General features: G+C 42.6%; 1 protein-coding gene across 5 annotated transcripts; it reads right to left on the bottom strand.

Annotated features, from left to right (window-relative positions):
* Positions 1 to 4,514: 4,514 nt before the first annotated feature.
* Positions 4,515 to 116,257, bottom strand: runx1t1 (RUNX1 partner transcriptional co-repressor 1). Of its 5 annotated transcripts, XM_080862509.1 has the most exons (12): positions 115,697 to 116,257; positions 92,659 to 92,737; positions 81,644 to 81,781; positions 79,862 to 80,103; positions 77,030 to 77,119; positions 18,030 to 18,211; positions 14,559 to 14,821; positions 13,888 to 13,985; positions 13,413 to 13,608; positions 12,579 to 12,647; positions 9,616 to 9,848; positions 4,515 to 8,796 (listed from the first exon to the last, which is right to left on the bottom strand). In XM_080862509.1, exons 3-12 carry the CDS (start codon positions 81,756 to 81,758, stop codon positions 8,473 to 8,475), a joined length of 1,812 nt encoding a protein of 603 aa, XP_080718635.1. In that variant the 5' UTR covers positions 81,759 to 81,781; positions 92,659 to 92,737; positions 115,697 to 116,257; the 3' UTR covers positions 4,515 to 8,472. The 5 variants fall into 5 exon arrangements, with proteins under 5 accessions (XP_080718635.1, XP_080718634.1, XP_080718632.1 ...); XM_080862508.1 differs by lacking the exon at positions 92,659 to 92,737 and having other exon boundaries at positions 9,616 to 9,806; positions 13,897 to 13,985; XM_080862506.1 differs by lacking the exon at positions 92,659 to 92,737 and having other exon boundaries at positions 13,897 to 13,985.
* Between the last annotated feature and the right edge of the window lie 27,922 nt (positions 116,258 to 144,179).

Genomic DNA, 144,179 nt, shown 5'->3' on the forward strand with positions numbered 1-144,179 from the left:
TTAACATTTAAACCTATTTTCTACACATTCCAGCACATAAAATAAAATATTTTTTGTGTTTACACTCACTCTTTCAAATAGATGCAAGTAAAACACAGCAGAAAATAAATAAAGACTCAGCGGTCCTGTTGCTCTATTTTCACCTGTAAAGCAGGACTGTGGTAGGCGGAGGTTTACTCTGGTGCAGGTGTGCCGCGGTCAGTTGAAGAATCCGCGAGATTCTCTGTGAGTTTCCCATTACGTGGTAGCGCACTCGGTGCTTGCTTGGAAGTTTAGGGGTTTTTTTTCGTTGTAAAAAGTTTTCCTCCCACGCACAACGGACACTAATGTTTTTGTCAATTTTATGGAGTCAAACTCAAAATAAGGTCAGTACTTTCACGCTTTAAACACTGCACGCTCATACTCTCTCCCACAATTGATATATGATCCACTGTTGATCTGCACACAGCTGTTGCCACTAACAGCGCACTCGCTTACGTCACTGTCATGAGACATTCTCGCAAAAAAATCACGGTTTTAGTAACGCAGTAACGCAGCGTTCCTACGGGAAAGTAACGGTAATCTAATTACCGATTTTGCAATAGTAATCCCTTACTTTACTCGTTACTTGAAAAAAGTAATCAGATTACAGTAACGCGTTACTGCCCATCTCTGCTTCCTAGTTAAATTTACACTTTTTAATTTCCATCCATCCATCCATCTTCATCCGCTTGGTCCGGGGCCGGGTCGCAGGGGCAGCAGCCTAAGCAAAGAGGCCCAGACCTCCCTCTCCCCAGCCACCTCCTCCAGCTTATCCGGGGGAATACCAAGGCGTTCCCAGGCCAGCTGAGAGATATAATCTCTCCAGCGTGTCCTGGGTCTGCCCCGGGGCCTCCTCCCGGTGGGACATGCCTGGAACACCTCACCCAGGAGGCGCCCAGGGGGCATCCTTGTCAGATGCCCGAACCACCTCAGCTGGCTCCTTTCGATGTGGAGCAGCAGCTGCTCTACTCTGAGCCCCTCCCGGATGGCCGAACTTCTTACCCTATCTCTAAGGGAGAGGCCAGCCACCCTTCGGAGGAAGCTCATTTCTGCCGCTTGTATCCGCGATCTCGTTCTTTCGGTCACTACCCACAGCTCGTGGCCATAGGTGAGGGTAGGGACGTAGATCGACCGGTAAATTGAGAGCTTCGCTTTTATACTCAGCTCCCTCTTCACCATGACGGACCGGTGCAGCGTCCGCATTACTGCAGCTGCAGCCCCAATCCGTCTGTCGATCTCCGGCTCCCTTCTCCCATCACTCGCGAACAAGACCCCGAGATACTTGAACTCCTCCACTTGGGGCAGGAACTCATCCCCGACCCGGAGTGGGCACTCCACCCTTTTCCGGCTGAGAACCATGGCCTCGGATTTGGAGGTGCTGATCCTCATTCCCGCTGCTTCACACTCGGCTGCGAACCGTTCCAGTGCGAGCTGGAGGCCCTCACCCGATGAAGCCAACAGAACCACATCATCTGCAAAAATCAGAGATGAGATTCTGAGGCCACCAAAGTGAAAGCCCTCCGCCACTTGGCTGCGCCTAGAAATCCTGTCCATAAAAATTATGAACAGAACCGGAGACAAAGGGCAGCCCTGGCGGAGCCCATCACCCACCAGGAACGAGTCCGACTTATTGCCGGCAATGCGAACCAAGCTCTTGCAACAGTTGTATAGGGATCGAATGGCCCGTAGCAATGGGCCAGACACCCCATATTCCCACAACACCTCCCACAGGACACCCCGAGGGACACGGTCGAATGCCTTCTCCAAGTCCACAAAACACATGTAGACTGGTTGGGCAAACTCCCATGCACCCTCAAGTATCCTGGAGAGGATAAAGAGCTGGTCCAGTGTTCCGCGACCAGGACGAAAACCGCATTGTTCCTCCTGTATCCGAGGTTCGACTAACGGACGAACTCTCCTTTCCAGCACCCTGGCATAGACTTTCCCAGGGAGGCTGAGGAGTGTGATCCCCCTGTAGTTGGAACACACCCTCCGGTCCCCTTTCTTAAAGATGGGGACCACCACCCCGGTCTGCCAGTCCACAGGTACTGCCCCTGATCTCCACGCAACATTGCAGAGGCGTGTCAACCAGGACAGCCCTACAACGTCCAGAGCCTTCAGGAACTCGGGGCGGACCTCATCAACACCAGGGGCTCTGCCACCAAGGAGTTGTTTAACTGCCTCAGTGACCTCGCCCCCGGAAATTGGCGGGTCATTCCCCTCATCCCCAGACTCTGCTTCCTCCTCGGAAGACGTGTCAGTGGGATTAAGGAGGTCCTCGAAGTATTCCTTCCACCGCCTGACAATTTTCTCAGTCGACGTCAGCAGCGCTCTGCCAGCACTATACACAGTGCAGGTAGAGCACCGCTTTCCCCTCCTGAGACGTCTGACGGTTTGCCAGAATCTCTTCGAGGCAGTCCGAAAGTCTTTTTCCATGGCCTCTCCGAACTCCTCCCACACCCGAGTTTTTGCTTCAGCCACTGCCCGAGCCGCATTCCGCTTGGCCTGTCGATACCTGTCGGCTGCCTCCGGAGTCCCACAGGCTAACCAAGCCCGATAGGACTCCTTCTTCAGCCTGGTGGCTCCCTTCACCTCTGGTGTCCACCATTTGGTTCGGGGATTACCACCACGGCAGGCACCAACCACCTTGCGGCCGCAGCTCAATGCAGCAGCTTCGGCAATGGAGACGCTGAACATGGTCCATTCGGACTCAATGTCCCCAGTCTCCCTCGGAATGCTGTTGAAGCTCTGCCGGAGGTGTGCATTGAAGATCTCGCGGACTGGGGCCTCTGCTAGACGTTCCCAGCACACCCTCACTACGCGTTTAGGTGCACCAGGTCTGTCCAGCGTCTTCCCCCGCCACCTGATCCAACTCACCACCAGGTGGTGATCAGTTGACAGCTCAGCCCCTCTCTTTACCCGAGTGTCCAGAACATATGGTCGCAGATCTGCTGATACGATTACAAAATCGATCATCAACCTACGGCCTAGAGCGTCCTGGTGCCACGTGCACTTATGGACACTCTTATGTTCGAACAGGGTGTTCGTTATGGCCAAACTGTGATTAGCACAGAAGTCCAATAACAGAGCACCGCTCGGGTTCAGATCAGGGAGGCCGTTCCTCCCAATCACGCCCCTCCAGGTCTCGCTGTCGTTACCCACGTGAGCATTGAAGTCTCCCAGCAGGACAACAGAGTCTCCAGGTGGAGCACCCTCCAGCACCCCCCCCCCAGGGACTCTAAGAAGGCTGGGTACTCTGAACTGCCACTCGGCGCATAAGCGCAGATGACAGTCAGGACCCGTTCCCCGACCCTAAGGCGCAGGGAACAAACCCTCTCGTCCACCGGGAAAAACCCCAACGTACCGGCAGCAAGCCGAGGGGATATTAGGATACCCACCCCAGCCCGCCGCCTCTCACCAGGGGCAACTCCAGACTGAGACAGAGTCCAGCCCCTCTCCAGGAGACTGGTTCCAGAGCCCAAGCCATGTGTAGAGGTGAGCCCGACTATATCTAGCCGGTACCTCTCAACCTCACGCACTAACTCAGGCTCCTTCCCCACCAGAGAGGTGACATTCCATGTCCCTATTGCCAGTCTTGGCAGCCGGGGGTCAGTCCTCCAGGGCCTCCGCTCCTGGCCGCCACTCGGCACACAATGCACCCGACCCCTATGGCGCCTCCTGCGGGTGGTGGGCCTGCGGGAGGATGGGCCCATGTCTCCTCTTCGGGCTGTGCCCGGCCGGGCCCCATGGACTAAGGCCCGGCCACCAGACGCTCGCCCTCGGGCACCCTCCCCGGGCCTGGCTCCAGGGCGGGGCCCCGGTAACCCTATCCCGGGCAGGGTAAACTGTTCCCTCGGTGTCCTTTTCATAAGGGTCTTATGAATCGCTCTTTGTCTGGTCCCTCACCCAGGGCCAATTTGCCATGGGAGACCCTACCAGGGGGCAAAAGCCCCCAGACAACATAGCCCCTGGGATCCCTGTGACACACAAACCCCTCCACCACGATAAGGTAGCGATTCAAGGATTCAACTTTTTAATTTTTCATATTTATTTCCTATCTTATTCATAGCCCTTTCCTTTTTTTTTCTTTAGGTCACGAGCAGTTGTCTAAGCATTTCACTACATATCGTACTGTGTATGACTGTGTACGTGACAAATAAAAATTTGAATTTGAATTTGAAACGATTTTCTCTTTGTGATGCTGACAATCAGTCACTAATGGATACTCCAGGCTCTGATCGTCTAGGTAACCCTCTGATGGAGTTATCACCGTGCAATGTGTCAAGCAGTGGCATCCTTCACGCTCACTGGCAGCTGCTTCAGAGAAAAGTTTAACTTCACACCGGCAGCTGTGATTTCACCCGTTAAAGTCGCCTAATGTCGTTGACTTTTTGTCTGTGGCCGCCACGCCACTGAAAATATTGCTTCCTGCGTGGACGCCCCTTTAGGCTTGCTGCTGTAATGAAATAACACAACTCTGAATTCTCTGGGCAGGAATTAACATATTTATTACACCGTAAAGAACAACAATACCAGAATTATACTGCAAAGTTTCACAGACTGACAGACCATAGTTTACAGCCCAAAAAAAGAAAAGAATTAAAATTAAGAAACAAAAAAAAGAAATAAAATCAACAAGAAACCACAGTTCTGACATAGTAGACTGGAAAGCTCTCTAGAGGACACTGACAGTAAGCGATGGAAAGACCGCTTAGCGTCAGCCTACCACTAACCTGTGGTTTTCATGTCTTAATTAAGTATTGCACAACAACTTCAAATTATTTGAGCTCTGTTTTTTTTCACAATAAATTTTCTCAAGAGAATGGAAAAACCCTCCCACCCCTGAAGTTCAACTCCTTCCCCCCCAAATTAATGCTACGGCCTTGCTGTTTGCTGTCGGCCCCTCCATTTCCCTATTGTTTCATGTTAAGTAGGAAATTTAAATAACGTTTCCCCCCATTGTGAAAAACAGGCATGCCTAAACTCATAGCCTCAATTTTTTTTTCTTTTCCAAGATTGACCTTTTGTATATCCCCCAGCTGACAAATCGACAAGCACTTCTGCATGTCTTAACAACAGAGAAAAAAACAATATAAAAAGAGGAGAAAAGGCGGTGGGGAAACAGGGAAGAAAAAAGAGCAAGAGAAACATTTCTTATCTGTGACCTTAGCTTGTGCCGTCGAGATGGGAATCGACAACACTTTTCTTTAAAATAGCACAATTTTCTCAAATCTGTTCAAACAATTCAAACTCTTGATGTACTCTAGAAATGCCACAGGCATAAAGGAACATAACAAAAGTTTTTTTTTCTGTTTTTTTTTTCTCATTTCTATTTAGGTTTCATTTATTTATGAGGTCTGCATTGTTACCAAGTAGTGATATGGTTTTGCAGCTGTATGAGCTTCGACTTTGGGTTTTATATTTTCCTGTTCTCTTGTGCCCATTTGGTTTCGACTAGACCAGTATCAGCGCCGTGACTGATGCTCTTATCGTGCTGTAAGAGGTAGAGTGAGACTTGTTTGCCACCGAGGAATTTGTAGCAAAACACACATAGAGGAGGGAAAAAAAATAAAATAAAATACAATAACGCTTCTCAAAGCATCATTGAATGATCGTGTTTCCTAACTTTTTTTTCTCTTTTTTTTCTTTTTAAACCCAGATTTTGCCCTGAAAATTATGAACACATACATTATTTGTTGTATACCTTTAAATACACTAGTGTTAAAACAGCTTGGCTGTTTCTTCACAGCTTCTGAGAATTCGCTAGTAGGGTGTCAGACACCTTTTTGGATTGTTTAACCCTTTAAAGTCAAGAATGCAAGTGTATGTTGTAGTTAGACAAGGAGGGAGAGATGAGGAAGTACAGAGGGAGCAAACTGCCCCGAAACCTTTGTGGGCCTCCACTTGTTCCTTGAGGTCAGAATTTGTAACGCGCTTCTGTGTAGCACCAAGGTGTTTGGGGTGAGTGTCGGGGTAAGTGCTCTCTTACTGCGATTGAGAGGTTTGTCTGATTTACGCTAAAGGTTTTCGACAAAATTGCGATGGATTAACCCAAATGATATAAATAAATAAATACAGTACAATGGCGTTGGTGTGAAAGCCCAGTCTCACATTTACCTCTGCGAATCAAAAACTTAACTGCTTAAAGCTGAAATGGGCACTGAATCTGACAGTTGTGTAATGAAAAAATGTGTAAAAAAAAAAAAAGGAAAGAAATCTCGAGAATCGCTTCAAAAATGGTTTCAGAAGTTGCGTTTGTGTCACATTAGCTATTATTGCTGCAGTTAAAGTGTATCTCCGCTCTGCACGCTCATCGGGGTCAATTCACACCTTCTTATTCCACAATGTGAGACGAGTGCTCGTGGTTTCCAGAATACGGTAAAGATAAATGAATCCTTTTTCTTTTTGTTCATGGAAATATGAACAAAAGCTGGAGAAACGAATGCCTGAATGTCTGAGTGGACAAACCTCTTTTCAAAAATCGTTTAAATCAGGATTTTGGTCCTTGGTGTCAGTCTTTGGCTGTTTTTGGTGTTTTTATGTTTAACTCTTGTGTTAATACTGCGTGTTACCTGGTGCTTTGCAGTGTTAAAGCTGTCAATCGGAGTCTACACCTCTGCATTTGGAAAGTTAGTTTGTTAGAATATTTTTTTTGTATTGTTTTTTAAAAATTATTATTATAATTTTTTTGGTTGTTTTTTCAGTTTTTTCTAAAAAATAACAAATATTTAACAAACGTTCAGTAATGTGCATGCACTGTTGTAACTATTTAAACAACAACAACGGAAAAAAAAGACGTAATGGCTGCTCTTCTTAGCACGCAGAGTAAAAAAAAACAAAACTGAAAAAAAGAGAAAAAGAAAAACGGAATGGGTTTGGTGGTTTACGTTTTTCCATCTCCTCCCATCCAGAGAAAGTGAGAATAGAAGATGCTAATACTACATACAAAATGACTTGATGAGTTATGGCTCTATACCGACAACACAAGTATGCTGAAAAGAAGCATGCCGAGATAACCTCTGTGACAGTGCAAATACATTTATGTATGTCCCTTTTACAAAACATTTAGGTTAGCATTCCGCGCAACATGCTAGTTCTCAGAAAAGATCTGGGTCGGACTCAAGTAGCAGCTCTGAGATATAGCTTGTGTCTTTTCTTGAGGACGTAGGGAAGGAAAACTTATAGAACTACAAGGAATCTACCACTTATACACAGAATAGAAAAGAAGCAGCTTGGGGAAGAAAAAAAAGAAAAGATAACACTTCTTTTTTTTTTTTTTATCTCTTTTTGCACCAGCTAGAGAGAAAGAGTTATGAAGGACTTAGAGTTGTGACTGGTTGAAGTACTATGCATTGTCACAATTGTCCAACACATATACAATAAATAACCATTGGTGACACCACAGGACAGAAGTCTTAAACACCATGACATCTACAGAAAACGAGTAAGAATGTGAAGAAAGATGAAAAATGTTGTCAGAGTCGAGATAGGAGGGGAGGTTGTCTGGGGCGAGTCTATGTTTCCCGAGCCTGCTGTCGAGGTCATTTGACAGTCTTGCCAGTGGGTTGATGACTTCACTTCCTGTTTGAGAGCGTCTGTGACCCACCGAGCGATCGAGTTGTATTTGGTCCGTCCTCCAAGTGCAAGGTTTTTGTATCTTATCCAAGAATTCTTCCTTTTACATCAGAGAAATGGATTTGTATTTCCCAGACCACTGACCTGGATATTATTACAAGTGAGAGGGAAATAACATCAGTTGAACAGCTGGCAATCTGCTGCACATCTGCCCGTTTCGTGGCGGTCTGTGGGCCGGAGATTCAGTCCATCCCCTCTCCCCTCTCCAGGCAGCGAACATGCTTATTCATCCTTTTGTGTGTCTTTCAGGATTTTTAAATCTAATATCTCTCTTATCCCAAAGTTTTCTCTGAGACAGTTACATTCCCCGTGATATGCTGTTTGATAAATGTCTGAGGTTGACTAGTCTCGTGTACAGGAAGGAAATAACCACTGACTCCAGGATGAAAAATAAAAACGTTTGAAAAGGGCAGGTCAGATATACTTGTCTTGAGTTCACGGCTATCTCTGATCAGTCTCTTCATATTTACAGGGGAAAATAAGATAAGCTACAATGACGACAACTTTAACAACAACAGGTACAAGGACAAACAGTCAACAAGAATAGCAAGTATAACAGTAAAAGAATGTCAACTTTTAAATTCATTCATTCAAAACAAAGAATATCTTTGTGTTTCTTTAAAGTCATGGCAAGTCAATATGACCTGATTATGGACTTCCTCCTTCTATGACTACGCTGCAAGATAGAAGTATTGCCGTCTCATTCTAGTATCTAAGCATCTTTTCAGGGCAATGTAGACAGCCATGGTAGTTGTCGGGTTGTGGGCTGGCTGTTACACCTGGGAAGCCTTTGCCTCCTACCTCTGTGTGAGTTTCTTAGCGTGGTGTGCCATCAAGGGCAGAGGAGGACGGGGTGCTAGGGGTGGATGAGCGAGGGGTGGCAGCAGGGGGGGTAGCAGCCGGACTCCCGGTCCCGCTGCTTGGGGTGCAAGCGGAGGAGCTGATGGGAGCGGGGGTCTCTGAACCCGGAACCCCTCCCTGCTGCTGGCTGGCCTGCTGCTGCTGCTGAGCCTGCAGGGTCTGACCGCACACATGGTGATGCTTCTCCCAGTCTTTATGCTGGCAGAAGGAGCCGCAGTAGCGTGCCGTGTTGCAGCCGCTGCATGTCTCACTGGCCTTGCGTCCGCAGTTCCAGCAGCTCTGACGGACAGAAAGAGACAAAGTCAAATAACTCCAAAAAGTAGCAGTCAGACAAAAACCAATTTGTAATGGTTTAATGCTCTTTTCACATGAAAATCTAATCACACATTGTAACCAAAAGTAAAGAAAATTCCACATTAAACTGGGAACTGGCAAATACAACGTGAAGATTAGCAGCAGAAAGTGGTACACCACACAGGATACCATGAAAGAAGCCTCTACTTCTATGCTTGGCGCTTAAGCCTGACCCAAACCACAGACAGATAAAAAAAAAATCTCTTGTTACACTTAGAGCCACTTATATATCTTGGAAACCGCAAGGAGAGCATGTCAGGGCGCCTGCATAGCCAGAGGAAAGAGGAGAACAAAGTTATAAACAACCTCTGAAAGTTCTCCTCTGGGGCGCTTCTCTGTTACAAACATCGCTCCTGCAATTAATGTCAGATGAACGGCAGAGTTCCCTCTCAGTTAAATGATTAAACTTTCAGGTCTCTAATGGAGATTACCAAATGCTTTTACTTATTTCCTCTCAGCTCAAATGGTAGCACCCTTCCAAGCACTGTAAAGTAGCTACTCGGGGGTAATAGGTGCTTGATTATCCTTGCCTTACTTCATTTTGCTCTTCCATATGCACTAACACATAAGGGGTGGATAATCAGGTTTTACAAAAATGTGCACTATGTAATATTTTTTCTAAAATAGTAATAAAAAACCCACAGCATCTGTATAATCCACCACAGCTTGCATCAAAAGCCAGACACAAAAAGACGATAATGACACTGATGATGAAAGACTGAGAATGTGTACATTCGCTTCTACCTCGCTGGAATCCTCCTGCTGGTTGATTATGGAGAGCGCCTCTTCGGCTGCCTGGCGCTTGGCTTCGGCCACTGTTCGCTCCATCTTGGCCCGCTCGCTGCTGATCATTTCGTGAGCCTTGCGCTCGGCCTCTGACACGGCTTTCTGCAGCTCTGACATGGCCTGCCGCTTCACCTCATTCACAGCCTCTTCTGGAAAGAGTGTGGAGACAGAGGAAGTCAAGCCTCCCGTACCTGCAATGTAGCGCGTGCATTTTTCACTGGACTGTATTTTCAGTACGAGTACACCATCGTTTTTTAAACAGGAATAACATACTCGCTGCTGCTGATTCCAAATTGCTATATGCCATTCTAAACAACCCTTTAGCATATTCACAGTCTCATTGTGCTTGTTTGTGTCTCTGTCAGGTTTTCGTTCTGCTCTCCAGTCGTTCATCCCATCTACTTCAGGAGAGAGCAGTGCTGAGTCTGAAGTTGCGTGGATGAGCAGTTTTCATATTCTGGTTAGAAGCTTTTTTTTTTTCCTGTTATGCTTTCAGTCAGATGCTCAGCTTCTGAGGCAGCAAGACAGGCAACTGCAAGAGACCCATAAGGGCTGACTCCACAGCAATATCTCAAAATGTGGCAACAGCAGAGACTGCAACTCACTCCCACTTTAACAACCAATGGGAGTCTGCAAAACATCTCAGTAGAAAAGCTCTCTTGCGCTCTCTCCTAGCTAAAGCGCGTTCAATGAGCTGCAGGCTGAGCTCGTCTTGATGTGTGTTTAAGTCCGCAGCGCGTGCTAAACTCAACTGCACACAAATGTTTTCGCTACTCAGCTCTCCTGCTGTCTGTATTTATTTATGGGAGAATCAAACAAAGCAACAAATTACAACAAAAAAAATATATTTCTCCAACTACAGATGAATTCAATTACTCCATCAGTCCAAACATGCATGTTTTAAATGCACACTATGTCTAAACTTGCATCACTGTTTTAACACATCTAGAAGATGCAAACTAGAAAACAAAATCTGCAATGGATTATTTCACACGGCAAAGAAAACTACTTTAACTATTCATGTTTATTTTATATTTCAAGGCCAACTTTCAGCTTAGAATATTTAATATTAGTATTTTATCATTTATTTAATATCTGACAAGGTTTAAGAGCACATCAAGTCTAAATGTTGTAGGCTGACAGGATAACGGGGACACTCGTCAGCTGATTTAATTAAACTATTACGATTTCGTTCAAACACTGATTAATTTCTTTTTAAGAACCTTTTAAATGTCTAAATAGGCATATTTACATCAGTGTGTGACATATTAATGTAAAGTTCAATGTTCCTGGAAGATCTTGATCTTATATATTATAATTTGGAAAAGAATATCCCGAGGATATTCTCACGAGAACACGAGCTGATTAATCGCAGGTAATCACTCACAAAACGTGCTTTTCAGCCGGAGCAATATGTTATTTTATCCTTGTTTTGAGGAATGAATAACCTTCCGCGTGGGTGTTAAGCGGTGGAATTCCTACAGAACGTCAAAGCAAAAGGAGGGCTTTTTTGTTTGCTCCCATCAAGCCTGTAACTTGACTAATTGTGTATGCAAATCAGGCAATTTATATTTAAATTATGCATTTCCATTGTGATCCCAGAGGCCCATGTGGTGAGGGGAAGTGGGAAACCGGTAGGACACCGTGCAAGGTGCTTGAATATTTATCACCAACTGTAAACATTTTGCCCATTTCAAACAGACGTATTCGCCGCTGCACTCCATTGTGTTAAAAATCCTATTTTGCAATCCTCCCCGGGTCACATTTAAATCAGTCTCTCCTAAGCCAGAATATGAATGAAATGGATAACGGAAAATACTGAGGATAAGGCAAATAGAGTGAAAAGTAAGAGGCACCTTTTATCTGACAGACAAAAGATAAAATACAGCTTTATGCCTGACAAATATGCTTCACTTTCTTAGTACATATTACACCGGCGTTAAAAATGTAAAATCTGTTTTCGATATCAGACCGACTGCATGCTTTTATAAAGACAGAAACATTTTCTCTCCACTGTGATTGAGGCGAGTTTTTAAACCAGGGTGCTTTTGTCTTTAACCTACTATGCTGCTTGAAGTCATGGAAATTGCCCCGGTGCCTTGTGATATATGCCTTGTGCATGGAATTGTGATTACACACCAAATGCCTTGGAAGATCGATCAAAGCTGGTGAGGGGAAAGAGAGTACTGGAGAGGAGGCAGAGTCCCGATGGTGATACTCAATTCAATTTAAATGCATATTACTTGTTCTGAGTATCTCACACATCATGCTTGGTCAAGCAAGGGGACAATTTCTTTTCTCCAGGGGGTTTAAAAGGCAGATATACTGTATCACTGGTGGAGAATACAAAATCTCAAAGAGTGAACCCTCAGGTTTTCAGAGTGATAACAGTGACACAATGCTGTTTGTATAAGCTATAAAAAATGAATGCAAGTGCTGATTTTACTCGGGTTATTAAAACATTAAGGAGTTTCTAAACTGTTAAGTAGGATAGCTGCAGTGTCTCTCATTAAGGGGATAAAAAAAGTGCCAAAAGCAAATTGAAACCAAATCTTGCCACTTTTGACAGGAGACCACTGGGCCAGCTGTAAAAGCTCCTTATGTCCCTTATTTGACTGCAATAAAATCCTTGTAAGGCCTGACATCATATTCTGAGTGTGCAGTGCGTAGTGATGAAACTTCCTACAGAATCAGATATAGATAACCTGACTTTAATGCAAATCTAGCAAGGTTTTGTGTTGCAGACAATAGACTACACTGGGATGAAAAGGGGAGAGAGCAGGTTTAAAGGAGCCTTTCTCGTTCATCTACCTAAACATGGCCTCGAGTTCCATAAAGCATAAAGCCTTCAGACAGATTAGGGGAAAAATAGAGGAACTGTGTTTACGTGCACTGATCAGAGGCATGGGAGTGCTGCTCACCAGCTTTTTTCCAGATCTCTTCAGGGACGTAGCCAGAGACAGGCCGGTGCAGGAGCTCCCGGTGAATTTCTGGAAAGACACAAACATACAGACGTGGTAACCAGAGATCCATCAATGGCATAGTACACAAAACTGTGTGTGTGTGTGTTAACATTTTGGCTTTTTTTCTATGTTCCAAAGGACTTTTTGAGACCAGTGCAATGAAACTGACTTATTATCAGCCAGTGTACACATATTTAATGTAAAAATAGGGGGCCTAGATTTGAACTCTGGGGGACTCCACACGCAATATTATTAATTCATAAAATACAACAAAGATCTTACAGCTAATAATAATTAATTTTGGACTCATTTTAGATTTGAGCTTCTTTAATAGTGGTTTAAAAACTTCCGAGCCTTAAGCCTCGGATATATTCCATTGCAGACAGGGACAGCTGGAGACCCAACAGTCATTTCTGTTTTACTTCTTTGAAGTCTCCTGGCTGGGCACATGCCTAGTTGGCACATTGTCATATAAATTCTCCACAGATAAGTCTGTGTGGTCACAAAAACAGGCAGGCACATGGAGGTCTGCACAAACCCTCTCAGAAGGTTGCAGAGTATAATCCTTCCTTTAAGAGACCTAACAGACTGCAAGGTAATGCACATCAGCTGACACCTTTAGAGTCTGTATTTAATATAGATACCTTTAAAGAACAATTAAAGTTGCACAGATTACACCAAAAAACTGAAAATCAGTAGTCTTAAAAGATGAACAACAAGCTTAAAACCGGCAGACATGCATATTAATTATAATTTAACAATAATACTTCGGGCATGTAAGTGAATCCATACCTGAAGTTGTGTTTTCTTGTGCTGCAGGGCTCTGCTGCCTTGACTGCCCGCTAACAGCGCCTTTCTTCTGCTCCTCGGCATCGCTGTATCGTCGGATCCAGTAGTTGAGCTCCTCACGGTCAGCCTCCTGGCACCGCCGCAGTACCGTCAGTGAGCGCCTTGTTTTTTCCACCATGTCCATGATGCAGTTGAGCAGCTGGAGGTGACAGGGAGCAGACACAGCGCTGAGTTTACACATAGACAGGATGAATGGGCTGGTTTGAATTCAAAGAAGGTGTCTTTGTCAAGGGTAGGGTTCGTCACATGCATGTAATTTCAAACATCGTTTTGACTGAGCTCATAAAGAAACTTAAAAGCATCCAAACTTTAATAAAGACTCGCCACAAGATCTGCTAGATAACAATTTCATACGAACTGATACTCAGAGAACTTACAAAGACAAAACTGTAGAGTATAGTAATAAAATTGTTATTACTTTTCTTACATGGTCAAGGTGCTTCCACTCCTCAGCCCATTCTCTGTCTGTCAGCCTGTGGTCAATCACTTCCTCCTGCCTGGTACCTGCATGCATACCTGCAAGAATGAAAGATAGAACAGATAAGCAAACAGCAACTCAGCATGACACAATCAATTACTCCATCAAGCCTTTGCTCCCCTTTTCATTTGAATTCAGTTTGGCACTCTTTCTCTATTCATTTCTTTTCCCTGCTCCCACACTCCCCCTTTTCTCTGCTATCTCCATATCGCTCTCCCACCCCGAGGGCAGGACTCAGATGACTGAGCTTCTCCTCCAGTAAACATCCATCACAAGGTGAGACATGCTAAATGTGTCTCCTATTTTTAAAATAGAGCCCAAGTCATTATCACAGCTTCATCAAGGCCAGCTTTATGCAAAAAGAAAAAAGGATCTAATATGATGATCTCACATCTAAATGTGCGTCTGCGGAGTGTTAATGTATCTCACTTTTTATGACGTCTGTGGCTTCTGAGTCTCACTGATTATAATGATAATCTGATTGATTATTGTAATAGTTATTCATCTCAGTGGACTATAAAGATATGAGAAACCGGTGAAATGTATGTAAAGTGATCTTGTGCTCTGAGATATACAGTCGTGTACACAAATGTAATCCTCAGTATCCTCACCAATGGGCCTTGCTCTCTCCCGGATCTCTCGGTGATTAGACGCCGGGTGTCTGTAGGTGTCGCGGTAGTGATGGGCAATGGCCATGTCGTCTAGCCTGTAGTGCTGTGGAGGGAGTGGGCCTGGGTGAGGCAGACCATTGGGTTGGTAGGAGAGTCCATTGGATGGGCTGAAACGCTGGGCAGGACTTATAGTGCAGGGCCGTTTGCTGGGGTGAACGTCCGGATGCAGAGTGCTGTCTCGTTCAAAGCCGTTCTCTTTGGTTCTGAGTGGAGATGCAGACAAATGAGTAATGTGGCTGTCGTTGTTGCTTAGACTCTTTCAAACAGTGACGTGGGATAATTTCCTTATTTAATAAGGTCGTAATTTTTTTCTTAGTTTCTTTTTTTTTTTAAGTACCGGCAGCATTTTTCACTTGTTTTAATATTTTAGACAGAATACAGGGCCAAAGCTGGCATAAATCTTTGCTGTTATTACCAAGCTCGAACAATTTCTAGTGACAGCTCTGCAGATAACAAAAGGCTTCCTGAGGTGCATTGGATTGGGAAAAAAGGAAATAAAAGAGAGGAGAGCGGACGACACAGGAACAAATCAGTGTGATATTTACATCACACCTATTTTGTAAAAATAAGTGATACAAAATGTGTTTGTTACAGTTATTTCATACAAGAGCCAGACCTGAAGCATATCAGTACAACAACTGGTCCGCCCCCTTGTGCTGTTGGAAATATTTGAGTCCAACCTACCAGACAAAGCACTTGCAATGAAAGGCTACTTTTCCTGGATTCCTTTTGGAATTTTTTTATTGAAAACATGTCTATTCACAGACACACACAAATAAGCCTGAATGTGTGTGCTCGCATGCTTGCATACATACTCACACAAGTAGTTTTCAGGGGATCAGGTGGATTTTTGTTAGCCTGCTTCCAAAGATTAATGTGGCCAGGTGTGTTATTGTGTGAGCACGCTCTCACACGTGTGCTCTGTATGCCTTTTTGTGTGTGTTCTCACTTTTGTCACTTCACAGTTACAACTTGCCAACCTCCCCCGCTATCTGCAGTCCACCAGTTTCCTCTCTCTCTCTCTGTCTGCCTCTCTCCTCTCCGTTCCCATCTCCCTCTCTCTCTCTCTCTCTCTCCGATGAACAGATTGAACTTCTTAATGAGCTGTTTTTATGGGCTCCTAATGCTCATCCACAGCTCTCCATATGCTCTTTCCCTTGCATCCGTCCATCTCTCCGTCTCCCTCGACTCATCCATCCACCCCCACCCCCCCACTCTTTTCTGCCCAGCCTTGCTACTGCAACAATATTTATATCTACAGGCACTAAAGTATACGCCTGTGAACACATTTACAGTCACCTGTGCAATACCCCGGTGTGCACACCCTGTTAAACGATACACACGTGGTAATTTGCGCGCTTATTTTTGAATACAGTTAAAATTTTCTTTACAGTGATGCGATTAAAAGGCACCAATTTATATTTTTAATATGTTTATTTAACTTTAAATTTGAAACAATGCAGGAATATTATTTACTGACTAGATTTCTTTTGGAAGGAAGAAATAGCCTGTTGTGTATGATTATGCTGTATGCCACAGATGGAATTAATATTCTGGAAATGCACTAAAATGTAATGTGCACAGAGGCATTGCTATTAGAGTACGATCATCAGTAATACTGTACTCTCAGACGATATTTAAATACTGGCTTTTTGAGCATACACAGTATCTAAGGCTATACTCTAATTGTCCTGGTCTGTTTTCTGCAGGCGATGGTATTAATCAGAATGCATTGATAGTGCATTGTTGTCTGTAATTAAGAATTCTCATTCAAATTCCAATATTCTGACACAGGCTCCAATAAGTGCAGAGCAGGGTAAGCAGAAACCAGAGGTGCTTAGCCAGCCATATTGGTGCTGGAGCCTCATCTGTATGTGTTATCAGCCCATCTCCCTAGGCACACACACGCTCACGCAGAGACACACACACACACACACACATACACCACACGCACGTACACACAAAGCACGCTCACACGTTCACACTGGATCCAGAATCGTGCACAAACACAGACACACGCATTCACACAAAGACTGCGTTTTCACACTGAATACAGATGCCTACTCCCCCCCCACCTTCCGCATATTCCCTCTCACATTTATACGCGCACCTTTTCTACTAAGCTCACTCCCCTATGCACCAGACGCCCTGCAAATGTGCAGGTATTACAGAAAAAGTCTGCATAGCCGAGTGTTTGGGGAAAAGAGAGGTGAGAATTATTAATATCACATTCAGCATTTTTGTCCCTCAGCAAATATAAAATGTACATTTCCGTCTCCCCTGCCTGTATTAAAAATTCTGACCCCCGGGGATTTTATTTCACAAAACAATACATACATTGTAGTCTGCAGCTCCCACATCAGATATATGTTCACAAACTCCAGTGCAAAAAAAACCCAGTTCTGTATGGGTCTGTGCATGTCTAATAGACTTTGCTGCAGGCTTGTTAGCCTCTGTTATTCTGATTAGAGAAGAGTGTAAAGCCAAACTCTAGATTTATAGTCTGATCTTATGGTTTGTTCATATCGCAGCTCTATCACCTCAAATTTGTTTTACTGGGGCAGCAAATGAGCTACAGTCTTGAACATGCACTTACACACACCATTGGTCTGGATAGATTTTTTCTGTGCCAGACAGAGAGGAAGATAGCTTTTTCCCCCCTTTTTTTACGGCGCTGTGTGTTTCTGGATGGAACGTCTCAGTGCTTGTCCATTAGAGCAAGGAACATTGAGTCATTACCAAAGTCCGTGACAGCAAACGGATGTAATGATTTGGCTGGGGTGGGGGGAGTTGAAGTGATGTGGAGACTCGTACAAACACAGGCACACACTTTGTACTTACACACCCGAGCAAGCGTGGAAATAACTTTATAAGTTTGGAATCAAAAACACACAAATCGGAGGGCTTCATACACATTCAGTGACACATCTATTCATGCTTTTCATTACGGCACAGCTGTCTTCCGTCTTTTTTCCCTGGGTATGTGTGCCTGGGTGTAGCCAGGTCTACTTTTCCCATCTCATGTTCTCCTCAGTTCTGGCCCATTAAGAGCAGAAGCCAGGAGCTGAGCTGTCCAACGGAGCACATCATGAGACCCGGTGGCGCACTGGCAGACGCTTCCCGTACATACATTTGCACATGACACTATTGCCTTGCGTTAGCTCAGCTTGTGTCTGTGGAGTAATGCAGGGGCGCATGGGGATGCAGGCATCCTCAAAGGGATTTATGCATGAGCTCAAACAATAGAGGGTAAAAAAAAGTTTCATCCCAGGAGCTGGTAAATGTATAAGCTCTACCCACAAATTCCAGCTATCCTCTAAGAATTCCAACCCAAATCAAGATTTATTAAACACTTAAAATGATGAAATAGTAATATTTGAGAGTGATGTTCTGGTTTTATGAGTCACCCACCTGTCTGGTGTCCTCCTTTTGCCGTTCTCATTCACATCCAGCAAGAGCTCTGAGGAGTCTACTGGGGAGGTGGTGCTGGTGTCCAGGAGTAGCTGCTCATGCTGGGCCAGGTACTGAGCCGGGTTCTGCTTGGCCAGCCTGGCACAGTGCAGCAGCTCCCTCTGAAGGAGCGGCAGGTTGGCCTGCGGGAGGAAACAACACTTGATTATTACGGGAAATTCACAAGAATGCTGATGACTGTTTCCTGAGAGCTCAAAGGAGGTACAAGAATGTGAGGAATGCGTGCCTTTCAGCCTCACAACATTTATAAAGACATTTTCAGGTAAGTCTCCTTTGGTGAACAATCATTCAGACTGTGAGCTGGTTACTGTTTACTAAAACTTCTTATCTCTGAAACACAATATTGAAACTTTGGAGGTGCAAAAAGTGATAAAAATGTACTAAAAGTAATAAAAGTGGCACTTATGACTTACAGAAACACTATGCTCTGCTCTGAGTGCTTTACGTTGTAACAAAGGTAAATGTAATCATATTAATGCTCAGGAAATGTAGACAACACACAGTCCTACCACCCGACATGTTACCATCCCACACAAAGAACTGAATCACACATAAAAGCCAATGTCTTATAAGATTTTTATTCCAAATACCACTTTATTGTAAGAAGAGATCCATGTCTCCCATACCATCTCACCCCTCTTTGCTCATTATTCCTGAACCACCGCAGCTTTCTGAGACCCAGAGTGCATTAGCGGCCGTAAAGTCTCTCTGTGGCATAAAATTTTAAAAAACACAGCAGCTATTTTCAAACTCTTTGGCATACTGTAACAAGGGGGTCTACTTTCTTGTGTGGAGTTACGGGGCCATGCAGGTATGCGAACATCGACTTCAAAGACATCTGATGGCGTGCATTATGAGGCAAGAAGATGAAAGTGTTGCGTCAAGCAGGCTTAGAATGAGAGTGAGGGCTATTTTGGCGAGGCACATCACAAGAGCCTTTGGAGAGGCCATCTTTGCAAGTTTTAGGTCCGTTAATCTTTGCTTTGTCCTCACTATCATAATCTCTCTCGCAAGTCTCCTGCTTCTTTTGTGGTTCCTTTCCTTTTTGTTTTTTTTTGTTGTAATCTTCCTCACAGTCTTCACTCCTTTGTTCTTCTGTTTCCTGCAGCTGCACACAGAAGTAACACTAACTGAACTGGGCCATGTTTTGTTTAGTAGTATTAATGTTGTAATCACATGAAAATCTCTCTCTAGTAATTGGCTGCAGTAAGAGAAATGCCAGCCGCTGGCCTTCGCTTTACCTGCCCGAGTTAATGGTCCGTTAATAGTTTATGATCATAATTACCCTCTGGAAAAAGGAAAAAAAAGAGAGAGAGAGCATAAAATAAATTGCTTTGACCCTGGTGAACTCATCTTATATTAATTAGAGGTCATCCTAATTGCCAGAGGAGATGTGGGATACATTAACAAAAAGACTGAGTCAAGAAATGCAGACCACTGAAGAGACTGGATCATTTTTCATATGATAAAGTGCGGCGATTTGCTTCCGCATACTTATGTTAACCAACATCTGCACTTGTACCAAAAAAAAGGGGGGGAAAAGGCACATTTCAAGTAATGTTCAGCAGCCACAGCTAAATTCTACTTGGGGTGATTTATTGTTCAAATACTGCTTTTGTCATTTTGTCAAACGGTGCCAAAAAACAATTCAGAATATGCCACATTTAGGATGTGCTGCACTTCATCAACTTTCTGTTCTCTCTGTATAATTTGCAGTTGGAAGAGAAAGGTGACTTCGTTTTTTGCATGTCTATTTTGCCCTATTTCAATTATTTTCTATCGCAACAGACTCTCTCCTTCTCCTTCACTCTCATACACACACACACACACACACACACACACACACACACACACACACACACACACACACACACACACACACACACACACACACACACACACAGAGCTGTATGTGTTTATTCCCCCGTCTCGCAGCACTACTCACACTTGAATCTGACGCAAGAAAAAGAGCGAACTTTAAAAAATGGCACAACTTTAAGTGGAAGGCTGAGACGCATTCATATCTTTTAAGAATCGTGTGGCCCGCATCTCGCCAGCACATCACGTCACAGCCATTGTGTGGTTTATGATTGCCTCCTTCCAGTAAAGAATCCCAACCAATTTGCGGTTTAGCATTAAGAGAAAAGGAAAAAAGAGTTGAGTGAATTCGAGAGGGGGTGGGTAGTTGGTGGGATTGACTCGGTATAACATTAGCGTAATGAAAAACCTTGAGCCCTGACATGCATTGTTGCAGCTGTGCTTCGACGCACCTATAAAAGCTCCCCCACACCTCCAGTTGCTCTCTGCTACCATATGGTAGCTGGCATTAAAGGCCCCGCAGTGGGAAGACACTAAAATTAGACTGGGGAGAAAGAGAGGGGCTGAGAAGGAGCGATGGAGGAAAAAAAAAAGAGAGTTGCATCTTTGATTCCGCAGCCATCCCAGTGATACAATAACCATCTGGCGAGGAGAGGAAAAGGGAAGGAGGGACTGGAGGATGGATGGATGGAGAACAGTAGATAAACAGAGAAACGAAAGGGATAAGGACAGAAGGAGGCAGAGGGAGAAAAAAAATCTTTCACAAGAAGCGAAAGAAAATGAAGAAAACTTAAGGGCAAGGGAGTGATGTAGGAAAGAGAGGGGGTGGATACAAAGCTCCTGTTTGTATCGTTAACAAAGAGTAATGGCAGTTCTAGTGGGACCAATTTCTGCTGTCCATAACCACGCTGACCCTTGGTGGATAACATAAACTTGTGAATGTCAGTTGACACATGCACACATCTGCAAATGCAGATGTGAGTGCACCATGTAAAGTGAGAGGCTATTGTGTTGGGAAAAGATGCCGCCTGTGTTTTCAAAAGTAACATTTACCCATCTGTCACTCAGAATCTCTATTAATTCAAGTTTTTTTTTCTTTTTTTAGATATATCTAACCTTTATAAGGCAGAATCTGTAGAGAAATTACCAGATTTTTGGTACCGCAACCTATGGTCTGATGATGATTTAGTTTTTTATTTGCTTTTTAAAAAAAAACTGAATAGAAAAAGCTGATTTGCATTCATAAACAATGCCCAGACGGGAAGTTTTGATCCGGATATCCGCTGGCTACATTGGAAGCACTGAAATATTCACCATTGTCCCCAGAGATTAGTCATGAGACAATAGCGGATGGGTTCCCAGATTGCTCAGTTACAAATAGCAGAGAGTCCATAAGAAAGACTGATGCAAATCAAGAAGAAGACTGGAGAAGAAAACAGGAAAAAAATGGAGCTTTTTACCTTTACAGAGGTGTGCAAAAGAACAAAAAATGAGTGATGCGTTAAATATTACACCCGTCGCTGCTCTCCATCTTTCAGTAGCTCACTGATATTGATCTCCACTTCACCTGGACCCATTACATGGTCTAACCTTCTGCTGCTCAGTATAAACCTCAGTCTCATTTGTCATCCGTGACTATCATAACAAATCACGCTACTGCCCCCAGTCTCAGCCCCTAGTTTAGCCTTCAGAATATGCACCAAAAAGCACTACATGCACCTATCTCACACAAACCACACATTAAATAAACATTATTCCCTTTGTGGATACAAATAGAAATTAAAGCTGCAAGCAGCGTTATGAGGGCCCTCGCACCCTGGCGTGTCGAGCCACGCCCAACACCTAAAACCAGCACGTCCGATGTGATGTCACATTGATGGATTTCATGCTTTTAATCACCAGCTAACATTTCATCTTATTCAACCAGGATTATAGTCATGCCACTAGGTGGCGCTCTAACCATCATGTACAAATGGCATAACAAACATTTCCGAGCTCGAGTCTCATCACGCCTATGAGATTTGGGAGAGATTGGACATTGTGTCTTTGAGTGACAGCAGATTACTGCTTTTTGGCGAGTGATTGAGACTCTACGTGCCGCCATGACCACCCCGTTTCCCTGAATGTAAAAAGCTTCGCAATTTAACATCACAAAGGTCTTTAGATTCCACACACAGGAGATCGCATCAATCTGATGAAATCCCTTGGAGGAGTTCGTCAAAGAATGGTGCCTGAAAAGAGGGGAAAATGTTGCCAAAATTGCACATTAATTTTAAAATGGCTGACTTCCTGTTGGATTTGGGATATTGCTCCAAGAGACTTTTTTGTACATCTTGATATCTCCTATAAGCTTACCAGGTTTCAGAATCATACATAAAACACAGAGCAGGGGCTGATATTTTGAAATATTGTAGGGGGCGCTGTGGAGCCATTTCGCGCTATTCAATGAAAATGATCACATGCCAACAAAGCCTTCATCCATTTGGAGGTGTGTGCCAAATTTCAAGCCTCTATAAACTTGCCAAGACCCTCAAAAGCCACTTCATCTTTCATGTGGAACAGCGTTGCCACCAGGGTGCGCCGTTCAGTTTAAACTCACAATTTTTGCACTGAAGCATCACGAGGGACTGATGGTGATATTCACCGCTTTTGAGGTGGCCACGATCAACCTGTGAAAATCAGTACAACAAAGTTAAAGCCATGACATTTCCTGTTGCCACTAGGTGGCGCTGTCCGTATTTCCGACAATGGGCACATCAATCTGTTCAGGGCGGGTCTGACATCATGCCTGTAAAGTCTGGTACTGATCAGACTGGATTTCATTGAGTTATACTAATTTGTTTCTTCATGGCGTGACATCAAAGTTCGCCATGCTGCTGGGGTCACACCCTTTCACGAAAACTCACAGTTTTCACTGTAACCCAAGACCAACTCCTTAAGGCTTTCCTGGAGAAATTTGAGGCTGTAGATGTCACCCATCACTATACTGTACCCCAAAGTGTAAAACATGACATTTCCTGTTCCCACTAGGTGGCGCTGGCCCTTATGTCAAATATGGCACTTGAAATATGTTCAGGGGTGGAGCCTTATCATATGTGTGCTCTTTGGTCAAGGTCAGAAAATGTATGACAAAATGAGAGGCAATAAGATTTTCATGGCGAGTCATCGAAATTCGCCATGGCGCCACGGCCTCATGGTATTGTGAAAACTCAAAAGCTCCGCAATTTAACATGGCACAAGGGTGTAGTTGACACTGTCCAAATTTGAAGGTTATGAAATCAAACCCCAAGGAGGAGTTCGCAAAAGTTCGAGGCATGGAAATGGCAAAATTAGAGCCAAAATGTCACCTTCTCTTCCAAATGGCGGACTTCCTGTTGGGTTTGCGTCAATGGGCCCACAGACTTTTTTGTTCGTCTTGGCATGATACACATGTGTGCCAAATTTCATACATGTAGCTCAAACCATGTGGTCGTAGGGCTGCATTTAACAAGGCATAGGTGGCGCTGTAGAGCCATTTCCCAGTGCTCATATGTAAAACCATTAAAATACAAAATTTTTCACCAGACCTGGCATGTGTGCAAAATTTCATGAGTTTTTGAGCATGTTTAGGCCCTCAAAAAGGCCCTTGTTTGGGGTGAATAATAATAATAATTAAAGCTGCAAGCAGCGTTATGAGGGCCCTCGCACCCCCGGCACGTCGAGCCACTGCCAACACCTCAAACCGGCACGTCCGATGTGATGTCACATTGATGGATTTCATGCTTTTAATCACCAGCTAACATTTCATCTTATTCAACCAGGATTATAGTCATGCCACTAGGTGGCGCTCTAACCATTATTGACAAATAGCATAACAAACATTTCCAAGCTCGAGTCTCATCACACCTGCGACCTTTGGGAGAGATTGGACATTGTGTTTTTTAGTGACAGCAGATTACTGCTTTTTGCGAGTGATTGAAACTCTACGTGCCGCCATGACCACCCCGTTTCCCTGAACGGAAAAAGCTTCGCAATTTAACATCACAAAGGTCTTTAGATTCTACACACTGAAGAATGCTTCAATATGATGAAATCCCTTGGAGGAGTTCGTCAAAGTATGAGGCCTGAAAAGGGGGGAAAATGTCATCAAAATTACACATTAATTTTAAAATGGCTGACTTCCTGTTGGATTTGGGATATTGCTCCAAGAGACTTTTTTGTACATCTTGATATCTTACACAAGCTTACCAAGTGTCAGACTCATAGATGAAACACAGAGCAGGGGCTGATGTTTTGAAATATTGTAGGGGGCGCTGTGGAGCCATTTTGCGCTATTCAAGGAAAATGGTTACATAACAACAATGCCTTCATCCATTTGGAGGTGTGTGCCAAATTTCAAGCCTCTATAAACTTTCCAAGCCCCTCAAAAGCCACTTCATCTTTCATGATGAACCGCGTTGCCACCAGGGTGCGCCGTTCAGTTTAAAGTCACAATTTTTGCACTGAAGCATCACGAGGGACTGATGGTGATATTCACCGCTTTTGAGGTGGCCACGATCAACCTGTGAAAATCAGTACAACAAAGTTAAAGCCATGACATTTCCTGTTGCCACTAGGTGGCGCTGTCCGTATTTCCGACAATGGGCACATCAATCTGTTCAGGGCGGGTCTGACATCATGCCTGTAAAGTCTGGTACTGAACAGACTGGATTTTATTGAGTTATACTAATTTGTTTCTTCATGGCGTGACATCAAAGTTCGCCATGCTGCTGGGGTCACACCCTTTTGCGAAAAGTCACAGTTTTCACTGTAACCCAAGACCAACTCCTTAAGGCTTTCCTGGAGAAATTTGAGGCTGCAGGTGTCACCCATCACTATACTGTACCCCAAAGTGTAAAACATGACATTTCCTGTTCCCACTAGGTGGCGCTGTCCCTGGTGTCAAATATGGCAGTTGAAATATGTTCAGGGGTGGAGCCTTATCATATGTGTTCACTTTGGTCAAGGTCAGAAAATGTATGACAAAATGAGAGGCAATAAGATTTTCATGGCGAGTCATCGAAATTCGCCATGGCGCCACGGCCTCATAGTATTGTGAAAACTCAAAAGCTCCGCAATTTGACATGGCCCAGGTGTGTAGTTGACACTGACCAAAGATGAAGCTTATACAACCAAATCCCAAGGAGGAGTTCGCAAAAGTTCGAGGCATGGAAATGGCAAAATTAGAGCCAAAATGTCACCTTCTCTTCCAAATGGCGGACTTCCTGTTGGGTTTGCGTCAATGGGCCCACAGACTTTTTTGTTCGTCTTGGCATGATACACATGTGTGCCAAATTTCATACATGTAGCTCAAACGATGTGGTCGTAGGGCTGCATTTAACAAGGCATAGGTGGCGCTGTAGAGCCATTTCCCAGTGCTCATATGTAAAACCATTAAAATACAAAATTTTTCACCAGACCTGGCATGTGTGCAAAATTTCATGAGTTTTTGAGCATGTTTAGGCCCTCAAAAAGGCCCTTGTTTTGCCTGAATAATAATAATAATAATAATAATAATAATAATAATAATAAGAAACGGAGCAGATACAATAGGGCCTTCGCACTCTCAGTGCTCGGGCCCTAATTAAAGCTGCAAGCAGCGTTATGAGGGCCCTCGCACCCCCGGCGCGTCGAGCCAAGCCCAACACCTAAAACCAGCACGTCCGATCTGATGTCACATTGATGTAATTCATGCATTTAACCACCAGCTAACAATTCATCTCATTCAATCATGATTATAGTTGTCCCACTAGGTGGCGCTCTAACCATTACTGACAAATGGCATAACAAACATTTGCGAGCTCGAGTCTCATCACACCTATGAGCTTTGGGAGAGATTGGACATTGTGTTTTTGAGTGACAGCAGATTACTGCTTTTTGGCGAGTGATTGAAACTCTACGTGCCGCCATGACCACCCCGTTTCCCTGAATGTAAAAAGCTTCGCAATTTAACATCACAAAGGTCTTTAGATTCCACACACAGGAGATTGCATCAATCTAATGAAATCCCTTGGAGAAGTACGTCAAAGAACGGTGCCTGAAAAGAGGGGAAAATGTTGCCAAAATTGCACATTAATTTTAAAATGGCTGACTTCCTGTTGGATTTGGGATATTGCTCCAAGAGACTTTTTTGTACATCTTGATATCTCCTATAAGCTTACCAGGTTTCAGATTCATACATAAAACACAGAGCTGGGGCTGTGGTTTTGAAATTTTGTAGGGGGCGCTGTGGAGCCATTTCGCGCTATTCAATGAAAATGATCACATGACAACAAAGCGTTCATCCATTTGGAGGTGTGTGCCAAATTTCAAGCCTCTATAAACTTGCCAAGACCCTCAAAAGCCACTTCATCTTTCATGTTGAACAGCGTTGCCACCAGGGTGCGCCGTTCAGTTTAAACTCACAATTTTTGCACTGAAGCATCACGAGGGACTGATGGTGATATTCACCGCTTTTGAGGTGGCCACGATGAACCTGTGAAAATCAGTACAACAAAATTAAAGCCATGACATTTCCTGTTGCCACTAGGTGGCGCTGTCCGTATTTCCGACAATGGGCACATCAATCTGTTCAGGGCGGGTCTGACATCATGCCTGTAAAGTCTGGTACTGATCAGACTGGATTTCATTGAGTTATACTAATTTGTTTCTTCATGGCGTGACATCAAAGTTCGCCATGCTGCTGGGGTCACACCCTTTTGCGAAAAGTCACAGTTTTCACTGTAACCCAAGACCAACTCCTTAAGGCTTTTCTGGAGAAATTTGAGGCTGCAGATGTCACCCATCACTATACTGTACCCCAAAGTGTAAAACATAACATTTCCTGTTCCCACTAGGTGGCGCTGTCCTTGAGGTCAAATATGGCAGTTGAAATATGTTCAGGGGTGGAGCCTTATCATATGTGTTCACTTTGGTCAAGGTCAGAAAATGTATGACAAAATGAGAGGCAATAAGATTTTCATGGCGAGTCATCGAAATTCGCCATGGCGCCACGGCCTCATAGTATTGTGAAAACTCAAAAGCTCCGCAATTTAACATGGCACAAGGGTGTAGTTGACACTGTCCAAATTTGAAGTTTATAGGACCAAATCCCAAGGAGGAGTTCGTTAAAGTTCGAGGCATGGAAATGGTAAAATCAGAGCCAAAATGTCACCTTCAATCCAAAATGGCGGACTTCCTGTTGGGTTTAGGACATTGCCATAATAGACTTTTTTGTTCGACTCTGAACATTTTATAGGTGTACCGACTTTCAAACATGTAGGTCATACCCATACCGGGGGCTCGCGTTTTTCATTTTTCTAGGTGGCGCTACTGAGCTAATTTTCCCTGGCCATGTCTGAGAACATTAAAATACGTAAATTTTCACCAGACCTGACGCGTGTGCAAAATTTCATGAGTTTTCGAGCATGTTTAGGCCCTCAAACGGCCAATTCATTTGCCGAAATAATAATAATAATAATAATAATAATAATAATTAAAGCTGCAAGCAGCGTTATGAGGGCCCTCGCACCCTGGCGTGTCGAGCCACGCCCAACACCTGAAACCAGCACGTCCGATGTGATGTCACATTGATGGAATTCATGCATTTAACCACCAGCTAACATTTCATTTGGTTCAACCATGAGTATAGTCGTCCCACTAGGTGGCGCTCTAACCATTATAGACAAAGGGCATAACAAACATTTCCGAGCTCGAGTCTCATCACGCCTGCGACCTTTGGGAGAGATTGGACTTTGTGTCTTTGAGTGACAGCATATTACTGCTTTTTGGCCAGTGATTGAAACTCCACGTGCCGCCATGACCACCCCGTTTCCTTGAACGTAAAAAGCTTCGCAATTTAACATCACAAAGGTCTTTAGATTCCACACACTGGAGAATGGTTCAATATGATGAAATCCCTTGGAGGAGTTCGTCAAAGTATGAAGCCTGAAAAGAGGGGAAAATGTCGCCAAAATTGCACATTAATTTTAAAATGGCTGACTTCCTGTTGGATTTGGGATATTGCTCCAAGAGACTTTTTTGTACATCTTGATATTTTCCATAAGCTTACCAGGTTTCAGACTCATAGATGAAACACAGAGCAGGGGCTGTTGTTTTGAAATTTTGTAGGGGGCGCTGTGGAGCAATTTCGCGCTATTCAATGAAAATGATCACATGACAACAAAGCCTTCATCCATTTGGAGGTGTGGGCCAAATTTCAAGCCTCTATAAACTTGCAAGCCCCTCAAAAGCCACTTCATCTTTCATGTTGAACAGCGTTGCCACCAGGGTGCGCCGTTCAGTTTAAAGTCACAATTTTTGCACTGAAGCATCACGAGGGACTGATGTTGATATTCACCGCTTTTGAGGTGGCCACGATGAACCTGTGAAAATCAGTACAACAAAATTAAAGCCATGACATTTCCTGTTGCCACTAGGTGGCGCTGTCCGTATTTCCGACAATGGGCACATCAATCTGTTCAGGGCGGGTCTGACATCATGCCTGTAAAGTCTGGTACTGATCAGACTGGATTTCATTGAGTTATACTAATTTGTTTCTTCATGGCGTGACATCAAAGTTCGCCATGCTGCTGGGGTCACACCCTTTCGCGAAAACTCACAGTTTTCACTGTAACCCAAGACCAACTCCTTAAGGCTTTCCTGGAGAAATTTGAGGCTGCAGATGTCACCCATCACTATACTGTACCCCAAAGTGTAAAACATGACATTTCCTGTTCCCACTAGGTGGCGCTGTCCCTGGTGTCAAATATGGCAGTTGAAATATGTTCAGGGGTGGAGCCTTATCATATGTGTTCACTTTGGTCAAGGTCAGAAAATGTATGACAAAATGAGAGGCAATAAGATTTTCATGGCGAGTCATCGAAATTCGCCATGGCGCCACGGCCTCATAGTATTGTGAAAACTCAAAAGCTCCGCAATTTAACATGGCACAAGGGTGTAGTTGACACTGTCCAAATTTGAAGGTTATGAAATGAAACCCCAAGGAGGAGTTCGCAAAAGTTCGAGGCATGGAAATGGCAAAATTAGAGCCAAAATGTCACCTTCTCTTCCAAATGGCGGACTTCCTGTTGGGTTTGCGTCAATGGGCCCACAGACTTTTTTGTTCGTCTTGGCATGATACACATGTGTGCCAAATTTCATACATGTAGCTCAAACGATGTGGTCGTAGGGCTGCATTTAACAAGGCATAGGTGGCGCTGTAGAGCCATTTCCCAGTGCTCATATGTAAAACCATTAAAATACAAAATTTTTCACCAGACCTGGCATGTGTGCAAAATTTCATGAGTTTTTGAGCATGTTTAGGCCCTCAAAAAGGCCCTTGTTTCGCCTGAATAATAATAATAATAATAATAATAATAATAATAATAATAATAATAATAATAATAAGAAACGGAGCAGATACAATAGGGCCTTCGCACTCTCAGTGCTCGGGCCCTAATAATAATAATAATAATAAACAGAGCAATTACAATAGGGCCTTCGCACTATCAGTGCTCGGGCCCTAATTAAAGCTGCAAGCAGCGTTATGAGGGCCCTCGCACCCCATCGCGTCGAGCTACGCCCAACACCTACAACCAGCACGTCCGATCTGATGTCACATTGATGGAATTCATGCATTTAACCACCAGCTAACATTTCAACTCATTCATTCATGATTAGTTAGTCGTTCCACTAGGTGGCGCTCTAACCATTATGTACAAATGACATAATAAACATTTCTGAGCTCGAGTCTCATCACTCCTATGAGCTTTGGGAGAGATTGGACATTGTGTCTTTGAGTGACAGCAGATTACTGCTTTTTGGCGAGTGATTGAAACTCCACGTGCCGCCATGACAACCCCGTTTCCCTGAACGTAAAAACCTTCGCAATTTAACATCACAAAGGTCTTTAGATTCCTCACACTGGAGATTGGTTCAATCTGATGAAATCCCTTGGAGGAGTTCGTCAAAGAAGGGTGCCTGGAAAGAGGGCAAAATGTTGCCAAAATTGCACATTCATTTTAAAATGGCTGACTTCCTGTTGGATTTGGGATATTGCTCCAAGAGACTTTTTTGTACATCTTGATATCTCCTATAAGCTTACCAGGTTTCAGACTCATACATAAAACACAGAGCAGGGGCTGTGGTTTTGAAAGTTTGTAGGGGGCGCTGTGGAGCCATTTTGCGCTATTCAAGGAAAATGATCACATGACAACAAAGCCTTCATCCATTTGGAGGTGTGTGCTAAATTTAAAGCCTCTATATTCTTTCCAAGCCCCTCAAAAGCCACTTCATCTTTCATGTTGAACAGCGTTGCCACCAGGGTGCGCCGTTCAGTTTAAAGTCACAATTTTTGCACTGAAGCATCACGAGGGACTGATGGGGATATTCACCGCTTTTGAGGTGGCCACGATGAACCTGTGAAAATCAGTACAACAAAATTAAAGCCATGACATTTCCTGTTGCCACTAGGTGGCGCTGTCCGTATTTCCGACAATGGGCACATCAATCTGTTCAGGGTGGGTCTGACATCATGCCTGTAAAGTCTGGTACTGATCAGACTGGATTTCATTGAGTTATACTAATTTGTTTCTTCATGGCGTGACATCAAAGTTCGCCATGCTGCTGGGGTCACACCCTTTCGCGAAAACTCACAGTTTTCACTGTAACCCAAGACCAACTCCTTAAGGCTTTCCTGGAGAAATTTGAGGCTGCAGATGTCACCCATCACTATACTGTACCCCAAAGTGTAAAACATGACATTTCCTGTTCCCACTAGGTGGCGCTGTCCTTGATGTCAAATATGGCAGTTGAAATATGTTCAGGGGTGGAGCCTTATCATATGTGTTCACTTTGGTCAAGGTCAGAAAATGTATGACAAAATGAGAGGCAATAAGATTTTCATGGCGAGTCATCGAAATTCGCCATGGCGCCACGGCCTCATAGTATTGTGAAAACTCAAAAGCTCCGCAATTTAACATGGCACAAGGGTGTAGTTGACACTGACCAAATATGAAGGTTATGAAATCAAACCCCAAGGAGGAGTTCGCAAAAGTTCGAGGCATGGAAATGGCAAAATTAGAGCCAAAATGTCACCTTCTCTTCCAAATGGCGGACTTCCTGTTGGGTTTGCGTCAATGGGCCCACAGACTTTTTTGTTCGTCTTGGCATGATACACATGTGTGCCAAATTTCATACATGTAGCTCAAACGATGTGGTCGTAGGGCTGCATTTAACAAGGCATAGGTGGCGCTGTAGAGCCATTTCCCAGTGCTCATATGTAAAACCATTAAAATACAAAATTTTTCACCAAACCTGGCATGTGTGCAAAATTTCATGAGTTTTTGAGCATGTTTAGGCCCTCAAAAAGGCCCTTGTTTGGGGTGAATAATAATAATAAAAAGAAACGGAGCAGATACAATAGGGCCTTCGCACTCTCGGTGCTCGGGCCCTAATAATAAACAGAGCAATTACAATAGGGCCTTCGCACTGTCAGTGCTCGGGCCCTAATAATTAAAGCTGCAAGCAGCGTTATGAGGGCCCTCGCACCCCCGGCGTGTCGAGCCATGCCCAACACCTGAAACCAGCACGTCCGATCTGATGTCACATTGATGGAATTCATGCATTTAACCACCAGTTAACATTTCATTTGGTTCAACCATGAGTATAGTCGTCCCACTAGGTGGCGCTCTAACCATTATAGACAAAGGGCATAACAAACATTTCCGAGCTCGAGTCTCATCACGCCTGCGACCTTTGGGAGAGATTGGACTTTGTGTCTTTGAGTGACAGCATATTACTGCTTTTTGGACAGTGATTGAAACTCCACGTGCCGCCATGACCACCCCGTTTCCTTGAACGTAAAAAGCTTCGCAATTTAACATCACAAAGGTCTTTAGATTCCACACACTGGAGAATGGTTCAATATGATGAAATCCCTTGGAGGAGTTCGTCAAAGTATGAAGCCTGAAAAGAGGGGAAAATGTCGCCAAAATTACACATTAATTTTAAAATGGCTGACTTCCTGTTGGATTTGGGATATTGCTCCAAGAGACTTTTTTGTACATCTTGATATTTTCCATAAGCTTACCAGGTTTCAGACTCATAGATGAAACACAGAGCTGGGGCTGATGTTTTGAAATTTTGTAGGGGGCGCTGTGGAGCAATTTCGCGCTATTCAATGAAAATGATCACATGACAACAAAGCCTACATCCATTTGGAGGTGTGTGCCAAATTTCAAGCCTCTATAAACTTTCCAAGCCCCTCAAAAGCCACTTCATCTTTCATGGTGAACCGCGTTGCCACCAGGGTGCGCCGTTCAGTTTAAAGTCACAATTTTTGCACTGAAGCATCACGAGGGACTGATGTTGATATTCACCGCTTTTGAGGTGGCCACGATGAACCTGTGAAAATCAGTACAACAAAATTAAAGCCATGACATTTCCTGTTGCCATTAGGTGGCGCTGTCCGTATTTCCGACAATGGGCACATCAATCTGTTCAGGGCGGGTCTGCCATCATGCCTGTAAAGTCTGGTACTGATCAGACTGGATTTCATTGAGTTAGACTAATTTGTTTATTCATGGCGTGACATCAAAGTTCGCCATGCTGCTGGGGTCACACCCTTTTGCGAAAAGTCACAGTTTTCACTGTAACCCAAGACCAACTCCTTAAGGCTTTTCTGGAGAAATTTGAGGCTGCAGATGTCACCCATCACTATACTGTACCCCAAAGTGTAAAACATGACATTTCCTGTTCCCACTAGGTGGCGCTGTCCTTGAGGTCAAATATGGCAGTTGAAATATGTTCAGGGGTGGAGCCTTATCATATGTGTTCACTTTGGTCAAGGTCAGAAAATGTATGACAAAATGAGAGGCAATAAGATTTTCATGGCGAGTCATCGAAATTCGCCATGGCGCCACGGCCTCATAGTATTGTGAAAACTCAAAAGCTCCGCAATTTAACATGGCACAAGGGTGTAGTTGACACTGTCCAAATTTGAAGTTCATAGGACCAAATCCCAAGGAGGAGTTCGTTAAAGTACAAGGCATGGAAACGGTAAAATCAGAGCCAAAATGTCACCTTCAATCCAAAATGGCGGACTTCCTGTTGGGTTTAGGACATTGCCATAATAGACTTTTTTGTTCGACTCTGAACGTTATATAGGTGTACCGACTTTCAAACTTGTAGGCCATACCCATACCGGGGGCTCGCGTTTTTCATTTTTGTAGGTGGCGCTACTGAGCTAATTTTCCCTGGCCATGTCTGAGAACATTAAAATACGTAAATTTTCACCAGACCTGACGCGTGTGCAAAATTTCATGAGTTTTCGAGCATGTTTAGGCCCTCAAACGGCCAATTCATTTGCCGAAATAATAATAATAATAATAATTAAAGCTGCAAGCAGCGTTACGAGGGCCCTCGCACCCCCAGCGCGTCGAGCCAAGCCCAACACCTAAAACCAGCACCTCTGATCTGATGTCACATTGATGGAATTCATGCATTTAACCACCAGCTAACATTTCAAGTCATTCATTCATGATTAGTTAGTCGTTCCACTAGGTGGCGCTCTAACCATTATGTACAAATGGCATAACAATCACTTCCGAGCTCGAGTCTCATCACACCTGAGACGTTTGGGAGAGATTGGACATTGTGTTTTTGAGTGACAGCAGATTACTGCTTTTTGGCGAGTGATTCAAACTCTAAGTGCCACCATAACCACCCCGTTTCACTTAACGTAAAAAGCTTCGCAATTTAACATCACAAAGGTCTTTAGATTCCACACACTGGAGATTGGTTCAATATGATGAAATCCCTTGGAGGAGTTCGTCAAAGAACGGTGCCTGGAAAGAGGGGAAAATGTTGCCAAAATTGCACATTAATTTTAAAATGGCTGACTTCCTGTTGGATTTGGGATATTGCACCAAGAGACTTTTTTGTACATCTTGATATCTCCTATAAGCTTACCAGGTTTCAGAATCATACATAGAACACAGAGCAGGGGCTGTGGTTTTGAAATTTTGTAGGGGGCGCTGTGGAGCCACTTCGCGCTATTCAATGAAAATGATCACATGCCAACAAAGCGTTCATCCATTTGGAGGTGTGTGCCAAATTTCAAGCCTCTATAAACTTGCAAAGACCCTCAAAAGCCACTTCATCTTTCATGTTGAACAGCGTTGCCACCAGGGTGCGCCGTTCAGTTTAAAGTCACAATTTTTGCACTGAAGCATCACGAGGGACTGATGGTGATATTCACCGCTTTTGAGGTGGCCAAGATGAACCTGTGAAAATCAGTACAACAAAATTAAAGCCATGACATTTCCTGTTGCCACTAGGTGGCGCTGTCCGTATTTCCGACAATGGGCACATCAATCTGTTCAGGGCGGGTCTGACATCATGCCTGTAAAGTCTGGTACTGATCAGACTGGATTTCATTGAGTTATACTAATTTGTTTCTTCATGGCGTGACATCAAAGTTCGCCATGCTGCTGGGGTCACACCCTTTTGCGAAAAGTCACAGTTTTCACTGTAACCCAAGACCAACTCCTTAAGGCTTTCCTGGAGAAATTTGAGGCTGCAGATGTCACCCATCACAATACTGTACCCCAAAGTGTAAAACATGACATTTCCTGTTCCCACTAGGTGGCGCTGTCCTTGATGTCAAATATGGCAGTTGAAATAGGTTCAGGGGTGGAGCCTTATCATATGTGTGCTCTTTGGTCCAGATCGGAACATGTATGACAGAATGAGAGGCAATAAGATTTTCATGGCGAGTCATCGAAATTCGCCATGGCGCCACGGCCTCATAGTATTGTGAAAACTCAAAAGCTCCGCAATTTAACATGGCACAAGGGTGTAGTTGACACTGTCCATATTTGAAGCTTATACGCCCAAATCCCAAGGAGGAGTTCGTTAAAGTACAAGGCATGGAAACGGTAAAATCAGACCCAAAATGTCACCTTCAATCCAAAATGGCGGACTTCCTGTTGGGTTTAGGACATTGCCATAATAGACTTTTTTGTTCGACTCTGAACGTTATATAGGTGTACCGACTTTCAAACTTGTAGGCAATACCCATACCGGGGGCTCGCGTTTTTCATTTTTCTAGGTGGCGCTACTGAGCTAATTTTCCCTGGCCATGTCTGAGAACATTAAAATACGTAAATTTTCACCAGACCTGACGCGTGTGCAAAATTTCATGAGTTTTCGAGCATGTTTAGGCCCTCAAACGGCCAATTCATTTGCCGAAATAATAATAATAATAATAATAATAAACAGAGCAATTACAATAGGGCCTTCGCACTATCAGTGCTCGGGCCCTAATTAAAGCTGCAAGCAGCGTTATGAGGGCCCTCGCACCCCATCGCGTCGAGCTACGCCCAACACCTACAACCAGCACCTCCGATCTGATGTCACATTGATGAAATTCATGCATTCAACCACCAGCTAACATTTCATCTCATTCAATCATGATTATAGTCGTCCCACTAGGTGGCGCTCTAACCATTACTGACAAATGGCATAACAAACATTTCCGAGCTCGAGTCTCATCACGCCTGCGACCTTTGGGACATATTGGACATTTTGATTTTGAGTGACAGCAGATTACTGCTTTTTGGCGAGTGACTGAAACTCCACATGCCGCCATGACCACCCCGTTTCCCTGAACGCAAAAACCTTCGCAATTTAACATCACAAAGGTCTTTAGATTCCACACACTGGAGATTGGTTCAATATAATGAAATCCCTTGGAGGAGTTCGTCAAAGAACGGTGCCTGGAAAGAGGGGAAAATGTCACAAAAATTACACATTAATTTTAAAATGGCTGACTTCCTGTTAGATTTGGGATATTGCTCCAAGAGACTTTTTTGTACATCTTGATATCTCCTATAAGCCTACCAGGTTTCAGATTCATACATAAAACACAGAGCAGGGGCTGATGTTTTGAAATTTTGTAGGGGGCGCTGTGGAGCCATTTTGCGCTATTCAATGAAAATGATCACATAACAACAAAGCCGTAAGCACAATGGAGGTGTGCGCCAAATTTCAAGCCTCTATATTCTTTCCAAGCCCCTCAAAAGCCACTTCATTTTTCATGGTGAACAGCGTTGCCACCAGGGTGCGCCGTTCAGTTTAAAGTCACAATTTTTGCACTAAAGCATCATCAAGGACTGATGGTGATATTCACCGCTTTTGAGGTGGCCACTATGAACCTGTGAAAATCAGTACAACAAAGTGTAAGACATGACATTTCCTGTTCCCACTAGGTGGCGCTCTTCATATTCCTGACAATGGGCACATCAATCTGTTCAGGGCGGGTGTGACATCATGCCTGTAAAGTCTGGTACTAATCAGACTGGATTTCATGGAGTTATACTAATTTGTTTCTTCATGGCGAGACATGAAAGTTCGCCATGCTGCTGGGGTCACACCCTTTCGCGAAAAGTCACAGTTTTCACTGTAACCCAAGACCAACTCCTTAAGGCTTTCCTGGAGAAATTTGAGGCTGCAGATGTCACCCATCACTATACTGTACCCCAAAGTGTAAAACATGACATTTCCTGTTCCCACTAGGTGGCGCTGTCCCTTATGTCAAATATGGCAGTTGAAATATGTTCAGGGGTGGAGCCTTATCATATGTGTGCTCTTTGGTCAAGGTCAGAAAATGTATGACAAAATGAGAGGCAATAAGATTTTCATGGCGAGTCATCGAAATTCGCCATGGCGCCACGGCCTCATAGTATTGTGAAAACTCAAAAGCTCCGCAATTTAACATGGCACAAGGGTGTAGTTGACACTGTCCAAATTTGAAGTTTATAGGACCAAATCCCAAGGAGGAGTTCGTTAAAGTACAAGTCATGGAAACGGTAAAATCAGAGCCAAAATGTCACCTTCAATCCAAAATGGCGGACTTCCTGTTGGGTTTAGGACATTGCCATAATAGACTTTTTTGTTCGACTCTGAACGTTATATAGGTGTACCGACTTTCAAACTTGTAGGCCATACCCATACCGGGGGCTCGCGTTTTTCATTTTTGTAGGTGGCGCTACTGAGCTAATTTTCCCCGGCCATGTCTGAGAACATTAAAATACGTAAATTTTCACCAGACCTGACGCGTGTGCAAAATTTCATGAGTTTTCGAACATGTTTAGGCCCTCAAACGGCCAATTCATTTGCCGAAATAATAATAATAATAATAATTAAAGCTGCAAGCAGCGTTATGAGGGCCCTCGCACCCCCGGCGCGTCGAGCCACGCCCAACACCTAAAACCAGCACGTCCGATCTGATGTCACATTGATGGAATTCATGCATTTAACCACCAGCTAACATTTCAACTCATTCATTCGTGATTAGTTAGTCGTTCCACTAGGTGGCGCTCTAACCATTATGTACAAATGGCATAACAAACATTTCCGAGCTCGAGTCTCATCACGCTTATGAGCTTTGGGAGAGATTGGACATTGTGTTTTTGAGTGACAGCAGATTACTGCTTTTTGGCGAGTGATTGAAACTCTACGTGCCGCCATGACCACCCCGTTTCCTTGAACGTAAAAAGCTTCGCAATTTAACATCACAAAGGTCTTTAGATTCCACACACTGGAGAATGGTTCAATATGATGAAATCCCTTGGAGGAGTTCGTCAAAGAATGAAGCCTGAAAAGAGGGGAAAATGTTGCCAAAATTACACATTAATTTTAAAATGGCTGACTTCCTGTTGGATTTGGGATATTGCTCCAAGAGACTTTTTTGTACATCTTGATATTTTCCATAAGCTTACCAGGTTTCAGACTCATAGATGAAACACAGAGCAGGGGCTGTTGTTTTGAAATTTTGTAGGGGGCGCTGTGGAGCAATTTCGCGCTATTCAATGAAAATGATCACATGACAACAAAGCCTACATCCATTTGGAGGTGTGTGCCAAATTTCAAGCCTCTATAAACTTTCCAAGCCCCTCAAAATTAACTTCATCTTTCATGGTGAAATGCGCTGCCACCAGGGTGCGCCATTCAGTTTAAAGTCACAATTTTTGCACTGAAGCATCACGAGGGACTGATGTTGATATTCACCGCTTTTGAGGTGGCCAAGATGAACCTGTGAAAATCAGTACAACAAAATTAAAGCCATGACATTTCCTGTTGCCACTAGGTGGCGCTGTCCGTATTTCCGACAATGGGCACATCAATCTGTTCAGGGCGCGTCTGACATCATGCCTGTAAAGTCTGGTACTGATCAGACTGGATTTCATTGAGTTATACTAATTTGTTTCTTCATGGCGTGACATCAAAGTTCGCCATGCTGCTGGGGTCACACCCTTTCGCGAAAACTCACAGTTTTCACTGTAACCCAAGACCAACTCCTTAAGGCTTTCCTGGAGAAATTTGAGGCTGCAGATGTCACCCATCACTATACTGTACCCCAAAGTGTAAAACATGACATTTCCTGTTCTCACTAGGTGGCGCTGTCCTTGATGTCAAATATGGCAGTTGAAATATGTTCAGGGCTGGATCCTTATCATATGTGTTCACTTTGGTCAAGGTCAGAAAATGTATGACAAAATGAGAGGCAATAAGATTTTCATGGCGAGTCATCGAAATTCGCCATGGCGCCACGGCCTCATAGTATTGTGAAAACTCAAAAGCTCCGCAATTTAACATGGCACAAGGGTGTAGTTGGCACTGACCAAATATGAAACTTATACGACCAAATCCCAAGGAGGAGTTCGTTAAAGTTCGAGGCATGGAAATGGCAAAATTAGAGCCAAAATGTCACCTTCACTTCCAAATGGCGGACTTCCTGTTGGGTTTGCGTCAATGGGCCCACAGACTTTTTTGTTCGTCTTGGCATGATACACATGTGTGCCAAATTTCATACATGTAGCTCAAACGATGTGGTCGTAGGGCTGCATTTAACAAGGCATAGGTGGCGCTGTAGAGCCATTTCCCAGTGCTCATATGTAAAACCATTAAAATACAAAATTTTTCACCAGACCTGGCATGTGTGCAAAATTTCATGAGTTTTTGAGCATGTTTAGGCCCTCAAAAAGGCCCTTGTTTGGGGTGAATAATAATAATAATAATAATTAAAGCTGCAAGCAGCGTTATGAGGGCCCTCGCACACCCGGCGTGTCGAGCCATGCCCAACACCTGAAACCAGCACGTCCGATCTGATGTCACATTGATGGAATTCATGCATTTAACCACCAGTTAACATTTCATTTGCTTCAACCATGAGTATAGTCGTCCCACTAGGTGGCGCTCTAACCATTATGTACAAATGGCATAACAAACATTTCCGAGCTCGAGTCTCATCACGCCTATGAGCTTTGGGAGAGATTGGACATTGTGTTTTTGAGTGACAGCAGATTACTGCTTTTTGGCGAGTGATTCAAACTCTAAGTGCCACCATAACCACCCCGTTTCACTGAACGTAAAAAGCTTCGCAATTTAACATCACAAAGGTCTTTAGATTCCACACACTGGAGATTGGTTCAATATGATGAAATCCCTTGGAGGAGTTCGTCAAAGAACGGTGCCTGGAAAGAGGGGAAAATGTTGCCAAAATTACACATTAATTTTAAAATGGCTGACTTCCTGTTGGATTTGGGATATTGCTCCAAGAGACTTTTTTGTACATCTTGATATCTCCTATAAGCTTACCAGGTTTCAGAATCATACATAGAACACAGAGCAGGGGCTGTGGTTTTGAAATTTTGTAGGGGGCGCTGTGGAGCAATTTCGCGCTATTTAATGAAAATGATCACATGCCAACAAAGCCTTCATCCATTTGGAGGTGTGTGCCAAATTTCAAGCCTCTATAAACTTGCCAAGACCCTCAAAAGCCACTTCATCTTTCATGTTGAACAGCGTTGCCACCAGGGTGCGCCGTTCAGTTTAAACTCACAATTTTTGCACTGAAGCATCACGAGGGACTGATGGTGATATTCACCGCTTTTGAGGTGGCCAAGATGAACCTGTGAAAATCAGTACAACAAAATTAAAGCCATGACATTTCCTGTTGCCACTAGGTGGCGCTGTCCGTATTTCCGACAATGGGCACATCAATCTGTTCAGGGCGGGTCTGACATCATGCCTGTAAAGTCTGGTACTGATCAGACTGGATTTCATTGAGTTATACTAATTTGTTTCTTCATGGCGTGACATCAAAGTTCGCCATGCTGCTGGGGTCACACCCTTTCGCGAAAACTCACAGTTTTCACTGTAACCCAAGACCAACTCCTTAAGGCTTTCCTGGAGAAATTTGAGGCTGCAGATGTCACCCATCACTATACTGTACCCCAAAGTGTAAAACATGACATTTCCTGTTCCCACTAGGTGGCGCTGTCCTTGATGTCAAATATGGCAGTTGAAATATGTTCAGGGGTGGAGCCTTATCATATGTGTGCTCTTTGGTCCAGATCGGAACATGTATGACAGAATGAGAGGCAATAAGATTTTCATGGCGAGTCATCGAAATTCGCCATGGCGCCACGGCCTCATAGTATTGTGAAAACTCAAAAGCTCCGCAATTTAACATGGCACAAGGGTGTAGTTGACACTGTCCAAATTTGAAGCTTATAGGACCAAATCCCAAGGAGGAGTTCGTTAAAGTTCGAGGCATGGAAATGGCAAAATTAGAGCCAAAATGTCACCTTCAATGCAAAATGGCGGACTTCCTGTTGGGTTTAGGACATTGCCATAATAGACTTTTTTGTTCGACTCTGAACGTTATATAGGTGTACCGAGTTTCAAACTTGTAGGCCATACCCATACCGGGGGCTCGCGTTTTTCATTTTTCTAGGTGGCGCTACTGAGCTAATTTTCCCTGGCCATGTCTGAGAACATTAAAATACGTAAATTTTCACCAGACCTGACGCGTGTGCAAAATTTCATGAGTTTTCGAGCATGTTTAGGCCCTCAAACGGCCAATTCATTTGCCGAAATAATAATAATAATAATAATAATAATAATAATAATAAACAGAGCAATTACAATAGGGCCTTCGCACTATCAGTGCTCGGGCCCTAATAATAATAATAAGAAACGGAGCAGATACAATAGGGCCTTCGCACTCTCGGTGCTCGGGCCCTAATTAAAGCTGCAAGCAGCGTTACGAGGGCCCTCGCACCCCCGGCACGTCGAGCCAAGCCCAACACCTAAAACCAGCACCTCCGATCTGATGTCACATTGATGGAATTCATGCATTTAACCACCAGCTAACATTTCAACTCATTCATTCATGATTAGTTAGTCGTTCCACTAGGTGGCGCTCTAACCATTATGTACAAATGGCATAACAAACATTTCCGAGCTCGAGTCTCATCACGCCTATGAGCTTTGGGAGAGATTGGACATTGTGTTTTTGAGTGACAGCAGATTACTGCTTTTTGGCGAGTGATTCAAACTCTAAGTGCCACCATAACCACCCCGTTTCACTGAACGTAAAAAGCTTCGCAATTTAACATCACAAAGGTCTTTAGATTCCACACACTGGAGATTGGTTCAATATGATGAAATCCCTTGGAGGAGTTCGTCAAAGAACGGTGCCTGGAAAGAGGGGAAAATGTTGCCAAAATTACACATTAATTTTAAAATGGCTGACTTCCTGTTGGATTTGGGATATTGCACCAAGAGACTTTTTTGTACATCTTGATATCTCCTATAAGCTTACCAGGTTTCAGAATCATACATAGAACACAGAGCAGGGGCTGTGGTTTTGAAATTTTGTAGGGGGCGCTGTGGAGCAATTTCGCGCTATTCAATGAAAATGATCACATGCCAACAAAGCCTTCATCCATTTGGAGGTGTGTGCCAAATTTCAAGCCTCTATAAACTTGCCAAGACCCTCAAAAGCCACTTCATCTTTCATGTTGAACAGCGTTGCCACCAGGGTGCGCCGTTCAGTTTAAACTCACAATTTTTGCACTGAAGCATCACGAGGGACTGATGGTGATATTCACCGCTTTTGAGGTGGCCACGATGAACCTGTGAAAATCAGTACAACAAAATTAAAGCCATGACATTTCCTGTTGCCACTAGGTGGCGCTGTCCGTATTTCCGACAATGGGCACATCAATCTGTTCAGGGCGGGTCTGACATCATGCCTGTAAAGTCTGGTACTGATCAGACTGGATTTCATTGAGTTATACTAATTTGTTTCTTCATGGCGTGACATCAAAGTTCGCCACGCCGCTGGGGTCACACCCTTTCGCGAAAAGTCACAGTTTTCACTGTAACCCAAGACCAACTCCTTAAGGCTTTCCTGGAGAAATTTGAGGCTGCAGATGTCACCCATCACTATACTGTACCCCAAAGTGTAAAACATGACATTTCCTGTTCCCACTAGGTGGCGCTGTCCTTGATGTCAAATATGGCAGTTGAAATATGTTCAGGGGTGGAGCCTTATCATATGTGTGCTCTTTGGTCCAGATCAGAACATGTATGACAGAATGAGAGGCAATAAGATTTTCATGGCGAGTCATCAAAATTCGCCATGGCGCCACGGCCTCATACTATTGTGAAAACTCAAAAGCTCCGCAATTTAACATGGCACAAGGGTGTAGTTGACACTGTCCAAATTTGAAGTTTATAGGACCAAATCCCAAGGAGGAGTTCGTTAAAGTACAAGGCATGGAAACGGTAAAATCAGAGCCAAAATGTCACCTTCAATCCAAAATGGCGGACTTCCTGTTGGGTTTAGGACATTGCCATAATAGACTTTTTTGTTCGACTCTGAACGTTATATAGGTGTACCGACTTTCAAACATGTAGGTCATACCCATACCGGGGGCTCGCGTTTTTCATTTTTCTAGGTGGCGCTACTGAGCTAATTTTCCCTGGCCATGTCTGAGAACATTAAAATACGTAAATTTTCACCAGACCTGACGCGTGTGCAAAATTTCATGAGTTTTCGAGCATGTTTAGGCCCTCAAACGGCCAATTCATTTGCCGAAATAATAATAATAATAATAATAATAATAATAATAATAAACAGAGCAATTACAATAGGGCCTTCGCACTGTCAGTGCTCGGGCCCTAATAATAATAATAAACAGAGCAATTACAATAGGGCCTTCGCACTATCAGTGCTCGGGCCCTAATAATAATAATAATAAGAAACGGAGCAGATACAATAGGGCCTTCGCACTCTCGGTGCTCGGGCCCTAATAATAATAATAATAATAATAATAATAATAATAATAATAATAATAAACAGAGCAATTACAATAGGGCCTTCGCACTATCAGTGCTCGGGCCCTAATAATAATAATAATAATAATAATAATAATAATAATAATAATAATAATAATAATAATAAACAGAGCAATTACAATAGGGCCTTCGCACTGTCAGTGCTCGGGCCCTAATTAAAGCTGCAAGCAGCGTTATGAGGGCCCTCGCACCCCCGGCGCGTCGAGCCACGCCCAACACCTAAAACCAGCTCATCTGATCTGATGTCACATTGATGGAATTCATGCATTTAACCACCAGCTAACATTTCAACTCATTCATTCATGATTAGTTAGTCGTTCCACTAGGTGGCGCTCTAACCATTATGTACAAATGACATAACAAACATTTCCAAGCTCGAGTCTCATCACTCCTATGAGCTTTGGGAGAGATTGGACATTGTGTCTTTGAGTGACAGCAGATTACTGCTTTTTGGCGAGTGATTGAAACTCCACGTGCCGCCATGACAACCCCGTTTCCCTGAACGTAAAAACCTTCGCAATTTAACATCACAAAGGTCTTTAGATTCCTCACACTGGAGATTGGTTCAATCTGATGAAATCCCTTGGAGGAGTTCGTCAAAGAACGGTGCCTGGAAAGAGGGCAAAATGTTGCCAAAATTGCACATTAATTTTAAAATGGCTGACTTCCTGTTGGATTTGGGATATTGCTCCAAGAGACTTTTTTGTACATCTTGATATCTCCTATAAGCTTACCAGGTTTCAGACTCATACATAAAACACAGAGCAGGGGCTGTGGTTTTGAAAGTTTGTAGGGGGCGCTGTGGAGCCATTTCGCGCTATTCAATGAAAATGATCACATGACAACAAAGCCTTCATCCGTTTGGAGGTGTGTGCTAAATTTAAGGCCTCTATATACTTTCCAAGCCCCTCAAAAGCCACTTCATCTTTCATGGTGGACCGCGTTGCCACCAGGGTGCGCCGTTCAGTTTAAAGTCACAATTTTTGCACTGAAACATCACGAGGGACTGATGGTGATATTCACCGCTTTTGAGGTGGCCACGATGAACCTGTGAAAATCAGTACAACAAAGTGTAAGACATGACATTTCCTGTTCCCACTAGGTGGCGCTCTTCATATTCCTGACAATGGGCACATCAATCTGTTCAGGGCAGGTCTGACATCATGCCTGTAAAGTCTGGTACTGATCAGACTGGATTTCATTGAGTTATACTAATTTGTTTCTTCATGGCGAGACATCAAAGTTCGCCATGCTGCTGGGGTCACACCCTTTCGCGAAAACTCACAGTTTTCACTGTACCCCAAGACCAACTCCTTAAGGCTTTCCTGGAGAAATATGAGGCTGCAGATGTCACCCATCACAATACTGTACCCCAAAGTGTAAAACATGACATTTCCTGTTCCCACTAGGTGGCGCTGGCCCTTATGTCAAATATGGCAGTTGAAATATGTTCAGGGGTGGAGCCTTATCATATGTGTGCTCTTTGGTCAAGGTCAGAAAATGTATGACAAAATGAGAGGCAATAAGATTTTCTTGGCGAGTCATCGAAATTCGCCATGGCGCCACGGCCTCATGGTATTGTGAAAACTCAAAAGCTCCGCAATTTAACATGGCACAAGGGTGTAGTTGACACTGTCCAAATTTGAAGTTTATAGGACCAAATCCCAAGGAGGAGTTCGTTAAAGTTCGAGGCATGGAAATGGCAAAATTAGAGCCAAAATGTCACCTTCTCTTCCAAATGGCGGACTTCCTGTTGGGTTTGCGTCAATGGGCCCACAGACTTTTTTGTTCGTCTTGGAATGATACACATGTGTGCCAAATTTCATACATGTAGCTCAAACCATGTAGTCGTAGGGCTGCATTTAACAAGGCATAGGTGGCGCTCTAGAGCCATTTCCCAGTGCTCATAAGTAAAACCATTAAAATACAAAATTTTTCACCAGACCTGGCATGTGTGCAAAATTTCATGAGTTTTTGAGCATGTTTAGGCCCTCAAAAAGGCCCTTGTTTGGGGTGAATAATAATAATAATAATAATTAAAGCTGCAAGCAGCGTTATGAGGGCCCTCGCACCCCCGGCGCGTCGAGCCACGCCCAACACCTAAAACCAGCACGTCCGATCTGATGTCACATTGATGGAATTCATGCATTTAACCACCAGCTAACATTTCAACTCATTCATTCATGATTAGTTAGTCGTTCCACTAGGTGGCGCTCTAACCATTATGTACAAATGGCATAACAAACACTTCCAAGTTCGAGTCTCATCACACCTGAGACGTTTGGGAGAGATTGGACATGGTGTTTTTGAGTGACAGCAGATTACTGCGTTTTGGCGAGTGATTCAAACTCTAAGTGCCGCCATAACCACCCCGTTTCCCTGGACGTAAAAAGCTTCGCAATTTAACATCACAAAGGTCTTTAGATTCCACAAACTTCAGATCGGTCCAATCTGATGAAATCTCTTGGAGGAGTTCGTCAAAGTATGAAGCCTGAAAAGAGGGGAAAATGTCGCCAAAATTACACATTAATTTTAAAATGGCTGACTTCCTGTTGGATTTGGGATATTGCTCCAAGAGACTTTTTTGTACATCTTAATATCTTCCATGAGCTTACCAAGTTTCAGACTCATAGATAAAACACAGAGCAGGGGCTGATATTTTGGAATTTTGTAGGGGGCGCTGTGGAGCCATTTTGCGCTATTCAAGGAAAATGGTCACATAACTAGAAAGCCTTCATCACATTGGGAGGTGTGGGCCAAATTTAAAGCCTCTATAAACTTTCCAAGCCCCTCAAAAGCCACTTCATCTTTCATGGTGAACAGCGTTGCCACCAGGGTGCGCCGTTCAGTTTAAAGTCACAATTTTTGCACTGAAGCATCACGAGGTACTGATGGTGATATTCACCACTTTTGAGGTGGCCACGATGAACCTGTGAAAATCAGTACAACAAAATTAAAGCCATGACATTTCCTGTTGCCACTAGGTGGCGCTGTCCGTATTCCCGACAATGGGCACATCAGTCTGTTCAGGGCGGGTCTGACATCATGCCTGTAAAGTCTGGTACTGTTCAGACTGGATTTCATTGAGTTATACTAATTTGTTTCTTCATGGCGAGACATCAAAGTTCGCCATGCTGCTGGGGTCACACCCTTTGGCGAAAAGTCACAGTTTTCACTGTAACCCAAGACCAACTCCTTAAGGCTTTCCTGGAGAAATTTGAGGCTGCAGATGTCACCCATCACAATACTGTACCCCAAAGTGTAAAACATGACATTTCCTGTTCCCACTAGGTGGCGCTGTCGCTGATGTCAAATATGGCAGTTGAAATATGTTCAGGGGTGGAGCCTTATCATATGTGTTCACTTTGGTCAAGGTCAGAAAATGTATGACAAAATGAGAGGCAATAAGATTTTCATGGCGAGTCATCGAAATTCGCCATGGCGCCACGGCCTCACCGTATTGTGAAAACTCAAAAGCTCCGCAATTTAACATGGCATAAGGGTGTAGTTGGCACTGACCAAATATGAAGGTTATGAAATCAAACCCCAAGGAGGAGTTCGTCAAAGTTCGAGGCATGGAAATGGTAAAATCAGAGCCAAAATGTCACCTTCAATCCAAAATGGCGGACTTCCTGTTGGGTTTAGGACATTGCCATAATAGACTTTTTTGTTCGACTCTCAACATTATATAGGTGTACCGACTTTCAAACATGTAGGTCATACCCATACCGGGGGCTCGCGTTTTTCATTTTTCTAGGTGGCGCTACTGAGCTAATTTTCCCTGGCCATGTCTGAGAACATTAAAATACGTAAATTTTCACCAGACCTGACGCGTGTGCAAAATTTCATGAGTTTTCGAGCATGTTTAGGCTCTCAAACGGCCAATTCATTTGCCGAAATAATAATAATAATAATAATAATAATAATAATAATAATAATAATAAACAGAGCAATTACAATAGGGCCTTCGCACTGTCAGTGCTCGGGCCCTAATAATAATAATAATAATAATAATAATAAGAAACGGAGCAGATACAATAGGGCCTTCGCACTCTCAGTGCTCGGGCCCTAATTAAAGCTGCAAGCAGCGTTATGAGGGCCCTCGCACCCCCGGCGCGTCGAGCCACGCCCAACACCTACAACCAGCACGTCCGATCTGATGTCACATTGATGGAATTCATGCATTTAACCACCAGCTAACATTTCAACTCATTCATTCATGATTAGTTAGTCGTTCCACTAGGTGGCGCTCTAACCATTATGTACAAATGGCATAACAAACACTTCCGAGCTCGCGTCTCATCACACCTTAGACGTTTGGGAGAGATTGGACATTGTGTTTTTGAGTGACAGCAGATTACTGCTTTTTGGCGAGTGATTCAAACTCTAAGTGCCACCATAACCACCCCGTTTCACTGAACGTAAAAAGCTTCGCAATTTAACATCACAAAGGTCTTTAGATTCCACACCCTGGAGATTGGTTCAATATGATGAAATCCCTTGGAGGAGTTCGTCAAAGAACGGTGCCTGGAAAGAGGGGAAAATGTTGCCAAAATTACACATTAATTTTAAAATGGCTGACTTCCTGTTGGATTTGGGATATTGCACCAAGAGACTTTTTTGTACATCTTGATATCTCCTATAAGCTTACCAGGTTTCAGAATCATACATAGAACACAGAGCAGGGGCTGTGGTTTTGAAATTTTGTAGGGGGCGCTGTGGAGCCACTTCGCGCTATTCAATGAAAATGATCACATGCCAACAAAGCGTTCATCCATTTGGAGGTGTGTGCCAAATTTCAAGCCTCTATAAACTTGCCAAGACCCTCAAAAGCCACTTCATCTTTCATGTTGAACAGCGTTGCCACCAGGGTGCGCCGTTCAGTTTAAAGTCACAATTTTTGCACTGAAGCATCACGAGGGACTGATGGTGATATTCACCGCTTTTGAGGTGGCCAAGATGAACCTGTGAAAATCAGTACAACAAAATTAAAGCCATGACATTTCCTGTTGCCACTAGGTGGCGCTGTCCGTATTTCCGACAATGGGCACATCAATCTGTTCAGGGCGGGTCTGACATCATGCCTGTAAAGTCTGGTACTGATCAGACTGGATTTCATTGAGTTATACTAATTTGTTTCTTCATGGCGTGACATCAAAGTTCGCCATGCTGCTGGGGTCACACCCTTTCACGAAAAGTCACAGTTTTCACTGTAACCCAAGACCAACTCCTTAAGGCTTTCCTGGAGAAATTTGAGGCTGCAGATGTCACCCATCACTATACTGTACCCCAAAGTGTAAAACATGACATTTCCTGTTCCCACTAGGTGGCGCTGTCCTTGATGTCAAATATGGCAGTTGAAATATGTTCAGGGGTGGAGCCTTATCATATGTGTGCTCTTTGGTCCAGATCGGAACATGTATGACAGAATGAGAGGCAATAAGATTTTCATGGCGAGTCATCGAAATTCGCCATGGCGCCACGGCCTCATAGTATTGTGAAAACTCAAAAGCTCCGCAATTTAACATGGCACAAGGGTGTAGTTGACACTGTCCAAATTTGAAGTTTATAGGACCAAATCCCAAGGAGGAGTTCGTTAAAGTACAAGGCATGGAAACGGTAAAATCAGACCCAAAATGTCACCTTCAATCCAAAATGGCGGACTTCCTGTTGGGTTTAGGACATTGCCATAATAGACTTTTTTGTTCGACTCTGAACGTTATATAGGTGTACCGACTTTCAAACGTGTAGGTCATACCCATACCGGGGGCTCGCGTTTTTCATTTTTCTAGGTGGCGCTACTGAGCTAATTTTCCCTGGCCATGTCTGGGAACATTAAAATACGTAAATTTTCACCAGACCTGACGCGTGTGCAAAATTTCATGAGTTTTCGAGCATGTTTAGGCCCTCAAACGGCCAATTCATTTGCCGAAATAATAATAATAATAATAATAATAATAATAATAATAATAATAATAATAATAAACAGAGCAATTACAATAGGGCCTTCGCACTGTCAGTGCTCGGGCCCTAATTAAAGCTGCAAGCAGCGTTATGAGGGCCCTCGCACCCCCGGCGCGTCGAGCCACGCCCAACACCTAAAACCAGCACGTCCGATCTCATGTCACATTGATGGAATTCATGCATTTAACCACCAGCTAACATTTCAACTCATTCATTCATGATTTGTTAGTCGTTCCACTAGGTGGCGCTCTAACCCTTATGCACAAATGGCATAACAAACATTTCCGAGCTCGAGTCTCATCACGCCTATGAGCTTTGGGAGAGATTGGACATTGTGTTTTTGAGTGACAGCAGATTACTGCTTTTTGGCGAGTGATTGAAACTCCACGTGCCGCCATGACCACCCCGTTTCCCTGAATGTAAAAAGCTTCGCAATTTAACATCACAAAGGTCTTTAGATTCCACACACAGGAGATCGCATCAATCTGATGAAATCCCTTGCAGGAGTACGTCAAAGAACGATGCCTGGAAAGAGGGGAAAATGTTGCCAAAATTAAACATTAATTTTAAAATGGCTGACTTCCTGTTGGATTTTGGATATTGCTCCAAGAGACTTTTCTGTACATCTTGATATCTCCTATAAGCTTACCAGGTTTCAGACTCATACATAAAACACAGAGCTGGGGCTGTGGTTTTGAAATTTTGTAGGGGGCGCTGTGGAGCCATTTCGCGCTATTCAATAAAAATGATCACATGACAACAAAGCCTTCATCCATTTGGAGGGGTGTGCTAAATTTAAAGCCTCTATATACTTTCCAAGCCCCTCAAAAGCCACTTCATCTTTCCTGGTGGACCGCGTTGCCACCAGGGTGCGCCGTTCAGTTTAAAGTCACAATTTTTGCACTGAAGCATCACGAGGGACTGATGTTGATATTCACCGCTTTTGAGGTGGCCACGATGAACCTGTGAAAATCAGTACAACAAAATTAAAGCCATGACATTTCCTGTTGCCACTAGGTGGCGCTGTACGTATTCCCGACAATGGGCACATCAATCTGTTCAGGGCGGGTCTGACATCATGCCTGTAAAGTCTGGTACTGAACAGACTGGATTTCATTGAGTTATACTAATTTGTTTCTTCATGGCGTGACATCAAAGTTCGCCATGCTGCTGGGGTCACACCCTTTTGCGAAAACTCACAGTTTTCACTGTAACCCAAGACCAACTCCTTAAGGCTTTCCTGGAGAAATTTGAGGCTGCAGATGTCACCCATCACTATACTGTACCCCAAAGTGTAAAACATGACATTTCCTGTTCCCACTAGGTGGCGCTGTCCTTGATGTCAAATATGGCAGTTGAAATATGTTCAGGGGTGGAGCCTTATCATATGTGTTCACTTTGGTCAAGGTCAGAAAATGTATGACAAAATGAGAGGCAATAAGATTTTCATGGCGAGTCATCGAAATTCGCCATGGCGCCACGGCCTCATGGTATTGTGAAAACTCAAAAGCTCCGCAATTTAACATGGCACAAGGGTGTAGTTGACACTGTCCAAATTTGAAGTTTATAGGACCAAATCCCAAGGAGGAGTTCGTTAAAGTTCGAGGCATGGAAATGGCAAAATTAGAGCCAAAATGTCACCTTCTCTTCCAAATGGCGGACTTCCTGTTGGGTTTAGGATATTGCCATAATAGACTTTTTTGTTCGACTCTGAACCTTATATAGGTGTACCGACTTTCAAACATGTAGGTCATACCCATATCGGGGGCTCGCGTTTTTAATTTTTCTAGGTGGCGCTACTGAGCTAATTTTCCCTGGCCATGTCTGAGAACATTAAAATACGTAAATTTTCACCAGACCTGACGCGTGTGCAAAATTTCATGAGTTTTCGTGCATGTTAAGGCCCTCAAACGGCCAATTCATTTGCCGAAATAATAATAATAATAATAATTAAAGCTGCAAGCAGCGTTATGAGGGCCCTCGCACCCCCGGCGTGTCGAGCCATGCCCAACACCTGAAACCAGCATGTCCGATCTGATGTCACATTGATGGAATTCATGCATTTAACCACCAGTTAACATTTCATTTGGTTCAACCATGAGTATAGTCGTCCCACTAGGTGGCTCTCTAACCATTATAGACAAAGGGCATAACAAACATTTCCGAGCTCGAGTCTCATCACGCCTGTGACCTTTGGGAGAGATTGGACTTTGTGTCTTTGAGTGACAGCATATTACTGCTTTTTGGCGAGTGATTGAAACTCCACGTGCCGCCATGACCACCCCGTTTCCTTGAACGTAAAAAGCTTCGCAATTTAACATCACAAAGGTCTTTAGATTCCACACACTGGAGAATGGTTCAATATGATGAAATCCCTTGGAGGAGTTCGTCAAAGTATGAAGCCTGAAAAGAGGGGAAAATGTTGCCAAAATTACACATTAATTTTAAAATGGCTGACTTCCTGTTGGATTTGGGATATTGCTCCAAGAGACTTTTTTGTACATCTTGATATCTCCTATAAGCCTACCAGGTTTCAGATTCATACATAAAACACAGAGCAGGGGCTGTGGTTTTGAAATTTTGTAGGGGGCGCTGTGGAGCAATTTCGCGCTATTCAATGAAAATGATCACATGCCAACAAAGCCTTCATCCATTTGGAGGTGTGTGCCAAATTTCAAGCCTCTATAAACTTGCCAAGACCCTCAAAAGCCACTTCATCTTTCATGTTGAACAGCGTTGCCACCAGGGTGCGCCGTTCAGTTTAAACTCACAATTTTTGCACTGAAGCATCACGAGGGACTGATGGTGATATTCACCGCTTTTGAGGTGGCCAAGATGAACCTGTGAAAATCAGTACAACAAAATTAAAGCCATGACATTTCCTGTTGCCACTAGGTGGCGCTGTCCGTATTTCCGACAATGGGCACATCAATCTGTTCAGGGCGGGTCTGACATCATGCCTGTAAAGTCTGGTACTGATCAGACTGGATTTCATTGAGTTATACTAATTTGTTTCTTCATGGCGTGACATCAAAGTTCGCCATGCTGCTGGGGTCACACCCTTTCGCGAAAACTCACAGTTTTCACTGTTACCCAAGACCAACTCCTTAAGGCTTTCCTGGAGAAATTTGAGGCTGCAGATGTCACCCTTCACTATACTGTACCCCAAAGTGTAAAACATGACATTTCCTGTTCCCACTAGGTGGCGCTGTCCTTGAGGTCAAATATGGCAGTTGAAATATGTTCAGGGGTGGAGCCTTATCATATGTGTGCTCTTTGGTCCAGATTGGAACATGTATGACAGAATGAGAGGCAATAAGATTTTCATGGCGAGTCATCGAAATTCGCCATGGCGCCACGGCCTCATAGTATTGTGAAAACTCAAAAGCTCCGCAATTTAACATGGCACAAGGGTGTAGTTGACACTGTCCAAATTTGAAGCTTATACGACCAAATCCCAAGGAGGAGTTCGTTAAAGTACAAGGCATGGAAACGGTAAAATCAGAGCCAAAATGTCACCTTCAATCCAAAATGGCGGACTTCCTGTTGGGTTTGCGTCAATGGGCCCACAGACTTTTTTGTTCGTCTTGGCATGATACACATGTGTGCCAAATTTCATACATGTAGCTGAAACGATGTGGTCGTAGGGCTGCATTTAACAAGGCATAGGTGGCGCTCTAGAGCCATTTCCCAGTGCTCATATGTAAAACCATTAAAATACGTAAATTTTCACCAGACCTGACGCGTGCGCAAAATTTCCAGAGTTTTCGAGCATGTTTAGGCCCTCAAAAGGCCGATTCATTTGCCGAAATAATAATAATAATAATAATAAACAGAGCAATTACAATAGGGCCTTCGCACTGTCAGTGCTCGGGCCCTAATAATAATTAAAGCTGCAAGCAGCGTTATGAGGGCCCTCGCACCCCCGGCGCGTCGAGCCACGCCCAACACCTAAAACCAGCACCTCCGATCTGATGTCACATTGATGGAATTCATTCATTTAACCACCAGCTAAGATTTCAACTCATTCATTCATGATTAGTTAGTCGTCCCACTAGGTGGCGCTCTAATTATTACCGACAAATGGCATAACAAACATTTCCGAGCTCGAGTCTCATCACGCCTATGAGCTTTGGGAGAGATTGGACATTGTGTTTTTGAGTGACAGCAGATTACTGCTTTTTGGCGAGTGATTGAAACTCCACGTGCCGCCATGACCACCCCGTTTCCCTGAATGTAAAAAGCTTCGCAATTTAACATCACAAAGGTCTTTAGATTCCACACACAGGAGATCGCATCAATCTGATGAAATCCCTTGGAGGAGTTCGTCAAAGAACGGTACCTGGAAAGAGGGGAAAATGTTGCCAAAATTGCACATTAATTTTAAAATGGCTGACTTCCTGTTGGATTTTGGATATTGCTCCAAGAGACTTTTTTGTACATCTTGATATCTCCTATAAGCTTACCAGGTTTCAGACTCATACATAAAACACAGAGCTGGGGCTGTGGTTTTGAAATTTTGTAGGGGGCGCTGTGGAGCCATTTCGCGCTATTCAATGAAAATGATCACATGACAACAAAGCCTACATCCATTTGGAGGTGTGTGCCAAATTTCAAGCCTCTATAAACTTTCCAAGCCCCTCAAAAGCCACTTCATCTTTCATGGTGAACCGCGTTGCCACCAGGGTGCGCCGTTCAGTTTAAAGTCACAATTTTTGCACTGAAGCATCACGAGGGACTGATGTTGATATTCACCGCTTTTGAGGTGGTCACGATGAACCTGTGAAAATCAGTACAACAAAATTAAAGCCATGACATTTCCTGTTGCCACTAGGTGGCGCTGTCCGTATTTCCGACAATGGACACATCAATCTGTTCAGGGTGGGTCTGACATCATGCCTGTAAAGTCTGGTACTGATCAGACTGGATTTCATTGAGTTATACTAATTTGTTTCTTCATGGCGTGACATCAAAGTTCGCCATGCTGCTGGGGTCACACCCTTTCGCGAAAACTCACAGTTTTCACTGTAACCCAAGACCAACTCCTTAAGGCTTTCCTGGAGAAATTTGAGGCTGCAGATGTCACCCATCACTATACTGTACCCCAAAGTGTAAAACATGACATTTCCTGTTCCCACTAGGTGGCGCTGTCCTTGATGTCAAATATGGCAGTTGAAATATGTTCAGGGGTGGAGCCTTATCATATGTGTGCTCTTTGGTCCAGATCGGAACATGTATGACAAAATGAGAGGCAATAAGATTTTCATGGCGAGTCATCGAAATTCGCCATGGCGCCACGGCCTCATAGTATTGTGAAAACTCAAAAGCTCCGCAATTTAACATGGCACAAGGGTGTAGTTGACACTGTCCAAATTTGAAGGTTATGAAATGAAACCCCAAGGAGGAGTTCGCAAAAGTTCGAGGCATGGAAATGGCAAAATTAGAGCCAAAATGTCACCTTCTCTTCCAAATGGCGGACTTCCTGTTGGGTTTGCGTCAATGGGCCCACAGACTTTTTTGTTCGTCTTGGTGTGATACACATGTGTGCCAAATTTCATACATGTAGCTCAAACGATGTGGTCGTAGGGCTGCATTTAACAAGGCATAGGTGGCGCTGTAGAGCCATTTCCCAGTGCTCATATGTAAAACCATTAAAATACAAAATTTTTCACCAGACCTGGCATGTGTGCAAAATTTCATGAGTTTTTGAGCATGTTTAGGCCCTCAAAAAGGCCCTTGTTTCGCCTGAATAATAATAATAATAATAATAAGAAACGGAGCAGATACAATAGGGCCTTCGCACTCTCAGTGCTCGGGCCCTAATAATAATAATAATAATAAACAGAGCAATTACAATAGGGCCTTCGCACTGTCAGTGCTCGGGCCCTAATAATAATAATAATAATAAACAGAGCAATTACAATAGGGCCTTCGCACTATCAGTGCTCGGGCCCTAATTAAAGCTGCAAGCAGCGTTATGAGGGCCCTCGCACCCCCGGCACGTCGAGCCACGCCCAACACCTAAAACCAGCACGTCCGATCTGATGTCACATTGATGGAATTCATGCATTTAACCACCAGCTAACATTTCAACTCATTCATTCATGATTAGTTAGTCGTTCCACTAGGTGGCGCTCTAACCATTACTGACAAATGGCATAACAAACATTTCCGAGCTCGAGTCTCATCACACCTGGGACGTTTGGGAGAGATTGGACATTGTGTCTTTGAGTGACAGCATATTACTGCTTTTTGGCGAGTGATTCAAACTCCACGTGCCGCCATGACCACCCCGTTTCCTTGAACGTAAAAAGCTTCGCAATTTAACATCACAAAGGTCTTTAGATTCCACACACTGGAGAATGGTTCAATATGATGAAATCCCTTGGAGGAGTTCGTCAAAGTATGAAGCCTGAAAAGAGGGGAAAATGTCGCCAAAATTACACATTAATTTTAAAATGGCTGACTTCCTGTTGGATTTGGGATATTGCTCCAAGAGACTTTTTTGTACATCTTGATATTTTCCATAAGCTTACCAGGTTTCAGACTCATAGATGAAACACAGAGCTGGGGCTGATGTTTTGAAATTTTGTAGGGGGCGCTGTGGAGCAATTTCGCGCTATTCAATGAAAATGATCACATGACAACAAAGCCTACATCCATTTGGAGGTGTGTGCCAAATTTCAAGCCTCTATAAACTTTCCAAGCCCCTCAAAAGCCACTTCATCTTTCATGGTGAACCGCGTTGCCACCAGGGTACGCCGTTCAGTTTAAAGTCACAATTTTTGCACTGAAGCATCACGAGGGACTGATGGTGATATTCACCGCTTTTCAGGTGGCCACGATGAACCTGTGAAAATCAGTACAACAAAATGAAAGCCATGACATTTCCTGTTCCCACTAGGTGGCGCTGTCCGTATTTCCGACAATGGGCACATCAATCTGTTCAGGGCGGGTCTGACATCATGCCTGTAAAGACTGGTACTGATCAGACTGGATTTCATTGAGTTATACTAATTTGTTTCTTCATGGCGTGACATCAAAGTTCGCCATGCTGCTGGGGTCACACCCTTTTGCGAAAAGTCACAGTTTTCACTGTAACCCAAGACCAACTCCTTAAGGCTTTCCTGGAGAAATTTGAGGCTGCAGATGTCACCCATCACTATACTGTACCCCAAAGTGTAAAACATAACATTTCCTGTTCCCACTAGGTGGCGCTGTCCTTGAGGTCAAATATGGCAGTTGAAATATGTTCAGGGGTGGAGCCTTATCATATGTGTTCACTTTGGTCAAGGTCAGAAAATGTATGACAAAATGAGAGGCAATAAGATTTTCATGGCGAGTCATCGAAATTCGCCATGGCGCCACGGCCTCATAGTATTGTGAAAACTCAAAAGCTCCGCAATTTAACATGGCACAAGGGTGTAGTTGACACTGTCCAAATTTGAAGTTTATAGGACCAAATCCCAAGGAGGAGTTCGTTAAAGTTCGAGGCATGGAAATGGCAAAATTAGAGCCAAAATGTCACATTCAATCCAAAATGGCGGACTTCCTGTTGGGTTTAGGACATTGCCATAATAGACTTTTTTGTTCGACTCTGAACGTTATATAGGTGTACCGACTTTCAAACATGTAGGTCATACCCATACCGGGGGCTCGCGTTTTTCATTTTTCTAGGTGGCGCTACTGAGCTAATTTTCCCAGTCCATGTCTGAGAACATTAAAATACGTAAATTTTCACCAGACCTGACGCGTGTGCAAAATTTCATGAGTTTTCGAGCATGTTTAGGCCCTCAAACGGCCAATTCATTTGCCGAAATAATAATAATAATAATAATAATAATAATAATTAAAGCTGCAAGCAGCGTTATGAGGGCCCTCGCACCCCATCGCGTCGAGCCACGCCCAACACCTACAACCAGCACCTCCGATCTGATGTCACATTGATGGAATTCATGCATTTAACCACCAGCTAACATTTCATCTCATTCAATCATCATTATAGTCGTCCCACTAGGTGGCGCTCTAACCATTACTGACAAATGGCATAACAAACATTTCCTAGCTCGAGTCTCATCACGCCTGCGACCTTTGGGAGAGTTTGGACATTTTGATTTTGAGTGACAGCAGATTACTGCTTTTTGGCGAGTGATTGAAACTCCACGTGCCGCCATGACAACCCCGTTTCCCTGAACGTAAAAAGCTTCGCAATTTAACATCACAAAGGTCTTTAGATTCCACACACTGGAGATTGGTTCAATATGATGAAATCCCTTGGAGGAGTTCGTCAAAGAACGGTGCCTGGAAAGAGGGGAAAATGTTGCCAAAATTGCACATTAATTTTAAAATGGCTGACTTCCTGTTGTATTTGGGATATTGCTCCAAGAGACTTTTTTGTACATCTTGATATCTCCTATAAGCTTACCAGGTTTCAGACTCATACATAAAACACAGAGCTGGGGCTGTGGTTTTGAAATTTTGTAGGGGGCGCTGTGGAGCCATTTTGGGATATTCAATGAAAATGATCACATAACAACAAAGCCTTAAGCACATTGGAGGTGTGGGCCAAATTTCAAGACTTTTTAAACTTTCCAAGCCCCTCAAAAACCACTTCATTTTTCATGGTGAACAGCGTTGCCACCAGGGTGCACCGTTCAGTATAAAGTCACAATTTTCGCACTGCAGCATCATGAAGGACTGACGGTGACATTCACCGCTTTTGAGGTATCCACAATGAACCTGTGAAAATCGGTACAACAAAGTGTAAGACATGACATTTCCTGTTCCCACTAGGTGGCGCTCTTCATATTCCTGACAATGGGCACATCAATTTGTTCAGGGCGGGTCTGATATCATGCCTGTAAAGTCTGGTACTAATCAGACTGGATTTCATGGAGTTATACTAATTTGTTTCTTCATGGCGAGATATCAAAGTTCGTCATGCTGCTGAGGTCACACCCTTTCGTGAAAAGTCACAGTTTTCACTGTACCCCAAGACCAACTCCTTACGCCTTTCCTGGAGAAATTTGAGGCTGCAGATGTCACCCATCACAATACTGTACCCCAAAGTGTAAAACATGACATTTCCTGTTCCCACTAGGTGGCGCTGTCGCTGACGTCAAATATGGCAGTTGAAATATGTTCAGGGCTGGAGCCTTATCATATGTGTGCTCTTTGGTCCAGATCGGACAATGTATGACAGAATGAGAGGCAATAAGATTTTCATGGCGAGTCATCGAAATTCGCCGTGGCGCCACGGCCTCATGGTATTGTGAAAACTCAAAAGCTCCGCAATTTAACATGGCACAAGGGTGTAGTTGGCACTGACCAAATATGAAGCTTATACGACCAATTTCCAAGGAGGAGTTCGTTAAAGTTCGAGGCATGGAAACGACAAAATTAGAGCCAAAATGTCACCTTCACTTCTAAATTACGGACTTCCTGTTGGGTTTGCATCAATGGGCCCACTGACTTTTTTGTTCGTCTTGGCATGATACACATGTGTGCCAAATTTCATACATGTAGCTCAAACTATGTGGTCGTAGGGCTGCATTTAACAAGGCATAGGTGGCGCTCTAGAGCCATTTCCCAGTGCTCATAAGTAAAACCATTAAAATACAAAATTTTTCACCAGACCTGGCATGTCTGCAAAATTTCATGAGTTTTTGAGCATGTTTAGGCCCTCAAAAAGGCCCTTGTTTGGGGTGAATAATAATAATAATAAGAAACGGAGCAGATACAATAGGGCCTTCGCACAGTCAGTGCTCGGGCCCTAATAATAATAATAATAAACAGAGCAATTACAATAGGGCCTTCGCACTGTCAGTGCTCGGGCCCTAATAATAATAATAATAATAATAATAAGAAACGGAGCAGATACAATAGGGCCTTCGCACTCTCGGTGCTCGGGCCCTAATAATTTCATCTCCTTCACATTTATCTTCCACACTGTGATAGATATGAGAGATATGCTGTTGTGACTGAGGGAAGGGCACAGATGCTTAAGAAAGTGTTCTTTCCTCTAGTAACATACCATGTTAATGGTTGAAATGCAGCTTAGTGGGAATAAGGGAAATAATGACAAAAACAAGCCAAAGACCAATATGAAGATGAGGAGGACATAAATAGATACGTTGTCCTTGGGGATAAAACCACAGTCATTCTGTTTCAGTATATTCACTGTGTTTATCTTTAAAAAACAACAACTTCTTTCCATCCAAACACTCTTATAAGAAAAAATTCTGCCTTGTGTCAGCGTTTTGCACTATATAGACAGACTGAGCAAAAGAAAAGAAGAAAACCCTGAAAGCTTCTCGTCAACAGCAGAGAAAGTGAGTAAGAAGCAAGAAATAAATTAAAGCTGCAAGCAGCGTTATGAGGGCCCTCGCACCCCCGGCACGTCGAGCCACTGCCAACACCTCAAACCGGCACGTCCGATGTGATGTCACATTGATGGATTTCATGCTTTTAATCACCAGCTAACATTTCATCTTATTCAACCAGGATTATAGTCATGCCACTAGGTGGCGCTCTAACCATTATTGACAAATAGCATAACAAACATTCCCAAGCTCGAGTCTCATCACACCTGCGACCTTTGGGAGAGATTGGACATTGTGTTTTTTAGTGACAGCAGATTACTGCTTTTTGCGAGTGATTGAAACTCTACGTGCTGCCATGACCACCCCGTTTCCCTGAACGGAAAAAGCTTCGCAATTTAACATCACAAAGGTCTTTAGATTCTACACACTGAAGAATGCTTCAATATGATGAAATCCCTTGGAGGAGTTCGTCAAAGTATGAGGCCTGAAAAGGGGGGAAAATGTCATCAAAATTACACATTAATTTTAAAATGGCTGACTTCCTGTTGGATTTGGGATATTGCTCCAAGAGACTTTTTTGTACATCTTGATATCTTACACAAGCTTACCAAGTGTCAGACTCATAGATGAAACACAGAGCAGGGGCTGATGTTTTGAAATATTGTAGGGGGCGCTGTGGAGCCATTTTGCGCTATTCAAGGAAAATGATCACATGACAACAAAGCCTTCGTCCATTTGGAGGGGTGTGCTAAATTTAAAGCCTCTATAAACTTTCCAAGCCCCTCAAAGCCACTTCATCTTTCATGATGAACCGCGTTGCCACCAGGGTGCGCCGTTCAGTTTAAAGTCACAATTTTTGCACTGAAGCATCACGAGGGACTGATGGTGATATTCACCGCTTTTGAGGTGGCCACGATCAACCTGTGAAAATCAGTACAACAAAGTTAAAGCCATGACATTTCCTGTTGCCACTAGGTGGCGCTGTCCGTATTTCCGACAATGGGCACATCAATCTGTTCAGGGCGGGTCTGACATCATGCCTGTAAAGTCTGGTACTGATCAGACTGGATTTCATGGAGTTATACTAATTTGTTTCTTCATGGCGTGACATCAAAGTTCGCCATGCTGCTGGGGTCACACCCTTTCGCGAAAACTCACAGTTTTCACTGAAACCCAAGACCAACTCCTTAAGGCTTTCCTGGAGAAATTTGAGGCTGCAGATGTCACCCATCACTATACTGTACCCCAAAGTGTAAAACATAACATTTCCTGTTCCCACTAGGTGGCGCTGTCCTTGAGGTCAAATATGGCAGTTGAAATATGTTCAGGGGTGGAGCCTTATCATATGTGTTCACTTTGGTCAAGGTCAGAAAATGTATGACAAAATGAGAGGCAATAAGATTTTCATGGCGAGTCATCGAAATTCGCCATGGCGCCACGGCCTCATAGTATTGTGAAAACTCAAAAGCTCCGCAATTTAACATGGCACAAGGGTGTAGTTGACACTGTCCAAATTTGAAGTTTATAGGACCAAATCCCAAGGAGGAGTTCGTTAAAGTTCGAGGCATGGAAATGGCAAAATTAGAGCCAAAATGTCACCTTCTCTTCCAAATGGCGGACTTCCTGTTGGGTTTGCGTCAATGGGCCCACAGACTTTTTTGTTCGTCTTGGCATGATACACATGTGTGCCAAATTTCATACATGTAGCTCAAACGATGTGGTCGTAGGGCTGCATTTAACAAGGCATAGGTGGCGCTGTAGAGCCATTTCCCAGTGCTCATATGTAAAACCATTAAAATACAAAATTTTTCACCAATCCTGGCATGTGTGCAAAATTTCATGAGTTTTTGAGCATGTTTAGGCCCTCAAAAAGGCCCTTGTTTGGGGTGAATAATAATAATAATAATAATAATAATAATAATAATAATAATAATAATAATAATAATAATAATTAAAGCTGCAAGCAGCGTTATGAGGGCCCTCGCACCCCCGGCGCGTCGAGCCACGCCCAACACCTAAAACCAGCACGTCCGATCTGATGTCACATTGATGGAATTCATGCATTTAACCAACAGCTAACATTTCAACTCATTCATTCATGATTAGTTAGTCGTTCCACTAGGTGGCGCTCTAACCATTATGTACAAATGGCATAACAAACACTTCCAAGCTCGAGTCTCATCACACCTGAGACGTTTGGGAGAGATTGGACATTGTGTTTTTGAGTGACAGCAGATTACTGCTTTTTGGCGAGTGATTGAAACTCTAAGTGCCGCCATAACCACCCCGTTTCCCTGGACGTAAAAAGCTTCGCAATTTAACATCACAAAGGTCTTTAGATTCCACACACTGGAGAATGGTTCAATATGATGAAATCCCTTGGAGGAGTTCGTCAAAGTATGAAGCCTGAAAAGAGGGGAAAATGTCGCCAAAATTACACATTAACTTTAAAATGGCTGACTTCCTGTTGGATTTGGGATATTGCACCAAGAGACTTTTTTGTACATCTTGATATCTCCTATAAGCTTACCAGGTTTCAGAATCATACATAGAACACAGAGCAGGGGCTGTGGTTTTGAAATTTTGTAGGGGGCGCTGTGGAGCAATTTCGCACTATTCAATGAAAATGATCACATGCCAACAAAGCCTTCATCCATTTGGAGGTGTGTGCCAAATTTCAAGCCTCTATAAACTTGCCAAGACCCTCAAAAGCCACTTCATCTTTCATGGTGAACAGCGTTGCCACCAGGGTGCGCCGTTCAGTTTAAAGTCACAATTTTTGCACTGAAGCATCACGAGGGACTGATGGTGATATTCACCGCTTTTGAGGTGGCCACGATGAACCTGTGAAAATCAGTACAACAAAATTAAAGCCATGACATTTCCTGTTGCCACTAGGTGGCGCTGTGCGTATTCCCGACAATGGGCACATCAATCTGTTCAGGGCGCGTCTGACATCATGCCTGTAAAGTCTGGTACTAATCAGACTGGATTTCATTGAGTTATACTAATTTGTTTCTTCATGGCGTGACATCAAAGTTCGCCATGCCGCTGGGGTCACAGCCTTTTGCGAAAAGTCACAGTTTTCACTGTAACCCAAGACCAACTCCTTAAGGCTTTCCTGGAGAAATTTGAGGCTGCAGATGTCACCCATCACAATACTGTACCCCAAAGTGTAAAACATGACATTTCCTGTTCCCACTAGGTGGCGCTGTCCTTGATGTCAAATATGGCAGTTGAAATATGTTCAGGGATGGAGCCTTATCATATGTGTTCACTTTGGTCAAGGTCAGAAAATCTATGACTGAATGAGAGGCAATAAGATTTTCATGGCGAGTCATCGAAATTCGCCATGGCGCCACGGCCTCATGGTATTGTGAAAACTCAAAAGCTCCGCAATTTAACATGGCACAAGGGTGTAGTTGGCACTGACCAAATATGAAGGTTATGAAATCAAACCCCAAGGAGGAGTTCGTTAAAGTTCGAGGCATGGAAATGGTAAAATCAGAGCCAAAATGTCACCTTCAATGCAAAATGGCGGACTTCCTGTTTGGTTTAGGACATTGCCATAATAGACTTTTTTGTTCGACTCTGAACATTTTATAGGTGTACCGACTTTCAAACATGTAGGTCATACCCATACCGGGGGCTCGCGTTTTTCATTTTTCTAGGTGGCGCTACTGAGCTAATTTTCCCTGGCCATGTCTGAGAACATTAAAATACGTAAATTTTCACCAGACCTGACGCGTGTGCAAAATTTCATGAGTTTTCGAGCATGTTTAGGCCCTCAAACGGCCAATTCATTTGCCGAAATAATAATAATAATAATAATAATAATAATAATAATAATAATAATAAACAGAGCAATTACAATAGGGCCTTCGCACTGTCAGTGCTCGGGCCCTAATTAAAGCTGCAAGCAGCGTTATGAGGGCCCTCGCACCCCCGGCACGTCGAGCCACTGCCAACACCTCAAACCGGCACGTCCGATGTGATGTCACATTGATGGATTTCATGCTTTTAATCACCAGCTAACATTTCATCTTATTCAACCAGGATTATAGTCATGCCACTAGGTGGCGCTCTAACCATTATTGACAAATAGCATAACAAACATTTCCAAGCTCGAGTCTCATCACACCTGCGACCTTTGGGAGAGATTGGACATTGTGTTTTTTAGTGACAGCAGATTACTGCTTTTTGCGAGTGATTGAAACTCTACGTGCCGCCATGACCACCCCGTTTCCCTGAACGGAAAAAGCTTCGCAATTTAACATCACAAAGGTCTTTAGATTCTACACACTGAAGAATGCTTCAATATGATGAAATCCCTTGGAGGAGTTCGTCAAAGTATAAGGCCTGAAAAGGGGGTAAAATGTCATCAAAATTACACATTAATTTTAAAATGGCTGACTTCCTGTTGGATTTGGGATATTGCTCCAAGAGACTTTTTTGTACATCTTGATATCTTACACAAGCTTACCAAGTGTCAGACTCATAGATGAAACACAGAGCAGGGGCTGATGTTTTGAAATATTGTAGGGGGCGCTGTGGAGCCATTTTGCGCTATTCAAGGAAAATGGTTACATAACAACAATGCCTTCATCCATTTGGAGGTGTGTGCCAAATTTCAAGCCTCTATAAACTTTCCAAGCCCCTCAAAAGCCACTTCATCTTTCATGATGAACCGCGTTGCCACCAGGGTGCGCCGTTCAGTTTAAAGTCACAATTTTTGCACTGAAGCATCACGAGGGACTGATGGTGATATTCACCGCTTTTGAGGTGGCCACGATGAACCTGTGAAAATCAGTACAACAAAATTAAAGCCATGACATTTCCTGTTGCCATTAGGTGGCGCTGTCCGTATTTCCGACAATGGGCACATCAATCTGTTCAGGGCGGGTCTGCCATCATGCCTGTAAAGTCTGGTACTGATCAGACTGGATTTCATTGAGTTATACTAATTTGTTTATTCATGGCGTGACATCAAAGTTCGCCATGCTGCTGGGGTCACACCCTTTTGCGAAAAGTCACAGTTTTCACTGTAACCCAAGACCAACTCCTTAAGGCTTTCCTCGAGAAATTTGAGGCTGCAGATGTCACCCATCACTATACTGTACCCCAAAGTGTAAAACATGACATTTCCTGTTCCCACTAGGTGGCGCTGTCCTTGATGTCAAATATGGCACTTGAAATATGTTCAGGGGTGGAGCCTTATCATATGTGTTCTCTTTGGTCCAGATTGGAACATGTATGACAAAATGAGAGGCAATAAGATTTTCATGGCGAGTCATCGAAATTCGCCATGGCGCCACGGCCTCATAGTATTGTGAAAACTCAAAAGCTCCGCAATTTAACATGGCACAAGAGTGTAGTTGGCACTGACCAAATATGAAGGTTATGAAATCAAACCCCAAGGAGGAGTTCGTCAAAGTTCGAGGCATGGAAATGGTAAAATCAGAGCCAAAATGTCACCTTCAATCCAAAATGGCGGACTTCCTGTTGGGTTTAGGACATTGCCATAATAGACTTTTTTGTTCGACTCTGAACATTATATAGGTGTACCGACTTTCAAACATGTAGGTCATACCCATACCGGGGGCTCGCGTTTTTCATTTTTCTAGGTGGCGCTACTGAGCTAATTTTCCCTGGCCATGTCTGAGAACATTAAAATACGTAAATTTTCACCAGACCTGACGCGTGTGCAAAATTTCATGAGTTTTCGAGCATGTTTAGGCCCTCAAACGGCCAATTCATTTGCCGAAATAATAATAATAATAATAATAATAATAATAATTAAAGCTGCAAGCAGCGTTATGAGGGCCCTCGCACCCCATCGCGTCGAGCCACGCCCAACACCTACAACCAGCACCTCCGATCTGATGTCACATTGATGGAATTCATGCATTTAACCATCAGCTAACATTTCAACTCATTCATTCATGATTAGTTAGTCGTTCCACTAGGTGGCGCTCTAACCATTATGTACAAATGGCATAACAAACACTTCCAAGCTCGAGTCTCATCACACCTGAGACGTTTGGGAGAGATTGGACATTGTGTTTTTGAGTGACAGCAGATTACTGCTTTTTGGCGAGTGATTGAAACTCCACGTGCCGCCATAACCACCCCGTTTCCCTGGACGTAAAAAGCTTCGCAATTTAACATCACAAAGGTCTTTAGATTCCACAAACTGCAGATCGGTCCAATCTGATGAAATCCCTTGGAGGAGTTCGTCAAAGAACGGTGCCTGGAAAGAGGGGAAAATGTTGCCAAAATTGCACATTAATTTTAAAATGGCTGACTTCCTGTTGGATTTGGGATATTGCTCCAAGAGACTTTTTTGTACATCTTGATATCTCCTATAAGCTTACCAGGTTTCAGACTCATACATAAAACACAGAGCTGGGGCTGTGGTTTTGAAATTTCGTAGGGGGCGCTGTGGAGCCATTTTGGGATATTCAATGAAAATGATCACATAACAACAAAGCCTTCGTCACATTGGAGGTGTGGGCCAAATTTCAAGACTTTTTAAACTTTCCAAGCCCCTCAAAAACCACTTCATTTTTCATGGTGAACAGCGTTGCCACCAGGGTGCACCGTTCAGTATAAAGTCACAATTTTCGCACTGCAGCATCATGAAGGACTGACGGTGACATTCACCGCTTTTGAGGTATCCACAATGAACCTGTGAAAATCAGTACAACAAAGTGTAAGACATGACATTTCCTGTTCCCACTAGGTGGCGCTGTTCATATTCCTGACAATGGGCACATCAATTTGTTCAGGGCGGGTCTGATATCATGCCTGTAAAGTCTGGTACTAATCAGACTGGATTTCATGGAGTTATACTAATTTGTTTCTTCATGGCGAGATATCAAAGTTCGCCATGCTGCTGAGGTCACACCCTTTCGTGAAAAGTCACAGTTTTCACTGTACCCCAAGACCAACTCCTTACGCCTTTCCTGGAGAAATTTGAGGCTGCAGATGTCACCCATCACAATACTGTACCCCAAAGTGTAAAACATGACATTTCCTGTTCCCACTAGGTGGCGCTGTCGCTCACGTCAAATATGGCAGTTGAAATATGTTCAGGGCTGGAGCCTTATCATATGTGTGCTCTTTGGTCCAGATCGGACAATGTATGACAGAATGAGAGGCAATAAGATTTTCATGGCGAGTCATCGAAATTCGCCGTGGCGCCACGGCCTCATGGTATTGTGAAAACTCAAAAGCTCCGCAATTTAACATGGCACAAGGGTGTAGTTGGCACTGACCAAATATGAAGCTTATACGACCAATTTCCAAGGAGGAGTTCGTTAAAGTTCGAGGCATGGAAACGACAAAATTAGAGCCAAAATGTCACCTTCACTTCTAAATTGCGGACTTCCTGTTGGGTTTGCATCAATGGGCCCACTGACTTTTTTGTTCGGCTCGTCATGATACACATGTGTGCCAAATTTCATACATGTAGCTCAAACTATGTGGTCGTAGGGCTGCATTTAACAAGGCATAGGTGGCGCTCTAGAGCCATTTCCCAGTGCTCATAAGTAAAACCATTAAAATACAAAATTTTTCACCAGCCCTGGCATGTCTGCAAAATTTCATGAGTTTTTGAGCATGTTTAGGCCCTCAAAAAGGCCCTTGTTTGGGGTGAATAATAATAATAATAAGAAACGGAGCAGATACAATAGGGCCTTCGCACAGTCAGTGCTCGGGCCCTAATAATAATAATAATAAACAGAGCAATTACAATAGGGCCTTCGCACTATCAGTGCTCGGGCCCTAATTAAAGCTGCAAGCAGCGTTATGAGGGCCCTCGCACACCCGGCGTGTCGAGCCATGCCCAACACCTGAAACCAGCACGTCCGATCTGATGTCACATTGATGGAATTCATGCATTTAACCACCAGTTAACATTTCATTTGCTTCAACCATGAGTATAGTCGTCCCACTAGGTGGCGCTCTAACCATTATGTACAAATGGCATAACAAACATTTCCGAGCTCGAGTCTCATCACGCCTATGAGCTTTGGGAGAGATTGGACATTGTGTTTTTGAGTGACAGCAGATTACTGCTTTTTGGCGAGTGATTCAAACTCTAAGTGCCACCATAACCACCCCGTTTCACTGAACGTAAAAAGCTTCGCAATTTAACATCACAAAGGTCTTTAGATTCCACACACTGGAGATTGGTTCAATATGATGAAATCCCTTGGAGGAGTTCGTCAAAGAACGGTGCCTGGAAAGAGGGGAAAATGTTGCCAAAATTACACATTAATTTTAAAATGGCTGACTTCCTGTTGGATTTGGGATATTGCTCCAAGAGACTTTTTTGTACATCTTGATATCTCCTATAAGCTTACCAGGTTTCAGAATCATACATAGAACACAGAGCAGGGGCTGTGGTTTTGAAATTTTGTAGGGGGCGCTGTGGAGCAATTTCGCGCTATTTAATGAAAATGATCACATGCCAACAAAGCCTTCATCCATTTGGAGGTGTGTGCCAAATTTCAAGCCTCTATAAACTTGCCAAGACCCTCAAAAGCCACTTCATCTTTCATGTTGAACAGCGTTGCCACCAGGGTGCGCCGTTCAGTTTAAACTCACAATTTTTGCACTGAAGCATCACGAGGGACTGATGGTGATATTCACCGCTTTTGAGGTGGCCAAGATGAACCTGTGAAAATCAGTACAACAAAATTAAAGCCATGACATTTCCTGTTGCCACTAGGTGGCGCTGTCCGTATTTCCGACAATGGGCACATCAATCTGTTCAGGGCGGGTCTGACATCATGCCTGTAAAGTCTGGTACTGATCAGACTGGATTTCATTGAGTTATACTAATTTGTTTCTTCATGGCGTGACATCAAAGTTCGCCATGCTGCTGGGGTCACACCCTTTCACGAAAACTCACAGTTTTCACTGTAACCCAAGACCAACTCCTTAAGGCTTTCCTGGAGAAATTTGAGGCTGCAGATGTCACCCATCACTATACTGTACCCCAAAGTGTAAAACATGACATTTCCTGTTCCCACTAGGTGGCGCTGTCCTTGATGTCAAATATGGCAGTTGAAATATGTTCAGGGGTGGAGCCTTATCATATGTGTGCTCTTTGGTCCAGATCGGAACATGTATGACAGAATGAGAGGCAATAAGATTTTCATGGCGAGTCATCGAAATTCGCCATGGCGCCACGGCCTCATAGTATTGTGAAAACTCAAAAGCTCCGCAATTTAACATGGCACAAGGGTGTAGTTGACACTGTCCAAATTTGAAGCTTATAGGACCAAATCCCAAGGAGGAGTTCGTTAAAGTTCGAGGCATGGAAATGGCAAAATTAGAGCCAAAATGTCACCTTCAATGCAAAATGGCGGACTTCCTGTTGGGTTTAGGACATTGCCATAATAGACTTTTTTGTTCGACTCTGAACGTTATATAGGTGTACCGAGTTTCAAACTTGTAGGCCATACCCATACCGGGGGCTCGCGTTTTTCATTTTTCTAGGTGGCGCTACTGAGCTAATTTTCCCTGGCCATGTCTGAGAACATTAAAATACGTAAATTTTCACCAGACCTGACGCGTGTGCAAAATTTCATGAGTTTTCGAGCATGTTTAGGCCCTCAAACGGCCAATTCATTTGCCGAAATAATAATAATAATAATAATAATAATAATAATAATTAAAGCTGCAAGCAGCGTTATGAGGGCCCTCGCACACCCGACGTGTCGAGCCATGCCCAACACCTGAAACCAGCACGTCCGATCTGATGTCACATTGATGGAATTCATGCATTTAACCACCAGTTAACATTTCATTTGCTTCAACCATGAGTATAGTCGTCCCACTAGGTGGCGCTCTAACCATTATGTACAAATGGCATAACAAACATTTCCGAGCTCGAGTCTCATCACGCCTATGAGCTTTGGGAGAGATTGGACATTGTGTTTTTGAGTGACAGCAGATTACTGCTTTTTGGCGAGTGATTCAAACTCTAAGTGCCACCATAACCACCCCGTTTCACTGAACGTAAAAAGCTTCGCAATTTAACATCACAAAGGTCTTTAGATTCCACACACTGGAGATTGGTTCAATATGATGAAATCCCTTGGAGGAGTTCGTCAAAGAACGGTGCCTGGAAAGAGGGGAAAATGTTGCCAAAATTACACATTAATTTTAAAATGGCTGACTTCCTGTTGGATTTGGGATATTGCACCAAGAGACTTTTTTGTACATCTTGATATCTCCTATAAGCTTACCAGGTTTCAGAATCATACATAGAACACAGAGCAGGGACTGTGGTTTTGAAATTTTGTAGGGGGCGCTGTGGAGCAATTTCGCGCTATTTAATGAAAATGATCACATGCCAACAAAGCCTTCATCCATTTGGAGGTGTGTGCCAAATTTCAAGCCTCTATAAACTTGCCAAGACCCTCAAAAGCCACTTCATCTTTCATGTTGAACAGCGTTGCCACCAGGGTGCGCCGTTCAGTTTAAACTCACAATTTTTGCACTAAAGCATCACAAGGGACTGATGGTGATATTCACCGCTTTTGAGGTGGCCAAGATGAACCTGTGAAAATCAGTACAACAAAATTAAAGCCATGACATTTCCTGTTGCCACTAGGTGGCGCTGTCCGTATTTCCGACAATGGGCACATCAATCTGTTCAGGGCGGGTCTGACATCATGCCTGTAAAGTCTGGTACTGATCAGACTGGATTTCATTGAGTTATACTAATTTGTTTCTTCATGGCGTTACATCAAAGTTCGCCACGCTGCTGGGGTCACACCCTTTTGCGAAAAGTCACAGTTTTCACTGTAACCCAAGACCAACTCCTTAAGGCTTTCCTGGAGAAATTTGAGGCTGCAGATGTCACCCATCACTATACTGTACCCCAAAGTGTAAAACATGACATTTCCTGTTCCCACTAGGTGGCGCTGTTCTTGATGTCAAATATGGCAGTTGAAATATGTTCAGGGGTGGAGCCTTATCATATGTGTGCTCTTTGGTCCAGATCGGAACATGTATGACAGAATGAGAGGCAATAAGATTTTCATGGCGAGTCATCAAAATTCGCCATGGCGCCACGGCCTCATACTATTGTGAAAACTCAAAAGCTCCGCAATTTAACATGGCACAAGGGTGTAGTTGACACTGTCCAAATTTGAAGCTTATAGGACCAAATCCCAAGGAGGAGTTCGTTAAAGTTCGAGGCATGGAAATGGCAAAATTAGAGCCAAAATGTCACCTTCTCTTCCAAATGGCGGACTTCCTGTTGGGTTTGCGTCAATGGGCCCCCAGACTTTTTTGTTCGTCTTGGAATGATACACATGTGTGCCAAATTTCATACATGTAGCTCAAACGATGTGGTCGTAGGGCTGTATTTAACAAGACATAGGTGGCGCTGTAGAGCCATTTCCCAGTGCTCATATGTAAAACCATTAAAATACAAAATTTTTCACCAAACCTGGCATGTGTGCAAAATTTCATGAGTTTTTGAGCATGTTTAGGCCCTCAAAAAGGCCCTTGTTTGGGGTGAATAATAATAATAATAATTAAAGCTGCAAGCAGCGTTATGAGGGCCCTCGCACCCCGGCGTGTCGAGCCACGCCCAACACCTAAAACCAGCACCTCCGATCTGATGTCACATTGATGGAATTCATGCATTTAACCACCAGCTAACAATTCAACTCATTCATTCATGATTAGTTAGTCGTTCCACTAGGTGGCGCTCTAACCATTATGTACAAATGGCATAACAAACACTTCCAAGCTCGAGTCTCATCACACCTGAGACGTTTGGGAGAGATTGGACATTGTGTTTTTGAGTGACAGCAGATTACTGCTTTTTGGCGAGTGATTCAAACTCTAAGTGCCACCATAACCACCCCGTTTCCCTGGACGTAAAAAGCTTCGCAATTTAACATCACAAAGGTCTTTAGATTCCACACACTGGAGAATGGTTCAATATGATGAAATCCCTTGGAGGAGTTCGTCAAAGTATGAAGCCTGAAAAGAGGGGAAAATGTCGCCAAAATTACACATTAATTTTAAAATGGCTGACTTCCTGTTGGATTTGGGATATTGCTCCAAGAGACTTTTTTGTACATCTTGATATTTTCCATAAGCTTACCAGGTTTCAGACTCATAGATGAAACACAGAGCTGGGGCTGATGTTTTGAAATTTTGTAGGGGGCGCTGTGGAGCAATTTCGCGCTATTCAATGAAAATGATCACATGACAACAAAGCCTACATCCATTTGGAGGTGTGTGCCAAATTTCAAGCCTCTATAAACTTTCCAAGCCCCTCAAAAGCCACTTCATCTTTCATGGTGAACCGCGTTGCCACCAGGGTGCGCCGTTCAGTTTAAAGTCACAATTTTTGCACTGAAGCATCACGAGGGACTGATGGTGATATTCACCGCTTTTGAGGTGGCCAAGATGAATCTGTGAAAATCAGTACAACAAAATTAAAGCCATGACATTTCCTGTTGCCACTAGGTGGCGCTATCTGTATTTCCGACAATGGGCACATCAATCTGTTCAGGGCGGGTCTGACATCATGCCTGTAAAGTCTGGTACTGATCAGACTGGATTTCATTGAGTTATACTAATTTGTTTCTTCATGGCGTGACATTAAAGTTCGCCACGCCGCTGGGGTCACACCCTTTTGCGAAAAGTCACAGTTTTCACTGTAACCCAAGACCAACTGCTTAAGGCTTTTCTGGAGAAATTTGAGGCTGCAGATGTCACCCATCACTATACTGTACCCCAAAGTGTAAAACATGACATTTCCTGTTCCCACTAGGTGGCGCTGTCCCTTATGTCAAATATGGCAGTTGAAATATGTTCAGGGGTGGAGCCTTATCATATGTGTGCTCTTTGGTCAAGGTCAGAAAATGTATGACAAAATGAGAGGCAATAAGATTTTCATGGCGAGTCATCGAAATTCGCCATGGCGCCACGGCCTCATAGTATTGTGAAAACTCAAAAGCTCCGCAATTTAACATGGCACAAGGGTGTAGTTGACACTGTCCAAATTTGAAGCTTATAGGACCAAATCCCAAGGAGGAGTTCGTTAAAGTTCGAGGCATGGAAACGGTAAAATCAGAGCCAAAATGTCACCTTCAATCCAAAATGGCGGACTTCCTGTTGGGTTTAGGACATTGCCATAATAGACTTTTTTGTTCGACTCTGAAAGTTATATAGGTGTACCGACTTTCAAACATGTAGGTCATACCCATACCGGGGGCTCGCGTTTTTCATTTTTCTAGGTGGCGCTACTGAGCTAATTTTCCCTGGCCATGTCTGAGAACATTAAAATACGTAAATTTTCACCAGACCTGACGCGTGTGCAAAATTTCATGAGTTTTCGAGCATGTTTAGGCCCTCAAACGGCCAATTCATTTGCCGAAATAATAATAATAATAATAATTAAAGCTGCAAGCAGCGTTATGAGGGCCCTCGCACCCCGGCGTGTCGAGCCACGCCCAACACCTAAAACCAGCACGTCCGATGTGATGTCACATTGATGGAATTCATGCATTTAACCACCAGCTAACAATTCAACTCATTCATTCATGATTAGTTAGTCGTTCCACTAGGTGGCGCTCTAACCATTATGTACAAATGGCATAACAAACACTTCCAAGCTCGAGTCTCATCACACCTGAGACGTTTGGGAGAGATTGGACATTGTGTTTTTGAGTGACAGCAGATTACTGCTTTTTGGCGAGTGATTCAAACTCTAAGTGCCACCATAACCACCCCGTTTCCCTGGACGTAAAAAGCTTCGCAATTTAACATCACAAAGGTCTTTAGATTCCACACACTGGAGAATGGTTCAATATGATGAAATCCCTTGGAGGAGTTCGTCAAAGTATGAAGCCTGAAAAGAGGGGAAAATGTCGCCAAAATTACACATTAATTTTAAAATGGCTGACTTCCTGTTGGATTTGGGATATTGCTCCAAGAGACTTTTTTGTACATCTTGATATTTTCCATAAGCTTACCAGGTTTCAGACTCATAAATGAAACACAGAGCTGGGGCTGATGTTTTGAAATTTTGTAGGGGGCGCTGTGGAGCAATTTCGCGCTATTCAATGAAAATGATCACATGACAACAAAGCCTACATCCATTTGGAGGTGTGTGCCAAATTTCAAGCCTCTATAAACTTTCCAAGCCCCTCAAAAGCCACTTCATCTTTCATGGTGAACCGCGTTGCCACCAGGGTGCGCCGTTCAGTTTAAAGTCACAATTTTTGCACTGAAGCATCACGAGGGACTGATGGTGATATTCACCGCTTTTGAGGTGGCCAAGATGAATCTGTGAAAATCAGTACAACAAAATTAAAGCCATGACATTTCCTGTTGCCACTAGGTGGCGCTGTCCGTATTTCCGACAATGGGCACATCAATCTGTTCAGGGCGGGTCTGACATCATGCCTGTAAAGTCTGGTACTGATCAGACTGGATTTCATTGAGTTATACTAATTTGTTTCTTCATGGCGTGACATTAAAGTTCGCCACGCCGCTGGGGTCACACCCTTTTGCGAAAAGTCACAGTTTTCACTGTAACCCAAGACCAACTCCTTAAGGCTTTTCTGGAGAAATTTGAGGCTGCAGATGTCACCCATCACTATACTGTACCCCAAAGTGTAAAACATGACATTTCCTGTTCCCACTAGGTGGCGCTGTCCCTTATGTCAAATATGGCAGTTGAAATATGTTCAGGGGTGGAGCCTTATCATATGTGTGCTCTTTGGTCAAGGTCAGAAAATGTATGACAAAATGAGAGGCAATAAGATTTTCATGGCGAGTCATCGAAATTCGCCATGGCGCCACGGCCTCATAGTATTGTGAAAACTCAAAAGCTCCGCAATTTAACATGGCACAAGGGTGTAGTTGACACTGTCCAAATTTGAAGCTTATAGGACCAAATCCCAAGGAGGAGTTCGTTAAAGTTCGAGGCATGGAAACGGTAAAATCAGAGCCAAAATGTCACCTTCAATCCAAAATGGCGGACTTCCTGTTGGGTTTAGGACATTGCCATAATAGACTTTTTTGTTCGACTCTGAAAGTTATATAGGTGTACCGACTTTCAAACATGTAGGTCATACCCATACCGGGGGCTCGCGTTTTTCATTTTTCTAGGTGGCGCTACTGAGCTAATTTTCCCTGGCCATGTCTGGGAACATTAAAATACGTAAATTTTCACCAGACCTGACGCGTGTGCAAAATTTCATGAGTTTTCGAGCATGTTTAGGCCCTCAAACGGCCAATTCATTTGCCGAAATAATAATAATAATAATAATTAAAGCTGCAAGCAGCGTTATGAGGGCCCTCGCACCCCCGGCGTGTCGAGCCATGCCCAACACCTGAAACCAGCATGTCCGATCTGATGTCACATTGATGGAATTCATGCATTTAACCACCAGTTAACATTTCATTTGGTTCAACCATGAGTATAGTCGTCCCACTAGGTGGCTCTCTAACCATTATAGACAAAGGGCATAACAAACATTTCCGAGCTCGAGTCTCATCACGCCTGTGACCTTTGGGAGAGATTGGACTTTGTGTCTTTGAGTGACAGCATATTACTGCTTTTTGGCGAGTGATTGAAACTCCACGTGCCGCCATGACCACCCCGTTTCCTTGAACGTAAAAAGCTTCGCAATTTAACATCACAAAGGTCTTTAGATTCCACACACTGGAGAATGGTTCAATATGATGAAATCCCTTGGAGGAGTTCGTCAAAGTATGAAGCCTGAAAAGAGGGGAAAATGTTGCCAAAATTACACATTAATTTTAAAATGGCTGACTTCCTGTTGGATTTGGGATATTGCTCCAAGAGACTTTTTTGTACATCTTGATATCTCCTATAAGCCTACCAGGTTTCAGATTCATACATAAAACACAGAGCAGGGGCTGTGGTTTTGAAATTTTGTAGGGGGCGCTGTGGAGCAATTTCGCGCTATTCAATGAAAATGATCACATGCCAACAAAGCCTTCATCCATTTGGAGGTGTGTGCCAAATTTCAAGCCTCTATAAACTTGCCAAGACCCTCAAAAGCCACTTCATCTTTCATGTTGAACAGCGTTGCCACCAGGGTGCGCCGTTCAGTTTAAACTCACAATTTTTGCACTGAAGCATCACGAGGGACTGATGGTGATATTCACCGCTTTTGAGGTGGCCAAGATGAACCTGTGAAAATCAGTACAACAAAATTAAAGCCATGACATTTCCTGTTGCCACTAGGTGGCGCTGTCCGTATTTCCGACAATGGGCACATCAATCTGTTCAGGGCGGGTCTGACATCATGCCTGTAAAGTCTGGTACTGATCAGACTGGATTTCATTGAGTTATACTAATTTGTTTCTTCATGGCGTGACATCAAAGTTCGCCATGCTGCTGGGGTCACACCCTTTCGCGAAAACTCACAGTTTTCACTGTTACCCAAGACCAACTCCTTAAGGCTTTCCTGGAGAAATTTGAGGCTGCAGATGTCACCCTTCACTATACTGTACCCCAAAGTGTAAAACATGACATTTCCTGTTCCCACTAGGTGGCGCTGTCCTTGAGGTCAAATATGGCAGTTGAAATATGTTCAGGGGTGGAGCCTTATCATATGTGTGCTCTTTGGTCCAGATTGGAACATGTATGACAGAATGAGAGGCAATAAGATTTTCATGGCGAGTCATCGAAATTCGCCATGGCGCCACGGCCTCATAGTATTGTGAAAACTCAAAAGCTCCGCAATTTAACATGGCACAAGGGTGTAGTTGACACTGTCCAAATTTGAAGCTTATACGACCAAATCCCAAGGAGGAGTTCGTTAAAGTACAAGGCATGGAAACGGTAAAATCAGAGCCAAAATGTCACCTTCAATCCAAAATGGCGGACTTCCTGTTGGGTTTGCGTCAATGGGCCCACAGACTTTTTTGTTCGTCTTGGCATGATACACATGTGTGCCAAATTTCATACATGTAGCTGAAACGATGTGGTCGTAGGGCTGCATTTAACAAGGCATAGGTGGCGCTCTAGAGCCATTTCCCAGTGCTCATATGTAAAACCATTAAAATACGTAAATTTTCACCAGACCTGACGCGTGCGCAAAATTTCCAGAGTTTTCGAGCATGTTTAGGCCCTCAAAAGGCCGATTCATTTGCCGAAATAATAATAATAATAATAATAAACAGAGCAATTACAATAGGGCCTTCGCACTGTCAGTGCTCGGGCCCTAATAAACAGAGCAATTACAATAGGGCCTTCGCACTGTCAGTGCTCGGGCCCTAATAAACAGAGCAATTACAATAGGGCCTTCGCACTATCAGTGCTCGGGCCCTAATAAGAAACGGAGCAGATACAATAGGGCCTTCGCACTCTCGGTGCTCGGGCCCTAACAAGTGAGGGATGGATGAAAGACGGGATAAAAGTGCAAAAAAGAAGAGAGACTCAAAAAAGAAAGAAAAGAAAAAAAAAGAGCAACAACAGGGATAAATATCGTGAACATAAGTATGCACATCTGGAATCTGTGCCGGCTAAATGCTTTCCAGATTTCATTGATCAAACAAACAGGCGGGCAACCTTCTTGTTGTAAACGTGTACTGAAATGCCTCTACCTTCAGAAAGGGTATGACAAAAGGTCGCAGAGGGAAGTTGGTGGCTTCTTGCAGCTTGGAGTGAAATTCTTCGATGGTCAGAGTGGAATTCTGGAGAAGAGAGAGACACAAAAAACAAACACATGAATCCATGTGGAAGGCATTAAGTGATAATATTACTTATTGGAAGCTAAGCTATATCCTGGCCTGGACTGAGCATTTTGGGTTTTGTAATAGGAAGCATATGGGCAGGCCACAGCGAAAAAGAGCCACAGAAAACAAAGGCACACATCTCCTTCCATCAGAAACAAACGCACATACAGGAGTCACATCATCCAAACACATCCTGCACGAAGGACAAATGTGTCTGATTAAAAAGGCTTTTGTACGAACGCTGATGGAGTTTATCATACGTGAGATACAGGCTCATTTAAAAACAGTTACCTCTGTATTTATTTAATCATTTAAGTATAGTTGCTTGTGGCTTTCCACTCTATTTTCACATTACCACATGTCCGCTCGTGAATTATAATCAGAAGCTGAAACACAATGAGGATTTTCTATATCTGGAAGACATCGGGGACATGGATAATAATGCACTGCATTTAATAATTTATGCTAATCAAACTAATCATGGGGTATTCACACAACTTTTCTGTTGTACATGTGTGCATGGCAAGCATTCTTTTCTGGATCAATGTTTTATCATTTATGTACAACTCTCTCTCTTTTTTTTTTACTGATCACAGAGAAGAATAACCAAAATACATTTCAGCAGCAGGAGATTGTGAAGAAAAACAGTGTGTGCATGTGTGTGCACTTTTATTGAGCATGTGTGCTTTTTTTTCCTGTAATAGTGCAAATGTGGAGATGGTTTAAGTGTCTGAAGCAGTGGGGGGGTCGGTCAAAAAGTGGGTTACGCATTGCAACTTGTCAACTTTAGCACCCAAATAAAGTCTAGTTGCTGAAAACTACATCAGTGTCTGACAAGACAGTGTCACTATTTTTAATTTTCAGCATGAGGTATTCCCAGAATACAAAGGAAGAGGTAAAAAAAAGCAGAGATGGAAAAAGGTGTGCTTGCACATGGCAGAGGAATCTTCAATAAAAAAACCCCCAAAAAATAAATGGGGGGAGGAGAGAAAAATCAAGCAACACAGAGAGCATAAAAAAAAGCTGCAGATATTATTTTTCCTCCCAACACTCTCAGCGTTATTTCCCAGACCTGAATTTTGTTACATTCAGTCTTACATCTGTTCGCCCAGATTGCGTAGGGGCTGTTCTTGACAGCTAGTGAAACCTCCCGAGTCTCCCTCTCTCCCTCTCCCAAGCACACAACCAGCTAATTAACGGTGTCACTCTTTTCAGCGAGGCAGGGGGAGGGACAGAGAGACAGTGAGCGGGAGAGGAAGACGGGGGGTGTATGGCGGGGAGGTATGCAAACCAAAAGGACACAGGAGAGGCATGTGCGTATGCAGACGGTGAGAAAAATAAACATAGTGAAGCCAAAAGGAGGTTATGCTCTATGTGGCTAATTAAAAAAATTCCTCCCTCCTTCTCCTCCGCCTCCTCCTCTTTTCTGCACAACATTCAATCATTATTTCTGTATTCCCCTGCTCATTAAGCTCAAAATTTCTCAGATCACAAAGATGTGTGGTAAATCTCCAGATTTGCACATTGTATTTTACACCAAATCCTTTCCCTGATATATCCTTAGCATAACTGTGTCAACTAAACTGGGAAACACATCTGTCTTATCAAATGTACTCGATGTATATTTTGCAGAAATGCCAATATTAACATTCGTGGTACCAATGTGAATTTCCAGTAAAGAATGTGCTGTACTTAAAACCTTCATATTTTTCAATCTTTTCCTACATTTTTCTCATAATTGACGAACTCAGACAAATTCTGATTTACATGTTGAATATCAAATGCTGTTTTATTCCCTCTATTTGCTGGATCTTAATTAGGGTTAGAAGTGTGATTAGCAGTAATGCTTTAATTTGAGCATCCTCTTAAAGCCACAGTCATCACTTGATTGCAATTACATCTATTCATTAGCTACATAAATAACAGTTTTAATATGCAACTGGGTGAGTTATGTTAGGTTGTCAGACACCTGCACACCCTTAGTGACAACATTAGTTTGATGCTGGAATGGGAAGTCTAATCCATATCGCCGTCGTTTCCACGTTGTTACATTTCAGTTGAAATCACAGCAGTGTAGTTAAATTCATTGTCGATCAGCTGTATAAAGATGGATACTGCCAGCCTCATGTCACTGCTGTATTTTCTCTGTTTGCCAGGCATTGTGTGATCCTCAAGAATGAGTTTTAACGTCACCGATCGATATCAGTTTTGAAGGCAGAAACTCTACAAAGGTTTTGAGCCAACGCTCATCTGCTGGAGATATTTTTTTTAAGGCCTGCCACTTCTTCTTTTGTTCTTTTACTTGTTCAAAATCTTCCAAGATACACTAATATGCCTCTGAGAGTCATCTTGTTGTTGAAAACATGCTATTTAAACCTGTCAAACTGTGTTATCATTGGCATCAGAAATTCAAGATTTTCTTGAAAGGATGCTAGTAACAAAGTGCCTAAAGATATAATTTAAAATGTGTTCTTCACTAAGTTGTTTATGTTTGATTGAAGGACTTACTACTGCCCAAGACCACTTTAAAAAATTACAAGAAAGTCTGACTTCTTGGAATCAAAATATAAGGAAATAAAGATTCACTCAAGATTGTTGCACAATACTGTATTTACACATATTAACACATTTTAACAGCACCAAGCAGTTACTTCCTCTCTAAGAACACTGATCCAGCTCACAGACACCAAAGGTTCTTACCACTAATCCCAGCACCAACGTGCGGACTCTTTCGCCAATTTCAGGTGAGATGTCGTTCCCAAACTGCTGTAGAGTAGTGAGGAAGCGCTTGAGCTTGCTGAGCTGTCGGGCACCACAGGCTGGAGGCAGCTGTTGGTTGGCCAGAGACGATGAGGAGGATGAGCTAGGACCATTGCTGTAACCATTTGGGGGAGATGGAGCGCCGTTGAGCGCCGTTGGGGAGTGGCTACTGCCGTTGGTTACTGTGTGAGATAAGGACATAGAGAATAATGTGAGCAACAGACAGGAAAGCACGGCATTTGCTAATTGCATTTTCTTGACGTCATTTCTTATTATTTTTGTAAATTTTATTTCTGATAAAATCACATTACTGTTAAAGTAACACTGGATTTCCTCCCGCTACGTACAAATCATGGAGGAAACAACAGCTTTGTGATTTCCAGTGATTTCAAACGATGCGCATTCCCCTAAAATCATCCGCAAGCGTCCGCATTTGTTTCCAATTAGTGCGCCTCCTTTGAACCTTCACGGCATCCTCCCATAAAAACATATTTCTGTATTTGGAGACACGTTGCCTCTCTCTACCTCCGTCTCCCTTTTCTGTTCTTCCCGAAGCTCTAAACATGCCGGTGACAGTGAGACCCCCCCCTGTGCTCCACAGCGCGGAAGCTATACGTGTCTGTGTGTGTGTTGGGGGAGTTGCTGTACAAAGAGATACAAGGCAGCATAAAGCTCTCTCTCTAATGAGATTAGGTTGTGACTAGCGATCCACTCACTCCCCCTCTGGCCGCCGTCCAAACCCACCACTGTAAAGAGAGGAGAGAGACGAGATGCTCAAACTGCATCTGGTAACAATTACGTCGGATGGAAATCAAAGCATACTGCTTTGTTAAAACCTTTGGCATGTGTAATGAGAGAGTTGGGCCTTTCCTCCCTCATTGCACGGAAGCCCCAATGTTAATTGTGGTGTGTGAGCGTTTGCAGCAGAGAGAGAGAGCGAAACAGACAGACAGATGCAAAGGGAGAGAGAGAAAGTAAATAACATAAATGAAAAAAGGGGTATGTGATTAAAAATGAACAAAATAATTCAGCCGTTGCAAAGTACCAGCAGTACCAATGCAGACTCAAGTGCTCTGAGCACACAGGGCCTCTGATTCTTTGATTCTAGTGCTCTTCATGCAAGTGGTTAAGTATGCTCTTCTGAGTGAATACTAGGGTGTAATTTGCTCGTCACAAGCTATGTGCGTGTCATGGCATTGCTCCAACAGTTTGTAAGCATGGGTGTTAATGAACTTGTTGGGAAAGAATTGAAAAGGCTCAATGCAACTTGATAAGAGGGTCTCACGAGTCCCACACGTCCACCATGATAACTCGTATGCTGGAACTGCGTTGATATGTATGAGCTTCTGCAAATCTACTGTCAATCACCATTTTTAGAGTGCAATTTTTATATGATTGTTATACCTCCAACCATACACCCAGCCGGGACATGACTGAGCTGTGACATTAGTGTAAAATATTAACTGTGTTAAGATTATTTGCTTTGTTTTTTTCTTTGTGATCTTTGAGCAATGCTGGGAACATTTATAGGAAGGTAATTTTCTGACCTCCTTCCTACTCATCAGCAGGCTGTTGCTGGTTGGCCATTAATAGCAAAAGTAGTCACATTATTTCTCTCACTGTAACACTGGACCATATTTGCAGCATGGTCACGGTCTGCAATAAAAGTAGGTTTTCTTATATCAGCAATCAGCAATAAACACGTCCTCTTTGCTTACTCACATGTAGTTGGTGTGTAGGAGCTGTTACGGGGTGCTCCTTGTGTACTGGGTGGGGGTGGCATGGTAGGGGGGGTCAACCTGGACTGTGTCTTGACGTCCGCAGGTGAGTCGGGCATGATGGAGCGCTTCCCAGTGCGATCTGAGCAAAGACAAAGAAGACAGAAAATATTAAAGCAAAATACCGTGAAGTAGAAACGAGCAGCATTTTTGTCGCCTCGCATTCTGTGCCAGGTGGGATACAGTACGGATACAAGCGGCAAAAGTGGCTTCCTCAGTTGGGTATCTGGGTTCTCTCTCAAAGATAGGATGATGAGTTCAGTTGTTTGGGAGAGGCTCAGAGTAGAACTGCTACTCTGACACATTGAAGAGAGTCACTTGACGTGGCTTGAGCATGTAACTAGGATGCCTCCTGAGCACCTCCTAAATTTGCTTTTCCTGATGTGTGCTATCGAGCAGTCCCTGGGGCAGATCAAGGACACACTGGAGAGATTAAATCTCTCAGCTGGCTTGTGAACGACTTAGTGTCCAACCTCTTCAATCCATGAACAGCTGGTGAAGATGGCAGGAGGGATGGAGATCTGTGTGCCTCTGCTTTGGCTGCTTCTCCCCGTGACAGAAGATAGATGGATCATAAAAGGTATTTATATATAAATGATATAAAGAGAAGAGCCAAAAAAGCCACCAACTTTTCTTTGGCCAAGCTCATTTAATACATTTTTGAGGGCGCCATTAATGCTGAACAGGTTTTTGAAGCAATTTATGCTGCCATCCAGATGGCACTGATGTGATGACATGTCAGGAAGACAATGATAAACCAGATTCTAGCTTTATTACAACAGCATTGGTTTGCCTTGCAGTTCAGTTGTGTCACCAGATAAAAAGATTTGGCGCAATATGGAAAAATACAACAAATTAGCTCTCAAACTTACAAGCAGATGAAATCGCACACCAAGCGAGAACGGGAAAATATTTTGATTTCCAAACTATGGCAGTTCCCGATCGCTTATCGTGTTGTTAAAAGAAGAGGTGATGCAACACGGTCGTAAACAGGAGCCCATCATTTTTTTTTAATATGCGTCTGAGATCAAATATAAAATGAGCATTTATTTTTCCAAATCTTCACAGTTAGAACATATGCTCTTGATAAGCTGTTGCTATTCAAAAAGAGCTGAATTATTCTCGTTGATTAATGGAAATCGTGCAAATGTATGCCTACAAGAACGACACAAATGCACGTACAGTACAAAGGGCAGCAGAATTTATTTTGATGACAAAATGTTTGTGAGGAGCCCCAGAGAGACTCGATGTGGAAAGAGATGGCTCCCCTCATCTTACGCATTTGGCACACAGTGTCTGACTTTGAAATGAGAAATGAGAGTGAGCAAGCAGAGACACACAGACAGACACCTGAGAGAGAAGCATAAATCTGCAGTGAGTCCGGGTCTCATTCCACCACCATCTGTGCCATCCTGCAGCCCACACCCCTTCCCCGTCCCAGCTAATGACTGCAGTGCTCATTACACTCAAACTAATACACATACTCACTCTCACACTGCCTTAATGCTTGAATCTCTGGATAGTATATTCACATCTGTTTGAGACAGCATCACAGCAGACAACCAGATAGCCTATAAACTAATTAGACATTAAATAAAACAGTCAAACAAAACACTAAAGACGACAGTTTTTTTTAAGCAAAACATTTTCTCGGACATGACCGTTTCCACTTAATAAATTTGCTTTGTGCTCACCAGTTAAATGACCATATAAAATGTGCAAGACAAGATATACAACTTCTCTCTGCAACAGCAGTAACAAGCCTATCACAAAGTGAACAGACTCTTATCAAATGTATCTGTGGCACAGTGTGAAAAGGAGGAAGGAGGAGCTGCAAGAGAAAGTAAAGTATTATCTATGACATTGGGAACTTTGCTGTAACCAGTGTGAATAGATCTGATTTGACTCCAAAATGCATCACAGTGTGGTAAAAGTGCAAAGATATTGTGCATGTTCCCCCCCCGGGTGTTTCCCATCATTCATTTGACCAAAATCCCAAAATGTGTTTGTGAGTACGTTTTTAATGCGTATGTTGTTACACCATCTTATATTTTCACTTCTGTTCCTCTGGAAATTTTTAAAGCATTTGTGCATTCAACTAAGTAAAGCATATACTACATACGCCACAGAACACAAATAGTAAACGTTGGCCTTGGTGCTTTCTGATTGCTTGGATCCACAGTGCCATAATGTTACGTTTAGGTAAAAAGAAGGAGAAATACTGCCGTGAGAGAGACAGAGGAGCCTAAGCCTGTTAGCCAGGCCCAAATCTCAAAAGCACTGCAGCCAAAGTGCACTGTGAAGTGTATGTGTGAAGTATTTTAGTCACGCCAGCTTGACTTTAGAAGACAGGCGAGTGAGAGATGGAGATGTCACCAAAATTCTAAAAAGTGCTCCAAATCTCTGCCTGCGATTGAACGTTTAGGGCTTCTTTATTTATTCAACATGTTTGGAAAGTAAGCCGAAGGAATTTCAGGTAGCTCGATAAAAGAATCAATGCTGTAACAAGACATACAACATGTCGGCGCGAATCATCATGACCAGCAGCCTGTTCAAGAACAACGATTAGCTTCTCCAGGCTTTCACATACAAAGAAACAAAGGTTTATTTTAATTTAATTAAGCTGTAGCTGCTAGGGTAATTGTGTGTAATCACAAAGAAATAATCATAAGTCATTTTTGCCCAAGATATTCAAAACTGTAAAGGATTTTCCAGTAATCCCTAAGATTCTTACACTCAGATGATCAAAAAAGAGGAAAGGAGGGATAAAGACAGCACTCCTGCCTTCTAACTGTCCTATCATTGTCAACTGAAGAGTACCTGGGAGGATTGAATACATTTGTCTCACACCACACTGGCACATATTAGAGACCGTGTGACTCTTATGGATGCAGGAAGGCAACTAAAAGCCAGATGACCTTGAGCCTAAAATGCTTTTAGGGTCACATTCAGTTACACCATCAATGCAGAACACAGAGATGTAAGATTACTACTGACTTAGCTTTAACTTGGTGATGGAGAGCTTGATTGGAATTTAGAGGAAAAGGTTGCACATTGCACAGCAGAGCACTATGATTGGATACAAAGTGCATATTAGTGGGAAAAATTTGATTAGCTAAGCAGAGAACAGAGGAAGGGAGGTTAAAGAAAAGTCAATATGAAAAGAAAAGTATAGCGAGCAGAGAGACTATTGAACCCTTTCTACTTACTGTCCTTTACATTGACTCTCCTGCTTCCACTCTCTTTCTACCTCTTTCCTTGCGCACCCACACAAACAACCTTTCCTGCCCAGACTGTGAAAGCTTTACTGCTCCAATTTCACCATAATATGAAAAAATCTGGACTATTTATTTTATAAACTCAAGACATAGCTAGTGGAAACGTATAGTCTTACCTCTGGCTGCCAGCTATCATATCCTCTATACTTTCCTAAAATATGATCTACGAAAATACAAGGTCATTAAAAAAGATGGCTCGGTGACAGGACCCAAGGTAATTCATAATTTTCCAGTCAAACAAAAAGGCCCTGCATGTATATACTTAACAAGCATAAATTAAATAAAGCCGCTATATCACACATGGTTGTGCTTATTCTGTTTCAATGGCTCGTGCTTTCCAAAGGTCTGTATGGTGCTTTTTTTTCTATAATTGTGTGATAATTTCTGGCTCAGTTCACTTCATCTATAAGTTCTGTATAGAAAGGCTGCAAATCAGGAAACTTTGTGATTAGTTAGGAAAATGGATACACAAAATGGCTCGCATCAGCACAACGCTATCTGAAATAGACTTTTAGTAACGCCTTATTAAACAAAATCCATATTATAATATTATGATATAACAGGATGCAGTTTTTCCACCAAGTAGAACAACTAGAATTGGAGCATTTTTACAGCTGCAGCACCATGACTTAAAAAAAGATACAATTTTCAACATTACAAGCCTATAACATGTCTATTTGATGCACAATATGTAATACGTAACTTCAAATCCACGCGGACTCCTGCATGGAACTCTGGGCCCTGCGGTGGTATGAAAAGATGAGTTTGGTTACAGGCTTGTAATTGGAGAATAACACCTGGGTCAATGTCGTGATTGGATGGTAGTCATCAGCTAGAGATGAGGGAAACAAACCCTGAAAGCATTCAAAACTCATCTGCTGTCCCTCAGGTAAAGAAGATGAAGGATGAAGAATGAATTAGTGTGAAACCTTTGCACACACACACACACACACACACATGCGTACACACACGTGTATCCAGGCAATAACAGTTTCTTGCACACACAAACCCCCACACAAAGTTACAGGTATGTGACTTACAAACAGCATCGTCTGTCTCTGGTTTGATTGCAAAGTACATAACCAGAATAACATCAATGGCTTCATACTAACCAACAAAGGCGGCATCCAGCTATTCACTCTACAATTGCTATGCCCCTTGAATCAATGGCAATTCTCCCTACACAAGGTAATTTACCCAGTTTTGGGAAAAAAATACAGATACATCTTAAAACTCTAGCACGTTCCTGAAAACAAGTCAAAGCAAACCTTACACCTGTGTGCTATCCATTTTCATGAGCCAATATGTCACGTATACTGTTAAATTAAAAAAAATATGTATCAGAGCTGAAGGACAATCAGACAGGCTCATTTTATTACATAGCTGAACGATAGGAAGTACTCCCTCCCTCATGCATAATTAAATCCAAAAAGCACCCTTAAACAACCTTGAAAAAGTTGGGCTTCTCAAGTGTAATACACCATGTTAGAAGTTAATGGACAGGCACATGCATTGTCCATTTATTAGGCCTGTTAGTGAACCGCCGGTTACATCATGTAGGGATAACATCAGATCTGTGGCCAGACGACGGTACTCCAGGAGTGGACAGGTATTGATGTGCGGAGCTTTAATGGAAAGGGGGGTGATGAGTGCTTTGACTTTGGCTAACTCACTTTACGGCTTCTCAGAAGTGCTGTTGTCTAGGAATTAATGGATTGAAGAGGATGAGAACAGTTGTTGAAGAGGCACCAATTAGCTATGAAGGCACACAAGAGTCTCTCCAATGTGTGCTGTTTCACTAGCACACTTTATGCATGCCGAGGTGCTGAGCTTATCGATCACGCTAGATGACAGTGATTAATGTCTCGCACAACAGCCACTTCCTGCGCAGTTTTATCTAAAGCACCCTAAAGGAGCTCTTAGCGGAAATATTTGGAATATAGGCGGCCTGAATAAAAGAAAGTTAAAAACTGATGGGAATGTGCGCACAAATGCATATTTCTACTGTGGTATTATATTGAAAGTGTCGAAGGTTATTTCACTGATATCTGACTGAATTAGGATTTTGCATAAGGAGTAGCCTTATATTTGCACGGTCTGCTGTGTATTGAGTCAGCTTGGAGTGTAAGCCACCATTATTCTGCTGGTAGCTCTTTATATCTAAGCACTGCTTACTTGGATTGTCGTTCATTGTCATAAAGGCACACAAAAATTTGAAAAAACAACAACTGCAGACTAAGACAACAGTGACTGAATATGCTGTGTTCTTCAAATCATGCCAAACATCCCTCCCGTTAAAATAACAAAGCAAAGCTCGATCTGCTCTGGTTTGTAACTTTAATCAAACCTAGAAATGAGGCAGAGCCCTGGACAACTACCTGCCACTCACAGGGATGTCTTCACACTTACATCACCCGTTCGCATCGTCCGTGATTACGTGATCCTCAGTGTTTGCAAAAATCGCTCCCTCTTTCTCGCTTTTTTTTTCTTCCTTTCTTTGTCTTTCTCTCCCTCTCGCCCGTACCCTCTTACAGCCGAGCTCAAAGAAAGGAGATTTTATCCCCCCGCTGACTTGTGATACATGCCTTTTCTAAGGTTACACGCAAGTTACATCACTCGCTTAAAACAGGATTGTTGCAATGAACGATATCTAGGAGGAACGTGGTCCCTGAGAAACAGTTCAATATGTTACAGGGAGGACTTTGCTAACCCATAACTCAAGGCAAAAAAAACAATGTGATATCAAAACCTTGCACATTTCATCATCGCACGAAAAACTGGGAGGTCATTTCGTATTCAAATCACCTTGCGAAATGAGAGCAACATTGCCTAACCTTGATATTTTAGATTATTCATCGAGGCCACAATGACTTCAAAGTCTATCATCGGGCGATAGAGTCAAACAATCTCCATTACACACTTCATAAGCTAGAATTGCCTCCGTGTGTACGCGTGGTTCTGCGAATGTGTATGTGTGCGCGCCGAGAGTACCAGTGGAGACCCAGAAAATGATGTGATAACAGTGGCAGTAATATGCCACTTGAGACTACTTCACACAGGCAAATCCCATTCTTCAAAACGACAATGGATTTCAATCATGCTGGGTGAATTTTCGAGAGTTGGCGGCTGTGGCATAAACAATTTACCGTGCGCTGGCGCCTGCGTGAGCGCACAATTGTATTAGTCAGACATACTGTAAGATACCATCATTACATGGAAAAGTGCATGCACACTGGCCCACGTGTGCCTTGAACACACTGGCAACCCTGTAATCTTGATGTGTAATACCCTCACTGGGAACACCGATGTGTAGGTGCTGAAGTGAAAACCACGAGGCACCGAAGCCACAGGACGCCTGTGGCTTGAGCACTGGTCTCCACAACGTGCCCACGGCTGTGCACGATAGAGCCCCCAAGGCGGGTTATTCCAGCACATAGCGCACATTGATGTGTGAAGAGAGGGAGCATGGCGGATAGGTAATTGTGTAGTAATGAAAGAGATGAAACGATACTGAGATGGTGTGATAGTGGTGTGCGGTGATTGCTCTGTGTGCTGGGTACAGATGTGGGGAGTAGGGACCAAAGAGCGGTAAAAGAGAGAGAGAGAATGAAAGGGCAGATGTGTTAAAGAACAGCGCTGGGCGACAGGTAGGATGATTGAGATTCAGACAGAGTACGCAGAGAAACAAGAGGAATCTTGTCTGTATGCAAGTGGAATATCACGCAGACACAGACACACACACATGCACACACACATACATGCACGCACAGCCAGATGGAGCAGTATGCAGAGCATGTCCCATCAAAGTCCACCCGCTTGTCAAGAAGATGTATGGATGCAACGCCCTACCACAAGCCCACAAAAACACAAATACATACACAGACACACAGCTGCAGGGATGCATGTACACACTGATAGCAAAACAACACAATTCTCAGTCCTTCTCACACAGACACACACACGCACACACACATCTGATCTCCATTGTCTTATTTATTTTCCTCCACAGCAGATGCAGTGGATTCAAATGCAGAGGAAAGCAGCACCACCATCAGCGCATCAGTTTTGACTTTATTTTCACCACCTTGTTCTCGCTCCTCGCCTCCTTTTTTCCCCCTCTTTCCTTCGTTACCTTCGTTACCTTCGTGCTTTTCTCCCCCCACTTTTCTTCCTGTCTTCAGTCAATCCCTTTGCAAACACTCACTGGTGATCACATATTGTTCCTGAAAGTTCACTGTTGGTTTTTGCTTAACGCTTAATATCAGCAACGTTGTCTTAAATTATGCATGTCCAGTGCACACAATGTAGTTTCTGCTTGTTAAAGTCAGCAAACTGTCAATAGCAATTATGTGTTTAATTGCTTTAAATGATTGCTTTACGTGTTCGTTTAACATTTACCACAAATGAAGAAGGTGATGTTGGTTTCCCTCGTGTTAAACATCCATCATTTATATTTCGGTGTAATCAGAGATGGGGTTGAGACATGGACTGATAGTTGAGTCATTTAACACAGTGAAGAAAAAAAAAGAACTAATAACTTCCAATGTTGTCCTGACCGGCCAGCTGGTGAAGTAGTTTAAGAGTCCATCATCTTACTATTGATGTATGTTACACCTGGGTGTTTGCTTCACTGAAATATGGCTCACTGGTGATTCTGGAAGTTTGGGGGTTAAAGGTTGTGTTTACTTGCAATAGATTTGAATGATGAGAATAGGGGACCTGAACTGAATCATATTTATCATTCCCACCCTTTGTGATTATATTAATGATCAGTTTCTTGTGTGCTTGTGCTGCCTGGAGGGGTTGGTTTGGATATCATTTTATAGATACCGATGCCATATCGATTAGATTATTGCTTGGTCATGTATTATCAATTTCTGGTTAACTTTCTATGTGAAGGAAGTACATTGACAACATTTGTACAGCTGTCTAAAAAAGAAAAACACTGTTTAAAGGAAAAGATAATCTTCCCAGGAAATTGAACAATATGGATTCCCATCCCTAATCTTTCCCCGTTGATGAGTGTAACAGTGAAAATGTGGTACAATACAGCACTAAAACTTTGCAAACAGACTGGCTCTGGATCAGTGCTGACAGTCTTTTTCATCTCCCACCATATCTTTATTTTTCTCTCAGTGCAACATACGGAGATTTCTCAACTGCACACAGAGGTCTGAGCACCATCTGTTCCACCACACAAACTTTAACACACACATATACGTGCATATATGCATACAAAAACACGTCGATCTTTCAGACCTACACTCACGTTTGCACACATACACACACAGCGGTCAATAAAACATATGTGGTGTATAGCATCAGAAGCTCTTTTTTTTTTCTTTCTTTAAGTCAGATTTATAGTAATGTTTGTTTTACCCATCTGTTGAAAAGAAAAAGTCTCACTTGCACAGAGAGGGGAAGCAAGTGTTAAGGAACAATAAAAATGATTCACAGTGCCCGTTATGCATCCTCTCAAATCGAAAGTACTCCTGCCACATCTTGTTGCCAGGCAAAGCTGAACTACGAGCTCTTTTAAAAGTAAAGATGAGCAATGGATGTGTGTGACAGAAGACTAGGGTCGGCGAGAGGTAAAAGTAAAGACAAGCTGCAGAGTGACAAACAGCGAGTTCGGGAGATTTACCGCCATTATGAGCAGAGTTTACCATTATTAAAGTGCTGATGGAAATAGAAATGTTAATTCCATCTGACATTTTTCCACAGTGGGGCCAAACGGGGCTCAACATATTTAGAATACTCCATCAAAGACATCGTTTATTTATATAAAGCTGGCTTGTCATTTTCATTAACAACATGATGTCTAAATAATGATATAAATGGTGTGTTTTGGGGGGAAAAAATAGAATGATGTAAATCACATGTAAGCCTCGGTGAGCCATGTTTGGTCACTTGATGGAAGCCAGCCTATTGGAAACTGCTTTCTGTATACAGTTTGGTTCATTTCTGATGCCATGCTGACACAGAGCAAAGTGAGCCCAAATGGGTCTGGGCGTTTTCCCAGGCAAGACTCTTCGCCAGCAAAGGACTCACACAAAACTCTCAGCACACATCCTAATGCCGATGACACATGGCTTTATTTTCTAAAGCTTCCCACACAGCCAGTCTGTAACCTCTTTAGTCTACAGTGTAGAGCAGCGAAATTGCTTTTTGAACCTCGATATAGGTTGTGCGTTTTGACATGCATATATGTCAGCGCTACAATAACCGCTATGAACAGGCTGCACATTTATACACAAACCCCTTATGAGAACTGTTCAGGTCTGTAGCTCAAGTACAGCTTAAAATCACTCATATAGCCACTCCATCTCTAAACACAAGCACACTAATTCACAATGATACAGGCTCGCATGCATTATTTCCATTTTATGTTCGCTCAATTGGAGATAATACATCTGAATTTCAGGAGCTGGACCACACCTCGGACACTATAAATAACGCATATTTGCTTTTGTTTCCATGAGCCACTCTTGCGCCCCTTTTTTCTCTGCTTGCCAACCTCCTTTAAAGGTATCAGAGTGAATGAGGCCTTTCCCATATCAAACCCTCTGGCCTCTGGCTTTATTATAAATATATGTGGAGTTCCTCGCTACCAATGTGAAGGAATCATGATGATGTTTTAGGTTGTTGCACAGAGAGAGAGGTTCCAAGCTGGTCACTGCATGGCCTGGGCCAGAGGGTACTGACATCTCACAGTTTGACTGCTGCCATGACCTACGTCTGCTAACCAGCAAACCAACCAACAGTTGTGGCGTTACGTTTGTTTGTATGATGTGTGTCCCAGCTGTTATCGTGACTGCAACATGAAGGAAGTAGCAATACTGGAGCACAGCTGGGCACTGCAGCCCACGATTCAGTTGGTATTATCATCACACAGTCTATATCTAACTTGATGTCCTACCCAGATTTATTAGATCCACAGTGCGGATTTCAATAAAATATATAAGATTGCTGAAAGCTTACAGTGTGTTGGAGCCGTAAGCCAGATGGAACCCAATTTGTATCTGTGTGCGTGTCCATGCTGAAAGGAATATTATATAATATATTCCAGGCCTCAGCAGCAAGATCAATTTTCAACAGACAGTAAAGGCCGTCGTGTTTTACATGACAGTTATCTCTTACCACGTGGAGAGAGACGGAGACACCCAGTTAGAGGAAGGATGGATAAAGGGGGCGCATGAGTCGAGTGATATACAATGGACGCTAAGTGAGAGTACAGTTATTTAGTGTGACATGTAGGAAAACAGACATGGATGAAAGGGTGAGGGTTGAAAACAGATGTGGGACACAGATCAAGAAAGAGCTGAGAAAAGAGAGGTAAGGATGCTGAAGGGAGAGCCTGTAAACAAGAGATAACATTTAAGGCATATGAGACACAGATGGGAAATCAAATACAGGAGGCAGAGGACAAGAACAGAAAAAAGAGGGCATAGGCTAACAGTAAGAGAGTGGGGGTTCCTGGGGGAGAGGGAACAAGCTTGTCTGCCTGGTGTTTTCAAAATATCACATGACGGCTGCCATGTGTTGGAAATTACTGCCGGTTAACTATCTTCCCCAAAACCACTCTGAAAAAATATGTCTGCAATTTATGAAATGTGTTCCAGGGCTGTGCTAAATAGAACCAGATTTGCAAAACAGAGGGAAAAAAACCTTTAGCCCTTACCACCTCTTCTCTGAAAACCACTACTCCTTTGCCTTCTTACTCTCCTTCCCCTTCTACCCCCACTGCTGCCTCCTCTGCCCTGCGGGGGAAGATGTTTAAAAACAGGGTCTTAGTCACATCTGGTGAGCAGGGAGCGGTGGTTGGTGAGACCTTGGATCGGGGCATTTCTAAGCTTACATCGCATGTGTGTGTGTGTGTACCTGTGTTCTTGTGGGTGACACAGTGACTGTGGTTTGCTAATGGCTCTGAGTGGCTGTGAGTAAAGTATGGCTGGAGGCGAAGGTGGCAGAGGGATGGCCTCTGCTTGCGCGCAAACACACACATGCCCAGTGTCACCACAGCCCATTTTAGGTCAGCGATGTGTCTTTGTCTCCTTTCATCTAACTGTTACATCCTTTCTACTGGGCTCTTTCACCTTTCACTGTCTCGCATCCCTGTCAGCACGCAGCCATCTGAGTCCACTGACAGGCGAGAAGAAAGGAGCTAAACATGGCCCACAATACCATTGAAGCATCATTGACAGGACTGTACAGTTCCAGTGTCTACAATCTGCATTTTATTTAAATAATCATGTGTTAATGTGAGATCTTAATCTTTAGTTCAGTAAAAAATAATCATAAACTGGCCATAAATTTTAGGTTTGATACTTTATTTTTAATTTTCCATATACAAATGTGAGATATTATTTGTGACAGTCCATTAGTTTTCTAGCATTTCTGGGTATTAGCATCACATGTTGTCGTCTTTGTTCAGCAGGAGGCGCCTCAGATCGCTATCCTCGCCACATCCATCCCCCGTGTCCATCAAACAGCCTCAGTTTTTCAACCAGCACATCTCTGAACTCTGTCCCCACACCCACGACTGATACTACTAATAGCATCATCAAGACAGTCCCATTGTTTTGCTTTTCTGTGGCAACACAAACACACACACACACACACACACGCATAGACTCAGACACAGCCTAACCACTCTCCAGTGCTACAGATGGATGCCACCACTCTCTCTGGAGCGTTGCCAGCGCCAGCTAGTGAACAGCTTGCCTGGCACAGTGCTCCACAGTGTGTGTGTGTGTATGTGTGTGTGACAGTGTCTGTGTGTGTATGCCTGCAGAAACAGTAGCGAAATAGCCTAGCACAGATGGGTGGCCAAATTCCCCACCCCTCCCGCATACACACAAGAATACAAACACATGCGCACTGTGACACGCGCACACACATATGCTCCAGAATAGAGACACACATGCGGACGCAAGCACACACACACACACGTGCCTTGGTTCTGCTTTAAGTGTTGTCGACCTGGCGCACACTTGCCGCTCGCACAGCTGCTTCCTCGTTCACACACACGCGCGCACACACACAGAGTACACACAGCAGAGGATCACAGTTACACACGCTTCCATACATCTGTACTTACTTTACACGTCCTGTTCATGGCATGCAAAATATAAAATCCACCATCACTCCCGCATCACCCAAGCCCACACACATAGACAGATAAATGTATTCAAACGCATCTGCAACACAGACACACACACGAGCATTCGCACTAACATGGTCTTTTATGTTGGTAGCTATTCAGTGTTGTATGTTTCTGCGTGTTTTCTTCATGCGCACAACGAAAACATCAAGGCGTTCAGCTGGAAAGCCTCCAGTACTGGAAACCTGCCAGCAGAGGCCTATAGATCAGCATGATCATAGCAGTGTGTTAAGACACATCGCTGTTTAGTCAGGGCACAATAAAGTTAAGACATGCAATGAATGAAAGCTCTGCCTGCCACAGCTGACTTTACTAGAATGCAGCAGCGTGCAACTGAAACCATTTAAAATGCCTAAATTGTGACGTGAACTCTTGTGACAGGTTGTCTGATATTGCCTCATGTCTTGACTTTGTGTTTCTGCATTGGCTGCAGCTTCTGTTGTAACATACTCATGAAATGCTGTTCCTGAATGGCGGATTCTAAAAAACCAGGAGGTTTTACATTCATTTAGGGTCAAAGGAACGCTCTCTTGGGATCCAACAAAGCCAGAGAAACTTTACCAATGGAAAAAAGTCAGTAGTTAGACAGCCTGCCAGTCAATGAGCTTAGGCGGCTGGCAGCAGGTACTCTCGCCCCCGGTACATAGGGGAAAGCATGGTGGCGGGCAGTGCCAACTGTGCACTAGGTGGGCGTGCCAGCTCCGCCAGCCTTGCAGTGTCTGTTTGCCAGTGCCATCTGGGAAGAACAGCTCTGCGCACATACAGTACCTCTCCTCAGCTCAGAGGGCACAGACACGCACAGACACACACACATGCATGGATGCACACAAGAAAGCAAGGGCAGACATGCACTCCACATTTATGTAGAATCCACAAATATGCATGGTATGAACAGCGCACACACATATGAAGGTACACACACGCACACACACAGGCACAGCCGGCCGCTGACAGCTCACCATCTGTGCGCTGCCTCTGACTTCTCCCTCTGCTTCGTTCTCTGCCCTTGTTTTTGCTTTCATAAACGCGCGGTCCCTTTCCTCCTTTCCACACTTTCTCTCATCGTTCCCCGTCTTATCAGATGAGTTCTTCAGGCCAGAGATCCCTACGTTATGTCATTGCTACCTGTGCACTGACACTTGACATGTATTTTCTTTGGATTTCTCCCCACGTATAGGATTAGGAAGTGTCATTATTTGGCAGGTTGTTTTCAGGTTGAACTGAGCAAGACAGCGAGTCTACCGAGTCTCTCTGTTTTTTACTTGAGTTGGGCAGTCTGGGCCAATCAGATATATAGATGAGGAACTATAAGATATCCTTAAGTGATTCACTAATACTGAATAAAGTGTGAATGCAGTAAAATCAGGATTAGTCTTTCACTGAGGACACAAACCATCTCTCAGTACACCACATAAGTCATGTAAAATCAAAGAAAGATACTAAAAAAAGTGAGAACAAGAGAAAGAAAATATCAATCTCAGTCTGTTACATAGTGTTCCTCTTCAGAGGAGAGTGAATGAATACGAGAGCAAAAGAGTGAAAACCAATGTAGAGAAAGAAATGAAATGACAAGAGCAGTTTAAATTGATAAGAGTAAAAGGGAGAGGAGAGGAAATAAAGAGGAGGAGGAGAACAGAAGTAGGAAGGTAATATGAGCACAGGACTGTGGAATTCACTTCAAAGAGAAGCTAAAGCAGGTCACTGTCTTTACCAGAGTTTTCCTTGGGTGAACCTCTCTCATATGTTTCTCATTTAAAGCCTCTGAACCACTGTTTGAAAATGAAGGCCAAAGAAAGACACAAGTGCTCTACATGCAGCGCATGTCCTTTTTTTTGTGCCGGAGTATATTCACAAGGGATTTAGACAATTAGCTCATTTGTTGAAAAATAGCTGTAATTTTCCAGATGCCGTTCCATTCATCTTAACATTTCTACATCGCAGTTTAACAGCTTCACATTTGGAATACCACCAAGCTATTCCTTTCCTCCTCTGCAGCACAACAGCTGTAATATTTTCAGTCACAAATCTGCCCTCTCTTTCTATTCCATGTTCCATTTATTTCTTTCCCTCTCACTGGTCACCACTACCTGCAGTAACTGATTGTTTCTCCCACCATCTATCCTTTCCTACCTCCCTTTCTCCCCATTCTCTCCCTCCCCCCACCCTTTGGCAACTGCATAACATCATCAGAAAGATCTATGACCGAACACTATTGCACTCCTATTATTCTTTCTCTCTGCAGCCTCTTTCTCCTTCAGTTGCAATCCCTCCTCCTTGTGCTTCCTACTCCCTGCCCTCTCTTTACAACTTCCAACCATTTTCACCCTCTTACTCCTCTATCTGCTCGCCTTGCTGTCCTTCTTTCCATCCAACTCCTCCAAAAGCGCCACATGCACTGGAAGAAGTAGCCTCATTACAAACAAGGAAAATCCATTTGGAGCAGGCTTCTCCGACCCCCTCTGAACTCTCTTGAGTAAAAATGGCCCACATCTCTGCTCTTGCCTCCTCTCCGTCGTGGATTCCCCCTCTTTCTCTCTAATTATTTATCCCTGTTTCTCTGCCTTTTCTGTTTCCTAAGCAACTCACTCTCTCGCCACTATGGTCCCTGTGTTCTCACACAACCAGGTAAGGTGTCGACATTGCAATACAGAGTAGAATTTAAATACCGATTCATGTGTAAAATAGATGAAAAATTAGATGAAGTTATTCAGTTTTTAAATTGATTTTCAGTTACTAGGACAGGCCATGATAAAGTAATAATCCATTCACACAATCTAGACACCAAAACCTACCTATCTATCTATCTATCTATCTATCTATCTATCTATCTATCTATCTATCTATCTATCTATCTATCTATCTATCTATCTATCTATCTATCTATCTATCTATCTATCTATCTATCTATCTATCTATCTATCTATCTATCTATCTATCTATCTATCTATCTATCTATTATTCCTTATACCTGGATCATGCACACACATTTCAAATGGTGGCATTACTTCAACCAAAACATTGGTTGAAAACTGCTATAAACACAAAGGACAAAATCAGCAGGGTTAGTTGGTGATTAGCAACAGTTGACAGTATTTGAAGAGAACGACGGACCTCCAGCAAATAAATGATATGATAATAGATAGCCATGAACATAACAAAGGACAAACAAAGTTGAAAATGTGTCCAATGAGTCAACTCATGAGTTGCCTTCATGACCCAAGAGTCATCACAGAATACACGAGCTATGTCAAAAACAGCTGTCGGAGCTCCCGACGACGCTCGTGCTTACGGCTGAATCATAACCAGGTGTTAGAGCCCTGTTGTTAGGATGAACAGCGGACACTGGATTCATGAAATCTGAGAACAGACATCAAGCTGGGTAGTGTGCAGAATCTTCTGAATTCAAACAAAATAAAGCAACTGACTCGTGTCAGCGCTGTCAGTTAAATAAGACTCATCCCACCTATAAAACTGAAACTCTGTCTTATCCCCTTTACTTTTAATTTTATCGCTTTGAATTATTGCTTTTGGCAACTGAAGTTATCAGAATTTTATAAAATTTAAAACTGATAAAGTTTTCAGCTCACGGGAGTAGAAACAAACAGTTAGCAGCCTTTCCATGGTGCAAAGGGAAGCTGCATATCTGGAGGCTCACTTGAAGATATAGTTTTTAATACAAAGAAATGATTTCAGCAGCTTTAATAGTGAATGTTCAGCCCTTCATTAAGCTTCATTTGTCTGATCCTTAAGGCAAACAATTAAATGGTGCTCCTGGGTTTAAATTGGGCAGCAATGTCATACTAAAGATCTAAAGAAACAAAAAACACCTCCTTGTGCACTGTGTGTGTTAGTATGTATATCTCATGTGCCTACAGGAAACATTAATCACTTTTGTTTAGTGACCTGAAACTTATTGTGTGGGCCCCTTCAGTTAAACTAATCGATTCTCAGCAGTGGTTTAGCAGTAAGAAAATTAATCACTGCAGCACTTCCTGTCATTTTCTCCAGACTACTCTTGAAATCTTCTCTCCGCATCCTTCTTCTTCAGCTGGCTCTCATTTCTCTCCCCTCTCTCACTCTGTCTTTAAGAGCCTTTCCTTTCTTTTTACCCCTCATTCCTCCCTCCAGTGCTCTTTCTCCCTCTCTCGCTCGCTCCTTCTGTTCTGCCATCATCGCAACATCTGATTAACATATGTCTGGGCTTTCACTCCCTGTCAGCTTGCAGGCATCTGCACACATGCGAACTAACAGAGGCGCTCGCATTCACGCAGCCTCGTAAACCGTGTCTCAGGTTCAAGAGTGTAAAGGACAAAAATGGCAGCAGATTTTCACGATCCTCCTTTTAGCTACATTTATGTCCCACGCCGCCTGAGCGTGAACGTGTGCGTGCCCACAACAGGGAGGATCAGAGACAAAGCGCCTTAATGTTAGTGCAAGACAACAAGCACTAATGTTCCCTCAGTGAGCTGCTAAAAATGCCAGTAAGGGAGGAGAGAAAAAGAATTATATTAGGACAGAGACAAAGACGAGATGAAAGAGAGAAGATGTGAGTATGGGAGCGTATAAACAAAAGCAATAGCTGCTCCAGCTCTCCGGAGACACGTGGCCCCTAAAAGCACTAGCAAACCCAGTCTCTCTCTCTAAGCTCAAGTTTCATTTCAGAGACAGGAATTGATAGAATGCATTTGAGTTTATTCAATACACTGTTGGGAGCTTAACTTCATATCCCACTTCCAGTTACTGCAACCAGAGAACTCGTACTGATTAGCTTCGGCAGTAGTAACAGGAAGACATCTCATCCTAACTATCACCAGCCCATACCAGTCAGGCTACATGATCAGATTTTTGACCTGATGAGATTTTACCGGCTTAAAGCATCAATGAAATCATCTCATATGTGTTGCAGGATGCTAAAGCCTCTTTTCAAATCATCTGTTCTCCTCTGCCCAAAACTGCCTGGAATCAGGCCCACTTTCACGGCCTCATCTGCAACAAAAGCAGGTAACAACAGCAGCCGACGTAGGCAACCAAACAACTACTTTGTCGAGAGGCTTGCCAAAACGCATAATCCAGCTGACTGCAACAAAAGCTTTGCAAAACCCTGCAGACAGACACTGATGGTTGTTTGCATTGGTCTATGTTTGTAATACCCATAATCTGACCAGTTTGTTATAATGGCATCCCCTGCCATTTGAACACTTTTGTAAAAAAAAAAAAAATACAAATAAAATAAAGACACACATACATCAGTGGCACCAGCACCGCAAACTGGGATACAAACCGTGCTGAGTTAAATTACTCCCTCTGCGTGTGAGTGTGTCTGTGAATGAGCATCAGGGGCTTATTTCATTCAAGAATTAAACAAGTCAATACTGTGGCTTTAAGTAAGCTTGCATATACTGTACTGTATAGCCTTCTTTCTGTGTCCTCCTGCAACCTCCTGACACCTCCCCCACGCAGGCTAATAAGGACTCATTCTCTATATATGGGTTAATATATGTGCTTAAATTCAAAACAGGCAAATAAAAGGCTTTCTTAATACGGGCGCATTAACGCACTGAATAGTCACACAATACTGATGAGGAGAAACCGTTTTGCTAAGGAGATTTCAATGGAGCGTCAAAGCTGTTTTGTGTGGGGTGGAGCCATCCTGTGTATATCATTTTGTGGGTGAAGGGTGTGTGTATGTGTGTGTGATGAGGGGTTCTATTGGAAGGAACTGAAGTGACTTTTTTTGTGGAAGACTTGGTAAACTCAATGGGGCTTTGGAGGGCCAACTCAATGATAAGTCAATGAGGTGCACTTGAATGGCGGAGTTGATGGAGTGAGACACACAGAAAATAATCTCTTTCTCTCACAGACACATACAAAGCAAAGTCCCACGGGACAGCTTCTGGCCACTCAGCGTCAGCATGTTTAATGGCACAGGGTGATATGTGCGTGAGAGAACAGAGTTAGCTAGTCGCAGAGAGCAATGCATGGTTATGTTTGTACACCATCACCAATAAGCTAGACAGTTCTGCCTCCATTCTGCTACACCCTTTTCTGTCTTCCCTGCACACTAACCCCTGCTTGTGTGCTGTCTCCATGTGAGGAGTGCCTGTGTGTGTGTGTGTCTGCACAGGCTACAGAATACACAGAACCTCACACAGTTTACACCCCAGTGGAGACTATTAGTGATCCTCTACCAGACACAGAGGGAACACATAGTCTGAGAGAGACACAGGCAAAGAGTCAAAAGTGTAGAGGAGAGAAGGGGAGAGAGAGGGTGGGGTGGCTGCGGGGGGAGAATCAAGAGGAGAAGGATGAGAGAAAGAGACAGTGACAGACTGGCACACTGATACGCAGACACACACAGATGGGAAGATAAATGAACAGATATTCTGGCAGTGCTACATAATACAGAAAGAAAGGGAAAGGGAACATCAGGGCAAACGTCAGTTCTCTTCCTCTCGCAAACCGACCAAAGATGGCCTCAGCTTTAGTGCAATCTGATGTAACTCGCCAGAAACAGTTTCAATGCTGCACATCAAACATAGTCATACCACAGTCATCAGACTGAAGAGAGAGGATATGTGAAATCTCTCCAAAATGTGTCACACTTTAAGGTGAACACTTAGTGTTATCTAACAAACTCGAGTGTATATCTTTAATTAAGCGTATATCGGCATACATGCATCACCCCATTTGAGAGGAGAAGAGAAAAGCAGGAATAAAGAGACGCCTGAAGAAAAACAAAGGTCGAATGACAAGGTGGAAGCCAGAAAAATTGATGTAGAGGATGCAGGAGGAGGTGGTTAAAAGAGACAAGAAGGCGGAGAAAAGGAAAGAAGGCGACCAGCTTGTATAGAGGTGCAGTTGGCCACAACAGGCGCTCCACTGGGCTGCACTCAACTGCTCTCTGCCTCCTGGACACACATTACCTCTGAGAATATTTGATGTGTGCGTCCGCGTGCACGCGCGAGCACGACGGCTGCATCTGAGCAGCAACTCTGGAGGAAGGGAGGTTACATATGGGCTTGGCCTTTGTGTGCCTGTGTGTTGATGGAAGTGAGAAAAAGGCAAGCGAACTGCAAAAAGAGAGCGAGTGAAAGTGAGTGTAGTCGAAAAGGTGCAATCAGCAGAGGGGCGGAAAAAAAAAAAGCGAGCAAGAGGCTCCCTGTGTGTGCGGCAGGTCCCCAGCCATCTGGACACTCCCCCCCCCCCCCCTCAACCCACCCCGCCCTCCACACCCACCATTCTCCTCCACCCTCCTTTTCCTCCCCTCTCCTCTGCCGACTGGTGTGCTATTCATGGCGGACCCATTTCACCTTTCAGTGTGTTACGCCCGCTCACCACAATACATGCTAATGAGGTAGAACAAATGACTTTTTTTCAGTGGGTGCATGCATGTGTGCGGCCCTGTGTGTGTGTGTGTGGGTGGGTGGGTGGGTGGATGGGTTGCTGAATTCTTCCAATCTCGACTGCTCGTTTCCAAACCACTTGCTTAACTGTCGAAAGAGTTGTTAATGGTTGTGCACAAACCAATTTTGTTTTCTCACCTGAAGGCACAAAATAGCTCCAGATTACTGACACCTGATCTGATGTTGCTTTGCACCGATGCTTGATTTCTAGAGCACCGCAAACATAGGCTCAGGAATCCGCAGTCTTAATGCATTTACCACTGTGTCTCAAGGACCTATAGCAAACAAACCATATAAACACAATGGCATTTAATTCCAGCTAGGGTAACCTCCACCAGTCCTATATATCCTCACACCCAGCCACCTTCTATTTATCCTCCACTGAGTGACTTGGCCCAGTTCCAATCTGATCTGCTCGGCGATGATAAAGTGGAGAGGAGACAGAGGAGGGGAGAGAGTGCACATTTACAGTTCTCTGTAGCACGGATGACAGGAGATGAATGGAGCACTTGATTTGTCGCAACAGAACACAAGACACCACAACTGACATCGGCAAGAGGAGTGGTGACAGGGAGAAAAAATAAGAAACAAGCAGGCAAGAAAAGGGAGTGCCAGGGTGCTGAAAGATTGAGGAGCAATACAGAAGACGGGAAGGGAAGAGAAGAGGAGAGCAAAGTGAAAAAGGGGACGCTTGAAAAGAATAGATGATAGCGAGAAAACAAGGGGAAAGAAAAATGCATAGCAATACAGACAGAATGACAAACAGTTTGTCAAAACCGAGCCTCCTCCGAGTCTTTCTTCAGCAAGAGCTGCTTTTCATTCGCCCTGTATCACTAGGTGGCGCTAACGATACATCTGTACACCTGCCAACCCTCTCCTCCCCCTCTTCCTCCCCCTTTACGTCTTTCCATAGTGAATCATTGTGACAGCCCGGCTTGGCAGTCATAATTAACCGAGTGCACTAGCTAGTGTAGCACTCCATGCAACACACCACAGTGAGCCAAGCACAGAGAGGACTGCTCATAGTGAGAGCTGCCACTAGGCATGATGGTCATGTTTGTGTGTGCACGCCTCTGTGTGTGTGTGTGATTAATAGTGTGTGTAGTGACAGTGTGCAGTCAACTAAGCCACATACACAGGTGGGGAAAGGAGAAGGACTTTTTGAGGCTTCTTCGAGGATCACTGCCTCTGGTCAGACATTGCTGATTAAATCAGCGTCGGGCCAAAGGTAACAAATTATCCTTTAAAATACAACTCTCTGTGTCTGTTATTGTTGCAAGGAATTCAAATTTTTAAGGCATCGGTTTAGAGGTTTGCTGATTTAATTATGCAAAACAAACAAAATAAATCATAAAGAAATATTTCAAATGTGGTGTCTTTTTAAAAACAAAAAAAATATCTGCCAGCGCGAGATTTATATATCATCGCTGCCTATTTGTGTCTCTCCCACTAAATCCTGCTCAAGAGGAAAACCATCCATTTTGAGGGCTGCATTTTGCACATGTAAAACACAGATTTGTCCTGCAACAGCTGTGGAACAAATTGTGTTATTAAGTCATTTTAACACCCAAGGCATCCAATTAAGCTACCCAATTCCCCTTATCAAAGCCACAGTTCCCCCAAAACGAGGAAAACAACTTGCATGGATGTGACTGTTTCTACAAAAATAGCCCTAAAATCAGCTTCATAGCCGTTATGTGGGACTAATGGAAATGGTGCCACAGTTCCTTTAACTAGTACAGAAACAGGAACCAGGCCATTCCTGGCTCCCCTCCCGGCCTCTGGGGCCCAGAGCCCAGCCCAGCTCGCCACACAATGGGCCAGCAGAATGAGAGGAACCTCCGGCCATCCAGAGATAGCCCTGCTGGTCAGGAACCAGAAGAAACCTGGGAGGGAGAAGAGGAGGTGGTTGTGTGTGTGTGTGTGTGTGTGTGTGTGTGTGTGTGTGTGTGTGTGTGTGTGTGTGTGTGTGTGTGTGTAAGCCTTAAGGATGCAAACCCAAGCAGCAAGGGAAAGGGTGGGGATGGTTGGTTGGGGTCAGGATGTGTGTAAAGGGGACAATGTTTGTGTCTGTGTGAAAGAAAGTAGAGCTGTTCAGATAAATGCCTTGCTCCCATACAAAAATAACACAAGCGCGCGCACACACACACACACACACACACACACACACACACACACACACACACACACACACACACACACACACTGCTACTCTTCTCTCTAAGGAAGTTAAAGCTTGTTTACAGGTAATTAATGCTGGGACAGCAACAGTGGGATGCAAGGTGCATGGGGGAGTGGTTGATATAAGAGGGAAGCAGGATTGGAGAATGGCGATGGGATCAGTGGCTTTTGGACCTGGCACCCACCCTGGCAAGTGACGTGTCCTATCTGGCTTTCTTAAACTGCCTGGAGCCCCAAACAGTGAGTCAGTCCAGAGGAGCATTGGTCTCTGAACCTAATGATGGGAATTAACCCTGGGGACAAACTGGAAGAAGTAAATTACATAAGAGTGAGAAGCAGGTCGTGATGTGTACCTGCTCCCAGTTCTGTTTTGGGAGGGGGGCTAGAGGTGGTGGGGGTGCTCTTCAATAAAACACAGACACATGCACATGGCGCCCACTGTTTCCATGACAACAAGTGGAGCAGATATGCTCTCTCAACTGTCAAAGGACACGCGCACACACATATATACACGTGCAGTGAAAAGAAAAAGAAAGATTGTACTAAAGTGTTTTTTTAGCATTTCATAGGTGGCTGTCATCACCGGAGTGACAGAAGAAAGAAGACTGAAGAATAAAGAGACAATGGCAGGAACCAAAAAGGAAACAGAGAAAAAAGAAACAGGCCAGGAATGCAGGATAGATACAGCTGCTGCTGAACTTAAAAAAAATATGCTGAATATATTTTTGCACAGAAAGCCGACTTTGGCTTTGGAAGTCGTGCTTAGGAGGGGCTGCTTTATTGCCAATGATGATTACAGACACCAAAAGCAATTTTGCTAAAGCTGAATTGAAATTTTTTTTTAAAAATAAGTATGAAATCTTTTTTTTTTTTTTTCCTTTGCAACTTGTGAACTAGAGTCACTGGGCTTGGCTGGCAAAATAAAACACGGTGTCCTTGCTGCTTCCTCTTGCACAAGTGTGCCATAACTTCTGTTCTCAGACACTAGAGAGAGATAGAGACAAAGACAGACTGTCCTAAATCTAAACCTCTCAGCGTCATCTGAATTGATGGTTTTTAGGGGGTAGAGGGATGTCGACGCCACACACCGTTACACGAATGTATAACCTACACGTATTTCTGCTTCTAAATCTGTCTGTGCCGCGCATGCATTACCCGTGTGATATGTGGTGAAAGGAAATAGATCACTTCTGTTTCAGGTCTGTGTGTCACGTATACACCAGTGTATCCTTTCATGGGGAAATTAATACCATATCAATTTTCCTTTAGTACAGGGGCTATTTTATGGTATTGGTGGATTCATGAATTTTCTTACACTGTCATATTCATATTCCAGATTCTGATTTAATTTGCCGCGCGGGAATGAAAGCACACATTTCAAATGAGACGAAGCAATAAATTCAAAATTGCTTTCCTCACGAAGCATACACGCACACACACACAAGAGCAGTTTTGTCTTTGTTCTTGTTATATACAAAAAAACACGCACACACAACCAACTATTCTTTATCGTGAAATAAAGCAGTCTCAGCTAAGTACTCTTAGCTGCAGGGAATGTCACATTTTACAAGCTTCCATCCACATCCACATACCATGCAGTATTTTCGCCTAACCTCACAATCCCCCCTTGTACTATAATTCTCAATTATAGTAGGGCAGATATATATATGTGTGTAGTATATACTGGTGCTCACATGCAGTTGTGGTAAACGCTTGCTGTGTGAACTCCTTGACAGGGGCTGGTTAAATATAGCTTGAATGATTTCATGTGTTATTTTTCCCCAAATGCAGTTTAGCATTACTGGCTGTCTAAAAGAGGAAGAAGAAAAAAACGAGACAGCAGCTCAAGGTCTAAAAGCAGAAGCTTGTATCCGAGCTAAGCAATTTGAAACTCATAAATGTTATTCAACATTGTATATGAGTCATTTCTCTCTGTCCTTTGTCTGTCACTGCCTCCGTCTCTCACGGTTGCTTGACTCTGTGGCTTCTGGCTTTGGCCCTTTAGCAGTTTAAAGTAACTCACGGCTATGTCCTACTAGCTCATCTCTGTTTCCCACTTTCTGTTTTCAGACTCTTGTTCTCGAGCTGGCACAGGCAAACAAGGTGACATCAGATCTGCAAACACAAAAACTTCACTCTCACCATCTAATAATGTGTTCTTTAAAAATCTAAAACACAGCTATTCTATCCCTGATGCCTCAAATCCGATGAAACGTGCCCTAAATATTTCATCTCAAATAATTATTTCTTGAATATATCTGTCTCTATGTTAGACAAAAGAGAGCAAAATAGTAGATATTTTTATTCTAGAAAAGACACTTCCACTGTCTGCACCTTACATCCTCAAATGATGGATATCTAATTTTTCCCCTACTGCCTCTCCCCATTTCACCTTGCTGCACTTGTCACCGTTCACCTTTCTCGCACCCCAGTATCTGCCTCTGCTCCCCACCCTTTTTGTAATCACACTCTAATCCTTTGCAATCAATTCCCCATGAAGATACTACCCGACCCAAATAACACACACAAACAGGCAAACACACACACACAAACACACACACTCAGTGCGCCAAGCAAACAGATGTCTGCAAGACATAAAAAGCAACCAAAACCAGGATCAAAAATCATTTCAACACACTATTATTATGTTTTGTTACACGTTGGTTGGATCAGACAGACTGTGAACATCTTCGTTCATTCGAATCAAAACCACTTAAATTAACACCATATCAAGTATCAAATACAGAACAGATCGTCAAAGACAGAAAGCAACGAAATAAGTGTTAAGGAGTTGCACTGAATTATTAAAACATGTTGGCTACATTTAGGTAGAAATGTAATCCTTTTTTTATGATGGGATGAGGATGAACGTACATGTGTGCTGCGTGTGTCCCTTACCCTTGATCAGCTGGTGACTTGGGCTTGTCATTGCCCTGCCAGGCAAAAGCCCGGGGCGGTGCACGACTAATGCATTAGCGTCTTTAGCAGTTCGGGGCATCTGTCATGTGTGTGTACATGCTTTTGTGTCGCTGCATCATGTAGCCTGGGGCAAAGTGGCAAATACAAAGAGTCGTGTTTTATCTAAATATAGAAACAGATGCAGATTGTCTCCGGTTCTGCTGCGCGTAGTTTTTAACTCCCCTACTTGGTTGCTTGTCTTCATTGTCTACACTCTTTTGTTACATATGGCTGGCAATAACCAAAGCTCTACTTTCTTAACAGTTTGAGACGCCTTTCATTTTGACGAAGTGGTAAAAATGTTGCATGCTGTGGTCTTAAAATGCATTTGATGCCGTATTTTAGTATAAATGTTCACTTCATGAAATTTTATGAGACGGTGTTGTGTTACAAGAACAACACTGATTTAATAGAACATAATTGGCAGTAACAATGAGCTCAGCATGCTTTTGTTAAGTGACTAAATGACGAGAAATAGGACAAGGGTATGTGGTGGGAAAGGATGGTGCGTGTATGTTGTGTTCATTCTGACGAGGAATGGCAGCGAACGAATGTGTTTGTGTGTGTGTGCGTGTCTGGCTGCCTGTTAATATGGCATGCCACATAACGCTAAAAATATCACTCATCACATCAAACGCACACCAAGAAACTTGTAGACCACCTAACAAACACAAAGAGAGCTCTGCATGCCTTCACTTTAGATTGACAACCCTGCCATATGGTGCTGAGCTTTGTCTTTGCTTGCATATTCAGCCATTCACTGTCTGAGTTTATGAGAGACCAATTTAGCAAGCGCACACCTGTGTATTTTTAATTTTTTTTTTACATATGTGTAGTTCAGTCCTATGTGTGAGATAGCTACATTAGCAAATATAAAGTTGCAGCTGCACTCCAGTACATGATCCCTGCACAGCTGTGAATTATTATGTGGACAATTTAATGCTGCCAAAGAGGAAACAGGAAATTAAGATCGTACTTTTGTTGCACTGCTAAAGTGTCTGGCAAAATGTTTGTGTGCATCCATGCTCAAATAAAATTCCTACAAAGTGAAACGATGCAGTGCATCTCTGATGCTATCACCCTGAGTAGCAGCTTTATGCTCGTCACTCATAAATGCGTAGAAGAGGTGCAGATGGAGACCCAGGGGTGCAACCCAAATGCTTAAGGGGAAGGGGCTTTCCACTCACTAAAGCATCCTCAAACTAACATCTAGGCAGTAATTTGTCCTCCCTCAGGGGAGGCATAAAAAAACCCAGAGCCTCGAATTCTTTGCAGCTATGGAAAAAGTGAAGAGCGAACAAAAAAAAAAAAAAAGCTAAAATACTTTATCTCCGCCTCTAACTGAAAGTTATTACATTTTCTGAATGGTATGACTTTCTAATGGTTAGCATATGTGAATATGTGTGCACAGAGAGAGAGAGCAGTAGTTGAGGTTAAGTTAATAGCACAAGCAGAGGGGGAACTGGGAACCCTTGGCTTATAAAGGATACTTGTTTCCCTGCCTCACCGAAAACCAGATGTTGATAAAGAGACATAGGGGGAGGAGAGAAGACAGATGGGGAAAAAATTACCAACACTTGAGCCAAACATCTTGAAACATCTGCAAAAAAAAAAAAAGGAAAAAAAAGGTACCTTACAAAAGGAGATGGATTTATGCTCTCTCTCTATCTTGGATTTTCATTGCTCCGTGAGAGCCTTTCTCCCTCCTGTGCTGTGCTGTGCTGCTCTCAGTGTTACCAGGACTAAAAAGTTTTGCCGCAATCTGGAGCTGTTTAAGTCTTGGAAAAAAAAAAAGAAGCTTGGATTCTTCCACAAATGGCTCTATCATGTAGAGAAGGCAAACACGTCTGCACACTGTTGGAGTCATAAAACTTCAGAGAGTGCCGCGGGATGGGGTCCACAATCATGCAGACTAACTCGATATGAAACACTATAAATGTCAAGGTACATTGCAATATAGACGCATGTGTGTACATCCCTGCACATGTGAGGCCCAAAAACATATCATTCATATCCCATTTCTAAAAGCGGAGTTCGGTTACCATGGAGACCCATCGTCTATTGCTAGTATGAAATGCGCAGCTGAGGATGGCACGTCCATATGGTTAGAGTACGACAGAGGGGAGGAACAGATGCCTTGATTAAAGGGCTGTCAATCGCAAATCCATAAGAGCAGCTGGGGTCATGGATGTATATCAGATGACACTACAGACAGCGAGCAAGCCAGACAAAAAGATATATGTTTTTATACTGTAGGCAGATATAAAAACACACACACATTCACATGGACACTTGTGAGGAGAGGGAGCTCTACAGATCTCTATCTGTTCATCGATACACAGCTACAGCCTCACAACTAATCTCCCAGTCTGACTGAACTGCGAGAGCTTTCTCCATTTTCAGAGACTTTTTATCCCTTTTGAGAGAAACAGCAGTGAGGTTGAAGCCTGTAAGTGTAATCCTCAATTTTTGGGTGGACACAACTGCCATTAAATATACTTTTCTTTTTTTAAAGATAAAACCGACTGTGGTTTTGTTCTGTTTCTGTTCAAACAAGCACGGCAGCTAGCAATGATTCGGGCCATTTAAGGTTAGACTGCAGTGAGCGGTCATGTATAGGGACTGAAATTTTATGGACAGGATGGACGGGACGCACTAGAAGTTAAACAAAATGGGGCTTTTTACTTGGCCCCATTTGGAGAAAATGGACCAGCTCCTTCCATTTTTTTATGTTACCCCCACTGTCCCTTCTGCCACTCTCCCTCTTTCTCTTTGAACCAATTTCTAAAATGGCCCTCCCTTGAAATAATTGACACTCTGCGTTTATCATTTGAGGCACCTGCTGTTGGTTTGACAACAAGACAATCAGATGGAGCGACCGGCCGTCGTCCCATTGTCCCATCTCCCTGTTTGTCTGTGACACTAACTGACAACAGCTGGAAGCCCTCTCTTCCTACAATACCCATCATGCAAGTCAAATTCAAGCACAAAAGAAAAGGGCCTCATTATTTGGCTGTAGTGGTGTGATTTTAACCAGCAAGGGGAGGAAACAATGATTTAGTTGTGTCTGCCCATGGGACATAAAAGGCTGGCAGCGACTGGACGTCCAAAAAAACAGCCGTGCACGTGATTGCTCTGCCGGTGCCGATTCTATTTCATTATGAATATTAAAGAAACACAGTGTAGATTGGTGCTAGCTGTTTGAACCTCCGCTTGTATACAAATACCAGAGTAGACCACCGCAATATACAACGCGCACGCTCCTGTCTGCTAACATGCATTTTTGAACACACAGCCTCCCACATCCCCATCTCTTCTTCTCTCTTCTACTCTCTAGATGTAATTGACTGAGCACGTCAATACTTGGAGGGAAAAAAACAGAGGGTCCACTGTCTGCATCTATTGATCTACACTTCTCTCTTTCTCTCTCTCTCCCTGTCTGCTGATCTTAATTACACTCCTTTTTACCAAGCCAGGGCTCCAATCTAGCGGCTGCCCTTTTCATAAAATGTACTGTCCAAATCCATACATCAAAATTAATGAGAGTGAACCGAGCTGTAAATCAAATATCCAAGCTGATAAGCCGAGGTGGTGATCGTAAATTACATAAGTCCCTTTTCGTAAAACAAAAAAAGAAAAGGAAAAAAGAGAGAATTATTCTCACGGGTTCATTTAGGTCAGCGTTAACAATGTGAAGTTTTTACAGAGGAAGCAACCTCAGTTTAGGTGATAAAAACCGCTAAAGCGTGACAGGGGTGAGATGATGTTTCTCACTCTCTTTGTTATCTACTTCCTCTTTCTTTGTGTCTCTCTTTGTCAATTTGTCTGATTTTCTGCCTGCCTGTTTGTTTGTTTTAAGCGCTGTCTGTCTGGGCCCACTCCACCGCCTCTCTCTCTCTTTTCTCTAATACACACACACACACACACACACACACACGCACACATACACAAAAAAACGACTTTTATGGTCAGGTTTTATGGACTGGTAGCAAAGCAAACTGGTCCATTCTTCAGCAATTGTCCTCTCGTGAACTGGGGAGAAAAAAGGCTCCTAATCGCACAGCTTCACAGCTCATACTTCCCATCAATCAAACCTCTCTGTGTGTCCTCGGGATTTGTGCGAGCGTTTGTGTGTGTGTGTGTCTGTTTGTGCTTGTAGACATTCCCACCGAATAGCATCTCAAACCTCTGCTGAATCATGAAGAAAAGCTTAGAGATGGCAGTTCAGACTCTCTTACATACAGTACACTCTGTTCCTTTTCAGATGAATCTTTACAGAAGACATAAACCACCCCCAGCCCACCAGGTCCTCTGTTTAATCTTTAAATGTAAATTGGGCGACAGGTGAATATTGAGAAGGTGAGAGATAAAGGGTAACATCACTTGGTCACTTTATCGCTGCTCCACATCACTAAGAAGCGCCTATTCAATATCATTACCTTTAGCAGAGTGTAGGGGGAAACACAGTCGTGGGTATGTCCTTTTGTATTCATTGGACATACTGTATAGACACCTGCACACACACACTCACACGCACACACACAATCACATCCAGTTGCTTATCTTTTGAAATAAGAAAAGGGGCTTGTCAGGATGGCACATTGTATGTATGTGTGTTGAGTAAGTGTGTGTGTGTGTGTGTGTGTGTGTGTGTGTGTGTGTGTGTGTGTGTGTGTGTGTGTGTGTGTGTGTGTGTGTGTGTGTGACTGAGAGAGAGAGAGCGAGAGAGAGAAGGGAAGGCAATGTGCATTAGGGCGATTACAATATCAGCCGACTCCAGATGGAGGCAGGAAAATAAACAGTGGAAGAGAAAGAGAGAGAGAGAGCAAGGGAGAGGGAGCGAGAGCAAGGGGACAGACATCATGACAAGAAGCCTAAGAGAGAGGTTCTATATGTGTGCATTTGTTTGTGTGGAGGTCTGTCTGTGAGCGATACAGTTAGAGAAAGTAGAGTTAATTAGCAACTCAATCCGCATCTGTATACAGAGGACTGAGGAAGCGCTCTGCATGTGTGACAGTGTGTGGGTTTATATTGTCCTGGATGTGTCTATTTTGAGTGTGTACTTTAAGCCCCAGAAACCTGAGTGCAATAGATACAGCTAACCATTTACCCTAAACATATGAAAAAACTACATCTCCCATGACACGGCTGCTTTTAGATTTGCTCTGGAACCAATCTATTATCAGTTCTGGCTAAGTGAAAAAGTAAGTTAAAATAATAATAAAAAAAATGCTAGAAAGGTAAAAATCCTCCATGAAAAATTATGAACTGTGAGGCCCTTCCCTGTCGGCCTCTTCTTCACTTGACCTATAAGTCTTATGTTATCCAGAGTAAAAACACGAACAAGGCCAATAAAATCAGTTTGTGGCGCTCACCGTTCACTTTGACATTAAATCAGACCCTGTAAAGGCCATCTCACAGCTACAATAAAACAAAGACCTCTTGCTTCTGTAAGCACAAGAGAGTGTGGACACACAAGCGCCGCGTATACAATGCAAACGGACACACACGCACACACACACAAACACACCTACCTGCAAGTCCTTTTTATACCACCGCTGCTCTTTCATGGGCGATGAAATTCAATAAGCAGTGAGAAGAACTGCCCTCTCACTGATAACCATCAATGGGGTTATCGATCTCCAAAAGCATTCATGCGTATGTGCATGCCCATGCACGTGCACGCACACTATAATTCACTCTGGGACTTGATAACAGACAGCTCTGAATAATCAGAAGAGATCTATACATCTTAAAGGAGTGCATGCAACACTGATTTTAGTATCTGGTTCGGCAGCTGATAGTTGCCCCCTGACTGCATTGCTTCAGTTCCAATCTGTGTCCAAGGCTCCACCATCTCGATCTTTATACACATTTCTGCAGTAACGGCAGCTGTGGTAAATGTGCACCAAAACCCAGTGAAAAGAATGACGAATACTGTAAAGTTTTTATGTTGTTCGTGGAGTTAGATAAGAACAGACCTTCTAGATTGACACAGCAGTTATGTGAAAATCCCAAGTAGTAGTAGCGCCAGGAAAGCCCACTTATTCTAAGCACTGAATTATACAATAAACAAACAACCAAAAATCTTTGAGAGCATACATAATTTAGAGCATATACTGTAGGCTGTATACAAACGAGGGAGCTTGTGTTAAGTTCTGTATACTAGAATCTGGCTCTGATAGAGCCAATTGAGAATGCCGAAAAAATTACAGGTGATCCGGGTTGCGCTGCTTTTGAAGTGGATTGTATTAAACCTGAGACAGTCAGCATATGAACTGTGTTGAGTCATCATCACTTATTCACCGTATAGCAAACCTGGACTGCATCCAAACGTCTGTGTGACACACTTAAAAGAAGTGCTTTGTAACTACATCGCAGCACTGGAGTCTCAGTGTAACTCTGTGCGAGACATGAAAAAAATCTCTCTCTCTCTCTTTCTAAAAGCAGTACTTCATTGTTTGTTGCTGTGATTTAAATATGCAGTATAAATTGCTAGGAAGCTATTACCAGCGCTTAACATGAAAAAACAGGGGAAACAGTGAAACCAAAGAGTGTGTGTGCATATGTGTGTGTGTGTGTACGATATCTATGCCACATTGTGAAAGTGTGCATGTGACACACACAGCCTTTCTCAGCATCACTTGTTCAATCTGCCAACCAGAGGTACGTCTACGTGTGATTCTCTGGCTGTGTGTGAAGGCGAGAATAAAATGGCTGCCATCATTTTTTGCAAGGCCGTCCATGTGTGTGAGCAGCGGTCTGATGCATTTGACCCTATAGCCCAAGAGCTGGGAGGAGGAGAAGGAGGAGGAGGAAGGAAGGAAGGAGGAGGAGGGAGAACAGGTGTGAGGCAGGCTGGTGGCTGGGCAGATGGCCCCTGGAAGTGCAATGCTGGGGAGCATGGACCGCAGAGACTTAGCAGCTATCGTTAATACAAGCCTGTTTATACAGTGCACACACATGCAGCACGCACTCATACATGTCCAATCACGTGCGCGCACACACAAATGCAGAGATAACCTGCAAACAGCACTTATCATTTACTCTCCCCTCATCAGCAGCTTTGTTTACCTTTCATTTACCCCCCCCCCTCCCCCCCCTCTTTATCTCTGTAAACACACACACTCCAGGTAATGGTCTTTTCAGTCAAGTCACTACTTTAATGGAAGTCCCAGTGTTAAAAGGATGGGAAACAAACAACTGATGGCATAATAAATGACAGCCAGAACAACCACATCACCTGGCATCGCCACTGCAGTAAATTATTAGACTAAACAGGGATTTAAAAGAAAGAAAGACAGAATGAAAAATAATCCTGAATCTTCATTTCAATGACTTAAAAGACTCACAGACACAGGATACACCTGCATCATGATATCCCAATAAAATATCTCTTTGAGAGGAGCATTTTTAAACTGCTGCCATACTTTGTTTTCTTGTTGATCAGTATATATCAGTGTCTCTTGCTTATTCTGTACCCGGTCGCCCTTATTTAGCTCATCTAAAGCCACCTCTGCTCTGTTTCATGCCTTTGACAGGACTTAACAAGCGCTCTCTTGGACGTCTACAAATGTGTACGATGCTGTGTGGGGAGCATTTGGTATGCCTAAAAAATGTCCAAAGCCCTATGGTTTTCCAGAAGATATTTTCCTCTCTCTCTAATCTGAGCCGTGAGAACAGTCGGGCATCGACAGCATGTTGTGCCATAGCAGCCTCCCTCCCTAACCCGCATGTCTGTTCTTTTCCCAGTCGGGGGAAAAGATTCCCACTGGAGTAAATATAGCCCAAAGCCTTTAATTTCAACCCTATGCCACTCCATTAAAAAAAAAAAAAAAAAAAGGGGGGGGGGGGGGGGGGGGGGAGGAATCCGTTTTCCGTTTTTGGAGATTTTCGGTTATGTGATGATGACAAAGTCGCAGCGGGTGGAGAAGGAAACTTCACATGGGTTTGAGAAGATGCGTTTGAGAGTTGTGTCAGCGCTCCGGATGATGTTTCCTTTTTTTTCTTTTTTCTTTTTTTTGTACTTCAAATTCAAAGTCTGAAATGCAAAGTCTCTAGAAATGCTTTCTAGGACTCCCAGGCAAAGATTAGAAGAAGCAGCTCTACACTGAACAGAACTGAGAGGCTCAGGCTGAGTTCAAAATCCTCACGCAAAAGTAAAACAAACAACCCCCCCTCCCCCCAAAAAAACATAAAGTAGTCAGTAGTAGGATTATTGTTGACTACTTGCAGGAAATATTTGTAATATTTGTCTCCGTTTCTGCAGTGAGAATAATAAAAATTGTGACTTTTTATTTTTTAAACTCCCAAGACGTTGTGTAATGTCTTTCGAAGATCAACACTTAATGTGAAGATTGCTCCACCTGAAACGAAGGTGATGATGAGACTTGGTCCGTAAACTTAAGTTGCCTGTTGCCCCAGAACAGCTGCGCATCTTGGGCACAAGCTCTTGAACTGGGAGCTGTTTTTTTTTTTATTAAGACAGCAGCATGCTGGTTAAACAAACTAGAAAGCCAACTGTCTTCATTAATTACATTTCTAGATAATTAGCAGGCAATAGCCGGAGTATTTTCACTTTCTCTAATTTTTTGAGCGATAAATGTAATGTGAGACACATCAGCGCTGATTGCTCGGTCTTTTTCTCCCATTAGAATGAAACACGATTATGCACAAAACAAACGCACCGTTTCTATGTGAAACAGATCTGCACATAATCTCGGGCAATAAAAACATTTCTCTAACAAAAAAGAAATGCACTCCCTGGCGATTATGTATTCATTGTATTATAATTTTTAGGGGGGTTTGGACTGCAGCGCAGTCTGCTTAATTTACATTAATATATAAATATATATCAAAGTAGAAATAAAACAAAATCTCAGTTAGGTGTGTTGAGTATTTTGTGATATATTTCGTAATTCGGGCGCACACGTGTGCATACGAAGTCACAAAACACTCCAATAAGGCGTGAATTGGGAAATATTAACATTATTATTAATAGAGAGAACACTTACACTGAAAAGAGGCAGAAATTCCCACCATGCGGCACGTCGATGTGAGAGGGCTAAATAATTTCCAGTCCTTTTGACTCCGCGCAAGGTCCCCTCGATGATCCGCCTGTATCGGGAAGACGAAAACTACAGTCCAGCCAGCTTTCAGGGGCTCTGGTGGTATACTCCCAGCAGCTCAGAAATGTGGTTCAAACTCCGACAAAAGAAAGAAAAAGGGCACCTCTCGGCTTGCAATAAGTGATCAGTCACTGGGGATATGCAGTGTGGGAGAATCGGGAATCTTGTAAAAAGCGCAGAGGCAAAGGAGGAGAGATGAGAAACAGATGCAGAGGGAGGATGCTGTACTGCGCAGGGGCACCCTGTCTGAGTTCTTCTTCTTCTTCTTTTTTTAAACCCGTCTTCTTACTTTCCTCCGAAATCCCTTAAGCGTCAGTTTCGATTCCGGAAAAAAAATCAGTTTTTATATGTGAGAAAAAAATCATCCACACACCCTCGGACTCGGGCTCCTTGTGTTCTGCTTCTCCGTTGGCGTGGGGAAGAGGAGTAGCGACACTCTGCCTCCAGTCGGCGGTGCGCAGCAGAGCCAGGTGGCGATGGGCGGGACTGAAGCGCTGCTGAGGAGGGGAGCAGGAGGAGGAGGAGGTGGGGGCGACTGGGCAGCAGCCAGCATCTGTGTGCCCTAAACAGGTTGGAAAACGCAGTTTCCGGTCAGAAGTGTTTTCTTTAGTGTCTGTGGCATTAAAGGATTTTCACTTGAAGCGAGGTAGCCCCTAAAACTCCTTTCTAAAGTCCTTTAGTCATTACTGGGTAGGTAGGTGATTTTCCAAGTCTGCCGTAATTTACATGCCAGTACATGTATATTCAACAGCATCATTAGCCATTGCAGTCACGATTAGCTTTCATAGTTCAGTTAAAGGGTAAGTCGGTCCAGTGTAGGCTACTCTTTTAAAAATATATCCCTGAGGCGTCATCCAAGTGCTTAAAATTCCGAGTTTTTGTTAGGATACCATGCTGAAAATACTTTGAATTTGTATTTTCAATTTGCATGTAAAATGTAACCCAAGTGAAAATGTCAGAATCTCAAAAAAACCAAAAATCTTGTTATATTGACGTGGAAAATGTTCTCTAATGCTACTAAATATAGTTCCACAGGTCTGACAGGGAAAAGGATTTTTTACTTAAACAGTGACAGAAACTTCCACATTAAAACTCTAGCTATGTTTCGACCAATGAGGAGAGCTCTCATGAATTTATGCACAAAGTAAATACCATATTTTTCTGCATTGTTTTTGCTTGTTGGAGGTTTGGCAGGTGCTCCTTTAACTGAGTCATCACTGAGCCCTCTTCTGCTGAAAGGGCACACAGCGAGGTATCAAAATGCAATTAACAGTAGGGGATAGAAACATGCATTCATTCTTCTTATCTTCTAAATAAATGATCTAGTTTTTTGTTTTTTAGTCTGGGGAGCCCTTTGACCACTGAACCACTTACACACACAGTTGAGTGTCATGGACCGAATCCAGCCAGCTGGGTGCTCGAGGACCTGGTTTACTATTGTGTGGATGTCTGAAGCCAAAAAAAAAAAGTAGAGCTGTGTGAGCCATGTCTCCACTTTATGTACACTCTCTCTCTCTCGTTCTCTCTGTCTCTCTTTCACACACACACACACACACACACACACTGCACCTCCATCTTTCTCTCAGCTGAAAAAAGGCACAAGCTGGCTGGCCTGCAGTAACCTAAGGCAAACACTTTCCCGGGACCATCTGGAAATCATCTCACCCACAGAGCCAGCGAAAGTACAGAGCAGAAGCTACGTTTACAACTCGGTGATAACAACCGGGCGACTTGAACTGCACGGTTGAACAAGTCATGCACCATTGCCTGTTCACAACATCTCATAAAGCATTCTGTTGTAATCATTTCCATTGTGTTTTATTTTATTCTGCAGTTTTTGTACACTTGTAGTCCTCTTCTATGCATCACTTAATTGGAGGACAGTGTGCTATGACGTGACAGTGTAATGTTGTGTTGTGTCACATTCTGATTTAGGTTGAAATCATTGGCCATTTTGGATCATCTGGATTTTGGAGCATCATCATAACTTACTACATTTGTCAGTTGTGTGCTGAATGTAAAGCATTTAGCGAATTGTTAATGTGAAGCTTGTGAATTCCTCAATGCAATCACTGTGTGGTAAAAATGATGCCATTAACGGCAATCGTTTGCAATAGTTTTTCTTTGAGTTTTTCTCTTTCTCACTTTTTTCTCTCTTCTTACTCTCATCTCTCACTTCTCATCTGCACCGTCTCAGGAGTGGGTTGTGTTCTCAAAGGCAATATCGACAGATAGTGTCACTAGCACTCGTGCTGTACTTACATTTTTGCATCTAGGTCCTTTTGCAAGCTTCTGACAAAGGCAATGGGCCAAGACGAGTGATAGGATGTGCGAATAGATATGCTGAAGGTGAGGAATGGAAAGGTAAGGAAGTGATATTGAATGATAATGAGACAGGAAAAGAAAATGAGACGTAAGTCACGATGACGGAAGGAGGTTCTGTTGTGAGCGCATAGCTGAATAAGATACACCAAAGGTCAGAATAGGTGCAGAAGAAAGGTGCCCACTCGAGGTGAGCAACCTAATGTGGTCAGAAAAAGTGGCAGAGCTGTGAGGATGCTGTCACTCCTCGCCTATTTGTGTTCTCTAGTTTGCTCCCAGAGAGCAAGTTCTCTCATGACAATCACAGTGAAACATCTTGACAGCCGGAGGTACAAGGATAGGCGTTGAGGAAACCTGCAAGGGAAAAGAGAATAGGGCAATGATCCGTGTATGCGTGTGTGTGTGTGTCCTGTGATAATGGTGTGCGAGAGCAGGAAACACACAGTGCCTGTTTTTGCCGCAGGGGTTCCTGGAAGTCAGCCGCCCAACATGATCGGCGACATACATAAACACACATGCACGCACACACATACACACACAGGATACCTCGCCTTTGAAAGGGAAAAACATGCTGCGTCTGATACATGTGGACACAGACAAGCAGACTTCCTGCATTTTCCCACCTACTGGGCGGCCACCTGTAACACAGTCACACACACACCCACAAACTCTTACAAACAAACACACTCACACACATATAGGTGGGGACAAAGACAGAATGAAGCAGATATAAGCTGAGAGTTGACAGTAAACAAGTGCTATTCAAATCCCATTTATTAACTGGCATTTGATCAACAACGCCTGAAGCCAAGCAGGCCACCGTCAACATCATTAACATAGCTGCTGACAAAGGCAAGAGGATAAAAGGAAGACAACAAATTAAAAGAAAGTAGCTGACTTATTTAGACTTATTTGGATCATTAAGATAAACAGGGTGAGGGCCTTTTATACCATAAGGTTATATAATGGGATTGCTTGTTAAGGATGTGCTTAAATTATGTGAAAAGCAAGAATTCTCCTGAGAACATGGCTTTGCTTAATAAACACACAAATCGCAAGCACCCCCCCCCCCCCCCCCCCCACACACACACACACACACACACACATATATGTAAATATCAATAATACGCACAAAACACAAAACATCCACTCAGGTCCAGGTAAGCAAAGGCTCTGGTAAAGGGGCCCTTTAAAATTCAACAATCTCCCCATCAAGGGCATCTTCACATGCACGTCTGGGTAGTTTCCAGTGGAGCTGCTATTCCACAGCATTCTCTGTTTTATTTGATTCTGTTGTGTCATGTTTTGCCTCTATGATGCACCCTGCACAATTCTCTACTGAGTCAGAAACAGTTATCTTTCAGCTTCATTTTCCATTTAAATAACAGGACGAACTCAGTCTGACAGGTGGGGTGAACGGCAAATGGACAGATTCTTATGTAGCGTGCTCTACTCTCCCGGAGTACTCAAAGTGCTCTATACAACATGCCACATTCAATTGGGAAAGGGTGTTGTGCCCGCTGCAGGTTGAGAATGAGTTGCTGCTCCAACTGAGGGAGTTCAAGTATTTTGGGGCTATTTCTTGATGGAGGGAGAACTACAGCGCAGTAGAATGACAAATGGATTGGTGTAGCACCTGTACTAGATGGACACATGGGGAATGAGCTTTCTCTGAAGAATATCTGGGCTGTCCCTTAGAGATAGCGTGAGGACCTCCATCATCTGGGAAGCACCTGGAGTAGAGCTGCTACCTCTTCACACTAAAAGCAGTCAGCGGAGGTGGCTTTCTCCTATAGGTGAGATGTTTTGGGCATGTTCAACTAGAAGGATGTCCTGGGGTTAACCAGGAAGCTCAGGAGAGATAATATTAGGTTGGAAATACCTCAGTGTCCCACTAGAAAAGCTGGAGGAGGTGTCCGGGGAGAGTGACTTCTGGGTATCTCTGATTAAATTGCTACCCTCATGATCTGGAGACCTGATAAGGAGCATAAAATGGACAGATATCGGAGGTTTGCTGTCAAGTCAGTCTTGGACTGACAGTGAATCTTGAGATAATCAGCTCAGTATAATGTTGGTCAGTTTTCTTCTCGTGTAGTTTCAGTTAAAATTCATACAGCCTTCCAAAATTTTTACCTAACATTGATCATTGGTTTGACAATAGCAATAATTAGCATTACGACTTGTGTGCATTTAAAAGCTGTAGCCATGGTTTATATAATGTAAACTACAGTCCTTAACTTTAAACCTACAAATCTATGTCAATGTGTTCATCAAATGTAATCCAAAGTAAGTGAAATGATCAATATAGTTTCTTGTGTTGTTAACAACACATGCAAACAGACTCCAGTCCAGTTTTGCACAACACTTGTACTGTAATCACTCACACAACATCGATCAGACTGGGAGACTAAGAGAGATTTAATTTGTGTTCTTTATGAATAGCAAAATTCCTCTGCAGATTGGATTGTCGTGAACAATTCTTTTACAGGAGAAATAATGGGTTCGCGAGCAAGTAAATTCTGTTGTAGAGTCACGTCCAAGGTAACAGTAACTTTTAGAGTTGTCCTCAAGTGATTCAGCATCGTGTGAATATTTGATGAATTTGTGACATTGATGGAGGCAGGGAGTGCAAACTTGTCAAGGAAAAAAAGAACATGGCTTTTGCTGAATGCCCTCGCGAGTTTAATTGATTGGAATGTGCACATTAAAAGAGTCAGGTGTTTTGTTAACTGCCTCAAAATTAATATCTAAAATATTTGGGGATATTTTGCTTAACCTGAAATATTACTGACATATTGCATGACTCCTTCATTCCATCATTTAGATGCTGCTCACATTTTTATCAACACACACAGAGTTATTTTTTCTTTAGCAAAACATTCAAATACTTAGATATGACATGGCATGCACATTATTTTGCAACTGAAAATGTAACTGGAAAACGCTAAATTAAATTTAACCAACAAACAAAATCCGATCTCTCCTTTGATAGAGATGGAAGTGCATTGTGAGAGGGAGGAATAAAGAGAGAGCTGCATAATGGTATATCAGCTGCAGTGCAGCATCTTATGCAGGTACGCTGTCTAGAGAGGCATCTTACACACTCACTTGGGTATTATGGAATTCTACCCGCCTTCTGGCTCATAGCAAGGAGAAGAATTAAGTAGGCGAAAACTGACAACCCCACTTTCTTTCATGCGACTGTAAATGAGTGCCTCTAACTTCTATGGGAGACTGTTTAAATATCCTGACAGCATGCAGACATTCAAGGCAGTAACTTTCAAATCACACAGCAGATACTGACACATCATTGTGTCATGCTATATTAAAGGACAATCTTTATCTCTAAGGAAGAAATGGATAGTAGCGAAAAGATAAAAAAGCAGGGACGTCTCACACAGTGTGTGACAGTGTATCGGTATATTGTGGCCAGTTGTGGACTGAGCAGAATCATTATTTAAAGACTTTTTTGAGTTGTCATGTGCCCTTGGGTTTATTTATGGTGATTGTAAAGGGGCCTCTAGGATGGAGTACAAAGAAACTGCTCCCACAGTACTTTGCAGGAAACATCCTTCAAGCCTTATCTGAGAATCTATGTGAGCCTTGCAGACTTGGTCACAATCTGATGTGATGACTCAGGAGTTAGGGCAGGCAGGACACTAGTCAGCTGTGGTAAAGGCTGGAAATGAGAGATTCTTAAAAACTACTTTACTGCGGTTGACTAGTTTTCTGCCTGGTCTAACTCCTGAGTCATCACATTAGCCAACTACCCGCTAACCAGAACCCCAGATGCCTATAAGTTGCTTGCCACCAGCCTATTAGCCTCCTAGCCCTCAACTCCCTTGGAGTCAACCAAGACAGTGCACATAGACACAATAGATGAGAAGGAAGCATGAAGAGTGCCTCTCCTGCTCCTGTGTCAGTTGATATTTTTCCCCCTTCTCGAATTTGTTTGATGGTTGACACAGATCACACTGAGTAGGCTGAAGTCTGCTTTGTTCCGAAGTGATAATTGGTTGAAATTTTGTGTATGTGTATGCTCAGTTTTTAAGTCTTAATTGGTGAGTGCCTATTGGACTTTAAATTGCCTTTAGTTATCCTGCTAGCATCACTGTATTGTCTTTGTGTGCATCAGTGCCCAAAATGGCAGATACATACTTCTGCCTGGGCTAACAATCCTTTGAGTTTCTATTGTTTTCCAAGTGCACTTGATCTGAGCATGTGAAAAGATTACATCTCCCTGCTTGTTTGCCACCACACGTTCTCTGTCTTTGCATCTATCTCCTCCTTTTCTTGTCACTTCTGTGTTCCCTCTGGTTGTAGAAAGAAAAAAGAAGACTTGACAACTAAGACTAGAGACAAGATGCGAGAAATGTTCTGTTGCTTTCCTCATCAGTGGGTCTGACAGAATGTCTGCTTTTTTTTTTAAGCGAGCAAAACCTCTGAAAGTTTAGACTGGATTTTACTCTTGGGATGATGGAGTGGATTAATTTGCCAGGACAGGACCGTGTTTTAACAACTGCAAATGCGCTCAATGACAACTTTACAACACATCTCATATGAAAAGTTCTCTTGTATAGCCAAAAAAAACCTAGATACCTATCCTTAAAAATTTATGGGCACCATAACTCAAAAAAATATGCATTAATAGTTAATGGACATGCAGAGCTAAATTATACAAAAGATAACAGCGTACTCATAGTTTTCAGTTACATAAAAGTAATTTCTAAAAATGCTATACATGCATTTTTTACATCTCTGAACGCTGACCCCTGTAATTCTTAAGCTGCTTTTATGGTTACCTCATTGGCTGTTGGACACACCAGCAGTTACAACATCACAAATCTGCAGCCATTCAATTTTTTTTTTCTGGAAAAAAAAAAAAAGACTGAAAACCACCTGAAATGTAATACACAACAAAACCATAAAGTCCTTAGAAGAATCAAAGCTGCTGCTAGCAGCAGTGTGGAGGAACAGCATGGAGAACAGCAGCTTCTGTAGAGGAAACGATGGAAGGACCTCTGGAAAACCGTTTTACCACTATAGCTGTTTTCACTGATCTCTATATCATTAATACAGCAACCCACACAGACTTGGTGCATCTGGACATGCAAATCCATTTTGCAGATATCAGTGTGGACAACCGCAAAGATTTTGAGTACAGTCAGAACAGAGCCTAGCAATGATATTTGTGAATAAATATCTTTTTAATGTATTTTTAATCATCATAGAAGATGACTATCCAAGACTGATGCTAAAGCTGAAGCAATAAGGCCTTCATCAGCAGCTGATGTGTCAGTGTCCTCATCACACTTCCTATTCTTGTACTGTCTTACTAAATAACACTTCTGCTGTGCTTACATTCATCAAACTTCTGAAATGTTGACACTGCATGACAGCAGCAGTCAGTGCAATGAAAGGAGAGAAGAAAGAACAAATTTGTACACAATATAAATAGTACTACAGTGCTACTATTCATGCCTGCATGGTCTTAGTATTAAAACTGTTTCATCTACACATGTATGGCTACCAAAGAACACCGTGATTGGCGGTTATGCTCTCAGCCCCATCTATCATCATCACCTGCCTTGCTATACCTCACTTGCAGACTCGACTTCCCAACTTCCCCCAAATCATCAGCCAGATGGCCCTCTCCAATGCTAGCGCACTTTACCCACCTGATATGAAGCTATCCGTCATCTGATAACGACCAAGCTTTGGCGGTCCCCCAGCTGGGGCTTCTGCTGCAGCACTGGGCACTGGCAGGAATCAGGGATGGGTGGTGGAGGGGTGGCGCACAGCCTGACTGCCCCTCTGATGGATTAGTGCCAGGTAGTGAAGCTGGGGAGGGGCTGGGGTGCTGAAGGGTGTCCCCTAATAGGATTCACAGTCATCCAGTGGACCATGGAACAGGTGGAACCAGCGAAAGGGACAACAGAGAGAAATAAAGGTGTGTGTGTGTGCTGTAATAGCAGCACCAGGTGTGGCCTTATAGAACCCCTCCTGCGCCCTTCTTTTAAACCTTAACACTGTCACTTTGTGGCACAGCGCTGTAGCTAAACAAACCTTGTCAGGAAAGATTTTTTTCTTTCAAAATAGTATTTGGTACCAATTTTGGTCCTGCCATTAAGATTATAAATAAAAACAAATTCCTGTATTCTAAGTGCCAGTTATCTTTTGTCCTTGAGTTTACCTTTAGTTTACGTGAATGTGTTGCACACAGTTGATGGTTTGTATATTTACTGAAACAAATTAAAAATACCATGTGATAGCAGAAAGACTGGCTGGTTTTGGTAATGCTGCCATGGTGAAAATGTTTTACCTACGGTGTAAATAAGGGAAAAATTACCTTTGCTGTACTAAAATGATTGCCATCCACACCTTGCATGAAACATGTCTGACTGTAAATCTTGACTTTTTAAGCAGTTAGATACAAGACTTTACTTGTTAATAATATCTTGGTGTTAGGGTGACTGACAAGAGAAAAATGCCTTAATGGCTTATGCTGAGCCTAATGTAGCAGTGTTTCCGGCTTTACATATGGCAGTGCACAGCGAGGGAGACAGGCACGACGAATATCGTATACACAAATGCACACTTTTGTGCATTTACAGACATACGTTTACATTGCCTCTCACTCTCTCACTCTCTCTCTCGCACACACGCACACACAAACACACACACACACACACAAATACTTGCAGACAGGCATTTCTCATTAGTGAAGTGAGTATGCTTTAGGCAGGCAGGGTCCCTGCAGCAGTCTTCGGGAGTCAGAGGAGCCATTTGTCAGTGGAAAACAATTAGCGGGGAATGATCCGTTCCATTGGTTTTAATGAGTACAGCCGGGTCACTCTGCTCACAGCAGCAACACGCAAAGGTCATCAGAGGCTGAAAGCGACACACAACCAACTCAAATTCATTGACACAGATGCAGAAACACACGCAGTCACAAACACAGACATCTTGATTCATTCCTGCCAAAATGCACACTGAAAAGTGGTGAGTGGAGGATTGTATCATATGAAGAAGGGATCGTGCATACAACCAGTACCATGACATGAGGTTATACTTAGTAAATACATATTCAGAATCAAAGTGAGAATCAGTGTTATTGGCCAAGGATGTGTTCACATACAAGGAATTGGGCAGCGAGTTATGTTTTTTCCTCTCAATGTAAACAGAATAGACAAACAGACAGTACGGACAATAGTATCATGACACGCACAATAACAACATGTATGTGCAATTGTGCAGAGTGCTAAGAATAAATTGTTACAATTGATGGATAACTGGTTACTATATTTGAATTTGAACTGAATCTTTATTTTGAACATGTTAGAAAAATGCAACCACATAGAAATAAAAAAGAGACAAACAGTATATAAACAGTATGTGCAGTATATACAGATATACAGTATAGATGAGACTGCCAGTGATGATACACAATACACGACACTCTGACCAAGGAATTAAAGTAATCTGTTGTATAACACTTTTTTGATGTAAAGTAAGAGTAGAGAATCTTGACATTTTGGAATATTAGAGCATGTTAGGAACTCTATTTCTCATTAATTAGGCTGCTTAATGGTTGTTAAGAAATAGCCTTGTGCAAAAATAATGAGCTTTAATCTGTTTATCTTTAGGTCAACTGTGATTGGCCGGCGTTCAGGGGACTCTCTCCATATTTGGGTCAATTACTTAACCTGAAGCACATTAACAATAACAGAGAGATGATTGCCTCTTTTTAATTCAACATGGCATGCACTTATGTTACAGGTAAATGTTACAGGTAATTTCTACACTCTTCTGTACAGTGTAGAAATGAAACAGTCAGTTGCAGAATACATCCAGTTTTATGTTAGTCATGTTATATTTTAAATATATATTTATTTGACACCCACCAAACCACAAAATGGGAATAGTCACAAATGTTGTGGCTTTCACAGAAAAGATAGTGGAGATATTTCCAGATTTTTTTATTTAGTTGTTGAAATGAATGTTGGCCATGCAATGAAAGACAAGCTAAATGAAGACAGGTTAAGCTATTAAGTTAACCAATAAGTCAAGACTAAACAAATGAAAAATTTCTAAATAAGCAAAGCCAGACTGAATTATAAATGACAATAAAATCTCTGCCGGATCTGTCAAACAGATGTATTATGTTATAAAGATTTAACAGCATGAAAGGTTTCCTGTATCTGTACCAGTCTGTTAGAGAAGGTCCTCCAGTGTCTGTCCTGTGATGCACAGGGTGGTCAGGATTATCCAACAGTGTGTTCAGTGACCTCCTCTCCATTACAGCTTCAAGTTTGAAGCTGTTTACAGAGCCAGCCTTTCTTTATTCAGTCTGTCAGAGTATCACCAGCTCTAATGCTGCTTCCTCCAGCAGACCACAGTAATGCACACTAGGCTCGCCGTAGCTGAGCAACAGAAAACTCCATCATTTTGGTGCATGTGTGAAAGATCTCAACTTTCTTCACTTTATGCACACATCCTCTGTGTTGGTCTATCAGTTCACAACTTGTACTCTTCCACCAAGACAACATCCTGCCCCAGGATAGCCATGCGCCCTGCAGTTGCCCTTCTTCTACTGAAGTCGATCACTACCTCTCTGATCTTATTCACATACAAACCTCTCCACAAAAACATCCACTGCACTTCTCCGCCTGAACATCAATCACAGTTCCAGCTACTGTACAATTGTCAGAGTATTTCTGTTACTTTCTATTATTTCTGTTATCATATTTCTGTTAAATCAACACTGAAGGAAACAACACCCTTTTCCACCTTTCTTTAGGAGAAATGGTGATCCATCACTCCACATTAAAATCACTGTGAAGGCTCAGTGAAACTGTTCAGGCACAATGTAAATGGCTCAACACCTAAAGTACTTTAATTTACGTTAATTTATTTCTTATCTGTGCATATCTGTGTAGGTGCCACAATGTATAAAGTATGCAGGCCACAATTTGTTTTTATTTGATAAACGATCATGCGTGTCTCATTTGTCTCTGCCCTCTACAACATAAACCAACATCAGTTTACTGTGTAATGGCACTTCAAACACACTGGCAAAAGTGTTGAAGACTTATGTATCACATTGCAGGACTCAGGGTATAATAGGTTTGACTTGAAAGAGAGTAAGAGAAATGGAGACCACCAATGGAAAGACACCAGGGTTCAAATAGTGTTCACACAGGAAAGGTAAGGTAAGGTAAGGTAAGGTAACTTTATTTATACCTAAAGGCAAGGTAAATTTGCTTTACAGAAAAATGACAGCATTTGACATCCCTTTAAAAACACACATACCTAGTAAATATATAAAACTCACTGTGACACATACTTTAATATTTCGAATCAAAAACAGTTCTTATTTAATTCAGTGACAGCAACGGGGACAAAGCTATTTTTATAACGCTTTGTCCTGCATCTCGGAAATAGAAACCTCCGTCCTGAGGGAAGAAGCTGAAATTCACCCCTTAGAGGATGGGAACCATTATTAAGGATTGATAAAGCCATCCTCTGTACCTGCTTAGAGTACAGGGAGGCTAAACAAGACTGTGGCTCACCTATCAGACGACTGGACCATCTCACTATCTGATTTAGAGAGTTTTTCCCTGTGACAGAGGTCTGACCAAACCATGCCACCAAACAAAAGGATAAAACAGACTCAATAAAAGAACGATAAAACAAAGTTAAAATTTTTTGGTCAATGTGGAAATGAACAAGTTTCCTAAGGCAATAAGGGTTGTCCAACAATATCACCACTTCACTTCACATGCCGGCGGCAAGAACTGATTGAACTGCATGCAAAGTTCCCCTCCATGATAATCATAAATTCCTGCATCAACGAACGCCAAGTGTGGAGGTACGGAAATCCAAAGTACATCAAGGAAAACTGCAAACTCAGTCATGAGAAAAGCAGTTCATTCCTTTGGAGGTTTAATCATTGAACATCCCTCCCTGAGATATTATGACGACACCATGTTTGTACCGGATGGAGTTCACCTCAGCATAAAGGGAAATGAAGTGTTTCTGACCAACATCCACTGTGCCATCAAGAAGGTCCTTCAGAACTCATCTTACAGAAAATAGACTTGAGAAAACACAAACTTTAAATAAATGAAAGCAAAAAACAAAAACAAAAAAAATGCTTGGACTCATCCTTTGCTTACAGATTATGCACAAAGATTAGACACTTCCTATCATGCTGTATGCATGCATGCAAATCTGCCGTCAGTTCAACCACCAGTGAGTTTTTCCTTGAATTATTCAAAATATGATGTCAAATGATATAAAATAATGTAAAAGACTTATTTAAATCTATGCGTTAACCTCTTAATCAAAGGTATCTAAAAGATCAGAATTGATCCTAGTAAAAGTGTATGACATTGAAAGTGAGTTGATCATCCTGTGACCAGTTCTGGAAAAAATAATATAAAATCAGTTTTAAAGTGGAAATGAAACACTACATGTAAAAAGGCTAATTTACACCACAGAGCCCTGCTCTCAAAAATGGACATAGATGTAATACTGTCTGATTAGCTAGATTTAAGTAATAAGTGCTTAAGTGAGCAGCGGCTATTTAGCAGAGAGCCCACCTGGTGAAACTGCATCCCCCGTGCCCCTCCCCCATCCCACTCTGAAACCAGTGGAAAAGACCTCATAATGGTTTGTGAACACAGTGACAAGTAAAATGGGTCTTTGGTAGGAGTTGGGGTGTTTAAAATGGGAAAACCCAGCCAAATATTGAATCAGTGTAGTTACACTGTTATCTTGCACACATTGTGTCATAACTTTTTATGGTGACATTTAACAGGTCTGAATTAGTTGGCGCAGGAATCTCTGATTGCAATAACATGCTTTTGATCATTACAATTCAGTTATTGTGCAAGGTGTAACAGCTTTGCAGCTGTGTGTGAATAAAAAGCTGAGGCAGATTCTCTAATTGTGACCACAGGAGTTAAAAAGTGATCATTCTTTGGAGGTCTGCACGCCTTTGGCTTTGTAAATTTGGCATTGGAAACTACACGTAGGAGCTCAGCTGAAGGCTGGGCACATTTCAGCCACTGGCTGTGCTAAATATGTGCTCTGAATAGATGTTTCATGTTCATGCTTTGTTTCTGCTCTTAAAAAATACGAGTCACAGATGAATTTCTCATGGGTCATTGTCCTTTGGTACACTGCCTGTTAGTTTGCAGAGATGCTCTCAACAAAACCCTTCAATGCTAAGCTAAATAGCAATCAACTAAATCCCACTGTCGCACAATTATATTGTTACAATAAAACAAATACTGTGTATCCATGTGGGTTTTCTAGACATTGCAAGAATAAGAAAAGGGAACATTAAGATCAAATTAGAAATTAACATCTACTACTGTTTATCTGGGAAACAAATGCATTTAGATATATCTCCACCAGCTTATAGACACATTTTAGATATAAACATTAAATTATTATGAAAATATAAATATTTTAATTTTCACACTATATCAAATATAGTCAATGCATTATCATTATTGCTATTTTCAGTTTTTCTTTTGGAAAAACTCCATTGGAAGGTTGGTGGTTGAATCCCAGCCTCCCACAGTCGGCATCTTTGAATTCTTGGGCAAAATACTGAACCCTGAGTTTCTCTCCAGTGTTTAGGCATAAGAACAAGAACTGGTATGAAGTGTTCTATGAGGCTTATATTAAGAAAGTGCTTTAAGTGGAACACTATATAAGTACAGTCCATCCATTTAGTATAAGTGATTGTTACAGTATACCTACTGGCCCCAGCTGCTGTGTGCATAACTTCCCTTTCAATTCATTTACTCTCTGTATCCATCAGAAGGTAGCAAGACACTGATTATGTATACCTTTTGTTTTTTTACATCTAATGGAAATTATATGTGGTACTTCATTGAGAGCATGGCTGCGTTCAGCTGCCAAGTGAATACTGATGCTCAGATGCTTTTTTTGTATATATATATATATATATATAAAAACAAAAACACCCAGCACGCCCCTGCGGGCGGTTTATCCTTCAAGCTCGGGTCCTCTACCAGAGGCCTGGGAGCTTGAGGGTCCTGCGCAGTATCTTAGCTGTTCCCAGGACTGCACTCTTCTGGACAGAGATCTCCGATGTTGTTCCTGGGATCTGCTGGAGCCACTCGCCTAGCTTGGGAGTCACCGCACCTAGTGCTCCGATTACCACGGGGACCACCGTTACCTTCACCCTCCACATCCTCTCGAGCTCTTCTCTGAGCCCTTGGTATTTCTCCAGCTTCTCGTGTTCCTTCTTCCTGATATTGCTGTCATTCGGAACCGCTACATCGATCACTACGGCCATCTTCTTCTGTTTGTCTACCACCACTATGTCCGGTTGGTTAGCCACCACCATTTTGTCCGTCTGTATCTGGAAGTCCCACAGGATCTTAGCTCGGTCATTCTCCACCACCCTTGGGGGCATCTCCCATTTTGACCTCAGGACTTCCAGGTTATACTCGGCACAGATGTTCCTGTACACTATGCCGGCCACTTGGTTATGGCGTTCCATGTATGCCTTGCCTGCTAGCATCTTGCACCCTGCTGTTATGTGCTGGATTGTCTCTGGGGCATCTTTACACAGCCTGCACCTGGGGTCTTGCCTGGTGTGATAGACCCCAGCCTCTATGGATCTTGTGCTCAGAGCTTGTTCTTGTGCTGCCATGATTAGTGCCTCTGTGCTGTCTTTCAGTCCAGCTTTGTCCAGCCACTGGTAGGATTTCTGGATATCAGCCACCTCCTCTATCTGCCGGTGGTACATATATATATATATATATATATATATATATATATATATATATATATATATATATATATATATATATATATATATATATATATGAAATGCAATTTCTTTTATGAATGTATATAGGTGATTCCATTACTACGAATTAATATCAAATCTTTAGCCATTTATCTCGTCCCCTTTTCCGTCTCCCCTATACTGACGAATGAAGCACAAATACCAGGAAACTATATTTAAGCAAAAAGACTCATTTGATGGTTGGAAATGTCTCCAAAAAAAGATTAATTGCTGCTTCTGACAATAATACACAACTGATATTTGCACAAAATTAACCACACAGGCGTACCGCTGCTGTGTTCTCAGTATGTATTTGCTCTCGGTCTTATTCTTTGATTTTTTTTGCTTGAAACTTTTTGTGTATTCATCTCCGATGGTTCAGATAAATTGTATTAATCTGTTTTAAATGTCAAGGCTTCCAAACAGAATTGTGAGTGCGCAAAAAAGGATTTAAAATATTTCTTCAATGAAGACACGCTGCTGCTTGTCTCTCCCTCTTTTGCCCTTGCTCTTTCACTACTTCTTTCTCGCTCACGCGCACATGAGCTCGCAAAGTGCATCGGCAAATGAAAGGATGTGTCATGGCAATCGGAGCAATGTAATTAGAAGTGCAAGAGAGGTGGAAAGTGCTTTACGGTGATAATGTGGCACAGTAATTAAGGGGAAATATCATGACCCTAGTGCCCACGGCATTTTTAAAAAGAGTCATTTAAGCTCGAGATTACACAGTGATTGTCAAATCAATGGAGAAGAGGGAGGGAGAAGGAATGTGGAAAATGAACCTGTCTTGATGGGGTGCATGAGTGATGAGAGAAGTAGCTTCGGCATGCATCTACAAATGGACTCGCAGATGTGTCAATGCACTGATTATAAATTTGAATCCAATAGCTATAGACTGTCAGGTTTACAGTCTGAGTTTTGAAGTTTTGCTTTTCCAAATATGTTTAGTAAATTTGCACAGTTATCTAAATATGTCTTCTTTGCATGGATCGTACAAAGCTATATAAATATTCTGTATGTGTCATGTGCTGTAAAACTCGCTGATATTTTGACTCTGCCAAGCTACAGTTGCAGAGCAACCTCGACGACCGAGACAAAGGGGAGAAGGGGAAAGAGTTAGACAAAGGGAACAAGCGAAAATAGAAGGGGAGAGATCTTGGTAATGACAAGCACTTCACAGTCAGATCCGACCTCCCTCCACCCACGCACCCCGATGAGATAATTCTTTCTCCAAATTGCAATCAAAGCTCAGAAAAACACTTGAGGAGCAGGAGCTCTTTCAGCCATTAACTCGCCAGGTCCTGGGGTGCTGCTTTTTAAATATTACATTTCTTTGAATATGTTTTTTGCATATTGTTTTTTTCCCCCACTCTTAATTATTAATCCTGTTTCCCCTTGTGCTCAACGCACCATTAGGACTGGTTTTTTGGAATTATTAATATTCAAGCTGAGTAAACGCATTGACAAAAGAATACTAGAAAGTTTATGCACATAATCACCTTTCTTGTTCTTAGACAAAGAATGATATTTACAGGACGACTGCAATTTTGCCCATTTTCTTAGGGCTGTCTCACACCTAGATTTGTGACACTGTGAAAAACAACTAATCTTGTGTGCTCATTAGACTTCAGGAACAAAATGCAACGAGTCCAGACAGCCTGTGTTATTAAGGACAGAGCCAAAGGAACCACTGTAGCTGCATAGACTGGGAAAGTGTATCAAATTAAAGGAAATACGTATTTCTGCCATCGTCTGTATTATTTTGACAGCCTGGTTTCAATTTAGGAGCTCCTAGGAAGATTAAGCATCATATAACTAACATATTTTGACTAGTGTGGTCTCCCGTTTCTTCAGGTCATGTGGGTGCGCTGATGAGGAACTAATAAAGTGGAAAAGTCTTTCCAGAGAACTGAGGCTGAAATGGGGGTGTTTGAAATGTGGTGTGTGGGAAGATGTAATGGCTGATGTAATGTTTTCATGAATGGTTTGGTAAAATGTGAACAACAGGTCAGTGGCCTTAAATCGCTGTATAAATAAACAGTATTCCCTCAGGATGATGTGCCGTCTTGTGACCCGCCCATAGATCCCCACGCAGGACTTGAAAGACGCTGAATGGCAGAGAAAAGAAAGCTCACTCCTCTGCTGTAGATTTGGTGTCAAGTGGCTCTATTTGTCATAATTATGTGGTTGTAAAAGGAAAGTCTAGAAAAGGTCTAATCAATCTGATTTAATTAAGTGCAGTCAGTCATTTGAAATGAGCAGAATAGAATTAATAAGCACATTGTAAATTTGCATTTAAACCCATGTAATTATACCAATTCAGTGGCCTCACAAGCACACTAATTTTTTTTTCTTCAAAAGAGCTGAAAAGAGGCAGAAACAATTTCTCCTTTTTCCTTTTTGATGATGAATCAATGTGCAGCGAGGGGAAAGCGCCTTAAATAGTAAAAATGTATATTGTATAAAACCTGGAACACATCTGCTGTTCAGGTGATGCTTGGTAGGGTTTTATTCATTTGTAGTAGTGAGAATTTTGCACCTTAACGTGTAAGACGATGCAAGTTTGACAGACATCAGTAGTTAATGAAAGAAACTCTTAAGAATCTCAAGCTCAAATAAAGCTAAAACCTATTGAAATTTCAGAAGACAAACTAATTTCACAGAAGAAAAGAGAACAACAACATAAAAATCCTTGATAAACAACAAATCTTGAAATAAGTAGGAGGCGGAGGGAAGAGGTCTTGGCTTGACTCGACCAAGCATTAGTAAGTGAAGGAGACAGTGGATCATTACAGGTCTGTGGAGCTTAGTTGTGGTGAGAGGATAAAGGAAGGTTGGAAGGGAAGATGAGAGAACAATACAAAGATGGATGACTGGGTCGCGGGGTGAATGCAGAACTGGCCTACCGAGTTGATGACCTAGTGTCTGACTGATTGACAAGGTGATTGACAAGATGGCTGTTTATGTGCTGGGTCTCGCATGGGTGATTTTCTTAGATGCACTGAAGCATTTCTCGGCTCGTGGATAACCTCCTTCACTTTGCTTTTGACCTAATTTCACTGGAATATGCCTTTCAGAAAAGGTTTGAAATTCTCAGTCACGAGAGAAACGGATCAGATGTCGAACAGTATTGCACAAATAACATTCGATCTGCTCCACATTTCACCCTAATTCCTCCTGTTTAAACAATCCAGCCATTAAAATCTTTGTGTGATACTGCAATTTTCTCAAAGTGCGACTTTCCTTTGGTGCTGATTCTTTTTTAAACCCCCCTTTTTCATGCATATTTTTGAACTGTGCAAAGCATGTCAAACATAATTTTACATGCTGTGAAGAGAAACATTAGCACACAAATAAACATCAGAGCCTTGCCGACGGAGCTTACCTGCCATGGAAACAGCTGAAATTAACCACCTCCCACAATCCTTTGTTCTATTTATGTTTCAAATTCCGCTTGAGCGACTCCACCTCTACCCCTGAAAACCATATGTGCACGATGCAGGCCCAGGCTCGAAACAAATATTAAAATTTCTCATCAGAATTAGCCTTGCACATCTGTTTTTACTAGGAACAGCTGAAAAGGTTGTTTTTTGTTTTTGACAGAAAGTGTGTATTTGTGCATGTGTGAATGAGGAGTGACTGTTGTTGAAAAGATGCCTACGAGGATTTACTGTATCTTAAACATCTATGTTTTTGCTTTCTCCGTGATATCAGATATCCCAAGTGGCGCTGAGCTGTTTCCAAGCGGCTTCCTCCGTCTTGCCGCTAATCAACAAAGTTAATTTGTTTCTTCATTTATTTTTATGAATCCTCAAGCTACCACATTCGGGTTTTCACCATTCTACAATATATTTCTCCAGCTAACTGGCAAAAGCTCTCTTCATTTATCAGATCCACACAGCCGGCTTATTATAAGAGTCCTCTTATCTGTCATATTTCCTTCCAGTAGCGCTGCAGTGGTTACAAATGGGACTTAGTCTATCTGGCTTGGAGCTGATGAGGGGGGAAATGAAATTATTGCGATTAGATCTGACCCATATGCTGGAGTGCTTGGAGTGTGTGTTGGTGCATTTGTGTGTAGTGTTGGCAGAGCTAGCGCTGCTTTATTGTATGTGTGTTTCTACGATGTGGTGGGTGACAGTGGCTAGCAGCATGATTAAGGCATTAGGCAGAGCTTGCACCACTGAAGGTGGGTGATAAAAAGAAGTGGACATTTTCAATTGGTTATATTAGCTGATTTTAAGCTTTTGAATTGTTCTTTTTCACCTGTTCATCTTCTTTTATTCTCTTTTCCTGACTCTGTCATTCATTACTTTTACTTACGCACATGAAACACACACTCCCCCTTTCTTTCTTTCTTTCTTTCTTTTGCTCTTTCTGTGAATAATTGAACAGCTAACCCCAGCCAAGGTTTAGCACTATCGTCTAGCGTGTAGTCTGACTGCCAATCAGTTGACTCATCTACTCTTGTGGAGAAAACAAACAGGAGGGCACTGATGCAAGCCAACAGGCAGCACTCCAAATCCTGAACCAACAGAACGAATACTGGGCTGTTATCTGTAGCAATCCAACCACAATGAGAGAGATAAATGGATTCAGTAGATGCAATAAATAGATTCAGCTTTTTCTTAGACATAAACAATTCAAAAGAGATGTTGCGCTTAGGTTTTCAAGTTAAAAGAGATTCTCCGCGGCAAGAAAAATAAATTGCTTCATACTGAGACTCATTTTCTTCAAAGACAAGCTCATGTTCAAGTGTACAAATAGCGATGTTGACAACAGTGCTTCTAGACTGATTTTCACCTTCAACCATGCATCTGACCTTCCTCTCACACTGTACAGCAATCTGCATTTATTTGCTTTTAGCATTTAGCCAAAGGCTATAAGGAGCAACTTAACCTGAGAGAAATTTATCATGGATGGTGTTTTTGTGCACCAACTTGAAAGTGAAATGAACTATAGCCGGACTGGTAGTACTTCAGAAACAAAGACAAAACAAAACAATGGTAAGAATAAAACTTATTATACATTTAATGAAAGTTTAAAGAACAAAGGTTGAATGTTAACAATTGCAATATTCTGGTAGCTGTGGTACCAGAAAAATAACAGAAAATCGTCTAATTAAAACAATAGATTTTTTTTTAATGAATAAAATAAAGCTTGAATGCATTAATCTAAAGTAACCTTTAACTTAAGGGGAAATTTGTCTTGAAAATAGTGTTGCTGACTAAAAATATAAAAAAAAACCCAGCATGATAAAAATTTAGTGGAGACATTTGACTATAGTTTTAGCATTAGCTGCTCATTACCCAAAACAATGCTGCAAATACTCAATCATAAGAATAAAATATATGTTTCTGCAGGTCATTAAAGTCCATAATTACAGCATTGTTGAAACAAAATATGTTTCCAGTTTACATTTGTGGATACTGTATTTTACTATTAGTGTTTTAACATATCTTGAGAGAAAATACGTCGAATTTCTGTCCTTTAGCTGGTTTTAGAATAAAGAGGTAGAGATTTTATTGCACATCAGTTATTTAGACATAGTTATATTTTTGCTCTGAAGCATTCCTTCTCGTTCATTTTGTTTCTAGTTAAGTTCTTTTGGACATGCATTTATTTTACTATATGAAATATCAACACATGTATTCTTCCTAAGACCCCCAGAAGTCATTTATTTTTGTTGCCCGTGAAACTGGATAGTTTTGAGGTAAACTAATGTTTAGAGTAATATAAAGCACAGTTTGCTTGATTTATGAGTTTACGAGTCATATGTAATTCAGCCACTGCTTATTTGGTTACTGCCACCACCACACCCTCTACCACATAAGCAATGTTTGACCTTCACACTGCCTCACTAAAAGTGTTAGAGTATGAAAAATTATGATACGTGTTCTTTCTGTTTATCATCGGCGATCAACCTATTCTGTTCTTTAGGTATCTGGATGTATTGCATTATATTGATAGTAAAGTGGGTTTTCTTAAATCTTGCGTTGGAGCCCTATCAGGTGTGTTTCTTTGCACGGCAGGGTACAAGGTCTGATGAATGTCTGTAACAGACACACACAGAAAGTCTAATATTGAACCTTCTAATACATGTACAGTTTAATTCCTTCCACTCTGCATCTTCCCACGCTAAGCTGACCCTCTAACATTTTCACCAATATTCACATGCATCCCCACACCGGTCCTCCCCCCTCCATCCATATGCCTCCCTTGACACTCAGTCAGGCTGCCGCCATAAGCAGCCTTCTCCATACTTAATATGGTCCGATCAATACCGATTGGCCGGGAGGACACAAGGACAAATAATGAGCAAACAGTGTGCATGCCATACACACACATGCACGAACATGATGTCAATATGTTGTTTTCTGAATCCACATATAAATGGATGTACTACACACATAGCAGGGAAGGAAACACGGAGAGAAAAATGTGGAGATAGAGAGAGAAAGATGTCCTCTTTTGTTGTTTGGTTTACACAAATGTAGACAGAAAAAAACAACACCATCAATTGTAAAAAAGTCTATAACATTTCCTAAATAATTTTGATGAAGAAAAAAGTTGTAAAAAATCCCCAAACATAGTATTTTGTAATCTCTGAAGCACTAATACTATAATTTCTTTTTTAATTGGAAATTGGATTCCTCTGCCAGGTTGTTCCCATATTTTCTTTCTCTCTAATGGTCTTAATGCAAGCAGGTCAATGCTCGCATTCTCCTCTCATTTCATTAGCATCAAGTCCTTGGACAAGAATAGTCAAGGTCCTTCAAATGCAGCTTGTTTTTACAATAACGGGCTACATGGCATGTAAGTAGTGAACAGAGGAAACATTAATATTTGGAGCTATTTTGAAAACCATTAAGGCTTTTTTGTGCGCGCACACGTGTGCTTCATTCTGGTAAGTACTGAGAGCTTAGTGACTGTTAAGTGAATAAAACAGAGCAGGGAGTTATTGTACCAAAATCATTGATGTACAGGGAGCGCTGTGCCTTTAGGCCTCTTTCTTTGTATGCTGGTCTGCTTTGGAGTTTTACATTGATCTGACATTCGCTTTTCATTTTATTTATTTATTTATTTTCTGTTTGGGTTTAATTTCACAAACACTCCTGTCTGCACGAGTGTATATCTGATTTTCTTCATAAAAATATGGGTCTATGTTAAATCTTTAGGTTCGCTTTGATGCCACTGTGTGTGCATGTGCACGGCAACGCCGATCAGCATTTCTTGGCATCTAAGTGAGAACATCTGCACTGAGGTTTTAACATCTGGATCTCACATTTTCTCCCACCACTGCTGCTCGCACTGAAAATGAGTGCACAGGAGAGAAAATGAGAGAGGGGGCAAGAGAAAAGGAAGCATTTAAACAGAGAAATCATGTGTAATTCTTTAAGGAATACTCTCCAATTTTAAGCCTTCTTTTCTTTGCTTTTTATACATTTATTGTCGTTACCATTAACATCTTTATTTCATATTATGTAAAGTCAAATAGGGGCACGCTATCGTTAGTATTGCATTTTTTGTTAATTGTTTAGTTTCTCGCTCTTGTTTCCCTAGATAAGATAAGATAAGATAAGGTAAGATAAGATAAGATAAGATAAGATAAGATAAGATAAGATAAGATAAGATAAGATAAGATAAGATAAGATAAGATAAGATAAGATAAGATAAGATAAGATAAGATAGAACTTTATTCATCTCACGGGTGGGTTCCTCTGGGAAATTCGGTAACAGATAATAGATAGGGACAAATGCACTCATTAACCCATTGTGACATGGACAGATTTGAATCCTAAGGGTATATAAAAGAATACAAAGAGCACACTCAAAGATACACAAACACACATGCACAGGCGAGTCTAGATGACATATTTTCAGTGGAGCTGACTTATTGGTCACAGAGTCAAGCTGTCTGTGCTTTGGGACAGACAGTTGGTCACAGATCGCATCTAAGGCCCATTTAGCTCTCTCACCCAAAACAGATGTCAGAACACCAGTGATAGATTTCTCCATTTCACACGCACGCACACACACGCACGCACGCACGCACGCACGCACGCACGCACGAACGCACGCACGCACACACACACACACACACACACACACACACTTATTTCTATATGTCTAGATGGAAAAAACTGGGAAATAATTGCAACTAATGAATTATTGAAACATGCAAATATAAAGAGTAATAAATCCCACACTGCTTCAATAAGGTTGAAGTCCGGACTCTGACGAGGCCAATCCATGACTGAGTGTAATAGTATGTGCTTTATTTTTATCCAGGTTTGCTTTTACGGCATTGGCAGTGTGTTTGGGATCATTGTTATGCTTAAAAAAAATGAAACTTTTGCCAGTCAGACACTTTCCAGATGGTATTGCATGGTGGCTCAACACTTGATGGTACTTTTCTGTGTTAATAATTCAGCGATGACAGCGCCTCCGCTGTGTTTTACATTACAACATTACTGACTGTTCTCTCTTCTGACCTCATGCGAACCAAATAAATTCAAATTTGGATGAACTGCTTGATAAGACCTGCTGCCACTGCTTTTCAGAAAAGTCATTATGTAATACCTCAGCCATACCTCAGCTTTTTTGTTTCCTTTCCTTAAGAATGGCTGCTTGACAGCTTCCCTGCCAGTGAGGCCATTTCTGATGAGGCTTCAGTAAACAGGTGGCTCACCTGAAGGTCCAGTGTGTGGTCTTTGCTGGATGTTTTTTCTATTTCCTCAAGACATGACTTTCAGGTACTGTTCCTCAGTTGCAGATATTTTTTCCAGCTTGCCACTTTTCCTTTTGTCCTTCACATGTCCAGTTTCCTCAGTTTAAGGAGACACTGCACGCCATACTAAGATATGCCAGGCTTTTGCCTAACAGCCATTTGAGAATCACCATGTTGGCACAAAAATACCATTTTATGCCTGTGAAACTGTATTATTTTTGCTGTTTTTGTAGATTCAGTTAAAGAACTGGGGAATTTTGGGGAACAAAGTGCCTAAATATAACACTATGATTTTCTAATTTTTATGCCATATTTTTTTTCAAGCTTGAAAAAATGCAAGTCAGGTATAAACAGTTAGCAATATCTCATAACGTCGAATGTGTTAAAAAAAATAAGAAAGAAAAATCTGGTGGTTTCATTGCCCTTTATTTCCCTTCTGCTTTCCTCCTTTCTTTCATTGTGATACAACTATATTCACTTTAAAAAAAACTCCCCAGGCCTTCTTTCCCCTTCCCTTCTCCTTCTGTTTCACCCCTCCTCCCTCCTGTATTTCTCTCTGGCCTCCATCTAGTAGATGACAAGGGACCGGTTCAGAGTCCATATCAAAGCCCGTCTGTCTTTCTCTGCCTTCCAGTCATCCTCTGGAGTCAATATACATCCATCCATGACCCCCCTGATGCGAGCTGTTCACAGTCCCCTTGACTTAGAAGGGTTTCTGGGACTGTGACAGCCTCAAGGTGGTTTGATGGAGGATAACCTCACTCCATGCTGGTCAGTTTCATTATACGCTGCTAATGGCAATACATTAGGCAATGATGTGGACAAGGGGACTGCTTTATAAAGTTTTTTAATCATAAAACATATATGTCCCCATATTATACTTTTTGTAATGTGATTATGAGTATTACCATGTTATCTTTACCCTTGTCATACAGATGATGGCACGGCTGTATTTCTGCAAATAATTTTACATGAACAAGTGAATCTGATTGCGTTCATGTGAGATATAGGTGTGTGATTATCTATGCACCTGTGATGTCATCTGCCTACTTATTTATGCGGCTTTCTGGACTGTGAATTAACATCAAAATGGATTGTATTATGTATCAGACCTGGCAAATCTCCTCAAACGGGAGAAAGCAGCTGTGAGTCTATGAGGCAGAAAAGCCCAGAATGGCAATGTTATCCATGTGGGAGTACACACACACACACACACACACACACACACACACACACACACACACACACACACACACACACACAGGGAGAGAGATATTTTCTCCATACATGAAAGACTCAGGCGATATCTATATCCATCACATAGACTGTAGTTAGAAGATGGAGGTCCGATCTGAGTCCAAAACCAATCTGGAAATGCTGGATTGTTATCCAGCTGGTGGTGACTCATCTGATTGTTAAAATCTAGTCTGACTGTAAAAAAAAGTCTATGGCACAACAACCTGTCGACACATATGACCTCACATTCAAGCATTTTCTTAAAAATTTTTTTTTAAACATAGTTTTGTTTTTAAAAGTTTAGTTTGGTCATTTGAAGCTTTTATTTGTGAGCACAGACAGGAAAGCAGGGAGTATGTGGTTGGGAATGCCACACAGTAAATGGTGAGCTATTTTAGTTGGGATCTAGTTAATACAATATTACAATGAGGTGATCATAAATTCATAAATTATGGTTGACATCAGAGACATAAAGGAGGATATACTTTAGGAGAGGCCTACTTTCTGACTGATGAGCTGCTACCACATGACTATGGATTATCCTCAGTGTCCCTGTCAGACCCACCTACTGCTCATCTCTAGTTTCAAAACAACGAGACATTCAAGGTCGAGGCTTTAGGACGTTCTTAAACCGCTGGGTGATTTTCTTGTTTTTCTCTGTGCACGTAATATCGTTCACCAATGATGTATTGACTGAATGACAATAAAGATATTTGAATCTGAATCACAGTGGCTATGTCCATCTTTTATTTACTGCTTATGATTCAATGTACTAGCACCATGCTGTGAGTGAAGCGTTGAGGTTTTGGATTTGTCGTGTTACTGTAAATGTTTTTAGCTGAGCCCTGATCCACAACTGTATTTTGATGAAACAGAACAAAGATTGGGGAACTTAATAACGAGCATCAGCAAGAGCAAGACAATTCAGACACTCTTCTCAACAAAAACTGTCCATAAGGAAATCTGCAGAGGGCACAAAAATACCTGCATCTCTTTAAACATTGGAAATGTACAGCAACAAATATGATTTAGACTAGAAACATCTTACAGTTGTCTTGCAGAAGTAAACAAAAACAAGAATAGTGCATTCATGCATGTGGCACTGATGCAGTAACTTCAATTACAAGCTACTTGGTCAGGATCAGTAAATTATGGTATAAAGTATTTATATATGCATGCTGTGTTCATAAATTTGTGCATTTTTTAGTTCAGCTGCAGATCTTTCACCTCTAACTGGCACATTTTTACAGTTGCATAAATCTGGCCCTAAATTGTTCAAGTCATTAATTGCAGTGACTACTTCATCGCAGCACCAGCAATACAGAAAACATAGTATCTTTACACTTTCTCTCAGAACTGCAAACCACGTTTAACTGCCTGGTATGACTATCACAGTACCCCTTGTCTTTGTCCCTGAGCTGAGCCACAAATCATACACTTAATAAAATTTTAATTAGATGCGTCTATTAGTGCTGCCAGCCTCAGTGAAATATTGTTGATGGATTTGCAGCTCACACAGTTCGCTCCCTCTGCTTTGGTGCCCACACTCCCACCTGTCAGTATCCCTTCTTTCACCCTCCTACAGCTGTTTAAAGTACAGCTTCAACTGAGGGTTGGGGTTAAAGACCAATGGCAGGGAGATTGTTCCTATCACACACATTTGAATAATTATGCTCCCAGCAGGTAAATGATAATGTATAATTTTATCATTCATCTTTTGGCCTTTCTTTTATGGTTCTTATATGAAATATATCATACTATTGGTGAAAAGGCACGAAGGGCTTTCTGTGGACAATTAAAAAAAAACAATAAAAAAGCTTAATGTTGCATGAGCTCTTGTTATTTCCAGATACTATAGGCCGTATGCTTTTCCTGTCATATTCATGTCATGGCACTAAGTTCGACAGAATCACCGTTAACTTCATGCTTACACAACATAAACTCACGACCTGTGACAGCATGGAGAGAAATGCCAAAAGAAGACAGATGGCTGCTTTTGTGGAAATGACACAGCGCAGTTACTTAATCCACATTTCCTTTTAAGGTTCTGGTATCTAGGAGTAGCTCAGCTACATATAAATTCAGCTGGCTCCACCTCTATTCTAGGTCCCGAGGTTCCTGGCAACATGCTTATTGATGACAAAACCATTCCTAGTTGCAAGTGGTTGATGGAGTGACTGTAAGTGATCACAGACATCTAAGACAAGAATAAGTTAGCTTGCCAAAATAGCTGTAAAAGAGGCAGAAAACTGTGAGTTTAGACTCACCTACCCATAAATCCTAAAGCTTATTCTTCTCCAAACCTGAGCTCTAAATCTAAGTGAACAGTTTCCACCACTGAATCAATGTGCTACTTAAAAGAGAGGCTTTTTGTCGCTCTTAATATGATGAATAGTTTTAGCAACCTTACCATGAACCCCTGGCAGAAATTACTATACATTAAAGGCATACAGTAAAAAAAAAAGAAGAAGAAGAAGAATAAAAGGAAAAGTTTAGCAACTGCAAGTTGAAAGGAGGCATGAATTTATCCATCCATTACTTGTCATGGTCCTGGTCTCTGACCCAGTATTTTAAGTTTTAAATGAGTTTGGGATTCCTTTTAGTTTAAAGGATTTTTTTATGTTTAAGTTTGGCAGTTAATATATTCTTTGTTCATATAGTAGTCTGTTTATATTCTGGTTCATCTTATTTTGTAATATGCAGTTGTCATCCTGTTTGTCATCCCTCTCTGTCTCCCCCTGCATCTGTGCTTGTTTACCTTTCTGTTTTTATGTCTATGTTTTTGTATTTGTGTGTCTGTCACCTGTTAACTTGCTTTGCTTCCCTCTGTTTTGTTTTCCCTGATTTAGTTCAGCTTGTGTACTTAAGCATCTCCACATTTAGTTTCCTAGTTAGCAAATTCTTAGTATACCCAGTTAAAGTCCTTTTGTATTTTTGATCCCTGTGAGTCTAGCAATAAAGCTGTATTTTAAGCCCAGTGTCGCTTCCGATTACTCCATATTGGGTCCTAATCTTGCCATTCACACAGCAACATATGACTTCACCTCACTCAAATACTACACGGCTGCAAGAGATCCTAGATAAGCATGCAGCCACTTCTGCAGCATGCTGACAATACAGAATGAAACACGGAAACCTTTGAGTTAAAGAAGAGGAATATGTGGGAGCTACTTGTCAAATCAGGCATGTAGATATGATGCTGATAGGCAGCAAGGTAAAGACACAGGGGAACGTAGACCAGCAAT

The sequence above is a fragment of the Rhamphochromis sp. 'chilingali' genome, assembly GCF_963969265.1.
Source record: "Rhamphochromis sp. 'chilingali' genome assembly, chromosome: 17".
Taxonomy (NCBI): domain Eukaryota; kingdom Metazoa; phylum Chordata; class Actinopteri; order Cichliformes; family Cichlidae; genus Rhamphochromis; species Rhamphochromis sp. 'chilingali'.

Bases quoted from the DNA above. Each gene is read 5' to 3' on its own strand.
- runx1t1 (XM_080862505.1), bottom strand. From the start codon at position 115,724: ATGGTGGGAATTTCTGCCTCTTTTCAGT. The intron at 14,822-18,029 runs GTGGGTGACTCA...ATCTCCACTCAG, and splicing joins AAAAGGAGGACACCAGACAG to AACCAAAGAGAACGGCTTTG. The intron at 9,849-12,578 runs GTGAGCAGCACT...GCTACATTGCAG, and splicing joins AGAGATCTGGAAAAAAGCTG to GTACGGGAGGCTTGACTTCC.